Source organism: Carassius gibelio, chromosome B22, assembly GCF_023724105.1.
Source record: "Carassius gibelio isolate Cgi1373 ecotype wild population from Czech Republic chromosome B22, carGib1.2-hapl.c, whole genome shotgun sequence".
Lineage (NCBI taxonomy): Eukaryota > Metazoa > Chordata > Actinopteri > Cypriniformes > Cyprinidae > Carassius > Carassius gibelio.
In genome coordinates, this window is record NC_068417.1 from 38,540,903 (window position 1) to 38,685,081 (window position 144,179).

A 144,179-nucleotide genomic window follows, 5' to 3' on the forward strand; every position below is an offset into this window, starting at 1 on the left:
ATGTTTTCTGCAATGCTGTAAGACAGTTTTTAATGTGTTAGAAGTTATATGCACAAAAACTAATGTTAGGACTGCAATGATCAAGATTGTCAGTTTACAGCTTTCTGAGTCCAGTAATGTTGAAATAGTGTTTCTGTTCAAATGAAGTGAAATCAAGCCCAAATCTGCTCAAAAGCTTTTCTCTCTATTAGAGAAAGCTGTTTCATTCAATATTCAGTGCAAATCTTGCCAAACTGAAACAAGCTTATGCCTTATGAAGTACAATGTTTTCTGCAATGCTGTAAGACAGTTTTTAATGTGTTAGAAGTTATATGCACAAAAACTTATGTTAGGACTTCAATGATCAAGATTGTCAGTTTACAGCTTTCTGAGTCCAGTAATGCTGAAATAGTGTTTCTGTTGAAATGAAGTGAAATCAAGTCCAAATCTGCTCAAAAGCTTTTCTCTCTATTAGATAAAGCTGTTTCATTCAGTATTCAGTGCAAATCTTGCCAAACTGAAACAAGCTTATGTCTTATGAAGTACAATGTTTTCTGCAATGCTGTAAGACAGTTTTTAATGTGTTAGAAGTTATATGCACAAAAACTTATGTTAGGACTTCAATGATCAAGATTGTCAGTTTACAGCTTTCTGAGTCCAGTAATGCTGAAATAGTGTTTCTGTTGAAATGAAGTGAAATCAAGCCCAAATCTGCTCAAAACTTTTCTCTCTATTAGATAAAGCTGTTTCATTCAGTATTCAGTGCAAATCTTGCCAAACTGAAACAAGCTTATGCCTTATGAAGTACAATGTTTTCTGCAATGCTGTAAGACAGTTTTTAATGTGTTAGAAGTTATATGCACAAAAACTAATGTTAGGACTGCAATGATCAAGATTGTCAGTTTACAGCTTTCTGAGTCCAGTAATGTTGAAATAGTGTTTCTGTTCAAATGAAGTGAAATCAAGCCCAAATCTGCTCAAAAGCTTTTCTCTCTATTAGAGAAAGCTGTTTCATTCAATATTCAGTGCAAATCTTGCCAAACTGAAACAAGCTTATGCCTTATGAAGTACAATGTTTTCTGCAATGCTGTAAGACAGTTTTTAATGTGTTAGAAGTTATATGCACAAAAACTTATGTTAGGACTTCAATGATCAAGATTGTCAGTTTACAGCTTTCTGAGTCCAGTAATGCTGAAATAGTGTTTCTGTTGAAATGAAGTGAAATCAAGCCCAAATCTGCTCAAAAGCTTTTCTCTCTATTAGATAAAGCTGTTTCATTCAGTATTCAGTGCACATCTTGCCAAACTGAAACAAGCTTATGTCTTATGAAGTACAATGTTTTCTGCAATGCTGTAAGACAGTTTTTAATGTGTTAGAAGTTATATGCACAAAAACTTATGTTAGGACTTCAATGATCAAGATTGTCAGTTTACAGCTTTCTGAGTCCAGTAATGCTGAAATAGTGTTTCTGTTCAAATGAAGTGAAATCAAGCCCAAATCTGCTCAAAAGCTTTTCTCTCTATTAGATAAAGCTGTTTCATTCAGTATTCAGTGCAAATCTTGTCAAACTGAAACAAGCTTATGTCTTATGAAGTACAATGTTTTCTGCAATGCTGTAAGACAGTTTTTAATGTGTTAGAAGTTATATGCACAAAAACTTATGTTAGGACTTCAATGATCAAGATTGTCAGTTTACAGCTTTCTGAGTCCAGTAATGCTGAAATAGTGTTTCTGTTGAAATGAAGTGAAATCAAGCCCAAATCTTCTCAAAAGCTTTTCTCTCTATTAGATAAAGCTGTTTCATTCAGTATTCAGTGCAAATCTTGCCAAACTGAAACAAGCTTATGCCTTATGAAGTACAATGTTTTCTGCAATGCTGTAAGACAGTTTTTAATGTGTTAGAAGTTATATACACAAAAACTTATGTTAGGACTTCAATGATCAAGATTGTCAGTTTACAGCTTTCTGAGTCCAGTAATGCTGAAATAGTGTTTCTGTTCAAATGAAGTGAAATCAAGCCCAAATCTGCTCAAAAGCTTTTCTCTCTATTAGAGAAAGCTGTTTCATTCAGTATTCAGTGCAAATCTTGCTAAACTGAAACATGCTTATGTCTTATGAAATAAAATGTTTTCTGCAATGCTGTCAGACAGTTTTTAATGTGTTAGAAGTTATATGCACAAAAACTAATGTTAGTACTTCAATGATCAAGATTGTCAGTTTACAGCTTTCTGAGTCCAGTAATGCTGAAATAGTGTTTCTGTTGAAATGAAGTGAAATTAAGCCCAAATCTGCTCAAAAGCTTTTCTCTCTATTAGATAAAGCTGTTTCATTCAGTATTCAGTGCAAATCTTGCCAAACTGAAACAAGCTTATGCCTTATGAAGTACAATGTTTTCTGCAATGCTGTAAGACAGTTTTTAATGTGTTAGAAGTTATATGCACAAAAACTAATGTTAGGACTGCAATGATCAAGATTGTCAGTTTACAGCTTTCTGAGTCCAGTAATGTTGAAATAGTGTTTCTGTTCAAATGAAGTGAAATCAAGCCCAAATCTGCTCAAAAGCTTTTCTCTCTATTAGATAAAGCTGTTTCATTCAGTATTCAGTGCAAATCTTGCCAAACTGAAACAAGCTTATGCCTTATGAAGTACAATGTTTTCTGCAATGCTGTAAGACAGTTTTTAATGTGTTAGAAGTTATATGCACAAAAACTAATGTTAGGACTGCAATGATCAAGCTTGTCAGTTTACAGCTTTCTGAGTCCAGTAATGTTGAAATAGTGTTTCTGTTCAAATGAAGTGAAATCAAGCCCAAATCTGCTCAAAAGCTTTTCTCTCTATTAGAGAAAGCTGTTTCATTCAATATTCAGTGCAAATCTTGCCAAACTGAAACAAGCTTATGTCTTATGAAGTACAATGTTTTCTGCAATGCTGTAAGACAGTTTTTAATGTGTTAGGACTTCAATGATCAAGATTGTCAGTTTACAGCTTTCTGAGTCCAGTAATGCTGAAATAGTGTTTCTGTTTAAATGAAGTGAAATCAAGCCCAAATCTGCTCAAAAGCTTTTCTCTCTATTGGATAAAGCTGTTTCATTCAGTATTCAGTGCAAATCTTGCCAAACTGAAACAAGCTTATGTCTTATGAAGTACAATGTTTTCTGCAATGCTGTAAGACAGTTTTTAATGTGTTAGAAGTTATATGCACAAAAACTAATGTTAGGACTGCAATGATCAAGATTGTCAGTTTACAGCTTTCTGAGTCCAGTAATGTTGAAATAGTGTTTCTGTTCAAATGAAGTGAAATCAAGCCCAAATCTGCTCAAAAGCTTTTCTCTCTATTAGAGAAAGCTGTTTCATTCAATATTCAGTGCAAATCTTGCCAAACTGAAACAAGCTTATGCCTTATGAAGTACAATGTTTTCTGCAATGCTGTAAGACAGTTTTTAATGTGTTAGAAGTTATATGCACAAAAACTTATGTTAGGACTTCAATGATCAAGATTGTCAGTTTACAGCTTTCTGAGTCCAGTAATGCTGAAATAGTGTTTCTGTTGAAATGAAGTGAAATCAAGCCCAAATCTGCTCAAAAGCTTTTCTCTCTATTAGATAAAGCTGTTTCATTCAGTATTCAGTGCAAATCTTGCCAAACTGAAACAAGCTTATGTCTTATGAAGTACAATGTTTTCTGCAATGCTGTAAGACAGTTTTTAATGTGTTAGAAGTTATATACACAAAAACTTATGTTAGGACTTCAATGATCAAGATTGTCAGTTTACAGCTTTCTGAGTCCAGTAATGCTGAAATAGTGTTTCTGTTCAAATGAAGTGAAATCAAGCCCAAATCTGCTCAAAAGCTTTTCTCTCTATTAGAGAAAGCTGTTTCATTCAGTATTCAGTGCAAATCTTGCTAAACTGAAACAAGCTTATGCCTTATGAAGTACAATGTTTTCTGCAATGCTGAAAGACAGTTTTTAATGTGTTAGAAGTTATATGCACAAAAACTAATGTTAGTACTTCAATGATCAAGATTGTCAGTTTACAGCTTTCTGAGTCCAGTAATGCTGAAATAGTGTTTCTGTTGAAATGAAGTGAAATTAAGCCCAAATCTGCTCAAAAGCTTTTCTCTCTATTAGATAAAGCTGTTTCATTCAGTATTCAGTGCAAATCTTGCCAAACTGAAACAAGCTTATGCCTTATGAAGTACAATGTTTTCTGCAATGCTGTAAGACAGTTTTTAATGTGTTAGAAGTTATATGCACAAAAACTAATGTTAGGACTGCAATGATCAAGATTGTCAGTTTACAGCTTTCTGAGTCCAGTAATGTTGAAATAGTGTTTCTGTTCAAATGAAGTGAAATCAAGCCCAAATCTGCTCAAAAGCTTTTCTCTCTATTAGATAAAGCTGTTTCATTCAGTATTCAGTGCAAATCTTGCCAAACTGAAACAAGCTTATGCCTTATGAAGTACAATGTTTTCTGCAATGCTGTAAGACAGTTTTTAATGTGTTAGAAGTTATATGCACAAAAACTAATGTTAGGACTGCAATGATCAAGATTGTCAGTTTACAGCTTTCTGAGTCGAGTAATGTTGAAATAGTGTTTCTGTTCAAATGAAGTGAAATCAAGCCCAAATCTGCTCAAAAGCTTTTCTCTCTATTAGAGAAAGCTGTTTCATTCAATATTCAGTGCAAATCTTGCCAAACTGAAACAAGCTTATGTCTTATGAAGTACAATGTTTTCTGCAATGCTGTAAGACAGTTTTTAATGTGTTAGGACTTCAATGATCAAGATTGTCAGTTTACAGCTTTCTGAGTCCAGTAATGCTGAAATAGTGTTTCTGTTTAAATGAAGTGAAATCAAGCCCAAATCTGCTCAAAAGCTTTTCTCTCTATTGGATAAAGCTGTTTCATTCAGTATTCAGTGCAAATCTTGCCAAACTGAAACAAGCTTATGTCTTATGAAGTACAATGTTTTCTGCAATGCTGTAAGACAGTTTTTAATGTGTTAGAAGTTATATGCACAAAAACTAATGTTAGGACTGCAATGATCAAGATTGTCAGTTTACAGCTTTCTGAGTCCAGTAATGTTGAAATAGTGTTTCTGTTCAAATGAAGTGAAATCAAGCCCAAATCTGCTCAAAAGCTTTTCTCTCTATTAGAGAAAGCTGTTTCATTCAATATTCAGTGCAAATCTTGCCAAACTGAAACAAGCTTATGCCTTATGAAGTACAATGTTTTCTGCAATGCTGTAAGACAGTTTTTAATGTGTTAGAAGTTATATGCACAAAAACTTATGTTAGGACTTCAATGATCAAGATTGTCAGTTTACAGCTTTCTGAGTCCAGTAATGCTGAAATAGTGTTTCTGTTGAAATGAAGTGAAATCAAGCCCAAATCTGCTCAAAAGCTTTTCTCTCTATTAGAGAAAGCTGTTTCATTCAGTATTCAGTGCAAATCTTGCCAAACTGAAACATGCTTATGTCTTATGAAATAAAATGTTTTCTGCAATGCTGTAAGACAGTTTTTAATGTGTTAGAAGTTATATACACAAAAACTAATGTTAGGACTGCAATGATCAAGATTGTCAGTTTACAGCTTTCTGAGTCCAGTAATGTTGAAATAGTGTTTCTGTTCAAATGAAGTGAAATCAAGCCCAAATCTGCTCAAAAGATTTTCTGTCTATTAGAGAAAGCTGTTTCATTCAATATTCAGTGCAAATCTTGCCAAACTGAAACAAGCTTACGCCTTATGAAGTACAATGTTTTCTGCAATGCTGTAAGACAGTTTTTAATGTGTTAGAAGTTATATGCACAAAAACTAATGTTAGGACTGCAATGATCAAGATTGTCAGTTTACAGCTTTCTGAGTCCAGTAATGTTGAAATAGTGTTTCTGTTCAAATGAAGTGAAATCAAGCCCAAATCTGCTCAAAAGCTTTTCTCTCTATTAGAGAAAGCTGTTTCATTCAATATTCAGTGCAAATCTTGCCAAACTGAAACAAGCTCATGCCTTATGAAGTACAATGTTTTCTGCAATGCTGTAAGACAGTTTTTAATGTGTTAGAAGTTATATGCACAAAAACTTATGTTAGGACTTCAATGATCAAGATTGTCAGTTTACAGCTTTCTGAGTCCAGTAATGCTGAAATAGTGTTTCTGTTGAAATGAAGTGAAATCAAGCCCAAATCTGCTCAAAAGCTTTTCTCTCTATTAGATAAAGCTGTTTCATTCAGTATTCAGTGCAAATCTTGCCAAACTGAAACAAGCTTATGTCTTATGAAGTACATTGTTTTCTGCAATGCTGTAAGACAGTTTTTAATGTGTTAGAAGTTATATACACAAAAACTAATGTTAGGACTGCAATGATCAAGATTGTCAGTTTACAGCTTTCTGAGTCCAGTAATGTTGAAATAGTGCTTCTGTTCAAATGAAGTGAAATCAAGCCCAAATCTGCTCAAAAGCTTTTCTCTCTATTAGATAAAGCTGTTTCATTCAGTATTCAGTGCAAATCTTGCCAAACTGAAACAAGCTTATCTCTTATGAAATAAAATGTTTTCTGCAATGCTGTAAGACAGTTTTTAATGTGTTAGAAGTTATATACACAAAAACTAATGTTAGGACTTCAATGATCAAGATTGTCAGTTTACAGCTTTCTGAGTCCAGTAATGTTGAAATAGTGCTTCTGTTCAAATGAAGTGAAATCAAGCCCAAATCTGCTCAAAAGCTTTTCTCTCTATTAGAGAAAGCTGTTTCATTCAGTATTCAGTGCAAATCTTGCCAAACTGAAACATTTTTATGTCTTATGAAATAAAATGTTTTCTGCAATGCTGTAAGACAGTTTTTAATGTGTTAGAAGTTATATACACAAAAACTAATGTTAGGACTGCAATGATCAAGATTGTCAGTTTACAGCTTTCTGAGTCCAGTAATGTTGAAATAGTGTTTCTGTTCAAATGAAGTGAAATCAAGCCCAAATCTGCTCAAAAGCTTTTCTCTCTATTAGATAAAGCTGTTTCATTCAGTATTCAGTGCAAATCTTGCCAAACTGAAACAAGCTTATGTCTTATGAAATAAAATGTTTTCTGCAATGCTGTAGGACAGTTTTTAATGTGTTAGAAGTTATATACACAAAAACTAATGTTAGGACTTCAATGATCAAGATTGTCAGTTTACAGCTTTCTGAGTCCAGTAATGCTGAAATAGTGTTTCTGTTCAAATGAAGTGAAATCAAGCCCAAATCTGCTCAAAAGCTTTTCTCTCTATTAGAGAAAGCTGTTTCATTCAGTATTCATTGCAAATCTTGCCAAACTGAAACATGCTTATGTCTTATGAAATAAAATGTTTTCTGCAATGCTGTAAGACAGTTTTTAATGTGTTAGAAGTTATATACACAAAAACTAATGTTAGGACTGCAATGATCAAGATTGTCAGTTTACAGCTTTCTGAGTCCAGTAATGTTGAAATAGTGTTTCTGTCCAAATGAAGTGAAATCAAGCCCAAATCTGCTCAAAAGCTTGTCTCTCTAATAGAGAATGCGGTTTCATTCAGTATTCAGTGCAAATCTTGCCAAACTGATGGATGCTTATGCCATATGAAATACAATGTTTTCTGCAATGCTGTAAGACAGTTTTTAATGTGTTAGAAGTTATATGCACAAAAACTTATGTTAGGACTTCAATGATCAAGATTGTCAGTTTACAGCTTTCTGAGTCCAGTAATGCTGAAATAGTGTTTCTGTTCAAATGAAGTGAAATCAAGCCCAAATCTGCTCAAAAGCTTTTCTCTCTATTAGAGAAAGCTGTTTCATTCAGTATTCAGTGCAAATCTTGCCAAACAGAAACATGCTTATGTCTTATGAAATAAAATGTTTTCTGCAATGCTGTAAGACAGTTTTTAATGTGTTAGAAGTTATATACACAAAAACTAATGTTCGGACTGCAATGATCAAGATTGTCAGTTTACAGCTTTCTGAGTCCAGTAATGTTGAAATAGTGCTTCTGTTCAAATGAAGTGAAATCAAGCCCAAATCTGCTCAAAAGCTTGTCTCTCTAATAGAGAATGCAGTTTCATTCAGTATTCAGTGCAAATCTTGCCAAACTGATAGATGCTTATGCCATATGAAATACAATGTTTTCTGCAATGCTGTAAGACAGTTTTTAATGTGTTAGAAGTTATATGCACAAAAACTTATGTTAGGACTTCAATGATCAAGATTGTCAGTTTACAGCTTTCTGAGTCCAGTAATGCTGAAATAGTGCTTCTGTTCAAATGAAGTGAAATCTAGCCAAAATCTGCTCAAAAGCTTGTCTCTCTATTAGAGAAAGCTGTTTCATTCAATATTCAGTGCAAATCTTGCCAAACTGAAACAAGCTTATGCCTTATGAAGTACAATGTTTTCTGCAATGCTGTAAGACAGTTTTTAATGTGTTAGAAGTTATATGCACAAAAACCTATGTTAGGACTTCAATGATCAAGATTGTCAGTTTACAGCTTTCTGAGTCCAGTAATGCTGAAATAGTTTTTCTGTTGAAATGAAGTGAAATCAAGCCCAAATCTGCTCAAAAGCTTTTCTCTCTATTAGATAAAGCTGTTTCATTCAGTATTCAGTGCAAATCTTGCCAAACTGAAACAAGCTTATGTCTTATTTAATAAAATGTTTTCTGCAATGCTGTAAGACAGTTTTTAATGTGTTAGAAGTTATATACACAAAAACTTATGTTAGGACTTCAATGATCAAGATTGTCAGTTTACAGCTTTCTGAGTCCAGTAATGTTGAAATAGTGCTTCTGTTCGAATGAAGTGAAATCAAGCCCAAATCTGCTCAAAAGCTTGTCTCTCTAATAGAGAATGCGGTTTCATTCAGTATTCAGTGCAAATCTTGCCAAACTGATAGATGCTTATGCCATATGAAATACAATGTTTTCTGCAATGCTGTAAGACAGTTTTTAATGTGTTAGAAGTTATATGCACAAAAACTTATGTTAGGACTTCAATGATCAAGATTGTCAGTTTACAGCTTTCTGAGTCCAGTAATGCTGAAATAGTGTTTCTGTTCAAATGAAGTGAAATCAAGCCCAAATCTGCTCAAAAGCTTTTCTCTCTATTAGAGAAAGCTGTTTCATTCAGTATTCAGTGCAAATCTTGCCAAACTGAAACATGCTTATGTCTTATGAAATAAAATGTTTTCTGCAATGCTGTAAGACAGTTTTTAATGTGTTAGAAGTTATATGCACAAAAACTAATGATAGGACTGCAATGATCAAGATTGTCAGTTTACAGCTTTCTGAGTCCAGTAATGTTGAAATAGTGTTTCTGTTCAAATGAAGTGAAATCAAGCCCAAATCTGCTCAAAAGCTTTTCTCTCTATTAGAGAAAGCTGTTTCATTCAGTATTCAGTGCAAATCTTGCCAAACTGAAACATGCTTATGTCTTATGAAATAAAATGTTTTCTGCAATGTTGTAAGACAGTTTTTAATGTGTTAGAAGTTATATACACAAAAACTAATGTTAGGACTGCAATGATCAAGATTGTCAGTTTACAGCTTTCTGAGTCCAGTAATGTTGAAATAGTGCTTCTGTTCAAATGAAGTGAAATCAAGCCCAAATCTGCTCAAAAGCTTTTCTCTCTATTAGATAAAGCTGTTTCATTCAGTATTCAGTGCAAATCTTGCCAAACTGAAACAAGCTTATGTCTTATGAAATAAAATGTTTTCTGCAATGCTGTAAGACAGTTTTTAATGTGTTAGAAGTTATATACACAAAAACTAATGTTAGGACTTAAATGATCAAGATTGTCAGTTTACAGCTTTCTGAGTCCAGTAATGCTGAAATAGTGTTTCTGTTCAAATGAAGTGAAATCAAGCCCAAATCTGCTCAAAAGCTTTTCTCTCTATTAGAGAAAGCTGTTTCATTCAGTATTCAGTGCAAATCTTGCCAAACTGAAACATGCTTATGTCTTATGAAATAAAATGTTTTCTGCAATGCTGTAAGACAGTTTTTAATGTGTTAGAAGTTATATACACAAAAACTAATGTTAGGACTGCAATGATCAAGATTGTCAGTTTACAGCTTTCTGAGTCCAGTAATGTTGAAATAGTGTTTCTGTTCAAATGAAGTGAAATCAAGCCCAAATCTGCTCAAAAGCTTTTCTCTCTATTAGAGAAAGCTGTTTCATTCAGTATTCAGTGCAAATCTTGCCAAACTGAAACAAGCTTATGTCTTATGAAATAAAATGTTTTCTGCAATGCTGTAAGACAGTTTTTAATGTGTTAGAAGTTATATACACAAAAACTAATTTTAGGACTTCTATGATCAAGATTGTCAGTTTACAGCTTTCTGAGTCCAGTAATGCTGAAATAGTGTTTCTGTTCAAATGAAGTGAAATCAAGCCCAAATCTGCTCAAAAGCTTTTCTCTCTATTAGAGAAAGCTGTTTCATTCATTATTCAGTGCAAATCTTGCCAAACTGAAACATGCTTATGTCTTATGAAATAAAATGTTTTCTGCAATGCTGTAAGACAGTTTTTAATGTGTTAAAAGTTATATACACAAAAACTAATGTTAGGACTGCAATGATCAAGATTGTCAGTTTACAGCTTTCTGAGTCCAGTAATGCTGAAATAGTGTTTCTGTTGAAATGAAGTGAAATCAAGCCCAAATCTGCTCAAAAGCTTTTCTCTCTATTAGATGAAGCTGTTTCATTCAGTATTCAGTGCAAATCTTGCCAAACTGAAACAAGCTTATGTCTTATGAAATAAAATGTTTTCTGCAATGCTGTAAGACAGTTTTTAATGTGTTAGAAGTTATATACACAAAAACTAATGTTAGGACTGCAATGATCAAGATTGTCAGTTTACAGCTTTCTGAGTCCAGTAATGTTGAAATAGTGTTTCTGTCCAAATGAAGTGAAATCAAGCCCAAATCTGCTCAAAAGCTTGTCTCTCTAATAGAGAATGCGGTTTCATTCAGTATTCAGTGCAAATCTTGCCAAACTGATGGATGCTTATGCCATATGAAATACAATGTTTTCTGCAATGCTGTAAGACAGTTTTTAATGTGTTAGAAGTTATATGCACAAAAACTTATGTTAGGACTTCAATGATCAAGATTGTCAGTTTACAGCTTTCTGAGTCCAGTAATGCTGAAATAGTGTTTCTGTTCAAATGAAGTGAAATCAAGCCCAAATCTGCTCAAAAGCTTTTCTCTCTATTAGAGAAAGCTGTTTCATTCAGTATTCAGTGCAAATCTTGCCAAACAGAAACATGCTTATGTCTTATGAAATAAAATGTTTTCTGCAATGCTGTAAGACAGTTTTTAATGTGTTAGAAGTTATATACACAAAAACTAATGTTCGGACTGCAATGATCAAGATTGTCAGTTTACAGCTTTCTGAGTCCAGTAATGTTGAAATAGTGCTTCTGTTCAAATGAAGTGAAATCAAGCCCAAATCTGCTCAAAAGCTTGTCTCTCTAATAGAGAATGCGGTTTCATTCAGTATTCAGTGCAAATCTTGCCAAACTGATAGATGCTTATGCCATATGAAATACAATGTTTTCTGCAATACTGTAAGACAGTTTTTAATGTGTTAGAAGTTATATGCACAAAAACTTATGTTAGGACTTCAATGATCAAGATTGTCAGTTTACAGCTTTCTGAGTCCAGTAATGCTGAAATAGTGCTTCTGTTCAAATGAAGTGAAATCTAGCCAAAATCTGCTCAAAAGCTTGTCTCTCTATTAGAGAAAGCTGTTTCATTCAATATTCAGTGCAAATCTTGCCAAACTGAAACAAGCTTATGCCTTATGAAGTACAATGTTTTCTGCAATGCTGTAAGACAGTTTTTAATGTGTTAGAAGTTATATGCACAAAAACCTATGTTAGGACTTCAATGATCAAGATTGTCAGTTTACAGCTTTCTGAGTCCAGTAATGCTGAAATAGTTTTTCTGTTGAAATGAAGTGAAATCAAGCCCAAATCTGCTCAAAAGCTTTTCTCTCTATTAGATAAAGCTGTTTCATTCAGTATTCAGTGCAAATCTTGCCAAACTGAAACAAGCTTATGTCTTATTTAATAAAATGTTTTCTGCAATGCTGTAAGACAGTTTTTAATGTGTTAGAAGTTATATACACAAAAACTTATGTTAGGACTTCAATGATCAAGATTGTCAGTTTACAGCTTTCTGAGTCCAGTAATGCTGAAATAGTGTTTCTGTTCAAATGAAGTGAAATCAAGCCCAAATCTGCTCAAAAGCTTGTCTCTCTATTAGAGAAAGCTGTTTCATTCAATATTCAGTGCAAATCTTGCCAAACTGAAACAAGCTTATGCCTTATGAAGTACAATGTTTTCTGCAATGCTGTAAGACAGTTTTTAATGTGTTAGAAGTTATATACACAAAAACTTATGTTAGGACTTCAATGATCAAGATTGTCAGTTTACAGCTTTCTGAGTCCAGTAATGTTGAAATAGTGCTTCTGTTCGAATGAAGTGAAATCAAGCCCAAATCTGCTCAAAAGCTTGTCTCTCTAATAGAGAATGCGGTTTCATTCAGTATTCAGTGCAAATCTTGCCAAACTGATAGATGCTTATGCCATATGAAATACAATGTTTTCTGTAATGCTGTAAGACAGTTTTTAATGTGTTAGAAGCTATATGCACAAAAACTTATGTTAGGACTTCAATGATCAAGATTGTCAGTTTACAGCTTTCTGAGTCCAGTAATGCTGAAATAGTGTTTCTGTTCAAATGAAGTGAAATCAAGCCCAAATCTGCTCAAAAGCTTTTCTCTCTATTAGAGAAAGCTGTTTCATTCAGTATTCAGTGCAAATCTTGCCAAACTGAAACATGCTTATGTCTTATGAAATAAAATGTTTTCTGCAATGCTGTAAGACAGTTTTTAATGTGTTAGAAGTTATATGCACAAAAACTAATGATAGGACTGCAATGATCAAGATTGTCAGTTTACAGCTTTCTGAGTCCAGTAATGTTGAAATAGTGTTTCTGTTCAAATGAAGTGAAATCAAGCCCAAATCTGCTCAAAAGCTTTTCTCTCTATTAGAGAAAGCTGTTTCATTCAGTATTCAGTGCAAATCTTGCCAAACTGAAACATGCTTATGTCTTATGAAATAAAATGTTTTCTGCAATGTTGTAAGACAGTTTTTAATGTGTTAGAAGTTATATACACAAAAACTAATGTTAGGACTGCAATGATCAAGATTGTCAGTTTACAGCTTTCTGAGTCCAGTAATGTTGAAATAGTGCTTCTGTTCAAATGAAGTGAAATCAAGCCCAAATCTGCTCAAAAGCTTTTCTCTCTATTAGATAAAGCTGTTTCATTCAGTATTCAGTGCAAATCTTGCCAAACTGAAACAAGCTTATGTCTTATGAAATAAAATGTTTTCTGCAATGCTGTAAGACAGTTTTTAATGTGTTAGAAGTTATATACACAAAAACTAATGTTAGGACTTAAATGATCAAGATTGTCAGTTTACAGCTTTCTGAGTCCAGTAATGCTGAAATAGTTTTTCTGTTGAAATGAAGTGAAATCAAGCCCAAATCTGCTCAAAAGCTTTTCTCTCTATTAGATAAAGCTGTTTCATTCAGTATTCAGTGCAAATCTTGCCAAACTGAAACAAGCTTATGTCTTATTTAATAAAATGTTTTCTGCAATGCTGTAAGACAGTTTTTAATGTGTTAGAAGTTATATACACAAAAACTTATGTTAGGACTTCAATGATCAAGATTGTCAGTTTACAGCTTTCTGAGTCCAGTAATGCTGAAATAGTGTTTCTGTTCAAATGAAGTGAAATCAAGCCCAAATCTGCTCAAAAGCTTGTCTCTCTATTAGAGAAAGCTGTTTCATTCAATATTCAGTGCAAATCTTGCCAAACTGAAACAAGCTTATGCCTTATGAAGTACAATGTTTTCTGCAATGCTGTAAGACAGTTTTTAATGTGTTAGAAGTTATATGCACAAAAACCTATGTTAGGACTTCAATGATCAAGATTGTCAGTTTACAGCTTTCTGAGTCCAGTAATGCTGAAATAGTTTTTCTGTTGAAATGAAGTGAAATCAAGCCCAAATCTGCTCAAAAGCTTTTCTCTCTATTAGATAAAGCTGTTTCATTCAGTATTCAGTGCAAATCTTGCCAAACTGAAACAAGCTTATGTCTTATTTAATAAAATGTTTTCTGCAATGCTGTAAGACAGTTTTTAATGTGTTAGAAGTTATATACACAAAAACTTATGTTAGGACTTCAATGATCAAGATTGTCAGTTTACAGCTTTCTGAGTCCAGTAATGTTGAAATAGTGCTTCTGTTCGAATGAAGTGAAATCAAGCCCAAATCTGCTCAAAAGCTTGTCTCTCTAATAGAGAATGCGGTTTCATTCAGTATTCAGTGCAAATCTTGCCAAACTGATAGATGCTTATGCCATATGAAATACAATGTTTTCTGTAATGCTGTAAGACAGTTTTTAATGTGTTAGAAGCTATATGCACAAAAACTTATGTTAGGACTTCAATGATCAAGATTGTCAGTTTACAGCTTTCTGAGTCCAGTAATGCTGAAATAGTGTTTCTGTTCAAATGAAGTGAAATCAAGCCCAAATCTGCTCAAAAGCTTTTCTCTCTATTAGAGAAAGCTGTTTCATTCAGTATTCAGTGCAAATCTTGCCAAACTGAAACATGCTTATGTCTTATGAAATAAAATGTTTTCTGCAATGCTGTAAGACAGTTTTTAATGTGTTAGAAGTTATATGCACAAAAACTAATGATAGGACTGCAATGATCAAGATTGTCAGTTTACAGCTTTCTGAGTCCAGTAATGTTGAAATAGTGTTTCTGTTCAAATGAAGTGAAATCAAGCCCAAATCTGCTCAAAAGCTTTTCTCTCTATTAGAGAAAGCTGTTTCATTCAGTATTCAGTGCAAATCTTGCCAAACTGAAACATGCTTATGTCTTATGAAATAAAATGTTTTCTGCAATGTTGTAAGACAGTTTTTAATGTGTTAGAAGTTATATACACAAAAACTAATGTTAGGACTGCAATGATCAAGATTGTCAGTTTACAGCTTTCTGAGTCCAGTAATGTTGAAATAGTGCTTCTGTTCAAATGAAGTGAAATCAAGCCCAAATCTGCTCAAAAGCTTTTCTCTCTATTAGATAAAGCTGTTTCATTCAGTATTCAGTGCAAATCTTGCCAAACTGAAACAAGCTTATGTCTTATGAAATAAAATGTTTTCTGCAATGCTGTAAGACAGTTTTTAATGTGTTAGAAGTTATATACACAAAAACTAATGTTAGGACTTAAATGATCAAGATTGTCAGTTTACAGCTTTCTGAGTCCAGTAATGCTGAAATAGTGTTTCTGTTCAAATGAAGTGAAATCAAGCCCAAATCTGCTCAAAAGCTTTTCTCTCTATTAGAGAAAGCTGTTTCATTCAGTATTCAGTGCAAATCTTGCCAAACTGAAACATGCTTATGTCTTATGAAATAAAATGTTTTCTGCAATGCTGTAAGACAGTTTTTAATGTGTTAGAAGTTATATACACAAAAACTAATGTTAGGACTGCAATGATCAAGATTGTCAGTTTACAGCTTTCTGAGTCCAGTAATGTTGAAATAGTGTTTCTGTTCAAATGAAGTGAAATCAAGCCCAAATCTGCTCAAAAGCTTTTCTCTCTATTAGAGAAAGCTGTTTCATTCAGTATTCAGTGCAAATCTTGCCAAACTGAAACAAGCTTATGTCTTATGAAATAAAATGTTTTCTGCAATGCTGTAAGACAGTTTTTAATGTGTTAGAAGTTATATACACAAAAACTAATTTTAGGACTTCTATGATCAAGATTGTCAGTTTACAGCTTTCTGAGTCCAGTAATGCTGAAATAGTGTTTCTGTTCAAATGAAGTGAAATCAAGCCCAAATCTGCTCAAAAGCTTTTCTCTCTATTAGAGAAAGCTGTTTCATTCATTATTCAGTGCAAATCTTGCCAAACTGAAACATGCTTATGTCTTATGAAATAAAATGTTTTCTGCAATGCTGTAAGACAGTTTTTAATGTGTTAAAAGTTATATACACAAAAACTAATGTTAGGACTGCAATGATCAAGATTGTCAGTTTACAGCTTTCTGAGTCCAGTAATGCTGAAATAGTGTTTCTGTTGAAATGAAGTGAAATCAAGCCCAAATCTGCTCAAAAGCTTTTCTCTCTATTAGATAAAGCTGTTTCATTCAGTATTCAGTGCAAATCTTGCCAAACTGAAACAAGCTTATGTCTTATGAAATAAAATGTTTTCTGCAATGCTGTAAGACAGTTTTTAATGTGTTAGAAGTTATATACACAAAAACTAATGTTAGGACTGCAATGATCAAGATTGTCAGTTTACAGCTTTCTGAGTCCAGTAATGTTGAAATAGTGTTTCTGTCCAAATGAAGTGAAATCAAGCCCAAATCTGCTCAAAAGCTTGTCTCTCTAATAGAGAATGCGGTTTCATTCAGTATTCAGTGCAAATCTTGCCAAACTGATGGATGCTTATGCCATATGAAATACAATGTTTTCTGCAATGCTGTAAGACAGTTTTTAATGTGTTAGAAGTTATATGCACAAAAACTTATGTTAGGACTTCAATGATCAAGATTGTCAGTTTACAGCTTTCTGAGTGCAGTAATGCTGAAATAGTGTTTCTGTTCAAATGAAGTGAAATCAAGCCCAAATCTGCTCAAAAGCTTTTCTCTCTATTAGAGAAAGCTGTTTCATTCAGTATTCAGTGCAAATCTTGCCAAACAGAAACATGCTTATGTCTTATGAAATAAAATGTTTTCTGCAATGCTGTAAGACAGTTTTTAATGTGTTAGAAGTTATATACACAAAAACTAATGTTCGGACTGCAATGATCAAGATTGTCAGTTTACAGCTTTCTGAGTCCAGTAATGTTGAAATAGTGCTTCTGTTCAAATGAAGTGAAATCAAGCCCAAATCTGCTCAAAAGCTTTTCTCTCTATTAGATAAAGCTGTTTCATTCAGTATTCAGTGCAAATCTTGCCAAACTGAAACAAGCTTATGTCTTATGAAATAAAATGTTTTCTGCAATGCTGTAAGACAGTTTTTAATGTGTTAGAAGTTATATACACAAAAACTAATGTTAGGACTTAAATGATCAAGATTGTCAGTTTACAGCTTTCTGAGTCCAGTAATGCTGAAATAGTGTTTCTGTTCAAATGAAGTGAAATCAAGCCCAAATCTGCTCAAAAGCTTTTCTCTCTATTAGAGAAAGCTGTTTCATTCAGTATTCAGTGCAAATCTTGCCAAACTGAAACATGCTTATGTCTTATGAAATAAAATGTTTTCTGCAATGCTGTAAGACAGTTTTTAATGTGTTAGAAGTTATATACACAAAAACTAATGTTAGGACTGCAATGATCAAGATTGTCAGTTTACAGCTTTCTGAGTCCAGTAATGTTGAAATAGTGTTTCTGTTCAAATGAAGTGAAATCAAGCCCAAATCTGCTCAAAAGCTTTTCTCTCTATTAGAGAAAGCTGTTTCATTCAGTATTCAGTGCAAATCTTGCCAAACTGAAACAAGCTTATGTCTTATGAAATAAAATGTTTTCTGCAATGCTGTAAGACAGTTTTTAATGTGTTAGAAGTTATATACACAAAAACTAATTTTAGGACTTCTATGATCAAGATTGTCAGTTTACAGCTTTCTGAGTCCAGTAATGCTGAAATAGTGTTTCTGTTCAAATGAAGTGAAATCAAGCCCAAATCTGCTCAAAAGCTTTTCTCTCTATTAGAGAAAGCTGTTTCATTCATTATTCAGTGCAAATCTTGCCAAACTGAAACATGCTTATGTCTTATGAAATAAAATGTTTTCTGCAATGCTGTAAGACAGTTTTTAATGTGTTAAAAGTTATATACACAAAAACTAATGTTAGGACTGCAATGATCAAGATTGTCAGTTTACAGCTTTCTGAGTCCAGTAATGCTGAAATAGTGTTTCTGTTGAAATGAAGTGAAATCAAGCCCAAATCTGCTCAAAAGCTTTTCTCTCTATTAGAGAAAGCTGTTTCATTCAGTATTCAGTGCAAATCTTGCCAAACTGAAACATGCTTATGTCTTATGAAATAAAATGTTTTCTGCAATGCTGTAAGACAGTTTTTAATGTGTTAGAAGTTATATACACAAAAACTAATGTTAGGACTGCAATGATCAAGATTGTCAGTTTACAGCTTTCTGAGTCCAGTAATGTTGAAATAGTGTTTCTGTTCAAATGAAGTGAAATCAAGCCCAAATCTGCTCAAAAGCTTTTCTCTCTATTAGAGAAAGCTGTTTCATTCAGTATTCAGTGCAAATCTTGCCAAACTGAAACAAGCTTATGTCTTATGAAATAAAATGTTTTCTGCAATGCTGTAAGACAGTTTTTAATGTGTTAGAAGTTATATACACAAAAACTAATTTTAGGACTTCTATGATCAAGATTGTCAGTTTACAGCTTTCTGAGTCCAGTAATGCTGAAATAGTGTTTCTGTTCAAATGAAGTGAAATCAAGCCCAAATCTGCTCAAAAGCTTTTCTCTCTATTAGAGAAAGCTGTTTCATTCATTATTCAGTGCAAATCTTGCCAAACTGAAACATGCTTATGTCTTATGAAATAAAATGTTTTCTGCAATGCTGTAAGACAGTTTTTAATGTGTTAAAAGTTATATACACAAAAACTAATGTTAGGACTGCAATGATCAAGATTGTCAGTTTACAGCTTTCTGAGTCCAGTAATGCTGAAATAGTGTTTCTGTTGAAATGAAGTGAAATCAAGCCCAAATCTGCTCAAAAGCTTTTCTCTCTATTAGATAAAGCTGTTTCATTCAGTATTCAGTGCAAATCTTGCCAAACTGAAACAAGCTTATGTCTTATGAAATAAAATGTTTTCTGCAATGCTGTAAGACAGTTTTTAATGTGTTAGAAGTTATATACACAAAAACTAATGTTAGGACTGCAATGATCAAGATTGTCAGTTTACAGCTTTCTGAGTCCAGTAATGTTGAAATAGTGTTTCTGTCCAAATGAAGTGAAATCAAGCCCAAATCTGCTCAAAAGCTTGTCTCTCTAATAGAGAATGCGGTTTCATTCAGTATTCAGTGCAAATCTTGCCAAACTGATGGATGCTTATGCCATATGAAATACAATGTTTTCTGCAATGCTGTAAGACAGTTTTTAATGTGTTAGAAGTTATATGCACAAAAACTTATGTTAGGACTTCAATGATCAAGATTGTCAGTTTACAGCTTTCTGAGTCCAGTAATGCTGAAATAGTGTTTCTGTTCAAATGAAGTGAAATCAAGCCCAAATCTGCTCAAAAGCTTTTCTCTCTATTAGAGAAAGCTGTTTCATTCAGTATTCAGTGCAAATCTTGCCAAACAGAAACATGCTTATGTCTTATGAAATAAAATGTTTTCTGCAATGCTGTAAGACAGTTTTTAATGTGTTAGAAGTTATATACACAAAAACTAATGTTCGGACTGCAATGATCAAGATTGTCAGTTTACAGCTTTCTGAGTCCAGTAATGTTGAAATAGTGCTTCTGTTCAAATGAAGTGAAATCAAGCCCAAATCTGCTCAAAAGCTTTTCTCTCTATTAGATAAAGCTGTTTCATTCAGTATTCAGTGCAAATCTTGCCAAACTGAAACAAGCTTATGTCTTATGAAATAAAATGTTTTCTGCAATGCTGTAAGACAGTTTTTAATGTGTTAGAAGTTATATACACAAAAACTAATGTTAGGACTGCAATGATCAAGATTGTCAGTTTACAGCTTTCTGAGTCCAGTAATGTTGAAATAGTGTTTCTGTCCAAATGAAGTGAAATCAAGCCCAAATCTGCTCAAAAGCTTGTCTCTCTAATAGAGAATGCGGTTTCATTCAGTATTCAGTGCAAATCTTGCCAAACTGATGGATGCTTATGCCATATGAAATACAATGTTTTCTGCAATGCTGTAAGACAGTTTTTAATGTGTTAGAAGTTATATGCACAAAAACTTATGTTAGGACTTCAATGATCAAGATTGTCAGTTTACAGCTTTCTGAGTCCAGTAATGCTGAAATAGTGTTTCTGTTCAAATGAAGTGAAATCAAGCCCAAATCTGCTCAAAAGCTTTTCTCTCTATTAGAGAAAGCTGTTTCATTCAGTATTCAGTGCAAATCTTGCCAAACAGAAACATGCTTATGTCTTATGAAATAAAATGTTTTCTGCAATGCTGTAAGACAGTTTTTAATGTGTTAGAAGTTATATACACAAAAACTAATGTTCGGACTGCAATGATCAAGATTGTCAGTTTACAGCTTTCTGAGTCCAGTAATGTTGAAATAGTGCTTCTGTTCAAATGAAGTGAAATCAAGCCCAAATCTGCTCAAAAGCTTTTCTCTCTATTAGATAAAGCTGTTTCATTCAGTATTCAGTGCACATCTTGCCAAACTGAAACAAGCTTATGTCTTATGAAGTACAATGTTTTCTGCAATGCTGTAAGACAGTTTTTAATGTGTTAGAAGTTATATGCACAAAAACTTATGTTAGGACTTCAATGATCAAGATTGTCAGTTTACAGCTTTCTGAGTCCAGTAATGCTGAAATAGTGTTTCTGTTGAAATGAAGTGAAATCAAGCCCAAATCTGCTCAAAAGCTTTTCTCTCTATTAGATAAAGCTGTTTCATTCAGTATTCAGTGCAAATCTTGTCAAACTGAAACAAGCTTATGTCTTATGAAGTACAATGTTTTCTGCAATGCTGTAAGACAGTTTTTAATGTGTTAGAAGTTATATGCACAAAAACTTATGTTAGGACTTCAATGATCAAGATTGTCAGTTTACAGCTTTCTGAGTCCAGTAATGCTGAAATAGTGTTTCTGTTGAAATGAAGTGAAATCAAGCCCAAATCTGCTCAAAAGCTTTTCTCTCTATTGGATAAAGCTGTTTCATTCAGTATTCAGTGCAAATCTTGCCAAACTGAAACAAGCTTATGTCTTATGAAGTACAATGTTTTCTGCAATGCTGTAAGACAGTTTTTAATGTGTTAGAAGTTATATGCACAAAAACTAATGTTAGGACTGCAATGATCAAGATTGTCAGTTTACAGCTTTCTGAGTCCAGTAATGTTGAAATAGTGTTTCTGTTCAAATGAAGTGAAATCAAGCCCAAATCTGCTCAAAAGCTTTTCTCTCTATTAGAGAAAGCTGTTTCATTCAATATTCAGTGCAAATCTTGCCAAACTGAAACAAGCTTATGCCTTATGAAGTACAATGTTTTCTGCAATGCTGTAAGACAGTTTTTAATGTGTTAGAAGTTATATGCACAAAAACTTATGTTAGGACTTCAATGATCAAGATTGTCAGTTTACAGCTTTCTGAGTCCAGTAATGCTGAAATAGTGTTTCTGTTGAAATGAAGTGAAATCAAGCCCAAATCTGCTCAAAAGCTTTTCTCTCTATTAGATAAAGCTGTTTCATTCAGTATTCAGTGCAAATCTTGCCAAACTGAAACAAGCTTATGTCTTATGAAGTACAATGTTTTCTGCAATGCTGTAAGACAGTTTTTAATGTGTTAGAAGTTATATACACAAAAACTTATGTTAGGACTTCAATGATCAAGATTGTCAGTTTACAGCTTTCTGAGTCCAGTAATGCTGAAATAGTGTTTCTGTTCAAATGAAGTGAAATCAAGCCCAAATCTGCTCAAAAGCTTTTCTCTCTATTAGAGAAAGCTGTTTCATTCAGTATTCAGTGCAAATCTTGCTAAACTGAAACAAGCTTATGCCTTATGAAGTACAATGTTTTCTGCAATGCTGAAAGACAGTTTTTAATGTGTTAGAAGTTATATGCACAAAAACTAATGTTAGTACTTCAATGATCAAGATTGTCAGTTTACAGCTTTCTGAGTCCAGTAATGCTGAAATAGTGTTTCTGTTGAAATGAAGTGAAATTAAGCCCAAATCTGCTCAAAAGCTTTTCTCTCTATTAGATAAAGCTGTTTCATTCAGTATTCAGTGCAAATCTTGCCAAACTGAAACAAGCTTATGCCTTATGAAGTACAATGTTTTCTGCAATGCTGTAAGACAGTTTTTAATGTGTTAGAAGTTATATGCACAAAAACTAATGTTAGGACTGCAATGATCAAGATTGTCAGTTTACAGCTTTCTGAGTCCAGTAATGTTGAAATAGTGTTTCTGTTCAAATGAAGTGAAATCAAGCCCAAATCTGCTCAAAAGCTTTTCTCTCTATTAGATAAAGCTGTTTCATTCAGTATTCAGTGCAAATCTTGCCAAACTGAAACAAGCTTATGCCTTATGAAGTACAATGTTTTCTGCAATGCTGTAAGACAGTTTTTAATGTGTTAGAAGTTATATGCACAAAAACTAATGTTAGGACTGCAATGATCAAGATTGTCAGTTTACAGCTTTCTGAGTCGAGTAATGTTGAAATAGTGTTTCTGTTCAAATGAAGTGAAATCAAGCCCAAATCTGCTCAAAAGCTTTTCTCTCTACTAGAGAAAGCTGTTTCATTCAATATTCAGTGCAAATCTTGCCAAACTGAAACAAGCTTATGTCTTATGAAGTACAATGTTTTCTGCAATGCTGTAAGACAGTTTTTAATGTGTTAGGACTTCAATGATCAAGATTGTCAGTTTACAGCTTTCTGAGTCCAGTAATGCTGAAATAGTGTTTCTGTTTAAATGAAGTGAAATCAAGCCCAAATCTGCTCAAAAGCTTTTCTCTCTATTGGATAAAGCTGTTTCATTCAGTATTCAGTGCAAATCTTGCCAAACTGAAACAAGCTTATGTCTTATGAAGTACAATGTTTTCTGCAATGCTGTAAGACAGTTTTTAATGTGTTAGAAGTTATATGCACAAAAACTAATGTTAGGACTGCAATGATCAAGATTGTCAGTTTACAGCTTTCTGAGTCCAGTAATGTTGAAATAGTGTTTCTGTTCAAATGAAGTGAAATCAAGCCCAAATCTGCTCAAAAGCTTTTCTCTCTATTAGAGAAAGCTGTTTCATTCAATATTCAGTGCAAATCTTGCCAAACTGAAACAAGCTTATGCCTTATGAAGTACAATGTTTTCTGCAATGCTGTAAGACAGTTTTTAATGTGTTAGAAGTTATATGCACAAAAACTTATGTTAGGACTTCAATGATCAAGATTGTCAGTTTACAGCTTTCTGAGTCCAGTAATGCTGAAATAGTGTTTCTGTTGAAATGAAGTGAAATCAAGCCCAAATCTGCTCAAAAGCTTTTCTCTCTATTAGAGAAAGCTGTTTCATTCAGTATTCAGTGCAAATCTTGCCAAACTGAAACATGCTTATGTCTTATGAAATAAAATGTTTTCTGCAATGCTGTAAGACAGTTTTTAATGTGTTAGAAGTTATATACACAAAAACTAATGTTAGGACTGCAATGATCAAGATTGTCAGTTTACAGCTTTCTGAGTCCAGTAATGTTGAAATAGTGTTTCTGTTCAAATGAAGTGAAATCAAGCCCAAATCTGCTCAAAAGATTTTCTGTCTATTAGAGAAAGCTGTTTCATTCAATATTCAGTGCAAATCTTGCCAAACTGAAACAAGCTTACGCCTTATGAAGTACAATGTTTTCTGCAATGCTGTAAGACAGTTTTTAATGTGTTAGAAGTTATATGCACAAAAACTAATGTTAGGACTGCAATGATCAAGATTGTCAGTTTACAGCTTTCTGAGTCCAGTAATGTTGAAATAGTGTTTCTGTCCAAATGAAGTGAAATCAAGCCCAAATCTGCTCAAAAGCTTGTCTCTCTAATAGAGAATGCGGTTTCATTCAGTATTCAGTGCAAATCTTGCCAAACTGATGGATGCTTATGCCATATGAAATACAATGTTTTCTGCAATGCTGTAAGACAGTTTTTAATGTGTTAGAAGTTATATGCACAAAAACTTATGTTAGGACTTCAATGATCAAGATTGTCAGTTTACAGCTTTCTGAGTCCAGTAATGCTGAAATAGTGTTTCTGTTCAAATGAAGTGAAATCAAGCCCAAATCTGCTCAAAAGCTTTTCTCTCTATTAGAGAAAGCTGTTTCATTCAGTATTCAGTGCAAATCTTGCCAAACAGAAACATGCTTATGTCTTATGAAATAAAATGTTTTCTGCAATGCTGTAAGACAGTTTTTAATGTGTTAGAAGTTATATACACAAAAACTAATGTTCGGACTGCAATGATCAAGATTGTCAGTTTACAGCTTTCTGAGTCCAGTAATGTTGAAATAGTGCTTCTGTTCAAATGAAGTGAAATCAAGCCCAAATCTGCTCAAAAGCTTGTCTCTCTAATAGAGAATGCAGTTTCATTCAGTATTCAGTGCAAATCTTGCCAAACTGATAGATGCTTATGCCATATGAAATACAATGTTTTCTGCAATGCTGTAAGACAGTTTTTAATGTGTTAGAAGTTATATGCACAAAAACTTATGTTAGGACTTCAATGATCAAGATTGTCAGTTTACAGCTTTCTGAGTCCAGTAATGCTGAAATAGTGCTTCTGTTCAAATGAAGTGAAATCTAGCCAAAATCTGCTCAAAAGCTTGTCTCTCTATTAGAGAAAGCTGTTTCATTCAATATTCAGTGCAAATCTTGCCAAACTGAAACAAGCTTATGCCTTATGAAGTACAATGTTTTCTGCAATGCTGTAAGACAGTTTTTAATGTGTTAGAAGTTATATGCACAAAAACCTATGTTAGGACTTCAATGATCAAGATTGTCAGTTTACAGCTTTCTGAGTCCAGTAATGCTGAAATAGTTTTTCTGTTGAAATGAAGTGAAATCAAGCCCAAATCTGCTCAAAAGCTTTTCTCTCTATTAGATAAAGCTGTTTCATTCAGTATTCAGTGCAAATCTTGCCAAACTGAAACAAGCTTATGTCTTATTTAATAAAATGTTTTCTGCAATGCTGTAAGACAGTTTTTAATGTGTTAGAAGTTATATACACAAAAACTTATGTTAGGACTTCAATGATCAAGATTGTCAGTTTACAGCTTTCTGAGTCCAGTAATGTTGAAATAGTGTTTCTGTTCGAATGAAGTGAAATCAAGCCCAAATCTGCTCAAAAGCTTGTCTCTCTAATAGAGAATGCGGTTTCATTCAGTATTCAGTGCAAATCTTGCCAAACTGATAGATGCTTATGCCATATGAAATACAATGTTTTCTGCAATGCTGTAAGACAGTTTTTAATGTGTTAGAAGTTATATGCACAAAAACTTATGTTAGGACTTCAATGATCAAGATTGTCAGTTTACAGCTTTCTGAGTCCAGTAATGCTGAAATAGTGTTTCTGTTCAAATGAAGTGAAATCAAGCCCAAATCTGCTCAAAAGCTTTTCTCTCTATTAGAGAAAGCTGTTTCATTCAGTATTCAGTGCAAATCTTGCCAAACTGAAACATGCTTATGTCTTATGAAATAAAATGTTTTCTGCAATGCTGTAAGACAGTTTTTAATGTGTTAGAAGTTATATGCACAAAAACTAATGATAGGACTGCAATGATCAAGATTGTCAGTTTACAGCTTTCTGAGTCCAGTAATGTTGAAATAGTGTTTCTGTTCAAATGAAGTGAAATCAAGCCCAAATCTGCTCAAAAGCTTTTCTCTCTATTAGAGAAAGCTGTTTCATTCAGTATTCAGTGCAAATCTTGCCAAACTGAAACATGCTTATGTCTTATGAAATAAAATGTTTTCTGCAATGTTGTAAGACAGTTTTTAATGTGTTAGAAGTTATATACACAAAAACTAATGTTAGGACTGCAATGATCAAGATTGTCAGTTTACAGCTTTCTGAGTCCAGTAATGTTGAAATAGTGCTTCTGTTCAAATGAAGTGAAATCAAGCCCAAATCTGCTCAAAAGCTTTTCTCTCTATTAGATAAAGCTGTTTCATTCAGTATTCAGTGCAAATCTTGCCAAACTGAAACAAGCTTATGTCTTATGAAATAAAATGTTTTCTGCAATGCTGTAAGACAGTTTTTAATGTGTTAGAAGTTATATACACAAAAACTAATGTTAGGACTTAAATGATCAAGATTGTCAGTTTACAGCTTTCTGAGTCCAGTAATGCTGAAATAGTGTTTCTGTTCAAATGAAGTGAAATCAAGCCCAAATCTGCTCAAAAGCTTTTCTCTCTATTAGAGAAAGCTGTTTCATTCAGTATTCAGTGCAAATCTTGTGTTACGTACTAGGATAGCAGCAAATACAGGCATGGAGTCAGGAATCTGTTTCAATCATTTATCTGAAACCCATTTGAAATAAATTTACAGCTCGCTATATAACATTCGTGTTTTTTTCCTTAACCAAAAAAAAATTCACATTCAAATCGCCCCCAAAACATATTAACATTACTAGTATCCTTCTGATACATCTCACTGTCCTTTAGGCATGGCCATCTCAACTATCCTACCATACATGCATGCACGTAGTGTCTCAATCACTGTTTCAAAAGGGTGACGGCGCGAAAGTCCTGGAAAACATCCAAAAGATATGGTATCCACTCCCGAGAAAGTCCACGAGATCTGTAAAAAAAAAAGTATCCAAAAAGTAAGAAGTCATATGGTCCAACCATGTCCTTCGCGAAAACGGAGTGCCTCCGAAGCTTGTCCGTCATCCAACAGAAGTCGCGCTTCCCGAATGTTCTCCTCCGCGAATTCACGCGCTATCGCGTGTAATCAAGAATGAACCAAACACAAAACATACTGAGATGATCACTAGCCATTTGACCGTATCCAAACTCGTTGACCTGCTCATGAACTCTTTTGTATGTTTATTTAAACTCTGCTCTCCATGCAAACGAAACATAAGAGGATTAAACATTGCTAACACCTTTACCACTGTGTATTACTTATTTTTACGTTATTGCCCTGTACTTAATTAGACAAATAGATGACCTTATGACAAAATAAAATACAGAATCAAATCAAAATAAAACAATACAATAGAGAAATAAAATGTAAGTGTGGGTTCATCACACCTTCCCCCTTAAAAGGAAAAATTTTGATCCCATAGATCAAAATTTTCAGACAGGTCTATCAATAACTTTTTAACACCGAGATAGACAATCAGCAATAACATTATCTTTACCCTTAACATGCTTTATCACCATGTCATACTCTTGCAAAATTAAACTCCAGTTTAACAGTCTTCTGTTTTTGTTCCTCATCTTACTCAAAAACACTAATGGATTATGATCAGTATAAACAATGAGGGGTTTCTGACATGTACATAAGTAAACATCAAACTGTTGTAGTGCTAGAATCAAAGCTAATAGCTCTTTCTCGATGGTTGAATAGTTTCTTTGATGCCGGTTGAACTTTTTTGAGAAATATGCAACAGGGTGCTCAACTTTGTCGCTTTCATCCTGTTGTAACAACACCGCACCAGCAGCATCATCGCTAGCATCTACGGCCACTGAAAATGGTTTATTAAAATCAGGAGACTGGAGCACAGGGTAATGACATAACATAGACTTAAGTTTGTCAAATGCCTTTTGGCAGGATTCGCTCCAGACAAACTTCTCTCTTTTCTTAAGTAAATTTGTCAGGGGTAAGGCGACATCAGCAAAGTTCTTGCAAAACTTGCGATAATATCCCACCATTCCCAAGAATCTCCTCAAAGCTTTCTTATTGGTGGGAACAGGAAAGGCCAATACTGCCTGGATCTTAGCATCAACTGGAACTACCTGACCTTGACCAATAACATGTCCAAGATATGTTACATGAGCACATCCAAATTCACTCTTAGCCAAGTTAACTGTTAGGTTGGCTTCTGACAATTTCTCAAACAGTTTGCCAACATCTTTGAGATGACTTTCCCAAGTTTCATTCCCAGTCACCAAATCATCTATGTAAGCACTAGTGTTGGGCAAATCTTTGATCACTGAATGAATCATTCTTTGGAATGTGGCTGGTGAATTTTTCATTCCAAATGGGAGAACCTGATATTCATACAGCCCAGAATGTGTTACAAAAGCAGATATTTCTCTACCTCGTTCAGTTAATGGAACACACCAATAACCTTTTAACAAATCGATCTTAGTGAGGAACTTTGATTGTCCCACTTTGTCAATACAATCATCTACCCTTGGGATTGGAAAAGCATCAGTCTTGCTAACAGCGTTGACTTTTCTATAGTCTGTACAAAATCTTGTACTACCATCAGGCTTGGGTACAAGAACACACGGAGAGCTCCAATTGGAGTGTGATGGCTGAATGATGTTGTTATTTAACATGTAAGCCACTTCCTCTTCAGCTAGCCTACATTTCTCAGGACTCATCCTATACGGATGTTGTTTGAGTGGTTGAGCATTACCTACATCAACATCATGAACTGCTACATGAGTTCTTTTAGGAACATCAGGAAACAAATCTCGATGCTGAAGCACCAAGTCCATCATTTGAGCTTGTTGCCAAGGCTCTAAATGTGACATTTTCACATCAAGGTTCTGCAGAATCTCAGAATTGGACAATTTACAAGAAATGATTTCGGGTTTGATGGAGGGTGCCTCCTCCTGACAATTATCACCTACAGCACTTTCACTCTGGCTAACAACTGAGACAATCTGCACAGACCTATCATGGTAGGGTTTCAACATGTTGATGTGACATAACTGTCTGGCCTTTCTCCTATCTGGAGTTGTCACAATGTAATTGAGGTCATTAACCTTGGAATGGATCTCATAAGGTCCATGGAATCTAGCCTGTAGGGGATTGGACTGCAGTGGGAACAAAACAAGCACTCTCTCTCCCGGCTTAAATGTTCTTGCCCTGGCCTTGCGGTCGTACCAAGTTTTCATCTTCCCTTGAGTAGCCTCAAGATTCTCCTTGGCTAGTGCACAGGCTCTATTAAGTCTCTCTTTGAAATTAAGGACATAATCCAACAAATTAACATGAGTGTCGTTGTTAGTCCACTGCTCACCCAGCAGGGCTAACGGTCCCCTTACCTGGTGTCCAAAGACCAGCTCAAAAGGGCTGAAACCCAGAGACTCTTGGATTGACTCTCTAGCCGCGAACAACAACAAGTGAACACCTTCATCCCAATCCTTCTCATTCTCAAAGCAGTATGTCCGAATCATGGTTTTCAGGGTGGAATGAAATCTTTCTAAAGCACCTTGGCTCTCAGGATGATATGCACTGGATGTAATCTGCTTGATTCCCAACTGGTAAACAACCTGCTGGAATAATCCGGAGGTAAAATTACTACCCTGATCCGATTGAATCTCTTTTGGCAGCCCAAACAAAGAGAAAAACTTTATCAAGGCCCTAGAAATGGTGGCTGCTTTGATATTTCTGAGTGGAATTGCTTCAGGGAACCTTGTTGATGCACACATGATAGTCACCATGTACTCATTTCCAGTTCTTGTTCTGGGTAAAGGCCCCACACAATCCACAATAACCCTTGAAAAAGGCTCACCAAAGGCTGGGATAGGTTTCAATGGTGCCACAGGAGGGTCAAACTGGTGTTTACCCACCACCTGACAAGTGTGGCATGTGCGACAGAAGTTTGCAACATCTTTGCGCAAACCTGGCCAGAAGAATTGCTTCATGATCTTGTTAACAGTCTTGTTAACACCAAGATGGCCACCTAGAGGTAAGTTATGTGCCATGGTTAGTATGTGCTCCCTATAAACTGTAGGTACAACAACTTGGTTAATAACTGCCCAATCTTCATTGGCAGGAATATCAGGAGGTCGCCATTTCCGCATCAAAACCCCGTCTTTCAGGTAAAACCCAACCGGCACTTTGACAATTTCCTCATCAGGGAGAGCTTTATCTCTCAATACAGCAATCTCAGGATCACTGCTTTGCTCAGTGATTAATTGCTTTCTTGACAAAGATAAGCCATCAGACACATGCGAATCGTTCCCAACTTCTTGTGGCGAACTAATAACATCGTGATCAAAGACTGCTCCAAGAAAAGTATCTGACAACTCATTAAAACATGAACTCTTACTAGAGCCACTATCTAACCTATGACCTGAACGATCAAGGTCATGCTTCAACAACGTGCTAGATTGTACCGAGTTCTCCTCTTCTCCTGCCTGGTTGGCCATAGCTCGAGTCACTGCACATGAAGGGAAAAACTCCAAGTCTAACTTAGACTCATCTTCAGTGCTTGGCTTAGAGGTCAACTGAACAGAGGGAACGACTTTTCCACCAGCTAAGTCATTGCCGAGTAAAAGAGATACACCTTTGACAGGGAGGCTGGACATAAGCCCCACTTTAACTTGTCCTGTTACTAAGTCTGACTTCAGAAACACGGAGTGCAAAGGTACGGTCACAATTCTCCCCTCAATACCCTGAACAAGAATAAAGTCCCCTATCGCCTTGTCTTCACTTCCACAGGAGGGCAATGCCTCTTTTAACAAAAGCGATTGGGAAGCCCCAGTATCACGGAGGATTCTAATGGGTCGAGAAGGAGAATTTTCACTTGGAGAAACAAATCCCTCTGACACGAAAGGAAGGAACTCTTCCCTCAGAAGATCAGACGACTCAGCCTTTTTAGCATCATAAGGACAAAATGATTCACGTGAACCAAACTCAATAGGCATTTCTGTGACAGACTTCACCAAAGCATTAGGCGAGGGCCCCTTTTCTCTCTTTCTTTGAAGAATTAGGCACTCCGACAAGACATGACCTGGTTTCTTGCAATAATGACACGTAGGACCCGTAGGCGCCTCCTTCCTGGTATCACCAAACTTTTTCTTAACATCAGCACTTCTGTCTTTAACCTCTGTGGTCTGGGCTGAATTAAATTTACCACCACTCTTCTTAGGTGGATATGGCCTATCATGAGATCCAAATTTAGTCTTATGAGTGAGGGAATACTCATCTGCCAACTTAGCAGCTTCATGTAGTGTGGACGCGTCTTTCTCATCCAGGTAAGACTTAATGTCATCCTTAACACACCGCTTAAATTCTTCAACCAACATCAAGTCTTTCAATTTCTTGAAATCACTATTGACTGCTCTAGATGTACACCAACGCTCAAAGTACACCTCCTTATCATGAGCAAATTCAACATATGTCTGACTATCAATCTTTCTGAGACTCCTAAATTTCTGTCTGTAAGCTTCCGGAACCAACTCGTAAGCTGACAAAATGGCTTGCTTAACCACATCATAATTTGAAGCATCATCAACAGACAAAGCTGAATAAGCTTGTTGAGCTTTTCCTTTTATAACACTTTGCAGCATCAAAGGCCAATACTCAATGGGCCACTTCAAACTCTCAGCCACTTTTTCAAAATGCTGGAAATATTTGTCAACCTCCAGCTCATCAAAAGGAGGAACTAACCTCACTTCTCTGCTAGCACTGAATTCGTTTGTATTTAATGGATCTGCTTTTCCTAACTTTGCTAACTGAAGCTGTTTTTCTATTTTTTCTCTTTCCAGCTCTATTCTTTCTCTTTCAATCAGCATCCTTTCCTTTTCCATTCGTTCCTGTCTTTCTCTTTCTCTATCTTCTCTGTCTCTTTCCAATTTCAATTTATCCAGTTCAAACTGTCTTTCTTTTTCTCTCTCATCGGCACGTTCTTTTTCTCTTTCTCTCTCCAACTGAATCAGTCGTATTTTTAACTCTATTTCTGAGCCACTTTTAGGTTGAGGCTCCACATCAGATGCTCCAAACTGAGCCAAGTCTTCACTTGTAAAAACACCCTCATCATGATAATGTTGTGCTATCACTTGTACAATCATTTCTTTTCTGTAACTTACATTCAAACCAGCTAATTTTAGCATCTTAGCAACTTCCAATAAATCAGTTTTTCTCAATTGCTGCAGACCCTTAACAGTAGGTAATTCCAAAAACTCTTTTACTGCTGCTGCCATAATTACGAGAGGGGAAAAAAAAACAATCACTTGGATTCAATAAATGCCGACTTCATGCAAATGACTCGTCAAAATGGTAAATATCCCGGACCCAGCCCCCAATTTTTGTTACGTACTAGGATAGCAGCAAATACAGGCATGGAGTCAGGAATCTGTTTCAATCATTTATCTGAAACCCATTTGAAATAAATTTACAGCTCGCTATATAACATTCGTGTTTTTTTCCTTAACCAAAAAAAAATTCACATTCAAATCGCCCCCAAAACATATTAACATTACTAGTATCCTTCTGATACATCTCACTGTCCTTTAGGCATGGCCATCTCAACTATCCTACCATACATGCATGCACGTAGTGTCTCAATCACTGTTTCAAAAGGGTGACGGCGCGAAAGTCCTGGAAAACATCCAAAAGATATGGTATCCACTCCCGAGAAAGTCCACGAGATCTGTAAAAAAAAAAGTATCCAAAAAGTAAGAAGTCATATGGTCCAACCATGTCCTTCGCGAAAACGGAGTGCCTCCGAAGCTTGTCCGTCATCCAACAGAAGTCGCGCTTCCCGAATGTTCTCCTCCGCGAATTCACGCGCTATCGCGTGTAATCAAGAATGAACCAAACACAAAACATACTGAGATGATCACTAGCCATTTGACCGTATCCAAACTCGTTGACCTGCTCATGAACTCTTTTGTATGTTTATTTAAACTCTGCTCTCCATGCAAACGAAACATAAGAGGATTAAACATTGCTAACACCTTTACCACTGTGTATTACTTATTTTTACGTTATTGCCCTGTACTTAATTAGACAAATAGATGACCTTATGACAAAATAAAATACAGAATCAAATCAAAATAAAACAATACAATAGAGAAATAAAATGTAAGTGTGGGTTCATCACACTTGCCAAACTGAAACATGCTTATGTCTTATGAAATAAAATGTTTTCTGCAATGCTGTAAGACAGTTTTTAATGTGTTAGAAGTTATATACACAAAAACTAATGTTAGGACTGCAATGATCAAGATTGTCAGTTTACAGCTTTCTGAGTCCAGTAATGTTGAAATAGTGTTTCTGTTCAAATGAAGTGAAATCAAGCCCAAATCTGCTCAAAAGCTTTTCTCTCTATTAGAGAAAGCTGTTTCATTCAGTATTCAGTGCAAATCTTGCCAAACTGAAACAAGCTTATGTCTTATGAAATAAAATGTTTTCTGCAATGCTGTAAGACAGTTTTTAATGTGTTAGAAGTTATATACACAAAAACTAATTTTAGGACTTCTATGATCAAGATTGTCAGTTTACAGCTTTCTGAGTCCAGTAATGCTGAAATAGTGTTTCTGTTCAAATGAAGTGAAATCAAGCCCAAATCTGCTCAAAAGCTTTTCTCTCTATTAGAGAAAGCTGTTTCATTCATTATTCAGTGCAAATCTTGCCAAACTGAAACATGCTTATGTCTTATGAAATAAAATGTTTTCTGCAATGCTGTAAGACAGTTTTTAATGTGTTAAAAGTTATATACACAAAAACTAATGTTAGGACTGCAATGATCAAGATTGTCAGTTTACAGCTTTCTGAGTCCAGTAATGCTGAAATAGTGTTTCTGTTGAAATGAAGTGAAATCAAGCCCAAATCTGCTCAAAAGCTTTTCTCTCTATTAGATGAAGCTGTTTCATTCAGTATTCAGTGCAAATCTTGCCAAACTGAAACAAGCTTATGTCTTATGAAATAAAATGTTTTCTGCAATGCTGTAAGACAGTTTTTAATGTGTTAGAAGTTATATACACAAAAACTAATGTTAGGACTGCAATGATCAAGATTGTCAGTTTACAGCTTTCTGAGTCCAGTAATGTTGAAATAGTGTTTCTGTCCAAATGAAGTGAAATCAAGCCCAAATCTGCTCAAAAGCTTGTCTCTCTAATAGAGAATGCGGTTTCATTCAGTATTCAGTGCAAATCTTGCCAAACTGATGGATGCTTATGCCATATGAAATACAATGTTTTCTGCAATGCTGTAAGACAGTTTTTAATGTGTTAGAAGTTATATGCACAAAAACTTATGTTAGGACTTCAATGATCAAGATTGTCAGTTTACAGCTTTCTGAGTCCAGTAATGCTGAAATAGTGTTTCTGTTCAAATGAAGTGAAATCAAGCCCAAATCTGCTCAAAAGCTTTTCTCTCTATTAGAGAAAGCTGTTTCATTCAGTATTCAGTGCAAATCTTGCCAAACAGAAACATGCTTATGTCTTATGAAATAAAATGTTTTCTGCAATGCTGTAAGACAGTTTTTAATGTGTTAGAAGTTATATACACAAAAACTAATGTTCGGACTGCAATGATCAAGATTGTCAGTTTACAGCTTTCTGAGTCCAGTAATGTTGAAATAGTGCTTCTGTTCAAATGAAGTGAAATCAAGCCCAAATCTGCTCAAAAGCTTGTCTCTCTAATAGAGAATGCGGTTTCATTCAGTATTCAGTGCAAATCTTGCCAAACTGATAGATGCTTATGCCATATGAAATACAATGTTTTCTGCAATACTGTAAGACAGTTTTTAATGTGTTAGAAGTTATATGCACAAAAACTTATGTTAGGACTTCAATGATCAAGATTGTCAGTTTACAGCTTTCTGAGTCCAGTAATGCTGAAATAGTGCTTCTGTTCAAATGAAGTGAAATCTAGCCAAAATCTGCTCAAAAGCTTGTCTCTCTATTAGAGAAAGCTGTTTCATTCAATATTCAGTGCAAATCTTGCCAAACTGAAACAAGCTTATGCCTTATGAAGTACAATGTTTTCTGCAATGCTGTAAGACAGTTTTTAATGTGTTAGAAGTTATATGCACAAAAACCTATGTTAGGACTTCAATGATCAAGATTGTCAGTTTACAGCTTTCTGAGTCCAGTAATGCTGAAATAGTTTTTCTGTTGAAATGAAGTGAAATCAAGCCCAAATCTGCTCAAAAGCTTTTCTCTCTATTAGATAAAGCTGTTTCATTCAGTATTCAGTGCAAATCTTGCCAAACTGAAACAAGCTTATGTCTTATTTAATAAAATGTTTTCTGCAATGCTGTAAGACAGTTTTTAATGTGTTAGAAGTTATATACACAAAAACTTATGTTAGGACTTCAATGATCAAGATTGTCAGTTTACAGCTTTCTGAGTCCAGTAATGCTGAAATAGTGTTTCTGTTCAAATGAAGTGAAATCAAGCCCAAATCTGCTCAAAAGCTTGTCTCTCTATTAGAGAAAGCTGTTTCATTCAATATTCAGTGCAAATCTTGCCAAACTGAAACAAGCTTATGCCTTATGAAGTACAATGTTTTCTGCAATGCTGTAAGACAGTTTTTAATGTGTTAGAAGTTATATACACAAAAACTTATGTTAGGACTTCAATGATCAAGATTGTCAGTTTACAGCTTTCTGAGTCCAGTAATGTTGAAATAGTGCTTCTGTTCGAATGAAGTGAAATCAAGCCCAAATCTGCTCAAAAGCTTGTCTCTCTAATAGAGAATGCGGTTTCATTCAGTATTCAGTGCAAATCTTGCCAAACTGATAGATGCTTATGCCATATGAAATACAATGTTTTCTGTAATGCTGTAAGACAGTTTTTAATGTGTTAGAAGCTATATGCACAAAAACTTATGTTAGGACTTCAATGATCAAGATTGTCAGTTTACAGCTTTCTGAGTCCAGTAATGCTGAAATAGTGTTTCTGTTCAAATGAAGTGAAATCAAGCCCAAATCTGCTCAAAAGCTTTTCTCTCTATTAGAGAAAGCTGTTTCATTCAGTATTCAGTGCAAATCTTGCCAAACTGAAACATGCTTATGTCTTATGAAATAAAATGTTTTCTGCAATGCTGTAAGACAGTTTTTAATGTGTTAGAAGTTATATGCACAAAAACTAATGATAGGACTGCAATGATCAAGATTGTCAGTTTACAGCTTTCTGAGTCCAGTAATGTTGAAATAGTGTTTCTGTTCAAATGAAGTGAAATCAAGCCCAAATCTGCTCAAAAGCTTTTCTCTCTATTAGAGAAAGCTGTTTCATTCAGTATTCAGTGCAAATCTTGCCAAACTGAAACATGCTTATGTCTTATGAAATAAAATGTTTTCTGCAATGTTGTAAGACAGTTTTTAATGTGTTAGAAGTTATATACACAAAAACTAATGTTAGGACTGCAATGATCAAGATTGTCAGTTTACAGCTTTCTGAGTCCAGTAATGTTGAAATAGTGCTTCTGTTCAAATGAAGTGAAATCAAGCCCAAATCTGCTCAAAAGCTTTTCTCTCTATTAGATAAAGCTGTTTCATTCAGTATTCAGTGCAAATCTTGCCAAACTGAAACAAGCTTATGTCTTATGAAATAAAATGTTTTCTGCAATGCTGTAAGACAGTTTTTAATGTGTTAGAAGTTATATACACAAAAACTAATGTTAGGACTTAAATGATCAAGATTGTCAGTTTACAGCTTTCTGAGTCCAGTAATGCTGAAATAGTTTTTCTGTTGAAATGAAGTGAAATCAAGCCCAAATCTGCTCAAAAGCTTTTCTCTCTATTAGATAAAGCTGTTTCATTCAGTATTCAGTGCAAATCTTGCCAAACTGAAACAAGCTTATGTCTTATTTAATAAAATGTTTTCTGCAATGCTGTAAGACAGTTTTTAATGTGTTAGAAGTTATATACACAAAAACTTATGTTAGGACTTCAATGATCAAGATTGTCAGTTTACAGCTTTCTGAGTCCAGTAATGCTGAAATAGTGTTTCTGTTCAAATGAAGTGAAATCAAGCCCAAATCTGCTCAAAAGCTTGTCTCTCTATTAGAGAAAGCTGTTTCATTCAATATTCAGTGCAAATCTTGCCAAACTGAAACAAGCTTATGCCTTATGAAGTACAATGTTTTCTGCAATGCTGTAAGACAGTTTTTAATGTGTTAGAAGTTATATGCACAAAAACCTATGTTAGGACTTCAATGATCAAGATTGTCAGTTTACAGCTTTCTGAGTCCAGTAATGCTGAAATAGTTTTTCTGTTGAAATGAAGTGAAATCAAGCCCAAATCTGCTCAAAAGCTTTTCTCTCTATTAGATAAAGCTGTTTCATTCAGTATTCAGTGCAAATCTTGCCAAACTGAAACAAGCTTATGTCTTATTTAATAAAATGTTTTCTGCAATGCTGTAAGACAGTTTTTAATGTGTTAGAAGTTATATACACAAAAACTTATGTTAGGACTTCAATGATCAAGATTGTCAGTTTACAGCTTTCTGAGTCCAGTAATGTTGAAATAGTGCTTCTGTTCGAATGAAGTGAAATCAAGCCCAAATCTGCTCAAAAGCTTGTCTCTCTAATAGAGAATGCGGTTTCATTCAGTATTCAGTGCAAATCTTGCCAAACTGATAGATGCTTATGCCATATGAAATACAATGTTTTCTGTAATGCTGTAAGACAGTTTTTAATGTGTTAGAAGCTATATGCACAAAAACTTATGTTAGGACTTCAATGATCAAGATTGTCAGTTTACAGCTTTCTGAGTCCAGTAATGCTGAAATAGTGTTTCTGTTCAAATGAAGTGAAATCAAGCCCAAATCTGCTCAAAAGCTTTTCTCTCTATTAGAGAAAGCTGTTTCATTCAGTATTCAGTGCAAATCTTGCCAAACTGAAACATGCTTATGTCTTATGAAATAAAATGTTTTCTGCAATGCTGTAAGACAGTTTTTAATGTGTTAGAAGTTATATGCACAAAAACTAATGATAGGACTGCAATGATCAAGATTGTCAGTTTACAGCTTTCTGAGTCCAGTAATGTTGAAATAGTGTTTCTGTTCAAATGAAGTGAAATCAAGCCCAAATCTGCTCAAAAGCTTTTCTCTCTATTAGAGAAAGCTGTTTCATTCAGTATTCAGTGCAAATCTTGCCAAACTGAAACATGCTTATGTCTTATGAAATAAAATGTTTTCTGCAATGTTGTAAGACAGTTTTTAATGTGTTAGAAGTTATATACACAAAAACTAATGTTAGGACTGCAATGATCAAGATTGTCAGTTTACAGCTTTCTGAGTCCAGTAATGTTGAAATAGTGCTTCTGTTCAAATGAAGTGAAATCAAGCCCAAATCTGCTCAAAAGCTTTTCTCTCTATTAGATAAAGCTGTTTCATTCAGTATTCAGTGCAAATCTTGCCAAACTGAAACAAGCTTATGTCTTATGAAATAAAATGTTTTCTGCAATGCTGTAAGACAGTTTTTAATGTGTTAGAAGTTATATACACAAAAACTAATGTTAGGACTTAAATGATCAAGATTGTCAGTTTACAGCTTTCTGAGTCCAGTAATGCTGAAATAGTGTTTCTGTTCAAATGAAGTGAAATCAAGCCCAAATCTGCTCAAAAGCTTTTCTCTCTATTAGAGAAAGCTGTTTCATTCAGTATTCAGTGCAAATCTTGCCAAACTGAAACATGCTTATGTCTTATGAAATAAAATGTTTTCTGCAATGCTGTAAGACAGTTTTTAATGTGTTAGAAGTTATATACACAAAAACTAATGTTAGGACTGCAATGATCAAGATTGTCAGTTTACAGCTTTCTGAGTCCAGTAATGTTGAAATAGTGTTTCTGTTCAAATGAAGTGAAATCAAGCCCAAATCTGCTCAAAAGCTTTTCTCTCTATTAGAGAAAGCTGTTTCATTCAGTATTCAGTGCAAATCTTGCCAAACTGAAACAAGCTTATGTCTTATGAAATAAAATGTTTTCTGCAATGCTGTAAGACAGTTTTTAATGTGTTAGAAGTTATATACACAAAAACTAATTTTAGGACTTCTATGATCAAGATTGTCAGTTTACAGCTTTCTGAGTCCAGTAATGCTGAAATAGTGTTTCTGTTCAAATGAAGTGAAATCAAGCCCAAATCTGCTCAAAAGCTTTTCTCTCTATTAGAGAAAGCTGTTTCATGCATTATTCAGTGCAAATCTTGCCAAACTGAAACATGCTTATGTCTTATGAAATAAAATGTTTTCTGCAATGCTGTAAGACAGTTTTTAATGTGTTAAAAGTTATATACACAAAAACTAATGTTAGGACTGCAATGATCAAGATTGTCAGTTTACAGCTTTCTGAGTCCAGTAATGCTGAAATAGTGTTTCTGTTGAAATGAAGTGAAATCAAGCCCAAATCTGCTCAAAAGCTTTTCTCTCTATTAGATAAAGCTGTTTCATTCAGTATTCAGTGCAAATCTTGCCAAACTGAAACAAGCTTATGTCTTATGAAATAAAATGTTTTCTGCAATGCTGTAAGACAGTTTTTAATGTGTTAGAAGTTATATACACAAAAACTAATGTTAGGACTGCAATGATCAAGATTGTCAGTTTACAGCTTTCTGAGTCCAGTAATGTTGAAATAGTGTTTCTGTCCAAATGAAGTGAAATCAAGCCCAAATCTGCTCAAAAGCTTGTCTCTCTAATAGAGAATGCGGTTTCATTCAGTATTCAGTGCAAATCTTGCCAAACTGATGGATGCTTATGCCATATGAAATACAATGTTTTCTGCAATGCTGTAAGACAGTTTTTAATGTGTTAGAAGTTATATGCACAAAAACTTATGTTAGGACTTCAATGATCAAGATTGTCAGTTTACAGCTTTCTGAGTGCAGTAATGCTGAAATAGTGTTTCTGTTCAAATGAAGTGAAATCAAGCCCAAATCTGCTCAAAAGCTTTTCTCTCTATTAGAGAAAGCTGTTTCATTCAGTATTCAGTGCAAATCTTGCCAAACAGAAACATGCTTATGTCTTATGAAATAAAATGTTTTCTGCAATGCTGTAAGACAGTTTTTAATGTGTTAGAAGTTATATACACAAAAACTAATGTTCGGACTGCAATGATCAAGATTGTCAGTTTACAGCTTTCTGAGTCCAGTAATGTTGAAATAGTGCTTCTGTTCAAATGAAGTGAAATCAAGCCCAAATCTGCTCAAAAGCTTTTCTCTCTATTAGATAAAGCTGTTTCATTCAGTATTCAGTGCAAATCTTGCCAAACTGAAACAAGCTTATGTCTTATGAAATAAAATGTTTTCTGCAATGCTGTAAGACAGTTTTTAATGTGTTAGAAGTTATATACACAAAAACTAATGTTAGGACTTAAATGATCAAGATTGTCAGTTTACAGCTTTCTGAGTCCAGTAATGCTGAAATAGTGTTTCTGTTCAAATGAAGTGAAATCAAGCCCAAATCTGCTCAAAAGCTTTTCTCTCTATTAGAGAAAGCTGTTTCATTCAGTATTCAGTGCAAATCTTGCCAAACTGAAACATGCTTATGTCTTATGAAATAAAATGTTTTCTGCAATGCTGTAAGACAGTTTTTAATGTGTTAGAAGTTATATACACAAAAACTAATGTTAGGACTGCAATGATCAAGATTGTCAGTTTACAGCTTTCTGAGTCCAGTAATGTTGAAATAGTGTTTCTGTTCAAATGAAGTGAAATCAAGCCCAAATCTGCTCAAAAGCTTTTCTCTCTATTAGAGAAAGCTGTTTCATTCAGTATTCAGTGCAAATCTTGCCAAACTGAAACAAGCTTATGTCTTATGAAATAAAATGTTTTCTGCAATGCTGTAAGACAGTTTTTAATGTGTTAGAAGTTATATACACAAAAACTAATTTTAGGACTTCTATGATCAAGATTGTCAGTTTACAGCTTTCTGAGTCCAGTAATGCTGAAATAGTGTTTCTGTTCAAATGAAGTGAAATCAAGCCCAAATCTGCTCAAAAGCTTTTCTCTCTATTAGAGAAAGCTGTTTCATTCATTATTCAGTGCAAATCTTGCCAAACTGAAACATGCTTATGTCTTATGAAATAAAATGTTTTCTGCAATGCTGTAAGACAGTTTTTAATGTGTTAAAAGTTATATACACAAAAACTAATGTTAGGACTGCAATGATCAAGATTGTCAGTTTACAGCTTTCTGAGTCCAGTAATGCTGAAATAGTGTTTCTGTTGAAATGAAGTGAAATCAAGCCCAAATCTGCTCAAAAGCTTTTCTCTCTATTAGAGAAAGCTGTTTCATTCAGTATTCAGTGCAAATCTTGCCAAACTGAAACATGCTTATGTCTTATGAAATAAAATGTTTTCTGCAATGCTGTAAGACAGTTTTTAATGTGTTAGAAGTTATATACACAAAAACTAATGTTAGGACTGCAATGATCAAGATTGTCAGTTTACAGCTTTCTGAGTCCAGTAATGTTGAAATAGTGTTTCTGTTCAAATGAAGTGAAATCAAGCCCAAATCTGCTCAAAAGCTTTTCTCTCTATTAGAGAAAGCTGTTTCATTCAGTATTCAGTGCAAATCTTGCCAAACTGAAACAAGCTTATGTCTTATGAAATAAAATGTTTTCTGCAATGCTGTAAGACAGTTTTTAATGTGTTAGAAGTTATATACACAAAAACTAATTTTAGGACTTCTATGATCAAGATTGTCAGTTTACAGCTTTCTGAGTCCAGTAATGCTGAAATAGTGTTTCTGTTCAAATGAAGTGAAATCAAGCCCAAATCTGCTCAAAAGCTTTTCTCTCTATTAGAGAAAGCTGTTTCATTCATTATTCAGTGCAAATCTTGCCAAACTGAAACATGCTTATGTCTTATGAAATAAAATGTTTTCTGCAATGCTGTAAGACAGTTTTTAATGTGTTAAAAGTTATATACACAAAAACTAATGTTAGGACTGCAATGATCAAGATTGTCAGTTTACAGCTTTCTGAGTCCAGTAATGCTGAAATAGTGTTTCTGTTGAAATGAAGTGAAATCAAGCCCAAATCTGCTCAAAAGCTTTTCTCTCTATTAGATAAAGCTGTTTCATTCAGTATTCAGTGCAAATCTTGCCAAACTGAAACAAGCTTATGTCTTATGAAATAAAATGTTTTCTGCAATGCTGTAAGACAGTTTTTAATGTGTTAGAAGTTATATACACAAAAACTAATGTTAGGACTGCAATGATCAAGATTGTCAGTTTACAGCTTTCTGAGTCCAGTAATGTTGAAATAGTGTTTCTGTCCAAATGAAGTGAAATCAAGCCCAAATCTGCTCAAAAGCTTGTCTCTCTAATAGAGAATGCGGTTTCATTCAGTATTCAGTGCAAATCTTGCCAAACTGATGGATGCTTATGCCATATGAAATACAATGTTTTCTGCAATGCTGTAAGACAGTTTTTAATGTGTTAGAAGTTATATGCACAAAAACTTATGTTAGGACTTCAATGATCAAGATTGTCAGTTTACAGCTTTCTGAGTCCAGTAATGCTGAAATAGTGTTTCTGTTCAAATGAAGTGAAATCAAGCCCAAATCTGCTCAAAAGCTTTTCTCTCTATTAGAGAAAGCTGTTTCATTCAGTATTCAGTGCAAATCTTGCCAAACAGAAACATGCTTATGTCTTATGAAATAAAATGTTTTCTGCAATGCTGTAAGACAGTTTTTAATGTGTTAGAAGTTATATACACAAAAACTAATGTTCGGACTGCAATGATCAAGATTGTCAGTTTACAGCTTTCTGAGTCCAGTAATGTTGAAATAGTGCTTCTGTTCAAATGAAGTGAAATCAAGCCCAAATCTGCTCAAAAGCTTTTCTCTCTATTAGATAAAGCTGTTTCATTCAGTATTCAGTGCAAATCTTGCCAAACTGAAACAAGCTTATGTCTTATGAAATAAAATGTTTTCTGCAATGCTGTAAGACAGTTTTTAATGTGTTAGAAGTTATATACACAAAAACTAATGTTAGGACTGCAATGATCAAGATTGTCAGTTTACAGCTTTCTGAGTCCAGTAATGTTGAAATAGTGTTTCTGTCCAAATGAAGTGAAATCAAGCCCAAATCTGCTCAAAAGCTTGTCTCTCTAATAGAGAATGCGGTTTCATTCAGTATTCAGTGCAAATCTTGCCAAACTGATGGATGCTTATGCCATATGAAATACAATGTTTTCTGCAATGCTGTAAGACAGTTTTTAATGTGTTAGAAGTTATATGCACAAAAACTTATGTTAGGACTTCAATGATCAAGATTGTCAGTTTACAGCTTTCTGAGTCCAGTAATGCTGAAATAGTGTTTCTGTTCAAATGAAGTGAAATCAAGCCCAAATCTGCTCAAAAGCTTTTCTCTCTATTAGAGAAAGCTGTTTCATTCAGTATTCAGTGCAAATCTTGCCAAACAGAAACATGCTTATGTCTTATGAAATAAAATGTTTTCTGCAATGCTGTAAGACAGTTTTTAATGTGTTAGAAGTTATATACACAAAAACTAATGTTCGGACTGCAATGATCAAGATTGTCAGTTTACAGCTTTCTGAGTCCAGTAATGTTGAAATAGTGCTTCTGTTCAAATGAAGTGAAATCAAGCCCAAATCTGCTCAAAAGCTTGTCTCTCTAATAGAGAATGCGGTTTCATTCAGTATTCAGTGCAAATCTTGCCAAACTGATAGATGCTTATGCCATATGAAATACAATGTTTTCTGCAATACTGTAAGACAGTTTTTAATGTGTTAGAAGTTATATGCACAAAAACTTATGTTAGGACTTCAATGATCAAGATTGTCAGTTTACAGCTTTCTGAGTCCAGTAATGCTGAAATAGTGCTTCTGTTCAAATGAAGTGAAATCTAGCCAAAATCTGCTCAAAAGCTTGTCTCTCTATTAGAGAAAGCTGTTTCATTCAATATTCAGTGCAAATCTTGCCAAACTGAAACAAGCTTATGCCTTATGAAGTACAATGTTTTCTGCAATGCTGTAAGACAGTTTTTAATGTGTTAGAAGTTATATGCACAAAAACCTATGTTAGGACTTCAATGATCAAGATTGTCAGTTTACAGCTTTCTGAGTCCAGTAATGCTGAAATAGTTTTTCTGTTGAAATGAAGTGAAATCAAGCCCAAATCTGCTCAAAAGCTTTTCTCTCTATTAGATAAAGCTGTTTCATTCAGTATTCAGTGCAAATCTTGCCAAACTGAAACAAGCTTATGTCTTATTTAATAAAATGTTTTCTGCAATGCTGTAAGACAGTTTTTAATGTGTTAGAAGTTATATACACAAAAACTTATGTTAGGACTTCAATGATCAAGATTGTCAGTTTACAGCTTTCTGAGTCCAGTAATGCTGAAATAGTGTTTCTGTTCAAATGAAGTGAAATCAAGCCCAAATCTGCTCAAAAGCTTGTCTCTCTAATAGAGAATGCAGTTTCATTCAGTATTCAGTGCAAATCTTGCCAAACTGATAGATGCTTATGCCATATGAAATACAATGTTTTCTGCAATGCTGTAAGACAGTTTTTAATGTGTTAGAAGTTATATGCACAAAAACTTATGTTAGGACTTCAATGATCAAGATTGTCAGTTTACAGCTTTCTGAGTCCAGTAATGCTGAAATAGTGCTTCTGTTCAAATGAAGTGAAATCTAGCCAAAATCTGCTCAAAAGCTTGTCTCTCTATTAGAGAAAGCTGTTTCATTCAATATTCAGTGCAAATCTTGCCAAACTGAAACAAGCTTATGCCTTATGAAGTACAATGTTTTCTGCAATGCTGTAAGACAGTTTTTAATGTGTTAGAAGTTATATGCACAAAAACCTATGTTAGGACTTCAATGATCAAGATTGTCAGTTTACAGCTTTCTGAGTCCAGTAATGCTGAAATAGTTTTTCTGTTGAAATGAAGTGAAATCAAGCCCAAATCTGCTCAAAAGCTTTTCTCTCTATTAGATAAAGCTGTTTCATTCAGTATTCAGTGCAAATCTTGCCAAACTGAAACAAGCTTATGTCTTATTTAATAAAATGTTTTCTGCAATGCTGTAAGACAGTTTTTAATGTGTTAGAAGTTATATACACAAAAACTTATGTTAGGACTTCAATGATCAAGATTGTCAGTTTACAGCTTTCTGAGTCCAGTAATGTTGAAATAGTGCTTCTGTTCGAATGAAGTGAAATCAAGCCCAAATCTGCTCAAAAGCTTGTCTCTCTAATAGAGAATGCGGTTTCATTCAGTATTCAGTGCAAATCTTGCCAAACTGATAGATGCTTATGCCATATGAAATACAATGTTTTCTGCAATGCTGTAAGACAGTTTTTAATGTGTTAGAAGCTATATGCACAAAAACTTATGTTAGGACTTCAATGATCAAGATTGTCAGTTTACAGCTTTCTGAGTCCAGTAATGCTGAAATAGTGTTTCTGTTCAAATGAAGTGAAATCAAGCCCAAATCTGCTCAAAAGCTTTTCTCTCTATTAGAGAAAGCTGTTTCATTCAGTATTCAGTGCAAATCTTGCCAAACTGAAACATGCTTATGTCTTATGAAATAAAATGTTTTCTGCAATGCTGTAAGACAGTTTTTAATGTGTTAGAAGTTATATGCACAAAAACTAATGATAGGACTGCAATGATCAAGATTGTCAGTTTACAGCTTTCTGAGTCCAGTAATGTTGAAATAGTGTTTCTGTTCAAATGAAGTGAAATCAAGCCCAAATCTGCTCAAAAGCTTTTCTCTCTATTAGAGAAAGCTGTTTCATTCAGTATTCAGTGCAAATCTTGCCAAACTGAAACATGCTTATGTCTTATGAAATAAAATGTTTTCTGCAATGTTGTAAGACAGTTTTTAATGTGTTAGAAGTTATATACACAAAAACTAATGTTAGGACTGCAATGATCAAGATTGTCAGTTTACAGCTTTCTGAGTCCAGTAATGTTGAAATAGTGCTTCTGTTCAAATGAAGTGAAATCAAGCCCAAATCTGCTCAAAAGCTTTTCTCTCTATTAGATAAAGCTGTTTCATTCAGTATTCAGTGCAAATCTTGCCAAACTGAAACAAGCTTATGTCTTATGAAATAAAATGTTTTCTGCAATGCTGTAAGACAGTTTTTAATGTGTTAGAAGTTATATACACAAAAACTAATGTTAGGACTTAAATGATCAAGATTGTCAGTTTACAGCTTTCTGAGTCCAGTAATGCTGAAATAGTGTTTCTGTTCAAATGAAGTGAAATCAAGCCCAAATCTGCTCAAAAGCTTTTCTCTCTATTAGAGAAAGCTGTTTCATTCAGTATTCAGTGCAAATCTTGCCAAACTGAAACATGCTTATGTCTTATGAAATAAAATGTTTTCTGCAATGCTGTAAGACAGTTTTTAATGTGTTAGAAGTTATATACACAAAAACTAATGTTAGGACTGCAATGATCAAGATTGTCAGTTTACAGCTTTCTGAGTCCAGTAATGTTGAAATAGTGTTTCTGTTCAAATGAAGTGAAATCAAGCCCAAATCTGCTCAAAAGCTTTTCTCTCTATTAGAGAAAGCTGTTTCATTCAGTATTCAGTGCAAATCTTGCCAAACTGAAACAAGCTTATGTCTTATGAAATAAAATGTTTTCTGCAATGCTGTAAGACAGTTTTTAATGTGTTAGAAGTTATATACACAAAAACTAATTTTAGGACTTCTATGATCAAGATTGTCAGTTTACAGCTTTCTGAGTCCAGTAATGCTGAAATAGTGTTTCTGTTCAAATGAAGTGAAATCAAGCCCAAATCTGCTCAAAAGCTTTTCTCTCTATTAGAGAAAGCTGTTTCATTCATTATTCAGTGCAAATCTTGCCAAACTGAAACATGCTTATGTCTTATGAAATAAAATGTTTTCTGCAATGCTGTAAGACAGTTTTTAATGTGTTAAAAGTTATATACACAAAAACTAATGTTAGGACTGCAATGATCAAGATTGTCAGTTTACAGCTTTCTGAGTCCAGTAATGCTGAAATAGTGTTTCTGTTGAAATGAAGTGAAATCAAGCCCAAATCTGCTCAAAAGCTTTTCTCTCTATTAGATAAAGCTGTTTCATTCAGTATTCAGTGCAAATCTTGCCAAACTGAAACAAGCTTATGTCTTATTAAATAAAATGTTTTCTGCAATGCTGTAAGACAGTTTTTAATGTGTTAGAAGTTATATACACAAAAACTAATGTTAGGACTGCAATGATCAAGATTGTCAGTTTACAGCTTTCTGAGTCCAGTAATGTTGAAATAGTGTTTCTGTCCAAATGAAGTGAAATCAAGCCCAAATCTGCTCAAAAGCTTGTCTCTCTAATAGAGAATGCGGTTTCATTCAGTATTCAGTGCAAATCTTGCCAAACTGATGGATGCTTATGCCATATGAAATACAATGTTTTCTGCAATGCTGTAAGACAGTTTTTAATGTGTTAGAAGTTATATGCACAAAAACTTATGTTAGGACTTCAATGATCAAGATTGTCAGTTTACAGCTTTCTGAGTCCAGTAATGCTGAAATAGTGTTTCTGTTCAAATGAAGTGAAATCAAGCCCAAATCTGCTCAAAAGCTTTTCTCTCTATTAGAGAAAGCTGTTTCATTCAGTATTCAGTGCAAATCTTGCCAAACAGAAACATGCTTATGTCTTATGAAATAAAATGTTTTCTGCAATGCTGTAAGACAGTTTTTAATGTGTTAGAAGTTATATACACAAAAACTAATGTTCGGACTGCAATGATCAAGATTGTCAGTTTACAGCTTTCTGAGTCCAGTAATGTTGAAATAGTGCTTCTGTTCAAATGAAGTGAAATCAAGCCCAAATCTGCTCAAAAGCTTGTCTCTCTAATAGAGAATGCGGTTTCATTCAGTATTCAGTGCAAATCTTGCCAAACTGATAGATGCTTATGCCATATGAAATACAATGTTTTCTGCAATACTGTAAGACAGTTTTTAATGTGTTAGAAGTTATATGCACAAAAACTTATGTTAGGACTTCAATGATCAAGATTGTCAGTTTACAGCTTTCTGAGTCCAGTAATGCTGAAATAGTGCTTCTGTTCAAATGAAGTGAAATCTAGCCAAAATCTGCTCAAAAGCTTGTCTCTCTATTAGAGAAAGCTGTTTCATTCAATATTCAGTGCAAATCTTGCCAAACTGAAACAAGCTTATGCCTTATGAAGTACAATGTTTTCTGCAATGCTGTAAGACAGTTTTTAATGTGTTAGAAGTTATATGCACAAAAACCTATGTTAGGACTTCAATGATCAAGATTGTCAGTTTACAGCTTTCTGAGTCCAGTAATGCTGAAATAGTTTTTCTGTTGAAATGAAGTGAAATCAAGCCCAAATCTGCTCAAAAGCTTTTCTCTCTATTAGATAAAGCTGTTTCATTCAGTATTCAGTGCAAACCTTGCCAAACTGAAACAAGCTTATGTCTTATTTAATAAAATGTTTTCTGCAATGCTGTAAGACAGTTTTTAATGTGTTAGAAGTTATATACACAAAAACTTATGTTAGGACTTCAATGATCAAGATTGTCAGTTTACAGCTTTCTGAGTCCAGTAATGTTGAAATAGTGCTTCTGTTCGAATGAAGTGAAATCAAGCCCAAATCTGCTCAAAAGCTTGTCTCTCTAATAGAGAATGCGGTTTCATTCAGTATTCAGTGCAAATCTTGCCAAACTGATAGATGCTTATGCCATATGAAATACAATGTTTTCTGCAATGCTGTAAGACAGTTTTTAATGTGTTAGAAGTTATATGCACAAAAACTTATGTTAGGACTTCAATGATCAAGATTGTCAGTTTACAGCTTTCTGAGTCCAGTAATGCTGAAATAGTGTTTCTGTTCAAATGAAGTGAAATCAAGCCCAAATCTGCTCAAAAGCTTTTCTCTCTATTAGAGAAAGCTGTTTCATTCAGTATTCAGTGCAAATCTTGCCAAACTGAAACATGCTTATGTCTTATGAAATAAAATGTTTTCTGCAATGCTGTAAGACAGTTTTTAATGTGTTAGAAGTTATATGCACAAAAACTAATGATAGGACTGCAATGATCAAGATTGTCAGTTTACAGCTTTCTGAGTCCAGTAATGTTGAAATAGTGTTTCTGTTCAAATGAAGTGAAATCAAGCCCAAATCTGCTCAAAAGCTTTTCTCTCTATTAGAGAAAGCTGTTTCATTCAGTATTCAGTGCAAATCTTGCCAAACTGAAACATGCTTATGTCTTATGAAATAAAATGTTTTCTGCAATGTTGTAAGACAGTTTTTAATGTGTTAGAAGTTATATACACAAAAACTAATGTTAGGACTGCAATGATCAAGATTGTCAGTTTACAGCTTTCTGAGTCCAGTAATGTTGAAATAGTGCTTCTGTTCAAATGAAGTGAAATCAAGCCCAAATCTGCTCAAAAGCTTTTCTCTCTATTAGATAAAGCTGTTTCATTCAGTATTCAGTGCAAATCTTGCCAAACTGAAACAAGCTTATGTCTTATGAAATAAAATGTTTTCTGCAATGCTGTAAGACAGTTTTTAATGTGTTAGAAGTTATATACACAAAAACTAATGTTAGGACTTAAATGATCAAGATTGTCAGTTTACAGCTTTCTGAGTCCAGTAATGCTGAAATAGTGTTTCTGTTCAAATGAAGTGAAATCAAGCCCAAATCTGCTCAAAAGCTTTTCTCTCTATTAGAGAAAGCTGTTTCATTCAGTATTCAGTGCAAATCTTGCCAAACTGAAACATGCTTATGTCTTATGAAATAAAATGTTTTCTGCAATGCTGTAAGACAGTTTTTAATGTGTTAGAAGTTATATACACAAAAACTAATGTTAGGACTGCAATGATCAAGATTGTCAGTTTACAGCTTTCTGAGTCCAGTAATGTTGAAATAGTGTTTCTGTTCAAATGAAGTGAAATCAAGCCCAAATCTGCTCAAAAGCTTTTCTCTCTATTAGAGAAAGCTGTTTCATTCAGTATTCAGTGCAAATCTTGCCAAACTGAAACAAGCTTATGTCTTATGAAATAAAATGTTTTCTGCAATGCTGTAAGACAGTTTTTAATGTGTTAGAAGTTATATACACAAAAACTAATTTTAGGACTTCTATGATCAAGATTGTCAGTTTACAGCTTTCTGAGTCCAGTAATGCTGAAATAGTGTTTCTGTTCAAATGAAGTGAAATCAAGCCCAAATCTGCTCAAAAGCTTTTCTCTCTATTAGAGAAAGCTGTTTCATTCATTATTCAGTGCAAATCTTGCCAAACTGAAACATGCTTATGTCTTATGAAATAAAATGTTTTCTGCAATGCTGTAAGACAGTTTTTAATGTGTTAAAAGTTATATACACAAAAACCTATGTTAGGACTGCAATGATCAAGATTGTCAGTTTACAGCTTTCTGAGTCCAGTAATGCTGAAATAGTGTTTCTGTTGAAATGAAGTGAAATCAAGCCCAAATCTGCTCAAAAGCTTTTCTCTCTATTAGATAAAGCTGTTTCATTCAGTATTCAGTGCAAATCTTGCCAAACTGAAACAAGCTTATGTCTTATGAAATAAAATGTTTTCTGCAATGCTGTAAGACAGTTTTTAATGTGTTAGAAGTTATATACACAAAAACTTATGTTAGGACTTCAATGATCAAGATTGTCAGTTTACAGCTTTCTGAGTCCAGTAATGCTAAAATAGTGTTTCTGTTCAAATGAAGTGAAATCAAGCCCAAATCTGCTCAAAAGCTTTTCTCTCTATTAGAGAAAGCTGTTTCATTCAGTTTTCAGTGCAAATCTTGCCAAACTGAAACATTTTTATGTCTTATGAAATAAAATGTTTTCTGCAATGCTGTAAGACAGTTTTTAATGTGTTAGAAGTTATATACACAAAAACGTACTCGGTTACTAACGTAACCTCGGTTCCCTGAAATACGGGAACGAGTACTGCGTCGAAGACGCATATGGGAAAAACCCCCTTTTTCTCCTGAACTGAAGCCTTATTCAATCACGCAGTGAAACTGCACAGCCATTGGATCGTGCAGTGCTATTAAAACAAACCAATGGCTTGGCAGCGGTGCTGCACGAACCTATGGCAGCGAAGCCCGCCAAAGCCCGCCAATATGGGCGGGGAATCTGGCTATATATTGGCCGCTTCGCCACAGGAATTCAGGTTACTTCGACTGAAGCGACGACTGAGTTGTGCAGCCTTTTTAGCATGGCAAGGAACGCAGTACTCGTTCCCGTATTTCAGGGAACCGAGGTTACGTTAGTAACCGAGTACGTTCCCTTTCAATACTTCACTCGTACTGCGTCGAAGACGCATATGGGAACCCAGTTCAATCACGCCATGCTAAGAAGGGAGGACGACCAACGCAATCAAACTTGATTTGTTAAACCAAGATATGATAATAGCAACTAGGGGCAGAATAAGCTCAATGAGGTTACGTCTGGCCTAGCCTGATCATCCCGTGTTCGTATCGCCTCAGTAGCCAAGGGACCGAGTGCATACGAGTAGAGTTTGAGCCTTGGGCAAAAATGGCCAAGAGCATGCAAATGAGGAACAAGAAGGTGACCTTCACACAGAAAGTACCCTAGCATGAAGCGCTGGGACGTCTAGATTGTAAAATCTAGCAAATGTGGACGGCGAGCTCCAGCCAGCCGCCTCACAAATTTCTGCGATAGTCACACCATTAGACCATGCCCAAGACGAAGACACTGCTCTCGTCGAATGGGCTCTTACTCCAATTGGGCTTTGCAGGCCCAAAGAAGAGTAGGCTAGCTGGATTGCATCCACAATCCACCTTGAAAGTCTTTGCTTAGAGACCGGTAACCCTCTGGTGCGGTTTCCAAAGCATATGAAGAGCTGTTCTGATCGTCTTATTGGTGCAGAACGCTCTATGTAGACTTTTAGAGCCCTCACTGGGCAAAGTAGATTCAGCCCTGGATCCTCCTCTGTGTTTTGTAACGCAGAGAGGGTGACCACTTGTGCTCTAAAAGGTGTGGAGAGCACCTTTGGCACATAGCCATGCCTCGGTTTCAGGACGACCCTCGAGTCGTTAGGCCCGAATTCTAGGCAATTAGGGCTCATCGAAAGTGCTTGCAAATCACCCACACGCTTAACAGACGCTAGTGCCAATAGCAGAGCGGTCTTTAGCGACAGGGCTTTAAGGCCTATGGACTGTAGCGGTTCAAAGGGGGCCCCCTTCAGGGCTCTCAGCACCGTGGGCAGGTCCCAAGAAGGGACGGTGGGAGGGCAAGGCGGATGAAGCCGTCTGGCACCTCTCATAAATCGGACGACTAAGTCGTTTCTGCCCACCGACTGGCCTGCTATAAGGGCGTGTGATGCCGCTATAGTTGCTACATAGACCTTGAGCGTGGAGGGGGATCGTCCCTTCTCCAAGAGCTCTTGCAAAAATGACAGTATCACTGATACGTCACAAGAGGTCGGGCTCTCACCATGGTCTGAACACCATGTGGAGAACACAGACCATTTGGAGGCATAGAGGCGTCGTGTAGACGGAGCTCTAGCCTGTGAAATTGTGTCTAGCACACGCTCAGGGAGTCCCGCGGGCTCCCGTCGAGCGACCAAATGTGCAGAGACCACTTCTCTGGGTGTGGATGCCAAATCGTCCCGTCCGCCTGAGAAAGGAGGTCCCGTCTCAGGGGAACGGGCCATGGGGCTGCAGTCAGCATCTGCGACAGGTCGGCTATCCAGTGCTGATTTTCCCAGAATGGGGCTACAAGCAGAACCCTGCATCTCTGGTCCCTGACCCGCCTGATTACTTGGGGAATCAGAGGGACCGGAGGAAAAGCATAAAGAAGACGGTTGGGCCAGTCCTGGGACAACGCGTCCTTGATCTTGGAAAAATATATTGGGCAATGAGAGTTGTCTTTTGAGGCAAAGAGGTCTATTTCCGCTCTGCCAAAGACCTCCCATATCTTCTGAACCGTCTGCGGGTGGAGTCTCCACTCTTCTGAGGAGACTCCGCTTCTTGACAGCATATCCGCGCCCTTGTTCAGCTTGCCCGGAAGATGCACTGCTCTCAGAGACCCCAAATTGCTTTGGGTCCATTCCAGCAGTCGCGACGTCAGTCTGAAGAGACGCGTCGACGACAGCCCACCTTGGTGATTTATATAAGAGACCACCGTCATGCTGTCCGATCTGACCAGCACGTGGTGGCTCTTTAGGTCTGACAGGAAGCTCTGGCAGGCTCGTTGAACTGCAATCATCTCGAGGCAGTTGATGTGAAGCCTGCTCTCCTCTTTCGACCATTGGCCGAAAGCGGGTTTCCCTTCGCACAGCGCGCCCCAACCCTTGTTGGACGCGTCTGTGGAGATCACTTTCCTTCTGCAAACCATACCAAGTGGAGCACCCCGTTCCATCCATTGCATGTCCCTCCAAGGGGTCAGGGCCGAAATACAGTCCTGACTCACCTTGATATTCAAGCGTCCGTGACGCCATGCATGAGGTGGAACACGTGGTTTCAGCCAATATTGGAGGGGGCGCATACGAAGCAGCCCGAGCTCCAGCACCGGCGATGCCGCCGCCATAAGACCCAGCAGCTTCTGGAATGTCTTTAGGGGTCGAGAAGCACCTATTTTGAAAGAGGCCGCAAGTCGCTGTAGAGCCGCAGCGCGCTCCTTCACCATTGTTGCCCTCATTGTCACTGAGTCTAACACTGTTCCCAGAAACGATATCCGCCGGCTGGGGAACAGTGAGCTCTTGACAAAGTTCACCCTGAGCCCCAGGCATTCCAGATGGCTGAGGAGCACAGTTCTGTAACCCAATGCCTCCCCCTCTGACTGAGCTAGAACTAGCCAGTCGTCGAGGTAATTGAGAATGCGGATGCCCTTCTGCCTGAGAGGGGAGAGAGCCGCATCCATGCACTTTGTGAACGTGCGAGGCGCCAGAGACAGCCCAAAGGGGAGGACCTTGTATTGGTAAGCCACGCCCTCGAAGGCAAATCTCAAGAACGGCCTGTGACGGGGGGCTATCTGGATGTGAAAGTAAGCGTCTTTCAGATCCAGCGAAAAGAACCAATCCCCTGAGCGTATTTGCGAGAGGATTTGTTTCAATGTGATCATTCTGAAGCGCCGTCTCATGAGGGCACGGTTCAGATGTCTTAAATCGAGGATGGGGCGCAGCCCACCATCCTTCTTGGGAACCAGGAAGTAACGGCTGTAAAACCCTGAGTCGCGGTGTGCTGGGGGAACGATTTCTATAGCTCCCTTCACCAGCAGATTTTTCACTTCGGCACGAAGAACGTGAGCGTTCTCGTTGTGCACTGAAGTGGTGACCGCCCCGCGAAAGCGTGGTGGCCGTCGTGCGAACTGAAGGGAATAGCCGTGTTTTATTACTCCCATGACCCAATCTGATACCCCGGGAATGGCTTGCCATTGTGAGGCCCGGATGGACAGAGGTTGTATTAACTCGAGTGATTGACCGCCGTGGGGGGCCATAGCACTCGTGAGTGTTGTGTGAGGAGAACTGCTCTTTTTGTGAAGGAGTGTGTTTTTTATTTTTTGCACTATAACAGCGCTTTGCTGTCTGGGCGCTAACAAGGGCCCATTGTTTGCAGCAGGAACAACTTCGTCGACATCTGGAGATGGACGGCAGAACACACGGGGCAGTTTGGGGGGTGGTCCGGCTGTGGCGAGACTTAGCCCCCTCCTCTTTCTTTCCTGTCGATCAGGATGACGGCGGCGGCGCAGGGTCCAGCACTATCTTGGGCCGGGGTCCCATGCGCTTGGGATACTGATACCGTCTGGTGGCCGAGCGAGAACGGTGTCGAGGCTCGGGTTTCACCGGCTGGGCTGCGGTGGTAGCAGCTGGCGCTTGCTTAGGAGGCTGACGAATCGGCACCTGTCTGGGGCGACTGGCAGCAGATGAAGCGCGCTTCGGCAGGAAGTGTCGCATTGCCTGGGACGACTTCTGCGCCTCTGTGAAACGCTCGGCGAATCCCTCTATCGCCGGGCCAAAGAGGCCGCTGGGGGAGATCGGTGCGTCTAGGAACTGGGCTCTGTCAGCATCCTTGATCTCCGTAAGGTTGAGCCATAAGTGGCGCTCCAAGACGACCAGGTTAGCCATCGAGCGCCCAATGGCCTGGGCGGTGCTCTTGGTAGCACGCAGCGCCAAGTCTGTTGCACTTCTCAGCTCCCTGAGTGTGGCGACATCTGGGCCAGACTCGTCGGTGGCGGCGAGAAGTTTGGCCTGGAAGACTTGAAGCACCGCCATAGAGTGGAGCGCCGCGGCTGCTTGCCCTGCCGATGAGTAGGCACGCCCGGCGAGCGCCGACGTCGTACGGCAGGGTTTGGACGGATGGTTGGCCTTGGCTTTCCATCCAATAGCTGCTGGCGGGCAGAGATGCACGGCCACAGACTCGTCCAGCGGCGGCAGCCGTTCGTATCCTCTTTCATCAGCGCCGTCAATTGAGGTGAGGGCGGATGAAGATGAAGTACGCAGGCGCGCTGAGTAGGGGGCGCGCCACGATTTAGTGAGCTCGTCGTGGACCTCCGGGAAGAACGGAGCAGTTTGCTGACGAGGGGCTTGCTGGCGCCCCGGCAGAAACCATTCATCCAGACGGCTACGGGCTGGTTCCTCTGGAGGAGACCAATCCAGACCCAGCTCATCCACTGCCCTGGAGAGAACGCGGATAAGCTCGGCGTCCATCCCGAGTTTCGAGCGGTTTGGTTCAGATGACATCGAGGGGGCGGGGTCCGGCGAGCCCGACAGCTCCTCAGCATCTGAAGCGGCTAGAGACATGCTGTCCTCTAGCAGTTCCTCCTCAGTCCCTCCAGACAAAACCAGATCACTCGCGGCAGCAGAGGGACACTGGTCTGGCTGTACAAAGAGGACTGGGGAATCCCCTCTGGGCGGAGAAAACGAGGCACGCGGGGGCTGAGCCGGCGTGAGCTCGCTTTCATCCTGCTGCTTTAATCCTCTGCCCCGCCTTTTCTTCCTCGCCGGCTCGCGGGAGGAAGAAAAAGGGAGGGCGCGAGGAGCGAGATCGCTCTCTGAAAAGAAAGCGATTCGCGAGCGCAGAGAGGCGATATTCATGTTCTCGCAATGAGAACATGAATTCCCCGCGAGTGCTGTGTCAGCGTGGGGTTTCCCCAAGCACGCGACACACTCGCTGTGCCCGTCATCAGCGTGCAGAGGGGCTCTGCACGAGCTGCAATGACGAGACGGCATTTGCAACAACGCCGTAGAAAAAGGCTCTTTTAGAGAAATTTGCTCTTTCAATATATCTCACCGGATGGCCGCAGGGAAGCGATGAATCTGCGGTGGGGACCGGCAGTCGCGTTCCAGTGCGAGGCGTGTCAACGGCGAGCAGTTCAGCGGAGATCAGCGAAGCGATGTGACGTCGTCGCTGAAGGAGAAATAATCTGAATTCCTGTGGCGAAGCGGCCAATATATAGCCAGATTCCCCGCCCATATTGGCGGGCTTTGGCGGGCTTCGCTGCCATAGGTTCGTGCAGCACCGCTGCCAAGCCATTGGTTTGTTTTAATAGCACTGCACGATCCAATGGCTGTGCAGTTTCACTGCGTGATTGAATAAGGCTTCAGTTCAGGAGAAAAAGGGGGTTTTTCCCATATGCGTCTTCGACGCAGTACGAGTGAAGTATTGAAAGGGAACTAATGTTAGGACTGCAATGATCAAGATTGTCAGTTTACAGCTTTCTGAGTCCAGTAATGTTGAAATAGTGTTTCTGTTCAAATGAAGTGAAATCAAGCCCAAATCTGCTCAAAAGCTTTTCTCTCTATTAGAGAAAGCTGTTTCATTCAGTATTCAGTGCAAATCTTGCCAAACTGAAACATGCTTATGTCTTATGAAATAAAATGTTTTCTGCAATGCTGTAAGACAGTTTTTAATGTGTTAGAAGTTATATACACAAAAACTAATGTTAGGACTGCAATGATCAAGATTGTCAGTTTACAGCTTTCTGAGTCCAGTAATGTTGAAATAGTGCTTCTGTTCAAATGAAGTGAAATCAAGCCCAAATCTGCTCAAAACCTTTTCTCTCTATTAGATAAAGCTGTTTCATTCAGTATTCAGTGCAAATCTTGCCAAACTGAAACAAGCTTATGTCTTATGAAATAAAATGTTTTCTGCAATGCTGTAAGACAGTTTTTAATGTGTTAGAAGTTATATACACAAAAACTAATGTTCGGACTGCAATGATCAAGATTGTCAGTTTACAGCTTTCTGAGTCCAGTAATGTTGAAATAGTGCTTCTGTTCAAATGAAGTGAAATCAAGCCCAAATCTGCTCAAAAGCTTGTCTCTCTAATAGAGAATGCGGTTTCATTCAGTATTCAGTGCAAATCTTGCCAAACTGATAGATGCTTATGCCATATGAAATACAATGTTTTCTGCAATGCTGTAAGACAGTTTTTAATGTGTTAGAAGTTATATGCACAAAAACTTATGTTAGGACTTCAATGATCAAGATTGTCAGTTTACAGCTTTTTGAGTCCAGTAATGCTGAAATAGTGCTTCTGTTCAAATGAAGTGAAATCTAGCCAAAATCTGCTCAAAAGCTTGTCTCTCTATTAGAGAAAGCTGTTTCATTCAATATTCAGTGCAAATCTTGCCAAACTGAAACAAGCTTATGCCTTATGAAGTACAATGTTTTCTGCAATGCTGTAAGACAGTTTTTAATGTGTTAGAAGTTATATGCACAAAAACCTATGTTAGGACTTCAATGATCAAGATTGTCAGTTTACAGCTTTCTGAGTCCAGTAATGCTGAAATAGTTTTTCTGTTGAAATGAAGTGAAATCAAGCCCAAATCTGCTCAAAAGCTTTTCTCTCTATTAGATAAAGCTGTTTCATTCAGTATTCAGTGCAAATCTTGCCAAACTGAAACAAGCTTATGTCTTATGAAATAAAATGTTTTCTGCAATGCTGTAGGACAGTTTTTAATGTGTTAGAAGTTATATACACAAAAACTAATGTTAGGACTGCAATGATCAAGATTGTCAGTTTACAGCTTTCTGAGTCCAGTAATGTTGAAATAGTGTTTCTGTTCAAATGAAGTGAAATCTAGCCCAAATCTGCTCAAAAGCTTGTCTCTCTATTAGAGAAAGCTGTTTCATTCAATATTCAGTGCAAATCTTGCCAAACTGAAACATGCTTATGTCTTATGAAATAAAATGTTTTCTGCAATGCTGTAAGACAGTTTTTAATGTGTTAGAAGTTATATGCACAAAAACTAATGTTAGGACTTCAATGATCAAGATTGTCAGTTTACAGCTTTCTGAGTCCAGTAATGCTGAAATAGTGTTTCTGTTCAAATGAAGTGAAATCAAGCCCAAATCTGCTCAAAAGCTTTTCTCTCTATTAGAGAAAGCTGTTTCATTCAGTATTCAGTGCAAATCTTGCCAAACTGAAACATGCTTATGTCTTATGAAATAAAATGTTTTCTGCAATGCTGTAAGACAGTTTTTAATGTGTTAGAAGTTATATACACAAAAACTAATGTTAGGACTGCAATGATCAAGATTGTCAGTTTACAGCTTTCTGAGTCCAGTAATGTTGAAATAGTGCTTCTGTTCAAATGAAGTGAAATCAAGCCCAAATCTGCTCAAAAGCTTTTCTCTCTATTAGAGAAAGCTGTTTCATTCAGTATTCAGTGCAAATCTTGCCAAACTGAAACATTTTTATGTCTTATGAAATAAAATGTTTTCTGCAATGCTGTAAGACAGTTTTTAATGTGTTAGAAGTTATATACACAAAAACTAATGTTAGGACTGCAATGATCAAGATTGTCAGTTTACAGCTTTCTGAGTCCAGTAATGTTGAAATAGTGCTTCTGTTCAAATGAAGTGAAATCAAGCCCAAATCTGCTCAAAACCTTTTCTCTCTATTAGATAAAGCTGTTTCATTCAGTATTCAGTGCAAATCTTGCCAAACTGAAACAAGCTTATGTCTTTGAAATAAAATGTTTTCTGCAATGCTGTAGGACAGTTTTTAATGTGTTAGAAGTTATATACACAAAAACTAATGTTAGGACTTCAATGATCAAGATTGTCAGTTTACAGCTTTCTGAGTCCAGTAATGCTGAAATAGTGTTTCTGTTCAAATGAAGTGAAATCAAGCCCAAATCTGCTCAAAAGCTTTTCTCTCTATTAGAGAAAGCTGTTTCATTCAGTATTCATTGCAAATCTTGCCAAACTGAAACATGCTTATGTCTTATGAAATAAAATGTTTTCTGCAATGCTGTAAGACAGTTTTTAATGTGTTAGAAGTTATATACACAAAAACTAATGTTAGGACTGCAATGATCAAGATTGTCAGTTTACAGCTTTCTGAGTCCAGTAATGTTGAAATAGTGTTTCTGTTCAAATGAAGTGAAATCAAGCCCAAATCTGCTCAAAAGCTTGTCTCTCTAATAGAGAATGCGGTTTCATTCAGTATTCAGTGCAAATCTTGCCAAACTGATGGATGCTTATGCCATATGAAATACAATGTTTTCTGCAATGCTGTAAGACAGTTTTTAATGTGTTAGAAGTTATATGCACAAAAACTTATGTTAGGACTTCAATGATCAAGATTGTCAGTTTACAGCTTTCTGAGTCCAGTAATGCTGAAATAGTGTTTCTGTTCAAATGAAGTGAAATCAAGCCCAAATCTGCTCAAAAGCTTTTCTCTCTATTAGAGAAAGCTGTTTCATTCAGTATTCAGTGCAAATCTTGCCAAACAGAAACATGCTTATGTCTTATGAAATAAAATGTTTTCTGCAATGCTGTAAGACAGTTTTTAATGTGTTAGAAGTTATATACACAAAAACTAATGTTCGGACTGCAATGATCAAGATTGTCAGTTTACAGCTTTCTGAGTCCAGTAATGTTGAAATAGTGCTTCTGTTCAAATGAAGTGAAATCAAGCCCAAATCTGCTCAAAAGCTTGTCTCTCTAATAGAGAATGCGGTTTCATTCAGTATTCAGTGCAAATCTTGCCAAACTGATAGATGCTTATGCCATATGAAATACAATGTTTTCTGCAATGCTGTAAGACAGTTTTTAATGTGTTAGAAGTTATATGCACAAAAACTTATGTTAGGACTTCAATGATCAAGATTGTCAGTTTACAGCTTTTTGAGTCCAGTAATGCTGAAATAGTGCTTCTGTTCAAATGAAGTGAAATCTAGCCAAAATCTGCTCAAAAGCTTGTCTCTCTATTAGAGAAAGCTGTTTCATTCAATATTCAGTGCAAATCTTGCCAAACTGAAACAAGCTTATGCCTTATGAAGTACAATGTTTTCTGCAATGCTGTAAGACAGTTTTTAATGTGTTAGAAGTTATATGCACAAAAACCTATGTTAGGACTTCAATGATCAAGATTGTCAGTTTACAGCTTTCTGAGTCCAGTAATGCTGAAATAGTTTTTCTGTTGAAATGAAGTGAAATCAAGCCCAAATCTGCTCAAAAGCTTTTCTCTCTATTAGATAAAGCTGTTTCATTCAGTATTCAGTGCAAATCTTGCCAAACTGAAACAAGCTTATGTCTTATGAAATAAAATGTTTTCTGCAATGCTGTAGGACAGTTTTTAATGTGTTAGAAGTTATATACACAAAAACTAATGTTAGGACTTCAATGATCAAGATTGTCAGTTTACAGCTTTCTGAGTCCAGTAATGCTGAAATAGTGTTTCTGTTCAAATGAAGTGAAATCAAGCCCAAATCTGCTCAAAAGCTTTTCTCTCTATTAGAGAAAGCTGTTTCATTCAGTATTCAGTGCAAATCTTGCCAAACTGAAACTTGCTTATGTCTTATGAAATAAAATGTTTTCTGCAATGCTGTAAGACAGTTTTTAATGTGTTAGAAGTTATATACACAAAAACTAATGTTAGGACTGCAATGATCAAGATTGTCAGTTTACAGCTTTCTGAGTCCAGTAATGTTGAAATAGTGTTTCTGTTCAAATGAAGTGAAATCTAGCCCAAATCTGCTCAAAAGCTTGTCTCTCTATTAGAGAAAGCTGTTTCATTCAATATTCAGTGCAAATCTTGCCAAACTGAAACATGCTTATGTCTTATGAAATAAAATGTTTTCTGCAATGCTGTAAGACAGTTTTTAATGTGTTAGAAGTTATATACACAAAAACTAATGTTAGGACTTAAATGATCAAGATTGTCAGTTTACAGCTTTCTGAGTCCAGTAATGCTGAAATAGTGTTTCTGTTCAAATGAAGTGAAATCAAGCCCAAATCTGCTCAAAAGCTTTTCTCTCTATTAGAGAAAGCTGTTTCATTCAGTATTCAGTGCAAATCTTGCCAAACTGAAACATGCTTATGTCTTATGAAATAAAATGTTTTCTGCAATGCTGTAAGACAGTTTTTAATGTGTTAGAAGTTATATACACAAAAACTAATGTTAGGACTGCAATGATCAAGATTGTCAGTTTACAGCTTTCTGAGTCCAGTAATGTTGAAATAGTGCTTCTGTTCAAATGAAGTGAAATCAAGCCCAAATCTGCTCAAAAGCTTTTCTCTCTATTAGAGAAAGCTGTTTCATTCAGTATTCAGTGCAAATCTTGCCAAACTGAAACATTTTTATGTCTTATGAAATAAAATGTTTTCTGCAATGCTGTAAGACAGTTTTTAATGTGTTAGAAGTTATATACACAAAAACTAATGTTAGGACTGCAATGATCAAGATTGTCAGTTTACAGCTTTCTGAGTCCAGTAATGTTGAAATAGTGCTTCTGTTCAAATGAAGTGAAATCAAGCCCAAATCTGCTCAAAACCTTTTCTCTCTATTAGATAAAGCTGTTTCATTCAGTATTCAGTGCAAATCTTGCCAAACTGAAACAAGCTTATGTCTTTGAAATAAAATGTTTTCTGCAATGCTGTAGGACAGTTTTTAATGTGTTAGAAGTTATATACACAAAAACTGATGTTAGGACTTCAATGATCAAGATTGTCAGTTTACAGCTTTCTGAGTCCAGTAATGCTGAAATAGTGTTTCTGTTCAAATGAAGTGAAATCAAGCCCAAATCTGCTCAAAAGCTTTTCTCTCTATTAGAGAAAGCTGTTTCATTCAGTATTCATTGCAAATCTTGCCAAACTGAAACATGCTTATGTCTTATGAAATAAAATGTTTTCTGCAATGCTGTAAGACAGTTTTTAATGTGTTAGAAGTTATATACACAAAAACTAATGTTCGGACTGCAATGATCAAGATTGTCAGTTTACAGCTTTCTGAGTCCAGTAATGTTGAAATAGTGCTTCTGTTCAAATGAAGTGAAATCAAGCCCAAATCTGCTCAAAAGCTTGTCTCTCTAATAGAGAATGCGGTTTCATTCAGTATTCAGTGCAAATCTTGCCAAACTGATAGATGCTTATGCCATATGAAATACAATGTTTTCTGCAATGCTGTAAGACAGTTTTTAATGTGTTAGAAGTTATATGCACAAAAACTTATGTTAGGACTTCAATGATCAAGATTGTCAGTTTACAGCTTTCTGAGTCCAGTAATGCTGAAATAGTGCTTCTGTTCAAATGAAGTGAAATCTAGCCAAAATCAGCTCAAAAGCTTGTCTCTCTATTAGAGAAAGCTGTTTCATTCAATATTCAGTGCAAATCTTGCCAAACTGAAACAAGCTTATGCCTTATGAAGTACAATGTTTTCTGCAATGCTGTAAGACAGTTTTTAATGTGTTAGAAGTTATATGCACAAAAACCTATGTTAGGACTTCAATGATCAAGATTGTCAGTTTACAGCTTTCTGAGTCCAGTAATGCTGAAATAGTTTTTCTGTTGAAATGAAGTGAAATCAAGCCCAAATCTGCTCAAAAGCTTTTCTCTCTATTAGATAAAGCTGTTTCATTCAGTATTCAGTGCAAATCTTGCCAAACTGAAACAAGCTTATGTCTTATTTAATAAAATGTTTTCTGCAATGCTGTAAGACAGTTTTTAATGTGTTAGAAGTTATATACACAAAAACTTATGTTAGGACTTCAATGATCAAGATTGTCAGTTTACAGCTTTCTGAGTCCAGTAATGTTGAAATAGTGCTTCTGTTCGAATGAAGTGAAATCAAGCCCAAATCTGCTCAAAAGCTTGTCTCTCTAATAGAGAATGCGGTTTCATTCAGTATTCAGTGCAAATCTTGCCAAACTGATAGATGCTTATGCCATATGAAATACAATGTTTTCTGCAATGCTGTAAGACAGTTTTTAATGTGTTAGAAGTTATATGCACAAAAACTTATGTTAGGACTTCAATGATCAAGATTGTCAGTTTACAGCTTTCTGAGTCCAGTAATGCTGAAATAGTGTTTCTGTTCAAATGAAGTGAAATCAAGCCCAAATCTGCTCAAAAGGTTTTCTCTCTATTAGAGAAAGCTGTTTCATTCAGTATTCAGTGCAAATCTTGCCAAACTGAAACATGCTTATGTCTTATGAAATAAAATGTTTTCTGCAATGCTGTAAGACAGTTTTTAATGTGTTAGAAGTTATATACACAAAAACTAATGTTAGGACTGCAATGATCAATATTGTCAGTTTACAGCTTTCTGAGTCCAGTAATGCTGAAATAGTGTTTCTGTTCAAATGAAGTGAAATCAAGCCCAAATCTGCTCAAAAGCTTTTCTCTCTATTAGATAAAGCTGTTTCATTCAGTATTCAGTGCAAATCTTGCCAAACTGAAACAAGCTTATGTCTTATGAAATAAAATGTTTTCTGCAATGCTGTAAGACAGTTTTTAATGTGTTAGAAGTTATATACACAAAAACGTCCCAAGGTTACGCATGTAACCCTAGTTCCTTGAGGGAACGAGACGCTGCGTCGTAAAACGCTTTGGGGAACGTCCCTGACGAGACCGACTCTGAATATCGTGTGCAATCTGTCCAATGGACGAGCGTGACGTCACGGAGCGGGGTGACGTAGCGACCAGGAAGCTATATAAGCACGTGCCGTGCAGCTGGCTTCAGCTTCGAGTAGGGAAGCAAGCGCCGGCAGGGGTGCCGGGAGTATGGCTCCGAGACGCAGCGTCTCGTTCCCTCAAGGAACTAGGGTTACATGCGTAACCTTGGGACGTTCCTTTTCGGGAACTCGAGCTGCGTCGTAAAACGCTTTGGGGAACGATATGCCAACGCTGCCAGACTACCAAAGCCCTGCCTAGTGTGTATCCGAAGAGCACAGCTTAGGACGAGAGAACAGAAGAGCCCGGAGTGGCTCGCATATCAAGATCGTAGAATCTGACAAATGTAGAGGGCGTGGACCACCCCGCAGCGTTGCAGATGTCCAAGAGGGACACACCTGCTGAGAAGGCCTTGGAGGCCGCCATACTCCGAGTAGAGTGAGCCTTGGCCCCCAAAGGGGGGGGAATACCAGAGGACTCATAGGAGATGTTGATAGCCTCGACTATCCAACGACTAAGGGTCTGCTTGGTGGCAGGAGAACCCCTATTAGAAGGACCGTAGCATACAAGCAATTGGTCGGACTTCCTCCACAGGGCAGCTCTGTGGACGTATGCGTTCAGTGCTCGCACTGGACACATACAATTTAGCTTCTCTTGGTCTGGCTCCCGAAAGGGAGGAGGACAAAAGGCCTGCAGTACGATAGGTTGTGGCGTTACAGAGGGAACCTTTGGAACATAACCCGCTCGAGGGTATAAGAATGCTTTGGCCATACCAGGGGCAAAGTCTAGATAGGTAGGGGCCACCGAGAGGGCCTGGAGATCTCCAACTCTTTTTAGTGAGGTGATTGCCAGTAACAGGGCAGTTTTAAGTGTCAGATGTCTATCTGAGATATCTTGTATTGGCTCGAATGGAGCTTTACAAAGAGCCTCTAGAACCACAACCAAATCCCATGGGGGAATACGGGACCGTACTGGAGGTCTCAGCCTCAATGCACCTCGGAGGAAACGTGTAACTAGGGGGTGTCTACCCACTGACTGATCATTGAAAGGGACATGGAAAGCAGCTATGGCCGCCACGTACACCTTTAAGGTGGAGTGGGATAACCCCGCAGAGAGCCTAGCTTGTAAGAACTCCAGAACTGTACCAACCGGGCAGTTAACAGGGTCAAGGAGGCGATCTCTGCACCATGAAGTAAAGAATGACCACTTCAGGGCGTACAGTTTCCTCGTAGAGGGAGCTCTGGATTGGAGTAGGGTCTCAACAACCTCAGTTGAGAGACCAGCTGCTAACAGATGTGCCCCCTCAGGGGCCACACCCACAGCTTGAACGACTCCGGGCGAGGGTGAATTATCGTGCCCTGCGCCTGTGAGAGTAGGTCTGTCCTGATCGGTATCTCCCACGGAGAGCCGTCGAGGAGCGAGACTAGATCTGAGAACCATACTTGGCCCGGCCAGAACGGGGCTACTAATAGAAGACGGACCCCGTCCTGGCGTACTCTCGCCAGAACTCCCGGGAGCAGAGCGATAGGGGGAAAAGCGTACAGACGAAGCCTCGGCCAGGTCTGTACCATAGCGTCCAGTCCCAGAGGAGCTGGATGAACTAGAGAGAACCAGAGGGGACATTGCGATGTCTCTCGAGTCGCGAAGAGGTCCACCTGAGCTTTGCCATACACTCTCCATATCTGCTTCACCACCTCGGGGTGAAGCATCCATTCCCCGGGCCTCGGCCCCTGCCTCGACAGTATGTCTGCTCTCACATTCAATCTCCCAGGAATATACACTGCTCTGATCGAGAGGAGTTTGCCCTGGGACCAGAGAAGGATCTGGTATGCCAGCTTGTACAAGGGGCGTGAGCGCAGACCCCCCTGGTGATTGATATAAGAGACCACTGATGTGTTGTCGGTGCGCACCAACACATGGTGACCTCTCAGGTCTGGGAGGAAATATTTTAATGCTCGATAGACTGCTAACATCTCTAGGCAATTGATGTGCCACGTCAGGTGGCGACCACTCCACAGACCGCGGGCAGGGTGGCCACTCATGACCGCACCCCAACCGGTGAGGGACGCGTCTGTCGCTAGCGTTACACGGCGACGAAGAGCTCCCAGCACCGGGCCCTGATTCAAGAACCAAGGTTTCTTCCACATGTCTAAGGCACGAAGGCATCGCCGCGTGACCTTGATAAATCGAAGTGGATTTCCCCTCGGGGAAAAGCCCTTGGACTTGAGCCACCACTGTAGGGGTCTCATGTGCAGCAGGCCAAAAGGTATCACGTTGGACGCAGCTGCCATCAGCCCTAACAATCTCTGGAATTGTTTGACAGTGAGTGACTGGCCTTCTTTGACTCTCTCGACTGATGTGAGGATCGACTCGATCCGAGCAGGAGACATACGTGCCTGCATCGTGGTCGAATCCCACACTACGCCTAGATAGGTGGTTCTCTGAACTGGAGAAAGTACACTCTTCTTGGCATTTAGTCTCAAACCCAGCTCCCCCATATGTGCGAGAACGACATCTCGATGTCGAACCGCCATCTGCTCTGATTGAGCTAGGATCAACCAATCGTCGATATAATTTAGAATGCGGATGCCCTGCATACGGAGGGATACCAGAGCCGCATCTACACACTTCGTGAACGTGCGGGGTGAGAGTGCAAGGCCGAAGGGAAGTACTCGATATTGATAAGCTTTGCCCCCGAAAGCGAACCTCAGAAACTTCCTGTGTTGTGGAAGGATGGATATGTGGAAGTATGCGTCTTTGAGATCTATGGTGACAAACCAGTCCTCGGATCTGATTTGAGCTACAACCTGCTTGACAGTGAGCATTTTGAACTTCAGTGACATAACTGAGCGGTTCAGGAGACGTAAGTCTAAGATCGGACGCAACCCCCCATCCTTCTTTGGAACTATGAAATACCGGCTGTAAAATCCGGATTCCCTGTCTAGAGGAGGGACCACCTCGATGGCCTCCTTCCTTAATAGGGCTTTCACTTCTTGTTCCATAACCAGAGCCTGCCGGGGGCCGACAACAGTCGGTGTAACCCCGTTGAATTTCGGTGGTGGATGACCGAACTGAATGCAATAGCCTTTTTCTATTGTACGCAGGACCCAATGAGATACATTTGGCAGTAGCTTCCACGCTGCTAAATAATCTACTAAGGGAATCAGTCTCTCGAGACTGACCTCTGGTGTAAGAGGCCCCCGAAGGGGCGGCGAGCATCCCAGCTCCGCTGCGCTCACGGGCGGAAATAGCTGGGAGTAGTACTCGCTGGAGGCCGCTGCGCCCTGAAACTCTGGCAGGGTTGGCAGGCAGACCTCCTGAGGGCACTGAGGTGAGGCGGGCACCGTATACTGAGGTGGACCGCGCTCTACCCCAGTAGGGGCTACCCTCTGGACCCTGATGTCAGGACCTTTTCGTCGAGGACTTCCGGGCCTCGATAACTGTTCTCAAATCGGGCTTTTTAACTCTGGAAGTCCCTGACTCAGAGCGTCGCTGGGGTCCTCGGTCCCGACGTGGGGGAACACGAGCGGCGACACTCTGTTTTTGCGCTTCCCGGTATGAGGAGCCGGTATGTGGCGTGGTGATCTCCCGCCCAGATGCACCACGAGAGCGACGAGGGAGGAAATTCTGGAACGCCGCCGCCTGCTTGTGTGCCTCCTGGAACCTGTCGACGACAGTGTTGACTGTGTCGCCAAACAGGCCCGAGGCTTGGAGCGGGGCGTCCAGAAGGCAGACCCTGTCTCGTTCTTTTATCTCTGACAGGGTCAGCCACAAATGCCTCTCCGCGGCCACTAAGGCTGCCATAGACCGCCCAATTGCGCGAGCGGTCTCTTTAGTGGCGCGGAGGGAGAGATCAGCGGTCTTTCTGAGTTCATCGATATCTTCAGACTTAATCCCCTCCCCCTCATCGATATCTCTCAGCAGGTCGGCCTGATAAGCTTGAAGGACTGCCATGGTGTGAAGGCAAGCCCCAGCCTGACCTGCTGCCACATAACCTTTGCCCACAAGCGATGATGTAACTCGCAGCGGCTTAGTGGGCAATGCCGGAGCCTTTAGGGACGATGCCGAGCCGGGTGACAGATAGCCCGCGAGCGTCTGTTCAACCCGTGGCAACGTCCTATAACCCCGCTCTCCCAGCCCCATCACGTTGCCATAATATAGTGAATCGGGGCCAAAGAGGCGGGTCGAATACGGGTGTTTCCACGATCTCGATAACTCATCATGGAGATCGGGAAAAAATGGTAGACTCCGGCGTGGAGGTGGTTGCCTCGGCCGCAGAAAGCGTTCATCTAGCTTGCTTTTCTGCGGCTCAGTGTGTTTTTCTGCAGGCCACTCGATTTTTAATTTATCAACTGCACGTGTAACCACCTCCAACAGCTCCTCATACTGGGGCGACAGGGGTGGCGAATCCCCAGCAACAGTCTCCACGTCAACCTCCTCGGAGGAAGAGAGGCGAAGAGCTGATCCCTCGCCCTGGGGGGAAGAAACCGACGAGCGTGCTTCCGAACCCAGGGTTTGGGCGCCTGATCTGGCAGATGAGGAAGGAGATAAGGACTGGCCCGTCTCCATTCCCTCTGACAGATCCACCTGCGAACCCCACGAGTGCAGCAGCCGCTCTGCCTCGGCAGAAGCGGGGCCAGCACCGCGAGGAACGCTGGTGAAGGCTCCCTCCTCGAAGAGAGCCCTCCGGGATCGAAGCGCCCGCATTGGCAATCGCTCGCAATGCGGGCAGTCGGCCCCCTCGAGAGCCGACTCAGCGTGCTTCGATCCCAGGCAAGCCACGCACAAATTGTGTGTATCCCCACCCGTGATGTAGCGAGGGCAGGGAGGAACACACAATCTGTAACGCGGCTTGGAATCGCCCTTCATATACTTGGTCTTTTGCTTAGATTTAGGCATTATTGAGCTGTATTAGCGATCTTTTTATGGCTAAGAGACAGACAACAATAAATAGGACCAACGGGACAGACTGTTTAACATGCACACACAGAGCGCTTGCTGACAGAGCGAAGCTGAAGCCAGCTGCACGGCACGTGCTTATATAGCTTCCTGGTCGCTACGTCACCCCGCTCCGTGACGTCACGCTCGTCCATTGGACAGATTGCACACGATATTCAGAGTCGGTCTCGTCAGGGACGTTCCCCAAAGCGTTTTACGACGCAGCTCGAGTTCCCGAAAAGGAACTTATGTTAGGACTTCAATGATCAAGATTGTCAGTTTACAGCTTTCTGAGTCCAGTAATGCTAAAATAGTGTTTCTGTTCAAATGAAGTGAAATCAAGCCCAAATCTGCTCAAAAGCTTTTCTCTCTATTAGAGAAAGCTGTTTCATTCAGTATTCAGTGCAAATCTTGCCAAACTGAAACATGCTTATGTCTTATGAAATAAAATGTTTTCTGCAATGCTGTAAGACAGTTTTTAATGTGTTAGAAGTTATATACACAAAAACTAATGTTAGGACTGCAATGATCAAGATTGTCAGTTTACAGCTTTCTGAGTCCAGTAATGTTGAAATAGTGTTTCTGTTCAAATGAAGTGAAATCAAGCCCAAATCTGCTCAAAAGATTTTCTGTCTATTAGAGAAAGCTGTTTCATTCAATATTCAGTGCAAATCTTGCCAAACTGAAACAAGCTTACGCCTTATGAAGTACAATGTTTTCTGCAATGCTGTAAGACAGTTTTTAATGTGTTAGAAGTTATATGCACAAAAACTAATGTTAGGACTGCAATGATCAAGATTGTCAGTTTACAGCTTTCTGAGTCCAGTAATGTTGAAATAGTGCTTCTGTTCAAATGAAGTGAAATCAAGCCCAAATCTGCTCAAAAGCTTTTCTCTCTATTAGATAAAGCTGTTTCATTCAGTATTCAGTGCAAATCTTGCCAAACTGAAACAAGCTTATCTCTTATGAAATAAAATGTTTTCTGCAATGCTGTAAGACAGTTTTTAATGTGTTAGAAGTTATATACACAAAAACTAATGTTAGGACTTCAATGATCAAGATTGTCAGTTTACAGCTTTCTGAGTCCAGTAATGTTGAAATAGTGCTTCTGTTCAAATGAAGTGAAATCAAGCCCAAATCTGCTCAAAAGCTTTTCTCTCTATTAGAGAAAGCTGTTTCATTCAGTATTCAGTGCAAATCTTGCCAAACTGAAACATTTTTATGTCTTATGAAATAAAATGTTTTCTGCAATGCTGTAAGACAGTTTTTAATGTGTTAGAAGTTATATACACAAAAACTAATGTTAGGACTGCAATGATCAAGATTGTCAGTTTACAGCTTTCTGAGTCCAGTAATGTTGAAATAGTGTTTCTGTTCAAATGAAGTGAAATCAAGCCCAAATCTGCTCAAAAGCTTTTCTCTCTATTAGAGAAAGCTGTTTCATTCAGTATTCAGTGCAAATCTTGCCAAACTGAAACATGCTTATGTCTTATGAAATAAAATGTTTTCTGCAATGCTGTAAGACAGTTTTTAATGTGTTAGAAGTTATATACACAAAAACTAATGTTAGGACTGCAATGATCAAGATTGTCAGTTTACAGCTTTCTGAGTCCAGTAATGTTGAAATAGTGCTTCTGTTCAAATGAAGTGAAATCAAGCCCAAATCTGCTCAAAACCTTTTCTCTCTATTAGATAAAGCTGTTTCATTCAGTATTCAGTGCAAATCTTGCCAAACTGAAACAAGCTTATGTCTTTGAAATAAAATGTTTTCTGCAATGCTGTAGGACAGTTTTTAATGTGTTAGAAGTTATATACACAAAAACTAATGTTAGGACTTCAATGATCAAGATTGTCAGTTTACAGCTTTCTGAGTCCAGTAATGCTGAAATAGTGTTTCTGTTCAAATGAAGTGAAATCAAGCCCAAATCTGCTCAAAAGCTTTTCTCTCTATTAGAGAAAGCTGTTTCATTCAGTATTCATTGCAAATCTTGCCAAACTGAAACATGCTTATGTCTTATGAAATAAAATGTTTTCTGCAATGCTGTAAGACAGTTTTTAATGTGTTAGAAGTTATATACACAAAAACTAATGTTAGGACTGCAATGATCAAGATTGTCAGTTTACAGCTTTCTGAGTCCAGTAATGTTGAAATAGTGTTTCTGTTCAAATGAAGTGAAATCAAGCCCAAATCTGCTCAAAAGCTTGTCTCTCTAATAGAGAATGCGGTTTCATTCAGTATTCAGTGCAAATCTTGCCAAACTGATGGATGCTTATGCCATATGAAATACAATGTTTTCTGCAATGCTGTAAGACAGTTTTTAATGTATTAGAAGTTATATGCACAAAAACTTATGTTAGGACTTCAATGATCAAGATTGTCAGTTTACAGCTTTCTGAGTCCAGTAATGCTGAAATAGTGTTTCTGTTCAAATGAAGTGAAATCAAGCCCAAATCTGCTCAAAAGCTTTTCTCTCTATCAGAGAAAGCTGTTTCATTCAGTATTCAGTGCAAATCTTGCCAAACAGAAACATGCTTATGTCTTATGAAATAAAATATTTTCTGCAATGCTGTAAGACAGTTTTTAATGTGTTAGAAGTTATATACACAAAAACTAATGTTCGGACTGCAATGATCAAGATTGTCAGTTTACAGCTTTCTGAGTCCAGTAATGTTGAAATAGTGCTTCTGTTCAAATGAAGTGAAATCAAGCCCAAATCTGCTCAAAAGCTTGTCTCTCTAATAGAGAATGCGGTTTCATTCAGTATTCAGTGCAAATCTTGCCAAACTGATAGATGCTTATGCCATATGAAATACAATGTTTTCTGCAATGCTGTAAGACAGTTTTTAATGTGTTAGAAGTTATATGCACAAAAACTTATGTTAGGACTTCAATGATCAAGATTGTCAGTTTACAGCTTTCTGAGTCCAGTAATGCTGAAATAGTGCTTCTGTTCAAATGAAGTGAAATCTAGCCAAAATCTGCTCAAAAGCTTGTCTCTCTATTAGAGAAAGCTGTTTCATTCAATATTCAGTGCAAATCTTGCCAAACTGAAACAAGCTTATGCCTTATGAAGTACAATGTTTTCTGCAATGCTGTAAGACAGTTTTTAATGTGTTAGAAGTTATATGCACAAAAACCTATGTTAGGACTTCAATGATCAAGATTGTCAGTTTACAGCTTTCTGAGTCCAGTAATGCTGAAATAGTTTTTCTGTTGAAATGAAGTGAAATCAAGCCCAAATCTGCTCAAAAGCTTTTCTCTCTATTAGATAAAGCTGTTTCATTCAGTATTCAGTGCAAATCTTGCCAAACTGAAACAAGCTTATGTCTTATTTAATAAAATGTTTTCTGCAATGCTGTAAGACAGTTTTTAATGTGTTAGAAGTTATATACACAAAAACTTATGTTAGGACTTCAATGATCAAGATTGTCAGTTTACAGCTTTCTGAGTCCAGTAATGTTGAAATAGTGCTTCTGTTCGAATGAAGTGAAATCAAGCCCAAATCTGCTCAAAAGCTTGTCTCTCTAATAGAGAATGCGGTTTCATTCAGTATTCAGTGCAAATCTTGCCAAACTGATAGATGCTTATGCCATATGAAATACAATGTTTTCTGCAATGCTGTAAGACAGTTTTTAATGTGTTAGAAGTTATATGCACAAAAACTTATGTTAGGACTTCAATGATCAAGATTGTCAGTTTACAGCTTTCTGAGTCCAGTAATGCTGAAATAGTGTTTCTGTTCAAATGAAGTGAAATCAAGCCCAAATCTGCTCAAAAGCTTTTCTCTCTATTAGAGAAAGCTGTTTCATTCAGTATTCAGTGCAAATCTTGCCAAACTGAAACATGCTTATGTCTTATGAAATAAAATGTTTTCTGCAATGCTGTAAGACAGTTTTTAATGTGTTAGAAGTTATATGCACAAAAACTAATGATAGGACTGCAATGATCAAGATTGTCAGTTTACAGCTTTCTGAGTCCAGTAATGTTGAAATAGTGTTTCTGTTCAAATGAAGTGAAATCAAGCCCAAATCTGCTCAAAAGCTTTTCTCTCTATTAGAGAAAGCTGTTTCATTCAGTATTCAGTGCAAATCTTGCCAAACTGAAACATGCTTATGTCTTATGAAATAAAATGTTTTCTGCAATGTTGTAAGACAGTTTTTAATGTGTTAGAAGTTATATACACAAAAACTAATGTTAGGACTGCAATGATCAAGATTGTCAGTTTACAGCTTTCTGAGTCCAGTAATGTTGAAATAGTGCTTCTGTTCAAATGAAGTGAAATCAAGCCCAAATCTGCTCAAAAGCTTTTCTCTCTATTAGATAAAGCTGTTTCATTCAGTATTCAGTGCAAATCTTGCCAAACTGAAACAAGCTTATGTCTTATGAAATAAAATGTTTTCTGCAATGCTGTAAGACAGTTTTTAATGTGTTAGAAGTTATATACACAAAAACTAATGTTAGGACTTAAATGATCAAGATTGTCAGTTTACAGCTTTCTGAGTCCAGTAATGCTGAAATAGTGTTTCTGTTCAAATGAAGTGAAATCAAGCCCAAATCTGCTCAAAAGCTTTTCTCTCTATTAGAGAAAGCTGTTTCATTCAGTATTCAGTGCAAATCTTGCCAAACTGAAACATGCTTATGTCTTATGAAATAAAATGTTTTCTGCAATGCTGTAAGACAGTTTTTAATGTGTTAGAAGTTATATACACAAAAACTAATGTTAGGACTGCAATGATCAAGATTGTCAGTTTACAGCTTTCTGAGTCCAGTAATGTTGAAATAGTGTTTCTGTTCAAATGAAGTGAAATCAAGCCCAAATCTGCTCAAAAGCTTTTCTCTCTATTAGAGAAAGCTGTTTCATTCAGTATTCAGTGCAAATCTTGCCAAACTGAAACAAGCTTATGTCTTATGAAATAAAATGTTTTCTGCAATGCTGTAAGACAGTTTTTAATGTGTTAGAAGTTATATACACAAAAACTAATTTTAGGACTTCAATGATCAAGATTGTCAGTTTACAGCTTTCTGAGTCCAGTAATGCTGAAATAGTGTTTCTGTTCAAATGAAGTGAAATCAAGCCCAAATCTGCTCAAAAGCTTTTCTCTCTATTAGAGAAAGCTGTTTCATTCATTATTCAGTGCAAATCTTGCCAAACTGAAACATGCTTATGTCTTATGAAATAAAATGTTTTCTGCAATGCTGTAAGACAGTTTTTAATGTGTTAAAAGTTATATACACAAAAACTAATGTTAGGACTGCAATGATCAAGATTGTCAGTTTACAGCTTTCTGAGTCCAGTAATGCTGAAATAGTGTTTCTGTTGAAATGAAGTGAAATCAAGCCCAAATCTGCTCAAAAGCTTTTCTCTCTATTAGATAAAGTTGTTTCATTCAGTATTCAGTGCAAATCTTGCCAAACTGAAACAAGCTTATGTCTTATGAAATAAAATGTTTTCTGCAATGCTGTAAGACAGTTTTTAATGTGTTAGAAGTTATATACACAAAAACTTATGTTAGGACTTCAATGATCAAGATTGTCAGTTTACAGCTTTCTGAGTCCAGTAATGCTAAAATAGTGTTTCTGTTCAAATGAAGTGAAATCAAGCCCAAATCTGCTCAAAAGCTTTTCTCTCTATTAGAGAAAGCTGTTTCATTCAGTTTTCAGTGCAAATCTTGCCAAACTGAAACATGCTTATGTCTTATGAAATAAAATGTTTTCTGCAATGCTGTAAGACAGTTTTTAATGTGTTAGAAATTATATACACAAAAACTAATGTTAGGACTGCAATGATCAAGATTGTCAGTTTACAGCTTTCTGAGTCCAGTAATGTTGAAATAGTGTTTCTGTTCAAATGAAGTGAAATCAAGCCCAAATCTGCTCAAAAGATTTTCTGTCTATTAAAAGCTGTTTCATTCAATATTCAGTGCAAATCTTGCCAAACTGAAACAAGCTTATGCCTTATCAAGTACAATGTTTTCTGCAATGCTGTAAGACAGTTTTTAATGTGTTAGAAGTTATATGCACAAAAACTAATGTTAGGACTGCAATGATCAAGATTGTCAGTTTACAGCTTTCTGAGTCCAGTAATGTTGAAATAGTGTTTCTGTTCAAATGAAGTGAAATCAAGCCCAAATCTGCTCAAAAGCTTTTCTCTCTATTAGAGAAAGCTGTTTCATTCAATATTCAGTGCAAATCTTGCCAAACTGAAACAAGCTTATGCCTTATGAAGTACAATGTTTTCTGCAATGCTGTAAGACAGTTTTTAATGTGTTAGAAGTTATATGCACAAAAACTTATGTTAGGACTTCAATGATCAAGATTGTCAGTTTACAGCTTTCTGAGTCCAGTAATGCTGAAATAGTGTTTCTGTTGAAATGAAGTGAAATCAAGCCCAAATCTGCTCAAAAGCTTTTCTCTCTATAAGATAAAGCTGTTTCATTCAGTATTCAGTGCAAATCTTGCCAAACTGAAACAAGCTTATGTCTTATGAAGTACAATGTTTTCTGCAATGCTGTAAGACAGTTTTTAATGTGTTAGAAGTTATATGCACAAAAACTTATGTTAGGACTTCAATGATCAAGATTGTCAGTTTACAGCTTTCTGAGTCCAGTAATGCTGAAATAGTGTTTCTGTTGAAATGAAGTGAAATCAAGCCCAAATCTGCTCAAAAGCTTTTCTCTCTATTAGATAAAGCTGTTTCATTCAGTATTCAGTGCAAATCTTGCCAAACTGAAACAAGCTTATGCGTTATGAAGTACAATGTTTTCTGCAATGCTTTAAGACAGTTTTTAATGTGTTAGAAGTTATATACACAAAAACTTATGTTAGGACTTCAATGAACAAGATTGTCAGTTTACAGCTTTCTGAGTCCAGTAATGCTGAAATAGTGTTTCTGTTCAAATGAAGTGAAATCTAGCCCAAATCTGCTCAAAAGCTTGTCTCTCTATTAGAGAAAGCTGTTTCATTCAATATTCAGTGCAAATCTTGCCAAACTTAAACATGCTTATGTCTTATGAAATAAAATGTTTTCTGCAATGCTGTAAGACAGTTTTTAATGTGTTAGAAGTTATATACACAAAAACTAATGTTAGGACTGCAATGATCAAGATTGTCAGTTTACAGCTTTCTGAGTCCAGTAATGTTGAAATAGTGCTTCTGTTCAAATGAAGTGAAATCAAGCCCAAATCTGCTCAAAAGCTTTTCTCTCTATTAGATAAAGCTGTTTCTTTCAGTATTCAGTGCAAATCTTGCCAAACTGAAACAAGCTTATGTCTTATGAAATAAAATGTTTTCTGCAATGCTGTAAAACAGTTTTTAATGTGTTAGAAGTTATATACACAAAAACTAATGTTAGGACTTCAATGATCAAGATTGTCAGTTTACAGCTTTCTGAGTCCAGTAATGTTGAAATAGTGCTTCTGTTCAAATGAAGTGAAATCAAGCCCAAATCTGCTCAAAAGCTTTTCTCTCTATTAGAGAAAGCTGTTTCATTCAGTATTCAGTGCAAATCTTGCCAAACTGAAACATTTTTATGTCTTATGAAATAAAATGTTTTCTGCAATGCTGTAAGACAGTTTTTAATTTGTTAGAAGTTATATACACAAAAACTAATGTTAGGACTGCAATGATCAAGATTGTCAGTTTACAGCTTTCTGAGTCCAGTAATGTTGAAATAGTGTTTCTGTTCAAATGAAGTGAAATCAAGCCCAAATCTGCTCAAAAGCTTTTCTCTCTATTAGAGAAAGCTGTTTCATTCAGTATTCAGTGCAAATCTTGCCAAACTGAAACATGCTTATGTCTTATGAAATAAAATGTTTTCTGCAATGCTGTAAGACAGTTTTTAATGTGTTAGAAGTTATATACACAAAAACTAATGTTAGGACTGCAATGATCAAGATTGTCAGTTTACAGCTTTCTGAGTCCAGTAATGTTGAAATAGTGTTTCTGTTCAAATGAAGTGAAATCAAGCCCAAATCTGCTCAAAACCTTTTCTCTCTATTAGAGAAAGCTGTTTCATTCAGTATTCAGTGCAAATCTTGCCAAACTGAAACAAGCTTATGTCTTATGAAATAAAATGTTTTCTGCAATGCTGTAAGACAGTTTTTAATGTGTTAGAAGTTATATACACAAAAACTAATTTTAGGACTTCAATGATCAAGATTGTCAGTTTACAGCTTTCTGAGTCCAGTAATGCTGAAATAGTGTTTCTGTTCAAATGAAGTGAAATCAAGCCCAAATCTGCTCAAAAGCTTTTCTCTCTATTAGAGAAAGCTGTTTCATTCATTATTCAGTGCAAATCTTGCCAAACTGAAACATGCTTATGTCTTATGAAATAAAATGTTTTCTGCAATGCTGTAAGACAGTTTTTAATGTGTTAAAAGTTATATACACAAAAACTAATGTTAGGACTGCAATGATCAAGATTGTCAGTTTACAGCTTTCTGAGTCCAGTAATGCTGAAATAGTGTTTCTGTTGAAATGAAGTGAAATCAAGCCCAAATCTGCTCAAAAGCTTTTCTCTCTATTAGATAAAGCTGTTTCATTCAGTATTCAGTGCAAATCTTGCCAAACTGAAACAAGCTTATGTCTTATGAAATAAAATGTTTTCTGCAATGCTGTAAGACAGTTTTTAATGTGTTAGAAGTTATATACACAAAAACTTATGTTAGGACTTCAATGATCAAGATTGTCAGTTTACAGCTTTCTGAGTCCAGTAATGCTAAAATAGTGTTTCTGTTCAAATGAAGTGAAATCAAGCCCAAATCTGCTCAAAAGCTTTTCTCTCTATTAGAGAAAGCTGTTTCATTCAGTTTTCAGTGCAAATCTTGCCAAACTGAAACATGCTTATGTCTTATGAAATAAAATGTTTTCTGCAATGCTGTAAGACAGTTTTTAATGTGTTAGAAATTATATACACAAAAACTAATGTTAGGACTGCAATGATCAAGATTGTCAGTTTACAGCTTTCTGAGTCCAGTAATGTTGAAATAGTGTTTCTGTTCAAATGAAGTGAAATCAAGCCCAAATCTGCTCAAAAGATTTTCTGTCTATTAAAAGCTGTTTCATTCAATATTCAGTGCAAATCTTGCCAAACTGAAACAAGCTTATGCCTTATCAAGTACAATGTTTTCTGCAATGCTGTAAGACAGTTTTTAATGTGTTAGAAGTTATATGCACAAAAACTAATGTTAGGACTGCAATGATCAAGATTGTCAGTTTACAGCTTTCTGAGTCCAGTAATGTTGAAATAGTGTTTCTGTTCAAATGAAGTGAAATCAAGCCCAAATCTGCTCAAAAGCTTTTCTCTCTATTAGAGAAAGCTGTTTCATTCAATATTCAGTGCAAATCTTGCCAAACTGAAACAAGCTTATGCCTTATGAAGTACAATGTTTTCTGCAATGCTGTAAGACAGTTTTTAATGTGTTAGAAGTTATATGCACAAAAACTTATGTTAGGACTTCAATGATCAAGATTGTCAGTTTACAGCTTTCTGAGTCCAGTAATGCTGAAATAGTGTTTCTGTTGAAATGAAGTGAAATCAAGCCCAAATCTGCTCAAAAGCTTTTCTCTCAATTAGATAAAGCTGTTTCATTCAGTATTCAGTGCAAATCTTGCCAAACTGAAACAAGCTTATGTCTTATGAAGTACAATGTTTTCTGCAATGCTGTAAGACAGTTTTTAATGTGTTAGAAGTTATATGCACAAAAACTTATGTTAGGACTTCAATGATCAAGATTGTCAGTTTACAGCTTTCTGAGTCCAGTAATGCTGAAATAGTGTTTCTGTTGAAATGAAGTGAAATCAAGCCCAAATCTGCTCAAAAGCTTTTCTCTCTATTAGATAAAGCTGTTTCATTCAGTATTCAGTGCAAATCTTGCCAAACTGAAACAAGCTTATGCGTTATGAAGTACAATGTTTTCTGCAATGCTTTAAGACAGTTTTTAATGTGTTAGAAGTTATATACACAAAAACTTATGTTAGGACTTCAATGAACAAGATTGTCAGTTTACAGCTTTCTGAGTCCAGTAATGCTGAAATAGTGTTTCTGTTCAAATGAAGTGAAATCTAGCCCAAATCTGCTCAAAAGCTTGTCTCTCTATTAGAGAAAGCTGTTTCATTCAATATTCAGTGCAAATCTTGCCAAACTTAAACATGCTTATGTCTTATGAAATAAAATGTTTTCTGCAATGCTGTAAGACAGTTTTTAATGTGTTAGAAGTTATATACACAAAAACTAATGTTAGGACTGCAATGATCAAGATTGTCAGTTTACAGCTTTCTGAGTCCAGTAATGTTGAAATAGTGCTTCTGTTCAAATGAAGTGAAATCAAGCCCAAATCTGCTCAAAAGCTTTTCTCTCTATTAGATAAAGCTGTTTCTTTCAGTATTCAGTGCAAATCTTGCCAAACTGAAACAAGCTTATGTCTTATGAAATAAAATGTTTTCTGCAATGCTGTAAAACAGTTTTTAATGTGTTAGAAGTTATATACACAAAAACTAATGTTAGGACTTCAATGATCAAGATTGTCAGTTTACAGCTTTCTGAGTCCAGTAATGTTGAAATAGTGCTTCTGTTCAAATGAAGTGAAATCAAGCCCAAATCTGCTCAAAAGCTTTTCTCTCTATTAGAGAAAGCTGTTTCATTCAGTATTCAGTGCAAATCTTGCCAAACTGAAACATTTTTATGTCTTATGAAATAAAATGTTTTCTGCAATGCTGTAAGACAGTTTTTAATTTGTTAGAAGTTATATACACAAAAACTAATGTTAGGACTGCAATGATCAAGATTGTCAGTTTACAGCTTTCTGAGTCCAGTAATGTTGAAATAGTGTTTCTGTTCAAATGAAGTGAAATCAAGCCCAAATCTGCTCAAAAGCTTTTCTCTCTATTAGAGAAAGCTGTTTCATTCAGTATTCAGTGCAAATCTTGCCAAACTGAAACATGCTTATGTCTTATGAAATAAAATGTTTTCTGCAATGCTGTAAGACAGTTTTTAATGTGTTAGAAGTTATATACACAAAAACTAATGTTAGGACTGCAATGATCAAGATTGTCAGTTTACAGCTTTCTGAGTCCAGTAATGTTGAAATAGTGCTTCTGTTCAAATGAAGTGAAATCAAGCCCAAATCTGCTCAAAACCTTTTCTCTCTATTAGAGAAAGCTGTTTCATTCAGTATTCAGTGCAAATCTTGCCAAACAGAAACATGCTTATGTCTTATGAAATAAAATGTTTTCTGCAATGCTGTAAGACAGTTTTTAATGTGTTAGAAGTTATATACACAAAAACTAATGTTCGGACTGCAATGATCAAGATTGTCAGTTTACAGCTTTCTGAGTCCAGTAATGTTGAAATAGTGCTTCTGTTCAAATGAAGTGAAATCAAGCCCAAATCTGCTCAAAAGCTTGTCTCTCTAATAGAGAATGCGGTTTCATTCAGTATTCAGTGCAAATCTTGCCAAACTGATAGATGCTTATGCCATATGAAATAAAATGTTTTCTGCAATGCTGTAAGACAGTTTTTAATGTGTTAGAAGTTATATGCACAAAAACTTATGTTAGGACTTCAATGATCAAGATTGTCAGTTTACAGCTTTCTGAGTCCAGTAATGCTGAAATAGTGCTTCTGTTCAAATGAAGTGAAATCTAGCCAAAATCTGCTCAAAAGCTTGTCTCTCTATTAGAGAAAGCTGTTTCATTCAATATTCAGTGCAAATCTTGCCAAACTGAAACAAGCTTATGCCTTATGAAGTACAATGTTTTCTGCAATGCTGTAAGACAGTTTTTAATGTGTTAGAAGTTATATGCACAAAAACCTATGTTAGGACTTCAATGATCAAGATTGTCAGTTTACAGCTTTCTGAGTCCAGTAATGCTGAAATAGTTTTTCTGTTGAAATGAAGTGAAATCAAGCCCAAATCTGCTCAAAAGCTTTTCTCTCTATTAGAGAAAGCTGTTTCATTCAGTATTCAGTGCAAATCTTGCCAAACTGAAACATGCTTATGTCTTATGAAATAAAATGTTTTCTGCAATGCTGTAAGACAGTTTTTAATGTGTTAGAAGTTATATGCACAAAAACTAATGATAGGACTGCAATGATCAAGATTGTCAGTTTACAGCTTTCTGAGTCCAGTAATGTTGAAATAGTGTTTCTGTTCAAATGAAGTGAAATCAAGCCCAAATCTGCTCAAAAGCTTTTCTCTCTATTAGAGAAAGCTGTTTCATTCAGTATTCAGTGCAAATCTTGCCAAACTGAAACATGCTTATGTCTTATGAAATAAAATGTTTTCTGCAATGTTGTAAGACAGTTTTTAATGTGTTAGAAGTTATATACACAAAAACTAATGTTAGGACTGCAATGATCAAGATTGTCAGTTTACAGCTTTCTGAGTCCAGTAATGTTGAAATAGTGCTTCTGTTCAAATGAAGTGAAATCAAGCCCAAATCTGCTCAAAAGCTTTTCTCTCTATTAGATAAAGCTGTTTCATTCAGTATTCAGTGCAAATCTTGCCAAACTGAAACAAGCTTATGTCTTATGAAATAAAATGTTTTCTGCAATGCTGTAAGACAGTTTTTAATGTGTTAGAAGTTATATACACAAAAACTAATGTTAGGACTTAAATGATCAAGATTGTCAGTTTACAGCTTTCTGAGTCCAGTAATGCTGAAATAGTGTTTCTGTTCAAATGAAGTGAAATCAAGCCCAAATCTGCTCAAAAGCTTTTCTCTCTATTAGAGAAAGCTGTTTCATTCAGTATTCAGTGCAAATCTTGCCAAACTGAAACATGCTTATGTCTTATGAAATAAAATGTTTTCTGCAATGCTGTAAGACAGTTTTTAATGTGTTAGAAGTTATATACACAAAAACTAATGTTAGGACTGCAATGATCAAGATTGTCAGTTTACAGCTTTCTGAGTCCAGTAATGTTGAAATAGTGTTTCTGTTCAAATGAAGTGAAATCAAGCCCAAATCTGCTCAAAAGCTTTTCTCTCTATTAGAGAAAGCTGTTTCATTCAGTATTCAGTGCAAATCTTGCCAAACTGAAACAAGCTTATGTCTTATGAAATAAAATGTTTTCTGCAATGCTGTAAGACAGTTTTTAATGTGTTAGAAGTTATATACACAAAAACTAATTTTAGGACTTCAATGATCAAGATTGTCAGTTTACAGCTTTCTGAGTCCAGTAATGCTGAAATAGTGTTTCTGTTCAAATGAAGTGAAATCAAGCCCAAATCTGCTCAAAAGCTTTTCTCTCTATTAGAGAAAGCTGTTTCATTCATTATTCAGTGCAAATCTTGCCAAACTGAAACATGCTTATGTCTTATGAAATAAAATGTTTTCTGCAATGCTGTAAGACAGTTTTTAATGTGTTAAAAGTTATATACACAAAAACTAATGTTAGGACTGCAATGATCAAGATTGTCAGTTTACAGCTTTCTGAGTCCAGTAATGCTGAAATAGTGTTTCTGTTGAAATGAAGTGAAATCAAGCCCAAATCTGCTCAAAAGCTTTTCTCTCTATTAGATAAAGTTGTTTCATTCAGTATTCAGTGCAAATCTTGCCAAACTGAAACAAGCTTATGTCTTATGAAATAAAATGTTTTCTGCAATGCTGTAAGACAGTTTTTAATGTGTTAGAAGTTATATACACAAAAACTTATGTTAGGACTTCAATGATCAAGATTGTCAGTTTACAGCTTTTTGAGTCCAGTAATGCTAAAATAGTGTTTCTGTTCAAATGAAGTGAAATCAAGCCCAAATCTGCTCAAAAGCTTTTCTCTCTATTAGAGAAAGCTGTTTCATTCAGTTTTCAGTGCAAATCTTGCCAAACTGAAACATGCTTATGTCTTATGAAATAAAATGTTTTCTGCAATGCTGTAAGACAGTTTTTAATGTGTTAGAAATTATATACACAAAAACTAATGTTAGGACTGCAATGATCAAGATTGTCAGTTTACAGCTTTCTGAGTCCAGTAATGTTGAAATAGTGTTTCTGTTCAAATGAAGTGAAATCAAGCCCAAATCTGCTCAAAAGATTTTCTGTCTATTAAAAGCTGTTTCATTCAATATTCAGTGCAAATCTTGCCAAACTGAAACAAGCTTATGCCTTATCAAGTACAATGTTTTCTGCAATGCTGTAAGACAGTTTTTAATGTGTTAGAAGTTATATGCACAAAAACTAATGTTAGGACTGCAATGATCAAGATTGTCAGTTTACAGCTTTCTGAGTCCAGTAATGTTGAAATAGTGTTTCTGTTCAAATGAAGTGAAATCAAGCCCAAATCTGCTCAAAAGCTTTTCTCTCTATTAGAGAAAGCTGTTTCATTCAATATTCAGTGCAAATCTTGCCAAACTGAAACAAGCTTATGCCTTATGAAGTACAATGTTTTCTGCAATGCTGTAAGACAGTTTTTAATGTGTTAGAAGTTATATGCACAAAAACTTATGTTAGGACTTCAATGATCAAGATTGTCAGTTTACAGCTTTCTGAGTCCAGTAATGCTGAAATAGTGTTTCTGTTGAAATGAAGTGAAATCAAGCCCAAATCTGCTCAAAAGCTTTTCTCTCTATAAGATAAAGCTGTTTCATTCAGTATTCAGTGCAAATCTTGCCAAACTGAAACAAGCTTATGTCTTATGAAGTACAATGTTTTCTGCAATGCTGTAAGACAGTTTTTAATGTGTTAGAAGTTATATGCACAAAAACTTATGTTAGGACTTCAATGATCAAGATTGTCAGTTTACAGCTTTCTGAGTCCAGTAATGCTGAAATAGTGTTTCTGTTGAAATGAAGTGAAATCAAGCCCAAATCTGCTCAAAAGCTTTTCTCTCTATTAGATAAAGCTGTTTCATTCAGTATTCAGTGCAAATCTTGCCAAACTGAAACAAGCTTATGCGTTATGAAGTACAATGTTTTCTGCAATGCTTTAAGACAGTTTTTAATGTGTTAGAAGTTATATACACAAAAACTTATGTTAGGACTTCAATGAACAAGATTGTCAGTTTACAGCTTTCTGAGTCCAGTAATGCTGAAATAGTGTTTCTGTTCAAATGAAGTGAAATCTAGCCCAAATCTGCTCAAAAGCTTGTCTCTCTATTAGAGAAAGCTGTTTCATTCAATATTCAGTGCAAATCTTGCCAAACTTAAACATGCTTATGTCTTATGAAATAAAATGTTTTCTGCAATGCTGTAAGACAGTTTTTAATGTGTTAGAAGTTATATACACAAAAACTAATGTTAGGACTGCAATGATCAAGATTGTCAGTTTACAGCTTTCTGAGTCCAGTAATGTTGAAATAGTGCTTCTGTTCAAATGAAGTGAAATCAAGCCCAAATCTGCTCAAAAGCTTTTCTCTCTATTAGATAAAGCTGTTTCTTTCAGTATTCAGTGCAAATCTTGCCAAACTGAAACAAGCTTATGTCTTATGAAATAAAATGTTTTCTGCAATGCTGTAAAACAGTTTTTAATGTGTTAGAAGTTATATACACAAAAACTAATGTTAGGACTTCAATGATCAAGATTGTCAGTTTACAGCTTTCTGAGTCCAGTAATGTTGAAATAGTGCTTCTGTTCAAATGAAGTGAAATCAAGCCCAAATCTGCTCAAAAGCTTTTCTCTCTATTAGAGAAAGCTGTTTCATTCAGTATTCAGTGCAAATCTTGCCAAACTGAAACATTTTTATGTCTTATGAAATAAAATGTTTTCTGCAATGCTGTAAGACAGTTTTTAATTTGTTAGAAGTTATATACACAAAAACTAATGTTAGGACTGCAATGATCAAGATTGTCAGTTTACAGCTTTCTGAGTCCAGTAATGTTGAAATAGTGTTTCTGTTCAAATGAAGTGAAATCAAGCCCAAATCTGCTCAAAAGCTTTTCTCTCTATTAGAGAAAGCTGTTTCATTCAGTATTCAGTGCAAATCTTGCCAAACTGAAACATGCTTATGTCTTATGAAATAAAATGTTTTCTGCAATGCTGTAAGACAGTTTTTAATGTGTTAGAAGTTATATACACAAAAACTAATGTTAGGACTGCAATGATCAAGATTGTCAGTTTACAGCTTTCTGAGTCCAGTAATGTTGAAATAGTGTTTCTGTTCAAATGAAGTGAAATCAAGCCCAAATCTGCTCAAAACCTTTTCTCTCTATTAGAGAAAGCTGTTTCATTCAGTATTCAGTGCAAATCTTGCCAAACTGAAACAAGCTTATGTCTTATGAAATAAAATGTTTTCTGCAATGCTGTAAGACAGTTTTTAATGTGTTAGAAGTTATATACACAAAAACTAATTTTAGGACTTCAATGATCAAGATTGTCAGTTTACAGCTTTCTGAGTCCAGTAATGCTGAAATAGTGTTTCTGTTCAAATGAAGTGAAATCAAGCCCAAATCTGCTCAAAAGCTTTTCTCTCTATTAGAGAAAGCTGTTTCATTCATTATTCAGTGCAAATCTTGCCAAACTGAAACATGCTTATGTCTTATGAAATAAAATGTTTTCTGCAATGCTGTAAGACAGTTTTTAATGTGTTAAAAGTTATATACACAAAAACTAATGTTAGGACTGCAATGATCAAGATTGTCAGTTTACAGCTTTCTGAGTCCAGTAATGCTGAAATAGTGTTTCTGTTGAAATGAAGTGAAATCAAGCCCAAATCTGCTCAAAAGCTTTTCTCTCTATTAGATAAAGCTGTTTCATTCAGTATTCAGTGCAAATCTTGCCAAACTGAAACAAGCTTATGTCTTATGAAATAAAATGTTTTCTGCAATGCTGTAAGACAGTTTTTAATGTGTTAGAAGTTATATACACAAAAACTTATGTTAGGACTTCAATGATCAAGATTGTCAGTTTACAGCTTTCTGAGTCCAGTAATGCTAAAATAGTGTTTCTGTTCAAATGAAGTGAAATCAAGCCCAAATCTGCTCAAAAGCTTTTCTCTCTATTAGAGAAAGCTGTTTCATTCAGTTTTCAGTGCAAATCTTGCCAAACTGAAACATGCTTATGTCTTATGAAATAAAATGTTTTCTGCAATGCTGTAAGACAGTTTTTAATGTGTTAGAAATTATATACACAAAAACTAATGTTAGGACTGCAATGATCAAGATTGTCAGTTTACAGCTTTCTGAGTCCAGTAATGTTGAAATAGTGTTTCTGTTCAAATGAAGTGAAATCAAGCCCAAATCTGCTCAAAAGATTTTCTGTCTATTAAAAGCTGTTTCATTCAATATTCAGTGCAAATCTTGCCAAACTGAAACAAGCTTATGCCTTATCAAGTACAATGTTTTCTGCAATGCTGTAAGACAGTTTTTAATGTGTTAGAAGTTATATGCACAAAAACTAATGTTAGGACTGCAATGATCAAGATTGTCAGTTTACAGCTTTCTGAGTCCAGTAATGTTGAAATAGTGTTTCTGTTCAAATGAAGTGAAATCAAGCCCAAATCTGCTCAAAAGCTTTTCTCTCTATTAGAGAAAGCTGTTTCATTCAATATTCAGTGCAAATCTTGCCAAACTGAAACAAGCTTATGCCTTATGAAGTACAATGTTTTCTGCAATGCTGTAAGACAGTTTTTAATGTGTTAGAAGTTATATGCACAAAAACTTATGTTAGGACTTCAATGATCAAGATTGTCAGTTTACAGCTTTCTGAGTCCAGTAATGCTGAAATAGTGTTTCTGTTGAAATGAAGTGAAATCAAGCCCAAATCTGCTCAAAAGCTTTTCTCTCTATTAGATAAAGCTGTTTCATTCAGTATTCAGTGCAAATCTTGCCAAACTGAAACAAGCTTATGTCTTATGAAGTACAATGTTTTCTGCAATGCTGTAAGACAGTTTTTAATGTGTTAGAAGTTATATGCACAAAAACTTATGTTAGGACTTCAATGATCAAGATTGTCAGTTTACAGCTTTCTGAGTCCAGTAATGCTGAAATAGTGTTTCTGTTGAAATGAAGTGAAATCAAGCCCAAATCTGCTCAAAAGCTTTTCTCTCTATTAGATAAAGCTGTTTCATTCAGTATTCAGTGCAAATCTTGCCAAACTGAAACAAGCTTATGCGTTATGAAGTACAATGTTTTCTGCAATGCTTTAAGACAGTTTTTAATGTGTTAGAAGTTATATACACAAAAACTTATGTTAGGACTTCAATGAACAAGATTGTCAGTTTACAGCTTTCTGAGTCCAGTAATGCTGAAATAGTGTTTCTGTTCAAATGAAGTGAAATCTAGCCCAAATCTGCTCAAAAGCTTGTCTCTCTATTAGAGAAAGCTGTTTCATTCAATATTCAGTGCAAATCTTGCCAAACTTAAACATGCTTATGTCTTATGAAATAAAATGTTTTCTGCAATGCTGTAAGACAGTTTTTAATGTGTTAGAAGTTATATACACAAAAACTAATGTTAGGACTGCAATGATCAAGATTGTCAGTTTACAGCTTTCTGAGTCCAGTAATGTTGAAATAGTGCTTCTGTTCAAATGAAGTGAAATCAAGCCCAAATCTGCTCAAAAGCTTTTCTCTCTATTAGATAAAGCTGTTTCTTTCAGTATTCAGTGCAAATCTTGCCAAACTGAAACAAGCTTATGTCTTATGAAATAAAATGTTTTCTGCAATGCTGTAAAACAGTTTTTAATGTGTTAGAAGTTATATACACAAAAACTAATGTTAGGACTTCAATGATCAAGATTGTCAGTTTACAGCTTTCTGAGTCCAGTAATGTTGAAATAGTGCTTCTGTTCAAATGAAGTGAAATCAAGCCCAAATCTGCTCAAAAGCTTTTCTCTCTATTAGAGAAAGCTGTTTCATTCAGTATTCAGTGCAAATCTTGCCAAACTGAAACATTTTTATGTCTTATGAAATAAAATGTTTTCTGCAATGCTGTAAGACAGTTTTTAATTTGTTAGAAGTTATATACACAAAAACTAATGTTAGGACTGCAATGATCAAGATTGTCAGTTTACAGCTTTCTGAGTCCAGTAATGTTGAAATAGTGTTTCTGTTCAAATGAAGTGAAATCAAGCCCAAATCTGCTCAAAAGCTTTTCTCTCTATTAGAGAAAGCTGTTTCATTCAGTATTCAGTGCAAATCTTGCCAAACTGAAACATGCTTATGTCTTATGAAATAAAATGTTTTCTGCAATGCTGTAAGACAGTTTTTAATGTGTTAGAAGTTATATACACAAAAACTAATGTTAGGACTGCAATGATCAAGATTGTCAGTTTACAGCTTTCTGAGTCCAGTAATGTTGAAATAGTGCTTCTGTTCAAATGAAGTGAAATCAAGCCCAAATCTGCTCAAAACCTTTTCTCTCTATTAGAGAAAGCTGTTTCATTCAGTATTCAGTGCAAATCTTGCCAAACAGAAACATGCTTATGTCTTATGAAATAAAATGTTTTCTGCAATGCTGTAAGACAGTTTTTAATGTGTTAGAAGTTATATACACAAAAACTAATGTTCGGACTGCAATGATCAAGATTGTCAGTTTACAGCTTTCTGAGTCCAGTAATGTTGAAATAGTGCTTCTGTTCAAATGAAGTGAAATCAAGCCCAAATCTGCTCAAAAGCTTGTCTCTCTAATAGAGAATGCGGTTTCATTCAGTATTCAGTGCAAATCTTGCCAAACTGATAGATGCTTATGCCATATGAAATACAATGTTTTCTGCAATGCTGTAAGACAGTTTTTAATGTGTTAGAAGTTATATGCACAAAAACTTATGTTAGGACTTCAATGATCAAGATTGTCAGTTTACAGCTTTCTGAGTCCAGTAATGCTGAAATAGTGCTTCTGTTCAAATGAAGTGAAATCTAGCCAAAATCTGCTCAAAAGCTTGTCTCTCTATTAGAGAAAGCTGTTTCATTCAATATTCAGTGCAAATCTTGCCAAACTGAAACAAGCTTATGCCTTATGAAGTACAATGTTTTCTGCAATGCTGTAAGACAGTTTTTAATGTGTTAGAAGTTATATGCACAAAAACCTATGTTAGGACTTCAATGATCAAGATTGTCAGTTTACAGCTTTCTGAGTCCAGTAATGCTGAAATAGTTTTTCTGTTGAAATGAAGTGAAATCAAGCCCAAATCTGCTCAAAAGCTTTTCTCTCTATTAGATAAAGCTGTTTCATTCAGTATTCAGTGCAAATCTTGCCAAACTGAAACAAGCTTATGTCTTATTTAATAAAATGTTTTCTGCAATGCTGTAAGACAGTTTTTAATGTGTTAGAAGTTATATACACAAAAACTTATGTTAGGACTTCAATGATCAAGATTGTCAGTTTACAGCTTTCTGAGTCCAGTAATGTTGAAATAGTGCTTCTGTTCGAATGAAGTGAAATCAAGCCCAAATCTGCTCAAAAGCTTGTCTCTCTAATAGAGAATGCGGTTTCATTCAGTATTCAGTGCAAATCTTGCCAAACTGATAGATGCTTATGCCATATGAAATACAATGTTTTCTGCAATGCTGTAAGACAGTTTTTAATGTGTTAGAAGTTATATGCACAAAAACTTATGTTAGGACTTCAATGATCAAGATTGTCAGTTTACAGCTTTCTGAGTCCAGTAATGCTGAAATAGTGTTTCTGTTCAAATGAAGTGAAATCAAGCCCAAATCTGCTCAAAAGCTTTTCTCTCTATTAGAGAAAGCTGTTTCATTCAGTATTCAGTGCAAATCTTGCCAAACTGAAACATGCTTATGTCTTATGAAATAAAATGTTTTCTGCAATGCTGTAAGACAGTTTTTAATGTGTTAGAAGTTATATGCACAAAAACTAATGATAGGACTGCAATGATCAAGATTGTCAGTTTACAGCTTTCTGAGTCCAGTAATGTTGAAATAGTGTTTCTGTTCAAATGAAGTGAAATCAAGCCCAAATCTGCTCAAAAGCTTTTCTCTCTATTAGAGAAAGCTGTTTCATTCAGTATTCAGTGCAAATCTTGCCAAACTGAAACATGCTTATGTCTTATGAAATAAAATGTTTTCTGCAATGTTGTAAGACAGTTTTTAATGTGTTAGAAGTTATATACACAAAAACTAATGTTAGGACTGCAATGATCAAGATTGTCAGTTTACAGCTTTCTGAGTCCAGTAATGTTGAAATAGTGCTTCTGTTCAAATGAAGTGAAATCAAGCCCAAATCTGCTCAAAAGCTTTTCTCTCTATTAGATAAAGCTGTTTCATTCAGTATTCAGTGCAAATCTTGCCAAACTGAAACAAGCTTATGTCTTATGAAATAAAATGTTTTCTGCAATGCTGTAAGACAGTTTTTAATGTGTTAGAAGTTATATACACAAAAACTAATGTTAGGACTTAAATGATCAAGATTGTCAGTTTACAGCTTTCTGAGTCCAGTAATGCTGAAATAGTGTTTCTGTTCAAATGAAGTGAAATCAAGCCCAAATCTGCTCAAAAGCTTTTCTCTCTATTAGAGAAAGCTGTTTCATTCAGTATTCAGTGCAAATCTTGCCAAACTGAAACATTTTTATGTCTTATGAAATAAAATGTTTTCTGCAATGCTGTAAGACAGTTTTTAATTTGTTAGAAGTTATATACACAAAAACTAATGTTAGGACTGCAATGATCAAGATTGTCAGTTTACAGCTTTCTGAGTCCAGTAATGTTGAAATAGTGTTTCTGTTCAAATGAAGTGAAATCAAGCCCAAATCTGCTCAAAAGCTTTTCTCTCTATTAGAGAAAGCTGTTTCATTCAGTATTCAGTGCAAATCTTGCCAAACTGAAACATGCTTATGTCTTATGAAATAAAATGTTTTCTGCAATGCTGTAAGACAGTTTTTAATGTGTTAGAAGTTATATACACAAAAACTAATGTTAGGACTGCAATGATCAAGATTGTCAGTTTACAGCTTTCTGAGTCCAGTAATGTTGAAATAGTGTTTCTGTTCAAATGAAGTGAAATCAAGCCCAAATCTGCTCAAAACCTTTTCTCTCTATTAGAGAAAGCTGTTTCATTCAGTATTCAGTGCAAATCTTGCCAAACTGAAACATGCTTATGTCTTATGAAATAAAATGTTTTCTGCAATGCTGTAAGACAGTTTTTAATGTGTTAGAAGTTATATACACAAAAACTAATGTTAGGACTGCAATGATCAAGATTGTCAGTTTACAGCTTTCTGAGTCCAGTAATGTTGAAATAGTGTTTCTGTTCAAATGAAGTGAAATCAAGCCCAAATCTGCTCAAAAGCTTTTCTCTCTATTAGAGAAAGCTGTTTCATTCAGTATTCAGTGCAAATCTTGCCAAACTGAAACAAGCTTATGTCTTATGAAATAAAATGTTTTCTGCAATGCTGTAAGACAGTTTTTAATGTGTTAGAAGTTATATACACAAAAACTAATTTTAGGACTTCAATGATCAAGATTGTCAGTTTACAGCTTTCTGAGTCCAGTAATGCTGAAATAGTGTTTCTGTTGAAATGAAGTGAAATCAAGCCCAAATCTGCTCAAAAGCTTTTCTCTCTATTAGATAAAGCTGTTTCATTCAGTATTCAGTGCAAATCTTGCCAAACTGAAACAAGCTTATGTCTTATGAAATAAAATGTTTTCTGCAATGCTGTAAGACAGTTTTTAATGTGTTAGAAGTTATATACACAAAAACTTATGTTAGGACTTCAATGATCAAGATTGTCAGTTTACAGCTTTCTGAGTCCAGTAATGCTAAAATAGTGTTTCTGTTCAAATGAAGTGAAATCAAGCCCAAATCTGCTCAAAAGCTTTTCTCTCTATTAGAGAAAGCTGTTTCATTCAGTTTTCAGTGCAAATCTTGCCAAACTGAAACATGCTTATGTCTTATGAAATAAAATGTTTTCTGCAATGCTGTAAGACAGTTTTTAATGTGTTAGAAATTATATACACAAAAACTAATGTTAGGACTGCAATGATCAAGATTGTCAGTTTACAGCTTTCTGAGTCCAGTAATGTTGAAATAGTGTTTCTGTTCAAATGAAGTGAAATCAAGCCCAAATCTGCTTAAAAGATTTTCTGTCTATTAAAAGCTGTTTCATTCAATATTCAGTGCAAATCTTGCCAAACTGAAACAAGCTTATGCCTTATGAAGTACAATGTTTTCTGCAATGCTGTAAGACAGTTTTTAATGTGTTAGAAGTTATATGCACAAAAACTAATGTTAGGACTGCAATGATCAAGATTGTCAGTTTACAGCTTTCTGAGTCCAGTAATGTTGAAATAGTGTTTCTGTTCAAATGAAGTGAAATCAAGCCCAAATCTGCTCAAAAGCTTTTCTCTCTATTAGAGAAAGCTGTTTCATTCAATATTCAGTGCAAATCTTGCCAAACTGAAACAAGCTTTTGCCTTATGAAGTACAATGTTTTCTGCAATGCTGTAAGACAGTTTTTAATGTGTTAGAAGTTATATGCACAAAAACTTATGTTAGGACTTCAATGATCAAGATTGTCAGTTTACAGCTTTCTGAGTCCAGTAATGCTGAAATAGTGTTTCTGTTGAAATGAAGTGAAATCAAGCCCAAATCTGCTCAAAAGCTTTTCTCTCTATTAGATAAAGCTGTTTCATTCAGTATTCAGTGCAAATCTTGCCAAACTGAAACAAGCTTATGTCTTATGAAGTACAATGTTTTCTGCAATGCTGTAAGACAGTTTTTAATGTGTTAGAAGTTATATGCACAAAAACTTATGTTAGGACTTCAATGATCAAGATTGTCAGTTTACAGCTTTCTGAGTCCAGTAATGCTGAAATAGTGTTTCTGTTGAAATGAAGTGAAATCAAGCCCAAATCTGCTCAAAAGCTTTTCTCTCTATTAGATAAAGCTGTTTCATTCAGTATTCAGTGCAAATCTTGCCAAACTGAAACAAGCTTATGCGTTATGAAGTACAATGTTTTCTGCAATGCTTTAAGACAGTTTTTAATGTGTTAGAAGTTATATACACAAAAACTTATGTTAGGACTTCAATGAACAAGATTGTCAGTTTACAGCTTTCTGAGTCCAGTAATGCTGAAATAGTGTTTCTGTTCAAATGAAGTGAAATCTAGCCCAAATCTGCTCAAAAGCTTGTCTCTCTATTAGAGAAAGCTGTTTCATTCAATATTCAGTGCAAATCTTGCCAAACTTAAACATGCTTATGTCTTATGAAATAAAATGTTTTCTGCAATGCTGTAAGACAGTTTTTAATGTGTTAGAAGTTATATACACAAAAACTAATGTTAGGACTGCAATGATCAAGATTGTCAGTTTACAGCTTTCTGAGTCCAGTAATGTTGAAATAGTGCTTCTGTTCAAATGAAGTGAAATCAAGCCCAAATCTGCTCAAAAGCTTTTCTCTCTATTAGATAAAGCTGTTTCATTCAGTATTCAGTGCAAATCTTGCCAAACTGAAACAAGCTTATGTCTTATTTAATAAAATGTTTTCTGCAATGCTGTAAGACAGTTTTTAATGTGTTAGAAGTTATATACACAAAAACTTATGTTAGGACTTCAATGATCAAGATTGTCAGTTTACAGCTTTCTGAGTCCAGTAATGTTGAAATAGTGCTTCTGTTCGAATGAAGTGAAATCAAGCCCAAATCTGCTCAAAAGCTTGTCTCTCTAATAGAGAATGCGGTTTCATTCAGTATTCAGTGCAAATCTTGCCAAACTGATAGATGCTTATGCCATATGAAATACAATGTTTTCTGCAATGCTGTAAGACAGTTTTTAATGTGTTAGAAGTTATATGCACAAAAACTTATGTTAGGACTTCAATGATCAAGATTGTCAGTTTACAGCTTTCTGAGTCCAGTAATGCTGAAATAGTGTTTCTGTTCAAATGAAGTGAAATCAAGCCCAAATCTGCTCAAAAGCTTTTCTCTCTATTAGAGAAAGCTGTTTCATTCAGTATTCAGTGCAAATCTTGCCAAACTGAAACATGCTTATGTCTTATGAAATAAAATGTTTTCTGCAATTCTGTAAGACAGTTTTTAATGTGTTAGAAGTTATATGCACAAAAACTAATGATAGGACTGCAATGATCAAGATTGTCAGTTTACAGCTTTCTGAGTCCAGTAATGTTGAATTAGTGTTTCTGTTCAAATGAAGTGAAATCAAGCCCAAATCTGCTCAAAAGCTTTTCTCTCTATTAGAGAAAGCTGTTTCATTCAGTATTCAGTGCAAATCTTGCCAAACTGAAACATGCTTATGTCTTATGAAATAAAATGTTTTCTGCAATGCTGTAAGACAGTTTTTAATGTGTTAGAAGTTATATACACAAAAACTAATGTTAGGACTGCAATGATCAAGATTGTCAGTTTACAGCTTTCTGAGTCCAGTAATGTTGAAATAGTGTTTCTGTTCAAATGAAGTGAAATCAAGCCCAAATCTGCTCAAAAGCTTTTCTCTCTATTAGAGAAAGCTGTTTCATTCAGTATTCAGTGCAAATCTTGCCAAACTGAAACATGCTTATGTCTTATGAAATAAAATGTTTTCTGCAATGCTGTAAGACAGTTTTTAATGTGTTAGAAGTTATATACACAAAAACTAATGTTAGGACTGCAATGATAAAGATTGTCAGTTTACAGCTTTCTGAGTCCAGTAATGTTGAAATAGTGCTTCTGTTCAAATGAAGTGAAATCAAGCCCAAATCTGCTCAAAACCTTTTCTCTCTATTAGAGAAAGCTGTTTCATTCAGTATTCAGTGCAAATCTTGCCAAACTGAAACATGCTTATGTCTTATGAAATAAAATGTTTTCTGCAATGCTGTAAGACAGTTTTTAATGTGTTAGAAGTTATATGCACAAAAACTAATGATAGGACTGCAATGATCAAGATTGTCAGTTTACAGCTTTCTGAGTCCAGTAATGTTGAAATAGTGTTTCTGTTCAAATGAAGTGAAATCAAGCCCAAATCTGCTCAAAAGCTTTTCTCTCTATTAGAGAAAGCTGTTTCATTTACAGCTTTCTGAGTCCAGTAATGCTGAAATAGTGTTTCTGTTCAAATGAAGTGAAATCAAGCCCAAATCTGCTCAAAAGCTTTTCTCTCTATTAGAGAAAGCTGTTTCATTCAGTATTCAGTGCAAATCTTGCCAAACTGAAACATGCTTATGTCTTATGAAATAAAATGTTTTCTGCAATGCTGTAAGACAGTTTTTAATGTGTTAGAAGTTATATGCACAAAAACTAATGTTAGGACTGCAATGATCAAGATTGTCAGTTTACAGCTTTCTGAGTCCAGTAATGTTGAAATAGTGTTTCTGTTCAAATGAAGTGAAATCAAGCCCAAATCTGCTCAAAAGCTTTTCTCTCTATTAGAGAAAGCTGTTTCATTCAGTATTCAGTGCAAATCTTGCCAAACTGAAACAAGCTTATGTCTTATGAAATAAAATGTTTTCTGCAATGCTGTAAGACAGTTTTTAATGTGTTAGAAGTTATATACACAAAAACTAATGTTAGGACTTAAATGATCAAGATTGTCAGTTTACAGCTTTCTGAGTCCAGTAATGCTGAAATAGTGTTTCTGTTCAAATGAAGTGAAATCAAGCCCAAATCTGCTCAAAAGCTTTTCTCTCTATTAGAGAAAGCTGTTTCATTCAGTATTCAGTGCAAATCTTGCCAAACTGAAACATGCTTATGTCTTATGAAATAAAATGTTTTCTGCAATGCTGTAAGACAGTTTTTAATGTGTTAGAAGTTATATACACAAAAACTAATGTTAGGACTGCAATGATCAAGATTGTCAGTTTACAGCTTTCTGAGTCCAGTAATGTTGAAATAGTGTTTCTGTTCAAATGAAGTGAAATCAAGCCCAAATCTGCTCAAAAGCTTTTCTCTCTATTAGAGAAAGCTGTTTCATTCAGTATTCAGTGCAAATCTTGCCAAACTGAAACATGCTTATGTCGTATGAAATAAAATGTTTTCTGCAATGCTGTAAGACAGTTTTTAATGTGTTAGAAGTTATATACACAAAAACTAATGTTAGGACTGCAATGATCAAGATTGTCAGTTTACAGCTTTCTGAGTCCAGTAATGTTGAAATAGTGCTTCTGTTCAAATGAAGTGAAATCAAGCCCAAATCTGCTCAAAAGCTTTTCTCTCTATTAGATAAAGCTGTTTCATTCAGTATTCAGTGCAAATCTTGCCAAACTGAAACAAGCTTATGTCTTATGAAATAAAATGTTTTCTGCAATGCTGTAAGACAGTTTTTAATGTGTTAGAAGTTATATACACAAAAACGAATTTTAGGACTTCAATGATCAAGATTGTCAGTTTACAGCTTTCTGAGTCCAGTAATGCTGAAATAGTGTTTCTGTTCAAATGAAGTGAAATCAAGCCCAAATCTGCTCAAAAGCTTTTCTCTCTATTAGAGAAAGCTGTTTCATTCATTATTCAGTGCAAATCTTGCCAAACTGAAACATGCTTATGTCTTATGAAATAAAATGTTTTCTGCAATGCTGTAAGACAGTTTTTAATGTGTTAGAAGTTATATACACAAAAACTAATGTTAGGACTGCAATGATCAAGATTGTCAGTTTACAGCTTTCTGAGTCCAGTAATGCTGAAATAGTGTTTCTGTTGAAATGAAGTGAAATCAAGCCCAAATCTGCTCAAAAGCTTTTCTCTCTATTAGATAAAGCTGTTTCATTCAGTATTCAGTGCAAATCTTGCCAAACTGAAACAAGCTTATGTCTTATGAAATAAAATGTTTTCTGCAATGCTGTAAGACAGTTTTTAATGTGTTAGAAGTTATATACACAAAAACTTATGTTAGGACTTCAATGATCAAGATTGTCAGTTTACAGCTTTCTGAGTCCAGTAATGCTAAAATAGTGTTTCTGTTCAAATGAAGTGAAATCAAGCCCAAATCTGCTCAAAAGCTTTTCTCTCTATTAGAGAAAGCTGTTTCATTCAGTTTTCAGTGCAAATCTTGCCAAACTGAAACATGCTTATGTCTTATGAAATAAAATGTTTCCTGCAATGCTGTAAGACAGTTTTTAATGTTTTAGAAATTATATACACAAAAACTAATGTTAGGACTGCAATGATCAAGATTGTCAGTTTACAGCTTTCTGAGTCCAGTAATGTTGAAATAGTGTTTCTGTTCAAATGAAGTGAAATCAAGCCCAAATCTGCTCAAAAGATTTTCTGTCTATTAGAGAAAGCTGTTTCATTCAATATTCAGTGCAAATCTTGCCAAACTGAAACAAGCTTATGCCTTATGAAGTACAATGTTTTCTGCAATGCTGTAAGACAGTTTTTAATGTGTTAGAAGTTATATGCACAAAAACTAATGTTAGGACTGCAATGATCAAGATTGTCAGTTTACAGCTTTCTGAGTCCAGTAATGTTGAAATAGTGCTTCTGTTCAAATGAAGTGAAATCAAGCCCAAATCTGCTCAAAAGCTTTTCTCTCAGATAAAGCTGTTTCATTCAGTATTCAGTGCAAATCTTGCCAAACTGAAACAAGCTTATGTCTTATGAAATAAAATGTTTTCTGCAATGCTGTAGGACAGTTTTTAATGTGTTAGAAGTTATATACACAAAAACTAATGTTAGGACTTCAATGATCAAGATTGTCAGTTTACAGCTTTCTGAGTCCAGTAATGCTGAAATAGTGTTTCTGTTCAAATGAAGTGAAATCAAGCCCAAATCTGCTCAAAAGCTTTTCTCTCTATTAGAGAAAGCTGTTTCATTCAGTATTCAGTGCAAATCTTGCCAAACTGAAACATGCTTATGTCTTATGAAATAAAATGTTTTCTGCAATGCTGTAAGACAGTTTTTAATGTGTTAGAAGTTATATGCACAAAAACTTGTGTTAGGACTTCAATGATCAAGATTGTCAGTTTACAGCTTTCTGAGTCCAGTAATGCTGAAATAGTGTTTCTGTTGAAATGAAGTGAAATCAAGCCCAAATCTGCTCAAAAGCTTTTCTCTCTATTAGATAAAGCTGTTTCATTCAGTATTCAGTGTAAATCTTGCAAAACTGAAACAAGCTTATGTCTTATGAAATAAAATGTTTTCTGCAATGCTGTAAGACAGTTTTTAATGTGTTAGAAGTTATATACACAAAAACTTATGTTAGGACTTCAATGAACAAGATTGTCAATTTACAGCTTTCTAAATCCAGTAATGCTGAAATAGTGTTTCTGTTCAAATGAAGTGAAATCTAGCCCAAATCTGCTCAAAAGATTGTCTCTCTATTAGAGAAAGCTGTTTCATTCAATATTCAGTGCAAATCTTGCCAAACTTAAACATGCTTATGTCTTATGAAATAAAATGTTTTCTGCAATGCTGTAGGACAGTTTTTAATGTGTTAGAAGTTATATACACAAAAACTAATGTTAGGACTGCAATGATCAAGATTGTCAGTTTACAGCTTTCTGAGTCCAGTAATGTTGAAATAGTGCTTCTGTTCAAATGAAGTGAAATCAAGCCCAAATCTGCTCAAAAGCTTTTCTCTCTATTAGATAAAGCTTTTTCATTCAGTATTCAGTGCAAATCTTGCCAAACTGAAACAAGCTTATGTCTTATGAAATAAAATGTTTCCTGCAATGCTGTAAGACAGTTTTTAATGTGTTAGAAGTTATATACACAAAAACTAATGTTAGGACTTCAATGATCAAGATTGTCAGTTTACAGCTTTCTGAGTCCAGTAATGTTGAAATAGTGCTTCTGTTCAAATGAAGTGAAATCAAGCCCAAATCTGCTCAAAAGCTTTTCTCTCTATTAGAGAAAGCTGTTTCATTCAGTATTCAGTGCAAATCTTGCCAAACTGAAACATGCTTATGTCTTATGAAATAAAATGTTTTCTGCAATGCTGTAAGACAGTTTTTAATGTGTTAGAAGTTATATACACAAAAACTAATGTTAGGACTGCAATGATCAAGATTGTCAGTTTACAGCTTTCTGAGTCCAGTAATGTTGAAATAGTGTTTCTGTTCAAATGAAGTGAAATCAAGCCCAAATCTGCTCAAAAGCTTTTCTCTCTATTAGAGAAAGCTGTTTCATTCAGTATTCAGTGCAAATCTTGCCAAACTGAAACAAGCTTATGTCTTATGAAATAAAATGTTTTCTGCAATGCTGTAGGACAGTTTTTAATGTGTTAGAAGTTATATACACAAAAACTAATGTTAGGACTTCAATGATCAAGATTGTCAGTTTACAGCTTTCTGAGTCCAGTAATGCTGAAATAGTGTTTCTGTTCAAATGAAGTGAAATCAAGCCCAAATCTGCTCAAAAGCTTTTCTCTCTATTAGAGAAAGCTGTTTCATTCAGTATTCAGTGCAAATCTTGCCAAACTGAAACATGCTTATGTCTTATGAAATAAAATGTTTTCTGCAATGCTGTAAGACAGTTTTTAATGTGTTAGAAGTTATATACACAAAAACTAATGTTAGGACTGCAATGATCAAGATTGTCAGTTTACAGCTTTCTGAGTCCAGTAATGTTGAAATAGTGCTTCTGTTCGAATGAAGTGAAATCAAGCCTAAATCTGCTCAAAAGATTGTCTCTCTAATAGAGAATGCGGTTTCATTCAGTATTCAGTGCAAATCTTGCCAAACTGATAGATGCTTATGCCATATGAAATACAATGTTTTCTGCAATGCTGTAAGACAGTTTTTAATGTGTTAGAAGTTATATACACAAAAACTAATGTTAGGACTGCAATGATCAAGATTGTCAGTTTACAGCTTTCTGAGTCCAGTAATGCTGAAATAGTGTTTCTGTTCAAATGAAGTGAAATCAAGCCCAAATCTGCTCAAAAGCTTGTCTCTCTATTAGAGAAAGCTGTTTCATTCAGTATTCAGTGCAAATCTTGCCAAACTGAAACAAGCTTATGTCTTATGAAATAAAATGTTTTTTGCAATGCTGTAAGACAGTTTTTAATGTGTTAGAAGTTATATACACAAAAACTAATGTTAGGACTTCAATGATCAAGATTGTCAGTTTACAGCTTTCTGAGTCCAGTAATGTTGAAATAGTGCTTCTGTTCAAATGAAGTGAAATCAAGCCCAAATCTGCTCAAAAGCTTGTCTCTCTAATAGAGAATGCGGTTTCATTCAGTATTCAGTGCAAATCTTGCCAAACTGATAGATGCTTATGCCATATGAAATACAATGTTTTCTGCAATGCTGTAAGACAGTTTTTAATGTGTTAGAAGTTATATGCACAAAAACTTATGTTAGGACTTCAATGATCAAGATTGTCAGTTTACAGCTTTCTGAGTCCAGTAATGCTGAAATAGTGTTTCTGTTCAAATGAAGTGAAATCAAGCCCAAATCTGCTCAAAAGCTTTTCTCTCTATTAGAGAAAGCTGTTTCATTCATTATTCAGTGCAAATCTTGCCAAACTGAAACATGTTTATGTCTTATGAAATAAAATGTTTTCTGCAATGCTGTAAGACAGTTTTTAATGTGTTAGAAGTTATATGCACAAAAACTAATGATAGGACTGCAATGATCAAGATTGTCAGTTTACAGCTTTCTGAGTCCAGTAATGTTGAAATAGTGTTTCTGTTCAAATGAAGTGAAATCAAGCCCAAATCTGCTCAAAAGCTTTTCTCTCTATTAGATAAAGCTGTTTCATTCAGTATTCAGTGCAAATCTTGCCAAACTGAAACAAGCTTATGTCTTATGAAATAAAATGTTTTCTGCAATGCTGTAAGACAGTTTTTAATGTGTTAGAAGTTATATACACAAAAACTAATGTTAGGACTGCAATGATCAAGATTGTCAGTTTACAGCTTTCTGAGTCCAGTAATGCTGAAATAGTGTTTCTGTTCAAATGAAGTGAAATCAAGCCCAAATCTGCTCAAAAGCTTGTCTCTCTATTAGAGAAAGCTGTTTCATTCAGTATTCAGTGCAAATCTTGCCAAACTGAAACAAGCTTATGTCTTATGAAATAAAATGTTTTTTGCAATGCTGTAAGACAGTTTTTAATGTGTTAGAAGTTATATACACAAAAACTAATGTTAGGACTTCAATGATCAAGATTGTCAGTTTACAGCTTTCTGAGTCCAGTAATGTTGAAATAGTGCTTCTGTTCAAATGAAGTGAAATCAAGCCCAAATCTGCTCAAAAGCTTGTCTCTCTAACAGAGAATGCGGTTTCATTCAGTATTCAGTGCAAATCTTGCCAAACTGATAGATGCTTATGCCATATGAAATACAATGTTTTCTGCAATGCTGTAAGACAGTTTTTAATGTGTTAGAAGTTATATGCACAAAAACTTATGTTAGGACTTAAATGATCAAGATTGTCAGTTTACAGCTGTCTGAGTCCAGTAATGCTGAAATAGTGTTTCTGTTCAAATGAAGTGAAATCAAGCCCAAATCTGCTCAAAAGCTTTTCTCTCTATTAGAGAAAGCTGTTTCATTCAGTATTCAGTGCAAATCTTGCCAAACTGAAACATGCTTATGTCTTATGAAATAAAATGTTTTCTGCAATGCTGTAAGACAGTTTTTAATGTGTTAGAAGTTATATACACAAAAACTAATGTTAGGACTGCAATGATCAAGATTGTCAGTTTACAGCTTTCTGAGTCCAGTAATGTTGAAATAGTGTTTCTGTTCAAATGAAGTGAAATCAAGCCCAAATCTGCTCAAAAGCTTTTCTCTCTATTAGAGAAAGCTGTTTCATTCAGTATTCAGTGCAAATCTTGCCAAACTGAAACATGCTTATGTCTTATGAAATAAAATGTTTTCTGCAATGCTGTAAGACAGTTTTTAATGTGTTAGAAGTTATATACACAAAAACTAATGTTAGGACTGCAATGATCAAGATTGTCAGTTTACAGCTTTCTGAGTCCAGTAATGTTGAAATAGTGCTTCTGTTCAAATGAAGTGAAATCAAGCCCAAATCTGCTCAAAAGCTTTTCTCTCTATTAGATAAAGCTGTTTCATTCAGTATTCAGTGCAAATCTTGACAAACTGAAACAAGCTTATGTCTTATGAAATAAAATGTTTTCTGCAATGCTGTAAGACAGTTTTTAATGTGTTAGAAGTTATATACACAAAAACTAATTTTAGGACTTCAATGATCAAGATTGTCAGTTTACAGCTTTCTGAGTCCAGTAATGCTGAAATAGTGTTTCTGTTCAAATGAAGTGAAATCAAGCCCAAATCTGCTCAAAAGCTTTTCTCTCTATTAGAGAAAGCTGTTTCATTCAGTATTCAGTGCAAATCTTGCCAAACTTAAACATGCTTATGTCTTATGAAATAAAATGTTTTCTGCAATGCTGTAAGACAGTTTTTAATGTGTTAGAAGTTATATACACAAAAACTAATGTTAGGACTGCAATGATCAAGATTGTCAGTTTACAGCTTTCTGAGTCCAGTAATGTTGAAATAGTGCTTCTGTTCAAATGAAGTGAAATCAAGCCCAAATCTGCTCAAAACCTTTTCTCTCTATTAGATAAAGCTGTTTCATTCAGTATTCAGTGCAAATCTTGCCAAACTGAAACAAGCTTATGTCTTATGAAATAAAATGTTTTCTGCAATGCTGTAGGACAGTTTTTAATGTGTTAGAAGTTATATACACAAAAACTAATGTTAGGACTTCAATGATCAAGATTGTCAGTTTACAGCTTTCTGAGTCCAGTAATGCTGAAATAGTGTTTCTGTTCAAATGAAGTGAAATCAAGCCCAAATCTGCTCAAAAGCTTTTCTCTCTATTAGAGAAAGCTGTTTCATTCAGTATTCATTGCAAATCTTGCCAAACTGAAACATGCTTATGTCTTATGAAATAAAATGATTTCTGCAATGCTGTAAGACAGTTTTTAATGTGTTAGAAGTTATATACACAAAAACTAATGTTAGGACTGCAATGATCAAGATTGTCAGTTTACAGCTTTCTGAGTCCAGTAATGTTGAAATAGTGTTTCTGTTCAAATGAAGTGAAATCAAGCCCAAATCTGCTCAAAAGCTTGTCTCTCTAATAGAGAATGCGGTTTCATTCAGTATTCAGTGCAAATCTTGCCAAACTGATGGATGCTTATGCCATATGAAATACAATGTTTTCTGCAATGCTGTAAGACAGTTTTTAATGTGTTAGAAGTTATATGCACAAAAACTTATGTTAGGACTTCAATGATCAATATTGTCAGTTTACAGCTTTCTGAGTCCAGTAATGCTGAAATAGTGTTTCTGTTCAAATGAAGTGAAATCAAGCCCAAATCTGCTCAAAAGCTTTTCTCTCTATTAGAGAAAGCTGTTTCATTCAGTATTCAGTGCAAATCTTGCCAAACAGAAACATGCTTATGTCTTATGAAATAAAATGTTTTCTGCAATGCTGTAAGACAGTTTTTAATGTGTTAGAAGTTATATACACAAAAACTAATGTTCGGACTGCAATGATCAAGATTGTCAGTTTACAGCTTTCTGAGTCCAGTAATGTTGAAATAGTGCTTCTGTTCAAATGAAGTGAAATCAAGCCCAAATCTGCTCAAAAGCTTGTCTCTCTAATAGAGAATGCGGTTTCATTCAGTATTCAGTGCAAATCTTGCCAAACTGATAGATGCTTATGCCATATGAAATACAATGTTTTCTGCAATGCTGTAAGACAGTTTTTAATGTGTTAGAAGTTATATGCACAAAAACTTATGTTAGGACTTCAATGATCAAGATTGTCAGTTTACAGCTTTCTGAGTCCAGTAATGCTGAAATAGTTTTTCTGTTGAAATGAAGTGAAATCAAGCCCAAATCTGCTCAAAAGCTTTTCTCTCTAATAGAGAATGCGGTTTCATTCAGTATTCAGTGCAAATCTTGCCAAACTGATAGATGCTTATGCCATATGAAATACAATGTTTTCTGCAATGCTGTAAGACAGTTTTTAATGTGTTAGAAGTTATATGCACAAAAACTTATGTTAGGACTTCAATGATCAAGATTGTCAGTTTACAGCTTTCTGAGTCCAGTAATGCTGAAATAGTGCTTCTGTTCAAATGAAGTGAAATCTAGCCAAAATCTGCTCAAAAGCTTGTCTCTCTATTAGAGAAAGCTGTTTCATTCAATATTCAGTGCAAATCTTGCCAAACTGAAACAAGCTTATGCCTTATGAAGTACAATGTTTTCTGCAATGCTGTAAGACAGTTTTTAATGTGTTAGAAGTTATATGCACAAAAACTTATGTTAGGACTTCAATGATCAAGATTGTCAGTTTACAGCTTTCTGAGTCCAGTAATGCTGAAATAGTTTTTCTGTTGAAATGAAGTGAAATCAAGCCCAAATCTGCTCAAAAGCTTTTCTCTCTATTAGATAAAGCTGTTTCATTCAGTATTCAGTGCAAATCTTGCCAAACTGAAACAAGCTTATGTCTTATTTAATAAAATGTTTTCTGCAATGCTGTAAGACAGTTTTTAATGTGTTAGAAGTTATATACACAAAAACTTATGTTAGGACTTCAATGATCAAGATTGTCAGTTTACAGCTTTCTGAGTCCAGTAATGTTGAAATAGTGCTTCTGTTCGAATAAAGTGAAATCAAGCCCAAATCTGCTCAAAAGCTTGTCTCTCTAATAGAGAATGCGGTTTCATTCAGTATTCAGTGCAAATCTTGCCAAACTGATAGATGCTTATGCCATATGAAATACAATGTTTTCTGCAATGCTGTAAGACAGTTTTTAATGTGTTAGAAGTTATATGCACAAAAACTTATGTTAGGACTTCAATGATCAAGATTGTCAGTTTACAGCTTTCTGAGTCCAGTAATGCTGAAATAGTGTTTCTGTTCAAATGAAGTGAAATCAAGCCCAAATCTGCTCAAAAGCTTTTCTCTCTATTAGAGAAAGCTGTTTCATTCAGTATTCAGTGCAAATCTTGCCAAACTGAAACATGCTTATGTCTTATGAAATAAAATGTTTTCTGCAATGCTGTAAGACAGTTTTTAATGTGTTAGAAGTTATATGCACAAAAACTAATGATAGGACTGCAATGATCAAGATTGTCAGTTTACAGCTTTCTGAGTCCAGTAATGTTGAAATAGTGTTTCTGTTCAAATGAAGTGAAATCAAGCCCAAATCTGCTCAAAAGCTTTTCTCTCTATTAGAGAAAGCTGTTTCATTCAGTATTCAGTGCAAATCTTGCCAAACTGAAACATGCTTATGTCTTATGAAATAAAATGTTTTCTGCAATGTTGTAAGACAGTTTTTAATGTGTTAGAAGTTATATACACAAAAACTAATGTTAGGACTGCAATGATCAAGATTGTCAGTTTACAGCTTTCTGAGTCCAGTAATGTTGAAATAGTGCTTCTGTTCAAATGAAGTGAAATCAAGCCCAAATCTGCTCAAAAGCTTTTCTCTCAGATAAAGCTGTTTCATTCAGTATTCAGTGCAAATCTTGCCAAACTGAAACAAGCTTATGTCTTATGAAATAAAATGTTTTCTGCAATGCTGTAGGACAGTTTTTAATGTGTTAGAAGTTATATACACAAAAACTAATGTTAGGACTTCAATGATCAAGATTGTCAGTTTACAGCTTTCTGAGTCCAGTAATGTTGAAATAGTGTTTCTGTTCAAATGAAGTGAAATCAAGCCCAAATCTGCTCAAAAGCTTTTCTCTCTATTAGAGAAAGCTGTTTCATTCAGTATTCAGTGCAAATCTTGCCAAACTGAAACATGCTTATGTCTTATGAAATAAAATGTTTTCTGCAATGCTGTAAGACAGTTTTTAATGTGTTAGAAGTTATATGCACAAAAACTTATGTTAGGACTTCAATGATCAAGATTGTCAGTTTACAGCTTTCTGAGTCCAGTAATGCTGAAATAGTGTTTCTGTTGAAATGAAGTGAAATCAAGCCCAAATCTGCTCAAAAGCTTTTCTCTCTATTAGATAAAGCTGTTTCATTCAGTATTCAGTGTAAATCTTGCCAAACTGAAACAAGCTTATGTCTTATGAAATAAAATGTTTTCTGCAATGCTGTAAGAGAGTTTTTAATGTGTTAGAAGTTATATACACAAAAACTTATGTTAGGACTTCAATGAACAAGATTGTCAGTTTACAGCTTTCTAAATCCAGTAATGCTGAAATAGTGTTTCTGTTCAAATGAAGTGAAATCTAGCCCAAATCTGCTCAAAAGCTTGTCTCTCTATTAGAGAAAGCTGTTTCATTCAATATTCAGTGCAAATCTTGCCAAACTTAAACATGCTTATGTCTTATGAAATAAAATGTTTTCTGCAATGCTGTAAGACAGTTTTCAATGTGTTAGAAGTTATATACACAAAAACTAATGTTAGGACTGCAATGATCAAGATTGTCAGTTTACAGCTTTCTGAGTCCAGTAATGTTGAAATAGTGCTTCTGTTCAAATGAAGTGAAATCAAGCCCAAATCTGCTCAAAAGCTTTTCTCTCTATTAGATAAAGCTGTTTCATTCAGTATTCAGTGCAAATCTTGCCAAACTGAAACAAGCTTATGTCTTATGAAATAAAATGTTTTCTGCAATGCTGTAAGACAGTTTTTAATGTGTTAGAAGTTATATACACAAAAACTAATGTTAGGACTTCAATGATCAAGATTGTCAGTTTACAGCTTTCTGAGTCCAGTAATGTTGAAATAGTGCTTCTGTTCAAATGAAGTGAAATCAAGCCCAAATCTGCTCAAAAGCTTTTCTCTCTATTAGAGAAAGCTGTTTCATTCAGTATTCAGTGCAAATCTTGCCAAACTGAAACATGCTTATGTCTTATGAAATAAAATGTTTTCTGCAATGCTGTAAGACAGTTTTTAATGTGTTAGAAGTTATATACACAAAAACTAATGTTAGGACTGCAATGATCAAGATTGTCAGTTTACAGCTTTCTGAGTCCAGTAATGTTGAAATAGTGTTTCTGTTCAAATGAAGTGAAATCAAGCCCAAATCTGCTCAAAAGCTTTTCTCTCTATTAGAGAAAGCTGTTTCATTCAGTATTCAGTGCAAATCTTGCCAAACTGAAACAAGCTTATGTCTTATGAAATAAAATGTTTTCTGCAATGCTGTAGGACAGTTTTTAATGTGTTAGAAGTTATATACACAAAAACTAATGTTAGGACTTCAATGATCAAGATTGTCAGTTTACAGCTTTCTGAGTCCAGTAATGCTGAAATAGTGTTTCTGTTCAAATGAAGTGAAATCAAGCCCAAATCTGCTCAAAAGCTTTTCTCTCTATTAGAGAAAGCTGTTTCATTCAGTATTCAGTGCAAATCTTGCCAAACTGAAACATGCTTATGTCTTATGAAATAAAATGTTTTCTGCAATGCTGTAAGACAGTTTTTAATGTGTTAGAAGTTATATACACAAAAACTAATGTTAGGACTGCAATGATCAAGATTGTCAGTTTACAGCTTTCTGAGTCCAGTAATGTTGAAATAGTGCTTCTGTTCGAATGAAGTGAAATCAAGCCCAAATCTGCTCAAAAGATTGTCTCTCTAATAGAGAATGCGGTTTCATTCAGTATTCAGTGCAAATCTTGCCAAACTGATAGATGCTTATGCCATATGAAATACAATGTTTTCTGCAATGCTGTAAGACAGTTTTTAATGTGTTAGAAGTTATATACACAAAAACTAATGTTAGGACTGCAATGATCAAGATTGTCAGTTTACAGCTTTCTGAGTCCAGTAATGCTGAAATAGTGTTTCTGTTCAAATGAAGTGAAATCAAGCCCAAATCTGCTCAAAAGCTTGTCTCTCTATTAGAGAAAGCTGTTTCATTCAGTATTCAGTGCAAATCTTGCCAAACTGAAACAAGCTTATGTCTTATGAAATAAAATGTTTTTTGCAATGCTGTAAGACAGTTTTTAATGTGTTAGAAGTTATATACACAAAAACTAATGTTAGGACTTCAATGATCAAGATTGTCAGTTTACAGCTTTCTGAGTCCAGTAATGTTGAAATAGTGCTTCTGTTCAAATGAAGTGAAATCAAGCCCAAATCTGCTCAAAAGCTTGTCTCTCAAATAGAGAATGCGGTTTCATTCAGTATTCAGTGCAAATCTTGCCAAACTGATAGATGCTTATGCCATATGAAATACAATGTTTTCTGCAATGCTGTAAGACAGTTTTTAATGTGTTAGAAGTTATATGCACAAAAACTAATGTTAGGACTTCAATGATCAAGATTGTCAGTTTACAGCTTTCTGAGTCCAGTAATGCTAAAATAGTGTTTCTGTTCAAATGAAGTGAAATCAAGCCCAAATCTGCTCAAAAGCTTGTCTCTCTATTAGAGAAAGCTTTTTCATTCAGTATTCTGTGCAAATCTTGCCAAACTGAAACTTGCTTATGTCTTATGAAATAAAATGTTTTCTGCAATGCTGTAAGACAGTTTTTAATGTGTTAGAAGTTATATACACAAAAACTAATGTTCGGACTGCAATGATCAAGATTGTCAGTTTACAGCTTTCTGAGTCCAGTAATGCTGAAATAGTGTTTCTGTTCAAATGAAGTGAAATCAAGCCCAAATCTGCTCAAAAGCTTTTCTCTCTATTAGATAAAGCTGTTTCATTCAGTATTCAGTGCAAATCTTGCCAAACTGAAACAAGCTTATGTCTTATGAAATAAAATGTTTTTTGCAATGCTGTAAGACAGTTTTTAATGTGTTAGAAGTTATATACACAAAAACTAATGTTAGGACTTCAATGATCAAGATTGTCAGTTTACAGCTTTCTGAGTCCAGTAATGTTGAAATAGTGCTTCTGTTCAAATGAAGTGAAATCAAGCCCAAATCTGCTCAAAAGCTTGTCTCTCTAATAGAGAATGCGGTTTCATTCAGTATTCAGTGCAAATCTTGCCAAACTAATAGATGCTTATGCCATATGAAATACAATGTTTTCTGCAATGCTGTAAGACAGTTTTTAATGTGTTAGAAGTTATATGCACAAAAACTAATGTTAGGACTTCAATGATCAAGATTGTCAGTTCACAGCTTTCTGAGTCCAGTAATGCTGAAATAGTGTTTCTGTTCAAATGAAGTGAAATCAAGCCCAAATCTGCTCAAAAGCTTTTCTCTCTATTAGAGAAAGCTGTTTCATTCAGTATTCAGTGCAAATCTTGCCAAACTGAAACTTGCTTATGTCTTATGAAATAAAATGTTTTCTGTAATGCTGTAAGACAGTTTTTAATGTGTTAGAAGTTATATACACAAAAACTAATGTTAGGACTGCAATGATCAAGATTGTCAGTTTACAGCTTTCTGAGTCCAGTAATGCTGAAATAGTGTTTCTGTTCAAATGAAGTGAAATCAAGCCCAAATCTGCTCAAAAGCTTTTCTCTCTATTAGAGAAAGCTGTTTCATTCAGTATTCAGTGCAAATCTTGCCAAACTGAAACATGCTTATGTCTTATGAAATAAAATGTTTTCTGCAATGCTGTAAGACAGTTTTTAATGTGTTAGAAGTTATATACACAAAAACTAATGTTAGGACTGCAATGATCAAGATTGTCAGTTTACAGCTTTCTGAGTCCAGTAATGCTGAAATAGTGTTTCTGTTCAAATGAAGTGAAATCAAGCCCAAATCTGCTCAAAAGCTTTTCTCTCTATTAGCGAAAGCTGTTTCATTCAGTATTCAGTGCAAATCTTGCCAAACTGAAACATGCTTATGTCTTATGAAATAAAATGTTTTCTGCAATGCTGTAAAACAGTTTTTAATGTGTTAGAAGTTATATACACAAAAACTAATGTTAGGAATGCAATGATCAAGATTGTCAGTTTACAGCTTTCAGAGTCCAGTAATGTTGAAATAGTGCTTCTGTTCAAATGAAGTGAAATCAAGCCCAAATCTGCTCAAAAGCTTTTCTCTCTATTAGAGAAAGCTGTTTCATTCAGTATTCAGTGCAAATCTTGCCAAACTGAAACATGCTTATGTCTTATGAAATAAAATGTTTTCTGCAATGCTGTAAGACAGTTTTTAATGTGTTAGAAGTTATATACACAAAAACTAATGTTAGGACTGCAATGATCAAGATTGTCAGTTTACAGCTTTCTGAGTCCAGTAATGTTGAAATAGTGCTTCTGTTCAAATGAAGTGAAATCAAGCCCAAATCTGCTCAAAAGCTTTTCTCTCTAATAGAGAATGCGGTTTCATTCAATATTCAGTGCAAATCTTGCCAAACTGAAACATGCTTATGTCTTATGAAATAAAATGTTTTCTGCAATGCTGTAAGACAGTTTTTAATGTGTTAGAAGTTATATGCACACAAACTAATGTTAGGACTTCAATGATCAAGATTGTCAGTTTACAGCTTTCTGAGTCCAGTAATGCTGAAATAGTGTTTCTGTTCAAATGAAGTGAAATCAAGCCCAAATCTGCTCAAAAGCTTTTCTCTCTATTAGAGAAAGCTGTTTCATTCAGTATTCAGTGCAAATCTTGCCAAACTGAAACATGCTTATGTCTTATGAAATAAAATGTTTTCTGCAATGCTGTAAGACAGTTTTTAATGTGTTAGAAGTTATATACACAAAAACTAATGTTAGGACTGCAATGATCAAGATTGTCAGTTTACAGCTTTCTGAGTCCAGTAATGTTGAAATAGTGTTTCTGTTCAAATGAAGTGAAATCAAGCCCAAATCTGCTCAAAAGCTTTTCTCTCTATTAGAGAAAGCTGTTTCATTCAATATGCAGTGCAAATCTTGCCAAACTGAAACAAGCTTATGTCTTATGAAATAAAATGTTTTCTGCAATGCTGTAAGACAGTTTTTAATGTGTTAGAAGTTATATACACAAAGACTTATGTTAGGACTTCAATGATCAAGATTGTCAGTTTACAGCTTTCTGAGTCCAGTAAGGTTGAAATAGTGCTTCTGTTCAAATGAAGTGAAATCTAGCCCAAATCTGCTCAAAAGCTTGTCTCTCTATTAGAGAAAGCTGTTTCATTCAGTATTCAGTGCAAATATTGCCAAACTGATAGATGCTTATGCCTTATGAAGTACAATGTTTTCTGCAATGCTGTAAGACAGTTTTTAATGTGTTAGAAGTTATATGCACAAAAACTTATGTTAGTACTTCAATGATCAAGATTGTCAGTTTACAGCTTTCTGAGTCCAGTAATGTTGAAATAGGTGCTTCTGTTCAAATGAAGTGAAATCAAGCCCAAATATGCTCAAAAGCTTGTCTCTCTATTAGAGAAAACTGTTTTATTCAATATTCAGTGCAAATCTTGCCAAACTGAAACATGCTTATGTCTTATGAAATAAAATGTTTTCTGCAATGCTGTAAGACAGTTTTTAAATGTGTTAGAAGTTATATGCTCAAAAACTAATGTTAGGACTTCAGTGATCAAGATTGTCAGTTTACAGCTTTCTGAGTCCAGTAATGTTGAAATAGTGCTTCTGTTCAAATGAAGTGAAATCAAGCCCAAATCTGCTCAAAAGCTTGTCTCTCTATTAGAGAAAGCTGTTTCATTCAGTATTCAGTGCAAATCTTGCCAAACTGAAAGATGCTTATGCCTTATGAAATACAATGTTTTCTGCAATGCTGTTAGACAGTTTTTAATGTGTTTGAAGTTATATGCACACAAACCTATTTTAGGACTTCAGTGATCAATATTGTCAGTTTACAGCTTTCTGAGTCCAGTAATGTTGAAATAGTGCTTCTGTTCAAATGAAGTGAAATCTAGCCCAAATCTGCTCAAAAGCTTGTCTCTCTAATAGAGAAAGCTGTTTCATTCAGTATTCAGTGCAAATCTTGCCAAACTGAAACATGCTTATGTCTTATGAAATAAAATGTTTTCTGCAATGCTGTAAGACAGTTTTTAATGTGTTAGAAGTTATATGCACAAAAACTAATGTTAGGACTTCAATGATCAAGATTGTCAGTTTACAGCTTTCTGAGTCCAGTAATGCTGAAATAGTGTTTCTGTTCAAATGAAGTGAAATCAAGCCCAAATCTGCTCAAAAGCTTTTCTCTCTATTAGAGAAAGCTTTTTCATTCAGTATTCTGTGCAAATCTTGCCAAATTGAAACTTGCTTATGTCTTATGAAATAAAATGTTTTCTGCAATGCTGTAAGACAGTTTTTAATGTGTTAGAAGTTATATACACAAAAACTAATGTTCGGACTGCAATGATCAAGATTGTCAGTTTACAGCTTTCTGAGTCCAGTAATGCTGAAATAGTGTTTCTGTTCAAATGAAGTGAAATCAAGCCCAAATCTGCTCAAAAGCTTTTCTCTCTATTAGATAAAGCTGTTTCATTCAGTATTCAGTGCAAATCTTGCCAAACTGAAACAAGCTTATGTCTTATGAAATAAAATGTTTTTTGCAATGCTGTAAGACAGTTTTTAATGTGTTAGAAGTTATATACACAAAAACTAATGTTAGGACTTCAATGATCAAGATTGTCAGTTTACAGCTTTCTGAGTCCAGTAATGTTGAAATAGTGCTTCTGTTCAAATGAAGTGAAATCAAGCCCAAATCTGCTCAAAAGCTTGTCTCTCTAATAGAGAATGCGGTTTCATTCAGTATTCAGTGCAAATCTTGCCAAACTAATAGATGCTTATGCCATATGAAATACAATGTTTTCTGCAATGCTGTAAGACAGTTTTTAATGTGTTAGAAGTTATATGCACAAAAACTAATGTTAGGACTTCAATGATCAAGATTGTCAGTTCACAGCTTTCTGAGTCCAGTAATGCTGAAATAGTGTTTCTGTTCAAATGAAGTGAAATCAAGCCCAAATCTGCTCAAAAGCTTTTCTCTCTATTAGAGAAAGCTGTTTCATTCAGTATTCAGTGCAAATCTTGCCAAACTGAAACTTGCTTATGTCTTATGAAATAAAATGTTTTCTGCAATGCTGTAAGACAGTTTTTAATGTGTTAGAAGTTATATACACAAAAACTAATGTTAGGACTGCAATGATCAAGATTGTCAGTTTACAGCTTTCTGAGTCCAGTAATGCTGAAATAGTGTTTCTGTTCAAATGAAGTGAAATCAAGCCCAAATCTGCTCAAAAGCTTTTCTCTCTATTAGAGAAAGCTGTTTCATTCAGTATTCAGTGCAAATCTTGCCAAACTGAAACATGCTTATGTCTTATGAAATAAAATGTTTTCTGCAATGCTGTAAGACAGTTTTTAATGTGTTAGAAGTTATATACACAAAAACTAATGTTAGGACTGCAATGATCAAGATTGTCAGTTTACAGCTTTCTGAGTCCAGTAATGCTGAAATAGTGTTTCTGTTCAAATGAAGTGAAATCAAGCCCAAATCTGCTCAAAAGCTTTTCTCTCTATTAGCGAAAGCTGTTTCATTCAGTATTCAGTGCAAATCTTGCCAAACTGAAACATGCTTATGTCTTATGAAATAAAATGTTTTCTGCAATGCTGTAAGACAGTTTTTAATGTGTTAGAAGTTATATACACAAAAACTAATGTTAGGACTGCAATGATCAAGATTGTCAGTTTACAGCTTTCAGAGTCCAGTAATGTTGAAATAGTGATTCTGTTCAAATGAAGTGAAATCAAGCCCAAATCTGCTCAAAAGCTTTTCTCTCTATTAGAGAAAGCTGTTTCATTCAGTATTCAGTGCAAATCTTGCCAAACTGAAACATGCTTATGTCTTATGAAATAAAATGTTTTCTGCAATGCTGTAAGACAGTTTTTAATGTGTTAGAAGTTATATACACAAAAACTAATGTTAGGACTGCAATGATCAAGATTGTCAGTTTACAGCTTTCTGAGTCCAGTAATGTTGAAATAGTGCTTCTGTTCAAATGAAGTGAAATCAAGCCCAAATCTGCTCAAAAGCTTTTCTCTCTATTAGCGAAAGCTGTTTCATTCAGTATTCAGTGCAAATCTTGCCAAACTGAAACATGCTTATGTCTTATGAAATAAAATGTTTTCTGCAATGCTGTAAGACAGTTTTTAATGTGTTAGAAGTTATATACACAAAAACTAATGTTAGGACTGCAATGATCAAGATTGTCAGTTTACAGCTTTCAGAGTCCAGTAATGTTGAAATAGTGCTTCTGTTCAAATGAAGTGAAATCAAGCCCAAATCTGCTCAAAAGCTTTTCTCTCTATTAGAGAAAGCTGTTTCATTCAGTATTCAGTGCAAATCTTGCCAAACTGAAACATGCTTATGTCTTATGAAATAAAATGTTTTCTGCAATGCTGTAAGACAGTTTTTAATGTGTTAGAAGTTATATACACAAAAACTAATGTTAGGACTGCAATGATCAAGATTGTCAGTTTACAGCTTTCTGAGTCCAGTAATGTTGAAATAGTGCTTCTGTTCAAATGAAGTGAAATCAAGCCCAAATCTGCTCAAAAGCTTTTCTCTCTAATAGAGAATGCGGTTTCATTCAATATTCAGTGCAAATCTTGCCAAACTGAAACATGCTTATGTCTTATGAAATAAAATGTTTTCTGCAATGCTGTAAGACAGTTTTTAATGTGTTAGAAGTTATATGCACAAAAACTAATGTTAGGACTTCAATGATCAAGATTGTCAGTTTACAGCTTTCTGAGTCCAGTAATGCTGAAATAGTGTTTCTGTTCAAATGAAGTGAAATCAAGCCCAAATCTGCTCAAAAGCTTTTCTCTCTATTAGAGAAAGCTGTTTCATTCAGTATTCAGTGCAAATCTTGCCAAACTGAAACATGCTTATGTCTTATGAAATAAAATGTTTTCTGCAATGCTGTAAGACAGTTTTTAATGTGTTAGAAGTTATATACACAAAAACTAATGTTAGGACTGCAATGATCAAGATTGTCAGTTTACAGCTTTCTGAGTCCAGTAATGTTGAAATAGTGTTTCTGTTCAAATGAAGTGAAATCAAGCCCAAATCTGCTCAAAAGCTTTTCTCTCTATTAGAGAAAGCTGTTTCATTCAATATGCAGTGCAAATCTTGCCAAACTGAAACAAGCTTATGTCTTATGAAATAAAATGTTTTCTGCAATGCTGTAAGACAGTTTTTAATGTGTTAGAAGTTATATACACAAAGACTTATGTTAGGACTTCAATGATCAAGATTGTCAGTTTACAGCTTTCTGAGTCCAGTAAGGTTGAAATAGTGCTTCTGTTCAAATGAAGTGAAATCTAGCCCAAATCTGCTCAAAAGCTTGTCTCTCTATTAGAGAAAGCTGTTTCATTCAGTATTCAGTGCAAATATTGCCAAACTGATAGATGCTTATGCCTTATGAAGTACAATGTTTTCTGCAATGCTGTAAGACAGTTTTTAATGTGTTAGAAGTTATATGCACAAAAACTTATGTTAGGACTTCAATGATCAAGATTGTCAGTTTACAGCTTTATGAGTCCAGTAATGTTGAAATAGTGCTTCTGTTCAAATGAAGTGAAATCAAGCCCAAATCTGCTCAAAAGCTTGTCTCTCTATTAGAGAAAGCTGTTTCATTCAATATTCAGTGCAAATCTTGCCAAACTGAAACATTCTTATGTCTTATGAAATAAAATGTTTTCTGCAATGCTGTAAGACAGTTTTTAATGTGTTAGAAGTTATATGCACAAAAACTTATGTTAGTACTTCAATGATCAAGATTGTCAGTTTACAGCTTTCTGAGTCCAGTAATGTTGAAATAGGTGCTTCTGTTCAAATGAAGTGAAATCAAGCCCAAATATGCTCAAAAGCTTGTCTCTCTATTAGAGAAAACTGTTTCATTCAGTATTCAGTGCAAATCTTGCCAAACTGAAAGATGCTTATGCCTTATGAAATACAATGTTTTCTGCAATGCTGTTAGACAGTTTTTAATGTGTTTGAAGTTATATGCACACAAACCTATTTTAGGACTTCAATGATCAAGATTGTCAGTTTACAGCTTTCTGAGTCCAGTAATGCTGAAATAGTGTTTCTGTTCAAATGAAGTGAAATCAAGCCCAAATCTGCTCAAAAGCTTTTCTCTCTATTAGAGAAAGCTTTTTCATTCAGTATTCTGTGCAAATCTTGCCAAACTGAAACTTGCTTATGTCTTATGAAATAAAATGTTTTCTGCAATGCTGTAAGACAGTTTTTAATGTGTTAGAAGTTATATACACAAAAACTAATGTTCGGACTGCAATGATCAAGATTGTCAGTTTACAGCTTTCTGAGTCCAGTAATGCTGAAATAGTGTTTCTGTTCAAATGAAGTGAAATCAAGCCCAAATCTGCTCAAAAGCTTTTCTCTCTATTAGATAAAGCTGTTTCATTCAGTATTCAGTGCAAATCTTGCCAAACTGAAACAAGCTTATGTCTTATGAAATAAAATGTTTTTTGCAATGCTGTAAGACAGTTTTTAATGTGTTAGAAGTTATATACACAAAAACTAATGTTAGGACTTCAATGATCAAGATTGTCAGTTTACAGCTTTCTGAGTCCAGTAATGTTGAAATAGTGCTTCTGTTCAAATGAAGTGAAATCAAGCCCAAATCTGCTCAAAAGCTTGTCTCTCTAATAGAGAATGCGGTTTCATTCAGTATTCAGTGCAAATCTTGCCAAACTAATAGATGCTTATGCCATATGAAATACAATGTTTTCTGCAATGCTGTAAGACAGTTTTTAATGTGTTAGAAGTTATATGCACAAAAACTAATGTTAGGACTTCAATGATCAAGATTGTCAGTTCACAGCTTTCTGAGTCCAGTAATGCTGAAATAGTGTTTCTGTTCAAATGAAGTGAAATCAAGCCCAAATCTGCTCAAAAGCTTTTCTCTCTATTAGAGAAAGCTGTTTCATTCAGTATTCAGTGCAAATCTTGCCAAACTGAAACTTGCTTATGTCTTATGAAATAAAATGTTTTCTGCAATGCTGTAAGACAGTTTTTAATGTGTTAGAAGTTATATACACAAAAACTAATGTTAGGACTGCAATGATCAAGATTGTCAGTTTACAGCTTTCTGAGTCCAGTAATGCTGAAATAGTGTTTCTGTTCAAATGAAGTGAAATCAAGCCCAAATCTGCTCAAAAGCTTTTCTCTCTATTAGAGAAAGCTGTTTCATTCAGTATTCAGTGCAAATCTTGCCAAACTGAAACATGCTTATGTCTTATGAAATAAAATGTTTTCTGCAATGCTGTAAGACAGTTTTTAATGTGTTAGAAGTTATATACACAAAAACTAATGTTAGGACTGCAATGATCAAGATTGTCAGTTTACAGCTTTCTGAGTCCAGTAATGCTGAAATAGTGTTTCTGTTCAAATGAAGTGAAATCAAGCCCAAATCTGCTCAAAAGCTTTTCTCTCTATTAGCGAAAGCTGTTTCATTCAGTATTCAGTGCAAATCTTGCCAAACTGAAACATGCTTATGTCTTATGAAATAAAATGTTTTCTGCAATGCTGTAAGACAGTTTTTAATGTGTTAGAAGTTATATACACAAAAACTAATGTTAGGACTGCAATGATCAAGATTGTCAGTTTACAGCTTTCAGAGTCCAGTAATGTTGAAATAGTGATTCTGTTCAAATGAAGTGAAATCAAGCCCAAATCTGCTCAAAAGCTTTTCTCTCTATTAGAGAAAGCTGTTTCATTCAGTATTCAGTGCAAATCTTGCCAAACTGAAACATGCTTATGTCTTATGAAATAAAATGTTTTCTGCAATGCTGTAAGACAGTTTTTAATGTGTTAGAAGTTATATACACAAAAACTAATGTTAGGACTGCAATGATCAAGATTGTCAGTTTACAGCTTTCTGAGTCCAGTAATGTTGAAATAGTGCTTCTGTTCAAATGAAGTGAAATCAAGCCCAAATCTGCTCAAAAGCTTTTCTCTCTATTAGCGAAAGCTGTTTCATTCAGTATTCAGTGCAAATCTTGCCAAACTGAAACATGCTTATGTCTTATGAAATAAAATGTTTTCTGCAATGCTGTAAGACAGTTTTTAATGTGTTAGAAGTTATATACACAAAAACTAATGTTAGGACTGCAATGATCAAGATTGTCAGTTTACAGCTTTCAGAGTCCAGTAATGTTGAAATAGTGCTTCTGTTCAAATGAAGTGAAATCAAGCCCAAATCTGCTCAAAAGCTTTTCTCTCTATTAGAGAAAGCTGTTTCATTCAGTATTCAGTGCAAATCTTGCCAAACTGAAACATGCTTATGTCTTATGAAATAAAATGTTTTCTGCAATGCTGTAAGACAGTTTTTAATGTGTTAGAAGTTATATACACAAAAACTAATGTTAGGACTGCAATGATCAAGATTGTCAGTTTACAGCTTTCTGAGTCCAGTAATGTTGAAATAGTGCTTCTGTTCAAATGAAGTGAAATCAAGCCCAAATCTGCTCAAAAGCTTTTCTCTCTAATAGAGAATGCGGTTTCATTCAATATTCAGTGCAAATCTTGCCAAACTGAAACATGCTTATGTCTTATGAAATAAAATGTTTTCTGCAATGCTGTAAGACAGTTTTTAATGTGTTAGAAGTTATATGCACAAAAACTAATGTTAGGACTTCAATGATCAAGATTGTCAGTTTACAGCTTTCTGAGTCCAGTAATGCTGAAATAGTGTTTCTGTTCAAATGAAGTGAAATCAAGCCCAAATCTGCTCAAAAGCTTTTCTCTCTATTAGAGAAAGCTGTTTCATTCAGTATTCAGTGCAAATCTTGCCAAACTGAAACATGCTTATGTCTTATGAAATAAAATGTTTTCTGCAATGCTGTAAGACAGTTTTTAATGTGTTAGAAGTTATATACACAAAAACTAATGTTAGGACTGCAATGATCAAGATTGTCAGTTTACAGCTTTCTGAGTCCAGTAATGTTGAAATAGTGTTTCTGTTCAAATGAAGTGAAATCAAGCCCAAATCTGCTCAAAAGCTTTTCTCTCTATTAGAGAAAGCTGTTTCATTCAATATGCAGTGCAAATCTTGCCAAACTGAAACAAGCTTATGTCTTATGAAATAAAATGTTTTCTGCAATGCTGTAAGACAGTTTTTAATGTGTTAGAAGTTATATACACAAAGACTTATGTTAGGACTTCAATGATCAAGATTGTCAGTTTACAGCTTTCTGAGTCCAGTAAGGTTGAAATAGTGCTTCTGTTCAAATGAAGTGAAATCTAGCCCAAATCTGCTCAAAAGCTTGTCTCTCTATTAGAGAAAGCTGTTTCATTCAGTATTCAGTGCAAATATTGCCAAACTGATAGATGCTTATGCCTTATGAAGTACAATGTTTTCTGCAATGCTGTAAGACAGTTTTTAATGTGTTAGAAGTTATATGCACAAAAACTTATGTTAGGACTTCAATGATCAAGATTGTCAGTTTACAGCTTTATGAGTCCAGTAATGTTGAAATAGTGCTTCTGTTCAAATGAAGTGAAATCAAGCCCAAATCTGCTCAAAAGCTTGTCTCTCTATTAGAGAAAGCTGTTTCATTCAATATTCAGTGCAAATCTTGCCAAACTGAAACATTCTTATGTCTTATGAAATAAAATGTTTTCTGCAATGCTGTAAGACAGTTTTCAATGTGTTAGAAGTTATATGCACAAAAACTTATGTTAGTACTTCAATGATCAAGATTGTCAGTTTACAGCTTTCTGAGTCCAGTAATGTTGAAATAGGTGCTTCTGTTCAAATGAAGTGAAATCAAGCCCAAATATGCTCAAAAGCTTGTCTCTCTATTAGAGAAAACTGTTTTATTCAATATTCAGTGCAAATCTTGCCAAACTGAAACATGCTTATGTCTTATGAAATAAAATGTTTTCTGCAATGCTGTAAGACAGTTTTTAAATGTGTTAGAAGTTATATGCTCAAAAACTAATGTTAGGACTTCAGTGATCAAGATTGTCAGTTTACAGCTTTCTGAGTCCAGTAATGTTGAAATAGTGCTTCTGTTCAAATGAAGTGAAATCAAGCCCAAATCTGCTCAAAAGCTTGTCTCTCTATTAGAGAAAGCTGTTTCATTCAGTATTCAGTGCAAATCTTGCCAAACTGAAAGATGCTTATGCCTTATGAAATACAATGTTTTCTGCAATGCTGTTAGACAGTTTTTAATGTGTTTGAAGTTATATGCACACAAACCTATTTTAGGACTTCAGTGATCAATATTGTCAGTTTACAGCTTTCTGAGTCCAGTAATGTTGAAATAGTGCTTCTGTTCAAATGAAGTGAAATCTAGCCCAAATCTGCTCAAAAGCTTGTCTCTCTAATAGAGAAAGCTGTTTCATTCAGTATTCAGTGCAAATCTTGCCAAACTGAAACATGCTTATGTCTTATGAAATAAAATGTTTTCTGCAATGCTGTAAGACAGTTTTTAATGTGTTAGAAGTTATATACACAAAAACTAATGTTAGGACTGCAATGATCAAGATTGTCAGTTTACAGCTTTCTGAGTCCAGTAATGTTGAAATAGTGCTTCTGTTCGAATGAAGTGAAATCAAGCCCAAATCTGCTCAAAAGATTGTCTCTCTAATAGAGAATGCGGTTTCATTCAGTATTCAGTGCAAATCTTGCCAAACTGATAGATGCTTATGCCATATGAAATACAATGTTTTCTGCAATGCTGTAAGACAGTTTTTAATGTGTTAGAAGTTATATACACAAAAACTAATGTTAGGACTGCAATGATCAAGATAGTCAGTTTACAGCTTTCTGAGTCCAGTAATGCTGAAATAGTGTTTCTGTTCAAATGAAGTGAAATCAAGCCCAAATCTGCTCAAAAGCTTGTCTCTCTATTAGAGAAAGCTGTTTCATTCAGTATTCAGTGCAAATCTTGCCAAACTGAAACAAGCTTATGTCTTATGAAATAAAATGTTTTTTGCAATGCTGTAAGACAGTTTTTAATGTGTTAGAAGTTATATACACAAAAACTAATGTTAGGACTTCAATGATCAAGATTGTCAGTTTACAGCTTTCTGAGTCCAGTAATGTTGAAATAGTGCTTCTGTTCAAATGAAGTGAAATCAAGCCCAAATCTGCTCAAAAGCTTGTCTCTCAAATAGAGAATGCGGTTTCATTCAGTATTCAGTGCAAATCTTGCCAAACTGATAGATGCTTATGCCATATGAAATACAATGTTTTCTGCAATGCTGTAAGACAGTTTTTAATGTGTTAGAAGTTATATGCACAAAAACTAATGTTAGGACTTCAATGATCAAGATTGTCAGTTTACAGCTTTCTGAGTCCAGTAATGCTGAAATAGTGTTTCTGTTCAAATGAAGTGAAATCAAGCCCAAATCTGCTCAAAAGCTTTTCTCTCTATTAGAGAAAGCTGTTTCATTCAGTATTCTGTGCAAATCTTGCCAAACTGAAACTTGCTTATGTCTTATGAAATAAAATGTTTTCTGCAATGCTGTAAGACAGTTTTTAATGTGTTAGAAGTTATATACACAAAAACTAATGTTCGGACTGCAATGATCAAGATTGTCAGTTTACAGCTTTCTGAGTCCAGTAATGCTGAAATAGTGTTTCTGTTCAAATGAAGTGAAATCAAGCCCAAATCTGCTCAAAAGCTTTTCTCTCTATTAGATAAAGCTGTTTCATTCAGTATTCAGTGCAAATCTTGCCAAACTGAAACAAGCTTATGTCTTATGAAATAAAATGTTTTTTTGCAATGCTGTAAGACAGTTTTTAATGTGTTAGAAGTTATATACACAAAAACTAATGTTAGGACTTCAATGATCAAGATTGTCAGTTTACAGCTTTCTGAGTCCAGTAATGTTGAAATAGTGCTTCTGTTCAAATGAAGTGAAATCAAGCCCAAATCTGCTCAAAAGCTTGTCTCTCTAATAGAGAATGCGGTTTCATTCAGTATTCAGTGCAAATCTTGCCAAACTAATAGATGCTTATGCCATATGAAATACAATGTTTTCTGCAATGCTGTAAGACAGTTTTTAATGTGTTAGAAGTTATATGCACAAAAACTAATGTTAGGACTTCAATGATCAAGATTGTCAGTTCACAGCTTTCTGAGTCCAGTAATGCTGAAATAGTGTTTCTGTTCAAATGAAGTGAAATCAAGCCCAAATCTGCTCAAAAGCTTTTCTCTCTATTAGAGAAAGCTGTTTCATTCAGTATTCAGTGCAAATCTTGCCAAACTGAAACTTGCTTATGTCTTATGAAATAAAATGTTTTCTGCAATGCTGTAAGACAGTTTTTAATGTGTTAGAAGTTATATACACAAAAACTAATGTTAGGACTGCAATGATCAAGATTGTCAGTTTACAGCTTTCTGAGTCCAGTAATGCTGAAATAGTGTTTCTGTTCAAATGAAGTGAAATCAAGCCCAAATCTGCTCAAAAGCTTTTCTCTCTATTAGAGAAAGATGTTTCATTCAGTATTCAGTGCAAATCTTGCCAAACTGAAACATGCTTATGTCTTATGAAATAAAATGTTTTCTGCAATGCTGTAAGACAGTTTTTAATGTGTTAGAAGTTATATACACAAAAACTAATGTTAGGACTGCAATGATCAAGATTGTCAGTTTACAGCTTTCTGAGTCCAGTAATGCTGAAATAGTGTTTCTGTTCAAATGAAGTGAAATCAAGCCCAAATCTGCTCAAAAGCTTTTCTCTCTATTAGCGAAAGCTGTTTCATTCAGTATTCAGTGCAAATCTTGCCAAACTGAAACATGCTTATGTCTTATGAAATAAAATGTTTTCTGCAATGCTGTAAGACAGTTTTTAATGTGTTAGAAGTTATATACACAAAAACTAATGTTAGGACTGCAATGATCAAGATTGTCAGTTTACAGCTTTCAGAGTCCAGTAATGTTGAAATAGTGCTTCTGTTCAAATGAAGTGAAATCAAGCCCAAATCTGCTCAAAAGCTTTTCTCTCTATTAGAGAAAGCTGTTTCATTCAGTATTCAGTGCAAATCTTGCCAAACTGAAACATGCTTATGTCTTATGAAATAAAATGTTTTCTGCAATGCTGTAAGACAGTTTTTAATGTGTTAGAAGTTATATACACAAAAACTAATGTTAGGACTGCAATGATCAAGATTGTCAGTTTACAGCTTTCTGAGTCCAGTAATGTTGAAATAGTGCTTCTGTTCAAATGAAGTGAAATCAAGCCCAAATCTGCTCAAAAGCTTTTCTCTCTAATAGAGAATGCGGTTTCATTCAATATTCAGTGCAAATCTTGCCAAACTGAAACATGCTTATGTCTTATGAAATAAAATGTTTTCTGCAATGCTGTAAGACAGTTTTTAATGTGTTAGAAGTTATATACACAAAAACTAATGTTAGGACTGCAATGATCAAGATTGTCAGTTTACAGCTTTCTGAGTCCAGTAATGTTGAAATAGTGTTTCTGTTCAAATGAAGTGAAATCAAGCCCAAATCTGCTCAAAAGCTTTTCTCTCTATTAGAGAAAGCTGTTTCATTCAATATGCAGTGCAAATCTTGCCAAACTGAAACAAGCTTATGTCTTATGAAATAAAATGTTTTCTGCAATGCTGTAAGACAGTTTTTAATGTGTTAGAAGTTATATACACAAAGACTTATGTTAGGACTTCAATGATCAAGATTGTCAGTTTACAGCTTTCTGAGTCCAGTAAGGTTGAAATAGTGCTTCTGTTCAAATGAAGTGAAATCTAGCCCAAATCTGCTCAAAAGCTTGTCTCTCTATTAGAGAAAGCTGTTTCATTCAGTATTCAGTGCAAATATTGCCAAACTGATAGATGCTTATGCCTTATGAAGTACAATGTTTTCTGCAATGCTGTAAGACAGTTTTTAATGTGTTAGAAGTTATATGCACAAAAACTTATGTTAGGACTTCAATGATCAAGATTGTCAGTTTACAGCTTTATGAGTCCAGTAATGTTGAAATAGTGCTTCTGTTCAAATGAAGTGAAATCAAGCCCAAATCTGCTCAAAAGCTTGTCTCTCTATTAGAGAAAGCTGTTTCATTCAATATTCAGTGCAAATCTTGCCAAACTGAAACATTCTTATGTCTTATGAAATAAAATGTTTTCTGCAATGCTGTAAAACAGTTTTTAATGTGTTAGAAGTTATATGCACAAAAACTTATGTTAGTACTTCAATGATCAAGATTGTCAGTTTACAGCTTTCTGAGTCCAGTAATGTTGAAATAGGTGCTTCTGTTCAAATGAAGTGAAATCAAGCCCAAATATGCTCAAAAGCTTGTCTCTCTATTAGAGAAAACTGTTTTATTCAATATTCAGTGCAAATCTTGCCAAACTGAAACATGCTTATGTCTTATGAAATAAAATGTTTTCTGCAATGCTGTAAGACTGTTTTTAAATGTGTTAGAAGTTATATGCTCAAAAACTAATGTTAGGACTTCAGTGATCAAGATTGTCAGTTTACAGCTTTCTGAGTCCAGTAATGTTGAAATAGTGCTTCTGTTCAAATGAAGTGAAATCAAGCCCAAATCTGCTCAAAAGCTTGTCTCTCTATTAGAGAAAGCTGTTTCATTCAGTATTCAGTGCAAATCTTGCCAAACTGAAAGATGCTTATGCCTTATGAAATACAATGTTTTCTGCAATGCTGTTAGACAGTTTTTAATGTGTTTGAAGTTATATGCACACAAACCTATTTTAGGACTTCAGTGATCAATATTGTCAGTTTACAGCTTTCTGAGTCCAGTAATGTTGAAATAGTGCTTCTGTTCAAATGAAGTGAAATCTAGCCCAAATCTGCTCAAAAGCTTGTCTCTCTAATAGAGAAAGCTGTTTCATTCAATATTCAGTGCAAATCTTGCCAAACTGAAAGATGCTTATGCCTTATGAAATACAATGTTTTCTGCAATGCTGTAAGACAGTTTTTAATGTGTTAGAAGTTATATGCACAAAAACTTATGCTAGGACTACAATGATCAAGATTGTCAGTTTACAGCTTTCTGAGTCCAGTAATGTTGAAATAGTGCTTCTGATCAAATGAAGTGAAATCAAGCCCAAATCTGCTCAAAAGCTTGTCTCTCTATTAGAGAAAGCTGTTTAATTCAGTATTCAGTGCAAATCTTGCTAAAATGAAAGATGCTTATGCCTTATGAAATACAATGTTTTCTGCAATGCTGTAAGACAGTTTTTAATGTGTTAGAAGTTATATGCACAAAAACTTATGTTAGGACTTCAATGATCAAGATAGTCAGTTTACAGCTTTCTGAGTCCAGTAATGTTGAAATAGTGCTTCTGTTCAAATGAAGTGAAATCTAGCCCAAATCTGCTCAAAAGCTCGTCTCTCTAATATAGAAAGCTGTTTCATTCAATATTCAGTGCAAATCTTGCCAAACTGAAAGATGCTTATGCCTCATGAAATACAATGTTTTCTGCAATGCTGTAAGACAGTTTTTAATGTGTTAGAAGTTATATGCACAAAAACTTATGCTAGGACTACAATGATCAAGATTGTCAGTTTACAGCTTTCTGAGTCCAGTAATGTTGAAATAGTCCTTCTGTTCAAATGAAGTGAAATCAAGCCCAAATCTGCTCAAAAGCTTTTCTCTCTAATAGAGAATGCGGTTTCATTCAATATTCAGTGCAAATCTTGCCAAACTGAAACATGCTTATGTCTTATGAAATAAAATGTTTTCTGCAATGCTGTAAGACAGTTTTTAATGTGTTAGAAGTTATATGCACAAAAACTAATGTTAGGACTTCAATGATCAAGATTGTCAGTTTACAGCTTTCTGAGTCCAGTAATGCTGAAATAGTCCTTCTGTTCAAATGAAGTGAAATCAAGCCCAAATCTGCTCAAAAGGTTTTCTCTCTATTAGAGAAAGCTGTTTCATTCAGTATTCAGTGCAAATCTTGCCAAACTGAAACATGCTTATGTCTTATGAAATAAAATGTTTTCTGCAATGCTGTAAGACAGTTTTTAATGTGTTAGAAGTTATATACACAAAAACTAATGTTAGGACTGCAATGATCAAGATTGTCAGTTTACAGCTTTCTGAGTCCAGTAATGTTGAAATAGTGTTTCTGTTCAAATGAAGTGAAATCAAGCCCAAATCTGCTCAAAAGCTTTTCTCTCTATTAGAGAAAGCTGTTTCATTCAATATGCAGTGCAAATCTTGCCAAACTGAAACAAGCTTATGTCTTATGAAATAAAATGTTTTCTGCAATGCTGTAAGACAGTTTTTAATGTGTTAGAAGTTATATACACAAAGACTTATGTTAGGACTTCAATGATCAAGATTGTCAGTTTACAGCTTTCTGAGTCCAGTAAGGTTGAAATAGTGCTTCTGTTCAAATGAAGTGAAATCTAGCCCAAATCTGCTCAAAAGCTTGTCTCTCTATTAGAGAAAGCTGTTTCATTCAGTATTCAGTGCAAATATTGCCAAACTGATAGATGCTTATGCCTTATGAAGTACAATGTTTTCTGCAATGCTGTAAGACAGTTTTTAATGTGTTAGAAGTTATATGCACAAAAACTTATGTTAGGACTTCAATGATCAAGATTGTCAGTTTACAGCTTTATGAGTCCAGTAATGTTGAAATAGTGCTTCTGTTCAAATGAAGTGAAATCAAGCCCAAATCTGCTCAAAAGCTTGTCTCTCTATTAGAGAAAGCTGTTTCATTCAATATTCAGTGCAAATCTTGCCAAACTGAAACATTCTTATGTCTTATGAAATAAAATGTTTTCTGCAATGCTGTAAGACAGTTTTTAATGTGTTAGAAGTTATATGCACAAAAACTTATGTTAGTACTTCAATGATCAAGATTGTCAGTTTACAGCTTTCTGAGTCCAGTAATGTTGAAATAGGTGCTTCTGTTCAAATGAAGTGAAATCAAGCCCAAATCTGCTCAAAAGCTTTTCTCTCTAATAGAGAATGCGGTTTCATTCAATATTCAGTGCAAATCTTGCCAAACTGAAACATGCTTATGTCTTATGAAATAAAATGTTTTCTGCAATGCTGTAAGACAGTTTTTAATGTGTTAGAAGTTATATGCACAAAAACTAATGTTAGGACTTCAATGATCAAGATTGTCAGTTTACAGCTTTCTGAGTCCAGTAATGCTGAAATAGTGTTTCTGTTCAAATGAAGTGAAATCAAGCCCAAATCTGCTCAAAAGATTGTCTCTCTAATAGAGAATGCGGTTTCATTCAGTATTCAGTGCAAATCTTGCCAAACTGATAGATGCTTATGCCATTTGAAATACAATGTTTTCTGCAATGCTGTAAGACAGTTTTTAATGTGTTAGAAGTTATATGCACAAAAACTAATGTTAGGACTGCAATGATCAAGATTGTCAGTTTACAGCTTTCTGAGTCCAGTAATGCTGAAATAGTGTTTCTGTTCAAATGAAGTGAAATCAAGCCCAAATCTGCTCAAAAGGTTTTCTCTCTATTAGAGAAAGCTGTTTCATTCAGTATTCAGTGCAAATCTTGCCAAACTGAAACATGCTTATGTCTTATGAAATAAAATGTTTTCTGCAATGCTGTAAGACAGTTTTTAATGTGTTAGAAGTTATATACACAAAAACTAATGTTAGGACTGCAATGATCAAGATTGTCAGTTTACAGCTTTCTGAGTCCAGTAATGTTGAAATAGTGTTTCTGTTCAAATGAAGTGAAATCAAGCCCAAATCTGCTCAAAAGCTTTTCTCTCTATTAGAGAAAGCTGTTTCATTCAATATGCAGTGCAAATCTTGCCAAACTGAAACAAGCTTATGTCTTATGAAATAAAATGTTTTCTGCAATGCTGTAAGACAGTTTTTAATGTGTTAGAAGTTATATACACAAAGACTTATGTTAGGACTTCAATGATCAAGATTGTCAGTTTACAGCTTTCTGAGTCCAGTAAGGTTGAAATAGTGCTTCTGTTCAAATGAAGTGAAATCTAGCCCAAATCTGCTCAAAAGCTTGTCTCTCTATTAGAGAAAGCTGTTTCATTCAGTATTCAGTGCAAATATTGCCAAACTGATAGATGCTTATGCCTTATGAAGTACAATGTTTTCTGCAATGCTGTAAGACAGTTTTTAATGTGTTAGAAGTTATATGCACAAAAACTTATGTTAGGACTTCAATGATCAAGATTGTCAGTTTACAGCTTTATGAGTCCAGTAATGTTGAAATAGTGCTTCTGTTCAAATGAAGTGAAATCAAGCCCAAATCTGCTCAAAAGCTTGTCTCTCTATTAGAGAAAGCTGTTTCATTCAATATTCAGTGCAAATCTTGCCAAACTGAAACATTCTTATGTCTTATGAAATAAAATGTTTTCTGCAATGCTGTAAGACAGTTTTTAATGTGTTAGAAGTTATATGCACAAAAACTTATGTTAGTACTTCAATGATCAAGATTGTCAGTTTACAGCTTTCTGAGTCCAGTAATGTTGAAATAGGTGCTTCTGTTCAAATGAAGTGAAATCAAGCCCAAATCTGCTCAAAAGCTTTTCTCTCTAATAGAGAATGCGGTTTCATTCAATATTCAGTGCAAATCTTGCCAAACTGAAACATGCTTATGTCTTATGAAATAAAATGTTTTCTGCAATGCTGTAAGACAGTTTTTAATGTGTTAGAAGTTATATGCACAAAAACTAATGTTAGGACTTCAATGATCAAGATTGTCAGTTTACAGCTTTCTGAGTCCAGTAATGCTGAAATAGTGTTTCTGTTCAAATGAAGTGAAATCAAGCCCAAATCTGCTCAAAAGCTTTTCTCTCTATTAGAGAAAGCTGTTTCATTCAGTATTCAGTGCAAATCTTGCCAAACTGAAACATGCTTATGTCTTATGAAATAAAATGTTTTCTGCAATGCTGTAAGACAGTTTTTAATGTGTTAGAAGTTATATACACAAAAACTAATGTTAGGACTGCAATGATCAAGATTGTCAGTTTACAGCTTTCTGAGTCCAGTAATGTTGAAATAGTGTTTCTGTTCAAATGAAGTGAAATCAAGCCCAAATCTGCTCAAAAGCTTTTCTCTCTATTAGAGAAAGCTGTTTCATTCAATATGCAGTGCAAATCTTGCCAAACTGAAACAAGCTTATGTCTTATGAAATAAAATGTTTTCTGCAATGCTGTAAGACAGTTTTTAATGTGTTAGAAGTTATATACACAAAGACTTATGTTAGGACTTCAATGATCAAGATTGTCAGTTTACAGCTTTCTGAGTCCAGTAAGGTTGAAATAGTGCTTCTGTTCAAATGAAGTGAAATCTAGCCCAAATCTGCTCAAAAGCTTGTCTCTCTATTAGAGAAAGCTGTTTCATTCAGTATTCAGTGCAAATATTGCCAAACTGATAGATGCTTATGCCTTATGAAGTACAATGTTTTCTGCAATGCTGTAAGACAGTTTTTAATGTGTTAGAAGTTATATGCACAAAAACTTATGTTAGGACTTCAATGATCAAGATTGTCAGTTTACAGCTTTATGAGTCCAGTAATGTTGAAATAGTGCTTCTGTTCAAATGAAGTGAAATCAAGCCCAAATCTGCTCAAAAGCTTGTCTCTCTATTAGAGAAAGCTGTTTCATTCAATATTCAGTGCAAATCTTGCCAAACTGAAACATTCTTATGTCTTATGAAATAAAATGTTTTCTGCAATGCTGTAAGACAGTTTTCAATGTGTTAGAAGTTATATGCACAAAAACTTATGTTAGTACTTCAATGATCAAGATTGTCAGTTTACAGCTTTCTGAGTCCAGTAATGTTGAAATAGGTGCTTCTGTTCAAATGAAGTGAAATCAAGCCCAAATATGCTCAAAAGCTTGTCTCTCTATTAGAGAAAACTGTTTTATTCAATATTCAGTGCAAATCTTGCCAAACTGAAACATGCTTATGTCTTATGAAATAAAATGTTTTCTGCAATGCTGTAAGACAGTTTTTAAATGTGTTAGAAGTTATATGCTCAAAAACTAATGTTAGGACTTCAGTGATCAAGATTGTCAGTTTACAGCTTTCTGAGTCCAGTAATGTTGAAATAGTGCTTCTGTTCAAATGAAGTGAAATCAAGCCCAAATCTGCTCAAAAGCTTGTCTCTCTATTAGAGAAAGCTGTTTCATTCAGTATTCAGTGCAAATCTTGCCAAACTGAAAGATGCTTATGCCTTATGAAATACAATGTTTTCTGCAATGCTGTTAGACAGTTTTTAATGTGTTTGAAGTTATATGCACACAAACCTATTTTAGGACTTCAGTGATCAATATTGTCAGTTTACAGCTTTCTGAGTCCAGTAATGTTGAAATAGTGCTTCTGTTCAAATGAAGTGAAATCTAGCCCAAATCTGCTCAAAAGCTTGTCTCTCTAATAGAGAAAGCTGTTTCATTCAGTATTCAGTGCAAATCTTGCCAAACTGAAACATGCTTATGTCTTATGAAATAAAATGTTTTCTGCAATGCTGTAAGACAGTTTTTAATGTGTTAGAAGTTATATACACAAAAACTAATGTTAGGACTGCAATGATCAAGATTGTCAGTTTACAGCTTTCTGAGTCCAGTAATGTTGAAATAGTGCTTCTGTTCGAATGAAGTGAAATCAAGCCCAAATCTGCTCAAAAGATTGTCTCTCTAATAGAGAATGCGGTTTCATTCAGTATTCAGTGCAAATCTTGCCAAACTGATAGATGCTTATGCCATATGAAATACAATGTTTTCTGCAATGCTGTAAGACAGTTTTTAATGTGTTAGAAGTTATATACACAAAAACTAATGTTAGGACTGCAATGATCAAGATAGTCAGTTTACAGCTTTCTGAGTCCAGTAATGCTGAAATAGTGTTTCTGTTCAAATGAAGTGAAATCAAGCCCAAATCTGCTCAAAAGCTTGTCTCTCTATTAGAGAAAGCTGTTTCATTCAGTATTCAGTGCAAATCTTGCCAAACTGAAACAAGCTTATGTCTTATGAAATAAAATGTTTTTTGCAATGCTGTAAGACAGTTTTTAATGTGTTAGAAGTTATATACACAAAAACTAATGTTAGGACTTCAATGATCAAGATTGTCAGTTTACAGCTTTCTGAGTCCAGTAATGTTGAAATAGTGCTTCTGTTCAAATGAAGTGAAATCAAACCCAAATCTGCTCAAAAGCTTGTCTCTCAAATAGAGAATGCGGTTTCATTCAGTATTCAGTGCAAATCTTGCCAAACTGATAGATGCTTATGCCATATGAAATACAATGTTTTCTGCAATGCTGTAAGACAGTTTTTAATGTGTTAGAAGTTATATGCACAAAAACTAATGTTAGGACTTCAATGATCAAGATTGTCAGTTTACAGCTTTCTGAGTCCAGTAATGCTGAAATAGTGTTTCTGTTCAAATGAAGTGAAATCAAGCCCAAATCTGCTCAAAAGCTTTTCTCTCTATTAGAGAAAGCTGTTTCATTCAGTATTCTGTGCAAATCTTGCCAAACTGAAACTTGCTTATGTCTTATGAAATAAAATGTTTTCTGCAATGCTGTAAGACAGTTTTTAATGTGTTAGAAGTTATATACACAAAAACTAATGTTCGGACTGCAATGATCAAGATTGTCAGTTTACAGCTTTCTGAGTCCAGTAATGCTGAAATAGTGTTTCTGTTCAAATGAAGTGAAATCAAGCCCAAATCTGCTCAAAAGCTTTTCTCTCTATTAGATAAAGCTGTTTCATTCAGTATTCAGTGCAAATCTTGCCAAACTGAAACAAGCTTATGTCTTATGAAATAAAATGTTTTTTGCAATGCTGTAAGACAGTTTTTAATGTGTTAGAAGTTATATACACAAAAACTAATGTTAGGACTTCAATGATCAAGATTGTCAGTTTACAGCTTTCTGAGTCCAGTAATGTTGAAATAGTGCTTCTGTTCAAATGAAGTGAAATCAAGCCCAAATCTGCTCAAAAGCTTGTCTCTCTAATAGAGAATGCGGTTTCATTCAGTATTCAGTGCAAATCTTGCCAAACTAATAGATGCTTATGCCATATGAAATACAATGTTTTCTGCAATGCTGTAAGACAGTTTTTAATGTGTTAGAAGTTATATGCACAAAAACTAATGTTAGGACTTCAATGATCAAGATTGTCAGTTCACAGCTTTCTGAGTCCAGTAATGCTGAAATAGTGTTTCTGTTCAAATGAAGTGAAATCAAGCCCAAATCTGCTCAAAAGCTTTTCTCTCTATTAGAGAAAGCTGTTTCATTCAGTATTCAGTGCAAATCTTGCCAAACTGAAACTTGCTTATGTCTTATGAAATAAAATGTTTTCTGCAATGCTGTAAGACAGTTTTTAATGTGTTAGAAGTTATATACACAAAAACTAATGTTAGGACTGCAATGATCAAGATTGTCAGTTTACAGCTTTCTGAGTCCAGTAATGCTGAAATAGTGTTTCTGTTCAAATGAAGTGAAATCAAGCCCAAATCTGCTCAAAAGCTTTTCTCTCTATTAGAGAAAGATGTTTCATTCAGTATTCAGTGCAAATCTTGCCAAACTGAAACATGCTTATGTCTTATGAAATAAAATGTTTTCTGCAATGCTGTAAGACAGTTTTTAATGTGTTAGAAGTTATATACACAAAAACTAATGTTAGGACTGCAATGATCAAGATTGTCAGTTTACAGCTTTCTGAGTCCAGTAATGCTGAAATAGTGTTTCTGTTCAAATGAAGTGAAATCAAGCCCAAATCTGCTCAAAAGCTTTTCTCTCTATTAGCGAAAGCTGTTTCATTCAGTATTCAGTGCAAATCTTGCCAAACTGAAACATGCTTATGTCTTATGAAATAAAATGTTTTCTGCAATGCTGTAAGACAGTTTTTAATGTGTTAGAAGTTATATACACAAAAACTAATGTTAGGACTGCAATGATCAAGATTGTCAGTTTACAGCTTTCAGAGTCCAGTAATGTTGAAATAGTGCTTCTGTTCAAATGAAGTGAAATCAAGCCCAAATCTGCTCAAAAGCTTTTCTCTCTATTAGAGAAAGCTGTTTCATTCAGTATTCAGTGCAAATCTTGCCAAACTGAAACATGCTTATGTCTTATGAAATAAAATGTTTTCTGCAATGCTGTAAGACAGTTTTTAATGTGTTAGAAGTTATATACACAAAAACTAATGTTAGGACTGCAATGATCAAGATTGTCAGTTTACAGCTTTCTGAGTCCAGTAATGTTGAAATAGTGCTTCTGTTCAAATGAAGTGAAATCAAGCCCAAATCTGCTCAAAAGCTTTTCTCTCTAATAGAGAATGCGGTTTCATTCAATATTCAGTGCAAATCTTGCCAAACTGAAACATGCTTATGTCTTATGAAATAAAATGTTTTCTGCAATGCTGTAAGACAGTTTTTAATGTGTTAGAAGTTATATACACAAAAACTAATGTTAGGACTGCAATGATCAAGATTGTCAGTTTACAGCTTTCTGAGTCCAGTAATGTTGAAATAGTGTTTCTGTTCAAATGAAGTGAAATCAAGCCCAAATCTGCTCAAAAGCTTTTCTCTCTATTAGAGAAAGCTGTTTCATTCAATATGCAGTGCAAATCTTGCCAAACTGAAACAAGCTTATGTCTTATGAAATAAAATGTTTTCTGCAATGCTGTAAGACAGTTTTTAATGTGTTAGAAGTTATATACACAAAGACTTATGTTAGGACTTCAATGATCAAGATTGTCAGTTTACAGCTTTCTGAGTCCAGTAAGGTTGAAATAGTGCTTCTGTTCAAATGAAGTGAAATCTAGCCCAAATCTGCTCAAAAGCTTGTCTCTCTATTAGAGAAAGCTGTTTCATTCAGTATTCAGTGCAAATATTGCCAAACTGATAGATGCTTATGCCTTATGAAGTACAATGTTTTCTGCAATGCTGTAAGACAGTTTTTAATGTGTTAGAAGTTATATGCACAAAAACTTATGTTAGGACTTCAATGATCAAGATTGTCAGTTTACAGCTTTCTGAGTCCAGTAATGTTGAAATAGTGCTTCTGTTCAAATGAAGTGAAATCAAGCCCAAATCTGCTCAAAAGCTTGTCTCTCTATTAGAGAAAGCTGTTTCATTCAGTATTCAGTGCAAATCTTGCCAAACTGAAAGATGATTATGCCTTATGAAATACAATGTTTTCTGCAATGCTGTTAGACAGTTTTTAATGTGTTTGAAGTTATATGCACACAAACCTATTTTAGGACTTCAGTGATCAATATTGTCAGTTTACAGCTTTCTGAGTCCAGTAATGTTGAAATAGTGCTTCTGTTCAAATGAAGTGAAATCTAGCCCAAATCTGCTCAAAAGCTTGTCTCTCTAATAGAGAAAGCTGTTTCATTCAATATTCAGTGCAAATCTTGCCAAACTGAAAGATGCTTATGCCTTATGAAATACAATGTTTTCTGCAATGCTGTAAGACAGTTTTTAATGTGTTAGAAGTTATATGCACAAAAACTTATGCTAGGACTACAATGATCAAGATTGTCAGTTTACAGCTTTCTGAGTCCAGTAATGTTGAAATAGTGCTTCTGATCAAATGAAGTGAAATCAAGCCCAAATCTGCTCAAAAGCTTGTCTCTCTATTAGAGAAAGCTGTTTAATTCAGTATTCAGTGCAAATCTTGCTAAAATGAAAGATGCTTATGCCTTATGAAATACAATGTTTTCTGCAATGCTGTAAGACAGTTTTTAATGTGTTAGAAGTTATATGCACAAAAACTTATGTTAGGACTTCAATGATCAAGATAGTCAGTTTACAGCTTTCTGAGTCCAGTAATGTTGAAATAGTGCTTCTGTTCAAATGAAGTGAAATCTAGCCCAAATCTGCTCAAAAGCTCGTCTCTCTAATATAGAAAGCTGTTTCATTCAATATTCAGTGCAAATCTTGCCAAACTGAAAGATGCTTATGCCTCATGAAATACAATGTTTTCTGCAATGCTGTAAGACAGTTTTTAATGTGTTAGAAGTTATATGCACAAAAACTTATGCTAGGACTACAATGATCAAGATTGTCAGTTTACAGCTTTCTGAGTCCAGTAATGTTGAAATAGTCCTTCTGTTCAAATGAAGTGAAATCAAGCCCAAATCTGCTCAAAAGCTTTTCTCTCTAATAGAGAATGCGGTTTCATTCAATATTCAGTGCAAATCTTGCCAAACTGAAACATGCTTATGTCTTATGAAATAAAATGTTTTCTGCAATGCTGTAAGACAGTTTTTAATGTGTTAGAAGTTATATGCACAAAAACTAATGTTAGGACTTCAATGATCAAGATTGTCAGTTTACAGCTTTCTGAGTCCAGTAATGCTGAAATAGTGTTTCTGTTCAAATGAAGTGAAATCAAGCCCAAATCTGCTCAAAAGGTTTTCTCTCTATTAGAGAAAGCTGTTTCATTCAGTATTCAGTGCAAATCTTGCCAAACTGAAACATGCTTATGTCTTATGAAATAAAATGTTTTCTGCAATGCTGTAAGACAGTTTTTAATGTGTTAGAAGTTATATACACAAAAACTAATGTTAGGACTGCAATGATCAAGATTGTCAGTTTACAGCTTTCTGAGTCCAGTAATGTTGAAATAGTGTTTCTGTTCAAATGAAGTGAAATCAAGCCCAAATCTGCTCAAAAGCTTTTCTCTCTATTAGAGAAAGCTGTTTCATTCAATATGCAGTGCAAATCTTGCCAAACTGAAACAAGCTTATGTCTTATGAAATAAAATGTTTTCTGCAATGCTGTAAGACAGTTTTTAATGTGTTAGAAGTTATATACACAAAGACTTATGTTAGGACTTCAATGATCAAGATTGTCAGTTTACAGCTTTCTGAGTCCAGTAAGGTTGAAATAGTGCTTCTGTTCAAATGAAGTGAAATCTAGCCCAAATCTGCTCAAAAGCTTGTCTCTCTATTAGAGAAAGCTGTTTCATTCAGTATTCAGTGCAAATATTGCCAAACTGATAGATGCTTATGCCTTATGAAGTACAATGTTTTCTGCAATGCTGTAAGACAGTTTTTAATGTGTTAGAAGTTATATGCACAAAAACTTATGTTAGGACTTCAATGATCAAGATTGTCAGTTTACAGCTTTATGAGTCCAGTAATGTTGAAATAGTGCTTCTGTTCAAATGAAGTGAAATCAAGCCCAAATCTGCTCAAAAGCTTGTCTCTCTATTAGAGAAAGCTGTTTCATTCAATATTCAGTGCAAATCTTGCCAAACTGAAACATTCTTATGTCTTATGAAATAAAATGTTTTCTGCAATGCTGTAAGACAGTTTTTAATGTGTTAGAAGTTATATGCACAAAAACTTATGTTAGTACTTCAATGATCAAGATTGTCAGTTTACAGCTTTCTGAGTCCAGTAATGTTGAAATATGTGCTTCTGTTCAAATGAAGTGAAATCAAGCCCAAATATGCTCAAAAGCTTGTCTCTCTATTAGAGAAAACTGTTTTATTCAATATTCAGTGCAAATCTTGCCAAACTGAAACATGCTTATGTCTTATGAAATAAAATGTTTTCTGCAATGCTGTAAGACAGTTTTTAAATGTGTTAGAAGTTATATGCTCAAAAACTAATGTTAGGACTTCAGTGATCAAGATTGTCAGTTTACAGCTTTCTGAGTCCAGTAATGTTGAAATAGTGCTTCTGTTCAAATGAAGTGAAATCAAGCCCAAATCTGCTCAAAAGCTTGTCTCTCTATTAGAGAAAGCTGTTTCATTCAGTATTCAGTGCAAATCTTGCCAAACTGAAAGATGCTTATGCCTTATGAAATACAATGTTTTCTGCAATGCTGTTAGACAGTTTTTAATGTGTTTGAAGTTATATGCACACAAACCTATTTTAGGACTTCAGTGATCAATATTGTCAGTTTACAGCTTTCTGAGTCCAGTAATGTTGAAATAGTGCTTCTGTTCAAATGAAGTGAAATCTAGCCCAAATCTGCTCAAAAGCTTGTCTCTCTAATAGAGAAAGCTGTTTCATTCAATATTCAGTGCAAATCTTGCCAAACTGAAAGATGCTTATGCCTTATGAAATACAATGTTTTCTGCAATGCTGTAAGACAGTTTTTAATGTGTTAGAAGTTATATGCACAAAAACTTATGCTAGGACTACAATGATCAAGATTGTCAGTTTACAGCTTTCTGAGTCCAGTAATGTTGAAATAGTGCTTATGTTCAAATGAAGTGAAATCAAGCCCAAATCTGCTCAAAAGCTTGTCTCTCTATTAGAGAAAGCTGTTTCATTCAGTATTCAGTGCAAATCTTGCTAAAATGAAAGATGCTTATGCCTTATGAAATACAATGTTTTCTGCAATGCTGTAAGACAGTTTTTAATGTGTTAGAAGTTATATGCACAAAAACTTATGTTAGGACTTCTATGATCAAGATAGTCAGTTTACAGCTTTCTGAGTCCAGTAATGTTGAAATAGTGCTTCTGTTCAAATGAAGTGAAATCTAGCCCAAATCTGCTCAAAAGCTCGTCTCTCTAATATAGAAAGCTGTTTCATTCAATATTCAGTGCAAATCTTGCCAAACTGAAAGATGCTTATGCCTTATGAAATACAATGTTTTCTGCAATGCTGTAAGACAGTTTTTAATGTGTTAGAAGTTATATGCACAAAAACTTATGCTAGGACTACAATGATGAAGATAGTCAGTTTACAGCTTTCTGAGTCCAGTAATGTTTAAATAGTGCTTCTGTTCAAATGAAGTGAAATCTAGCCCAATTCTGCTCAAAAGCTCGTCTCTCTAATATAGATAGCTGTTTCATTCAATATTCAGTGCAAATCTTGCCAAACTGAAAGATGCTTATGCCTTATGAAATACAATGTTTTCTGCAATGCTGTAAGACAGATTTTAATGTGTTAGAAGTTATATGCACAAATACTTATGTTATGACTTCAATGATCAAGATTGACAGTTTACAGCTTTCTGAGTCCAGTAATGTTGAAATAGTGCTTCTATTCAAATGAAGTGAAATCAAGCCCAAATCTGCTCAAAAGCTTGTCTCTCTATTAGAGAAAGCTGTTTCAATTCAGTATTCAGTGCAAATCTTGCCAAACTGAAAAATGCTTATGAAATACAATGTTTTCTGCAATGCTGTAAGACAGTTTTTAATGTGTTAGAAGTTATATGCACAAAAAGCTATGTTAGGACTTCAGTGATCAAGATTGTCAGTTTACAGCTTTCTGAGTCCAGTAATGTTGAAATAGTGCTTCTGTTCAAATGAAGTGAAATCTAGCCCAAATCTGCTCAAAAGCTTGTCTCTCTAATAGAGAAAGCTGTTTCATTCAATATTCAGTGCAAATCTTGCCAAACTGAAAGATGCTTATGCCTTATGAATTACAATGTTTTCTGCAATGCTGTAAGACAGTTTTTAATGTGTTAGAAGTTATATGCACAAAAACTTATGTTAGGACTTCAATGATCAAGATTGTCAGTTTAAAGCTTTCTGAGTCCAGTAATGTTGAAATAGTGCTTCTGTTCAAATGAAGTGAAATCAAGCCCAAATCTGCTCAAAAGCTTGTCTCTCTATTAGTGAAAGCTGTTTCATTCAGTATTCAGTGCAAATCTTGCCAAACTGAAAGATGCTTATGCCTTATGAAATACAATGTTTTCTGCAATGCTGTAAGACAGTTTTTAATGTGTTAGAAGTTATATGCACAAATACTTATGTTATGACTTCAATGATCAAGATTGTCAGTTTACAGCTTTCTGAGTCCAGTAATGTTGAAATAGTGCTTCTGTTCAAATGAAGTGAAATCTAGCCCAAATCTGCTCAAAAGCTTGTCTCTCTATTAGAGAAAACTGTTTTATTCAATATTCAGTGCAAATCTTGCCAAACTGAAACATGCTTATGTCTTATGAAATAAAATGTTTTCTGCAATGCTGTAAGACAGTTTTTAAATGTGTTAGAAGTTATTTGCTCAAAAACTAATGTTAGGACTTCAGTGATCAAAATTGTCAGTTTACAGCTTTCTGAGTCCAGTAATGTTGAAATAGTGCTTCTGTTCAAATGAAGTGAAATCAAGCCCAAATCTGCTCAAAAGCTTGTCTCTCTATTAGAGAAAGCTGTTTCATTCAGTATTCAGTGCAAATCTTGCCAAACTGAAAGATGCTTATGCCTTATGAAATACAATGTTTTCTGCAATGCTGTAAGACAGTTTTTAATGTGTTAGAAGTTATATGCACAAAAACCTATTTTAGGACTTCAGTGATCAATATTGTCAGTTTACAGCTTTCTGAGTCCAGTAATGTTGAAATAGTGCTTCTGTTCAAATGAAGTGAAATCTAGCCCAAATCTGCTCAAAAGCTTGTCTCTCTAATAGAGAAAGCTGTTTCATTCAATATTCAGTGCAAATCTTGCCAAACTGAAAGATGCTTATGCCTTATGAAATACAATGTTTTCTGCAATGCTGTTAGACAGTTTTTAATGTGTTTGAAGTTATATGCACACAAACCTATTTTAGGACTTCAGTGATCAATATTGTCAGTTTACAGCTTTCTGAGTCCAGTAATGTTGAAATAGTGCTTCTGTTCAAATGAAGTGAAATCTAGCCCAAATCTGCTCAAAAGCTTGTCTCTCTAATAGAGAAAGCTGTTTCATTCAATATTCAGTGCAAATCTTGCCAAACTGAAAGATGCTTATGCCTTATGAAATACAATGTTTTCTGCAATGCTGTAAGACAGTTTTTAATGTGTTAGAAGTTATATGCACAAAAACTTATGCTAGGACTACAATGATCAAGATTGTCAGTTTACAGCTTTCTGAGTCCAGTAATGTTGAAATAGTGCTTCTGTTCAAATGAAGTGAAATCTAGCCCAAATCTGCTCAAAAGCTCGTCTCTCTAATATAGAAAGCTGTTTCATTCAATATTCAGTGCAAATCTTGCCAAACTGAAAGATGCTTATGCCTCATGAAATACAATGTTTTCTGCAATGCTGTAAGACAGTTTTTAATGTGTTAGAAGTTATATGCACAAAAACTTATGCTAGGACTACAATGATCAAGATTGTCAGTTTACAGCTTTCTGAGTCCAGTAATGTTGAAATAGTGCTTCTGTTCAAATGAAGTGAAATCAAGCCCAAATCTGCTCAAAAGCTTTTCTCTCTAATAGAGAATGCGGTTTCATTCAATATTCAGTGCAAATCTTGCCAAACTGAAACATGCTTATGTCTTATGAAATAAAATGTTTTCTGCAATGCTGTAAGACAGTTTTTAATGTGTTAGAAGTTATATGCACAAAAACTAATGTTAGGACTTCAATGATCAAGATTGTCAGTTTACAGCTTTCTGAGTCCAGTAATGCTGAAATAGTGTTTCTGTTCAAATGAAGTGAAATCAAGCCCAAATCTGCTCAAAAGGTTTTCTCTCTATTAGAGAAAGCTGTTTCATTCAGTATTCAGTGCAAATCTTGCCAAACTGAAACATGCTTATGTCTTATGAAATAAAATGTTTTCTGCAATGCTGTAAGACAGTTTTTAATGTGTTAGAAGTTATATACACAAAAACTAATGTTAGGACTGCAATGATCAAGATTGTCAGTTTACAGCTTTCTGAGTCCAGTAATGTTGAAATAGTGTTTCTGTTCAAATGAAGTGAAATCAAGCCCAAATCTGCTCAAAAGCTTTTCTCTCTATTAGAGAAAGCTGTTTCATTCAATATGCAGTGCAAATCTTGCCAAACTGAAACAAGCTTATGTCTTATGAAATAAAATGTTTTCTGCAATGCTGTAAGACAGTTTTTAATGTGTTAGAAGTTATATACACAAAGACTTATGTTAGGACTTCAATGATCAAGATTGTCAGTTTACAGCTTTCTGAGTCCAGTAAGGTTGAAATAGTGCTTCTGTTCAAATGAAGTGAAATCTAGCCCAAATCTGCTCAAAAGCTTGTCTCTCTATTAGAGAAAGCTGTTTCATTCAGTATTCAGTGCAAATATTGCCAAACTGATAGATGCTTATGCCTTATGAAGTACAATGTTTTCTGCAATGCTGTAAGACAGTTTTTAATGTGTTAGAAGTTATATGCACAAAAACTTATGTTAGGACTTCAATGATCAAGATTGTCAGTTTACAGCTTTATGAGTCCAGTAATGTTGAAATAGTGCTTCTGTTCAAATGAAGTGAAATCAAGCCCAAATCTGCTCAAAAGCTTGTCTCTCTATTAGAGAAAGCTGTTTCATTCAATATTCAGTGCAAATCTTGCCAAACTGAAACATTCTTATGTCTTATGAAATAAAATGTTTTCTGCAATGCTGTAAGACAGTTTTTAATGTGTTAGAAGTTATATGCACAAAAACATATGTTAGTACTTCAATGATCAAGATTGTCAGTTTACAGCTTTCTGAGTCCAGTAATGTTGAAATAGGTGCTTCTGTTCAAATGAAGTGAAATCAAGCCCAAATATGCTCAAAAGCTTGTCTCTCTATTAGAGAAAACTGTTTTATTCAATATTCAGTGCAAATCTTGCCAAACTGAAACATGCTTATGTCTTATGAAATAAAATGTTTTCTGCAATGCTGTAAGACAGTTTTTAAATGTGTTAGAAGTTATATGCTCAAAAACTAATGTTAGGACTTCAGTGATCAAGATTGTCAGTTTACAGCTTTCTGAGTCCAGTAATGTTGAAATAGTGCTTCTGTTCAAATGAAGTGAAATCAAGCCCAAATCTGCTCAAAAGCTTGTCTCTCTATTAGAGAAAGCTGTTTCATTCAGTATTCAGTGCAAATCTTGCCAAACTGAAAGATGCTTATGCCTTATGAAATACAATGTTTTCTGCAATGCTGTTAGACAGTTTTTAATGTGTTTGAAGTTATATGCACACAAACCTATTTTAGGACTTCAGTGATCAATATTGTCAGTTTACAGCTTTCTGAGTCCAGTAATGTTGAAATAGTGCTTCTGTTCAAATGAAGTGAAATCTAGCCCAAATCTGCTCAAAAGCTTGTCTCTCTAATAGAGAAAGCTGTTTCATTCAATATTCAGTGCAAATCTTGCCAAACTGAAAGATGCTTATGCCTTATGAAATACAATGTTTTCTGCAATGCTGTAAGACAGTTTTTAATGTGTTAGAAGTTATATGCACAAAAACTTATGCTAGGACTACAATGATCAAGATTGTCAGTTTACAGCTTTCTGAGTCCAGTAATGTTGAAATAGTGCTTCTGTTCAAATGAAGTGAAATCAAGCCCAAATCTGCTCAAAAGCTTGTCTCTCTATTAGAGAAAGCTGTTTCATTCAGTATTCAGTGCAAATCTTGCTAAAATGAAAGATGCTTATGCCTTATGAAATACAATGTTTTCTGCAATGCTGTAAGACAGTTTTTAATGTGTTAGAAGTTATATGCACAAAAACTTATGTTAGGACTTCTATGATCAAGATAGTCAGTTTACAGCTTTCTGAGTCCAGTAATGTTGAAATAGTGCTTCTGTTCAAATGAAGTGAAATCTAGCCCAAATCTGCTCAAAAGCTCGTCTCTCTAATATAGAAAGCTGTTTCATTCAATATTCAGTGCAAATCTTGCCAAACTGAAAGATGCTTATGCCTTATGAAATACAATGTTTTCTGCAATGCTGTAAGACAGTTTTTAATGTGTTAGAAGTTATATGCACAAAAACTTATGCTAGGACTACAATGATGAAGATAGTCAGTTTACAGCTTTCTGAGTCCAGTAATGTTTAAATAGTGCTTCTGTTCAAATGAAGTGAAATCTAGCCCAATTCTGCTCAAAAGCTCGTCTCTCTAATATAGATAGCTGTTTCATTCAATATTCAGTGCAAATCTTGCCAAACTGAAAGATGCTTATGCCTTATGAAATACAATGTTTTCTGCAATGCTGTAAGACAGATTTTAATGTGTTAGAAGTTATATGCACAAATACTTATGTTATGACTTCAATGATCAAGATTGACAGTTTACAGCTTTCTGAGTCCAGTAATGTTGAAATAGTGCTTCTATTCAAATGAAGTGAAATCAAGCCCAAATCTGCTCAAAAGCTTGTCTCTCTATTAGAGAAAGCTGTTTCAATTCAGTATTCAGTGCAAATCTTGCCAAACTGAAAAATGCTTATGAAATACAATGTTTTCTGCAATGCTGTAAGACAGTTTTTAATGTGTTAGAAGTTATATGCACAAAAACCTATGTTAGGACTTCAGTGATCAAGATTGTCAGTTTACAGCTTTCTGAGTCCAGTAATGTTGAAATAGTGCTTCTGTTCAAATGAAGTGAAATCTAGCCCAAATCTGCTCAAAAGCTTGTCTCTCTAATAGAGAAAGCTGTTTCATTCAATATTCAGTGCAAATCTTGCCAAACTGAAAGATGCTTATGCCTTATGAATTACAATGTTTTCTGCAATGCTGTAAGACAGTTTTTAATGTGTTAGAAGTTATATGCACAAAAACTTATGTTAGGACTTCAATGATCAAGATTGTCAGTTTAAAGCTTTCTGAGTGCAGTAATGTTGAAATAGTGCTTCTGTTCAAATGAAGTGAAATCAAGCCCAAATCTGCTCAAAAGCTTGTCTCTCTATTAGTGAAAGCTGTTTCATTCAGTATTCAGTGCAAATCTTGCCAAACTGAAAGATGCTTATGCCTTATGAAATACAATGTTTTCTGCAATGCTGTAAGACAGTTTTTAATGTGTTAGAAGTTATATGCACAAATACTTATGTTATGACTTCAATGATCAAGATTGTCAGTTTACAGCTTTCTGAGTCCAGTAATGTTGAAATAGTGCTTCTGTTCAAATGAAGTGAAATCTAGCCCAAATCTGCTCAAAAGCTTGTCTCTCTATTAGAGAAAACTGTTTTATTCAATATTCAGTGCAAATCTTGCCAAACTGAAACATGCTTATGTCTTATGAAATAAAATGTTTTCTGCAATGCTGTAAGACAGTTTTTAAATGTGTTAGAAGTTATTTGCTCAAAAACTAATGTTAGGACTTCAGTGATCAAAATTGTCAGTTTACAGCTTTCTGAGTCCAGTAATGTTGAAATAGTGCTTCTGTTCAAATGAAGTGAAATCAAGCCCAAATCTGCTCAAAAGCTTGTCTCTCTATTAGAGAAAGCTGTTTCATTCAGTATTCAGTGCAAATCTTGCCAAACTGAAAGATGCTTATGCCTTATGAAATACAATGTTTTCTGCAATGCTGTAAGACAGTTTTTAATGTGTTAGAAGTTATATGCACAAAAACCTATTTTAGGACTTCAGTGATCAATATTGTCAGTTTACAGCTTTCTGAGTCCAGTAATGTTGAAATAGTGCTTCTGTTCAAATGAAGTGAAATCTAGCCCAAATCTGCTCAAAAGCTTGTCTCTCTAATAGAGAAAGCTGTTTCATTCAATATTCAGTGCAAATCTTGCCAAACTGAAAGATGCTTATGCCTTATGAAATACAATGTTTTCTGGAATGCTGTAAGACAGTTTTTAATGTGTTAGAAGTTATATGCACAAAAACTTATGCTAGGACTACAATGCTCAAGATTGTCAGTGTACATGTTTCTGAGTCCAGTAATGTTGAAATAGTGCTTCTGATCAAATGAAGTGAAATCAAGCTCAAATCTGCTCAAAAGCTTTTCTCTCTATAAGAGAAAGCTGTTTCATTCAGTATTCAGTTCAAATCTTGCCAAACTGAAAGATGCTTATGCCTTATGAAATACAATGTTTTCTGCAATGCTGTAAGACAGTTTTTAATGTGTTAGAAGTTATATGCACAAAAACTTATGCTAGGACTACAATGATCAAGATTGTCAGTTTACAGCTTTCTGAGTCCAGTAATGTTGAAATAGTGCTTCTGTTCAAATGAAGTGAAATCAAGCTCAAATCTGCTCAAAAGCTTGTCTCTCTATTAGAGAAAGCTGTTTCATTCAGTATTCAGTGCAAATCTTGCTAAACTGAAAGATGCTTATGCCTTATGAAATACAATGTTTTCTGCAATGCTGTAAGACGGTTTTTAATGTGTTAGAAGTTATATGCACAAAAACTTATGTTAGGACTTCAATGATCAAGATAGTCAGTTTACAGCTTTCTGAGTCCAGTAATGTTTAAATAGTGCTTCTGTTCAAATGAAGTGAAATCTAGCCCAAATCTGCTCAAAAGCTCGTCTCTCTAATATAGATAGCTGTTTCATTCAATATTCAGTGCAAATCTTGCCAAACTGAAAGATGCTTATGCCTTATGAAATACAATGTTTTCTGCAATGCTGTAAGACAGATTTTAATGTGTTAGAAGTTATATGCACA